At 42.2% G+C, this 144,179-nt stretch overlaps 1 protein-coding gene across 3 annotated transcripts; it reads right to left on the bottom strand.

The window, feature by feature from the left end:
* Window positions 1-23,912: 23,912 nt before the first annotated feature.
* ARK2C (arkadia (RNF111) C-terminal like ring finger ubiquitin ligase 2C) lies at window positions 23,913-136,948 on the bottom strand. Of its 3 annotated transcripts, none has more exons than XM_075840622.1 (8): window positions 136,724-136,948; window positions 53,066-53,375; window positions 52,045-52,164; window positions 48,478-48,607; window positions 42,121-42,225; window positions 35,504-35,599; window positions 34,684-34,790; window positions 23,913-32,305 (listed from the first exon to the last, which is right to left on the bottom strand). In XM_075840622.1, the coding sequence occupies exons 1-8, from the start codon at window positions 136,782-136,784 to the stop codon at window positions 32,188-32,190; spliced, it is 1,047 nt and encodes a 348-aa protein (XP_075696737.1). In that variant the 5' UTR covers window positions 136,785-136,948; the 3' UTR covers window positions 23,913-32,187. The 3 variants fall into 3 exon arrangements, with proteins under 3 accessions (XP_075696737.1, XP_075696741.1, XP_075696748.1); XM_075840626.1 differs by lacking the exon at window positions 136,724-136,948 and adding an exon at window positions 121,895-121,981; XM_075840633.1 differs by lacking the exon at window positions 42,121-42,225.
* Window positions 136,949-144,179: the final 7,231 nt, after the last annotated feature.

Here is a 144,179-nt window from a genome sequence, read left to right as displayed (position 1 = left end):
CAAGTCTCTATATGTGGAAACAGTGATTGCACTTCCAGATATGTGTTTTCCAATGTGCATTTTGCAAAAAGAGACATCCTTCTCCGCAATGTGACCTATTGACCATGATTCTCTGCTGGAGTAAGATGCGACAGATTTATTAATAGACGCACACCTCTTAATAAATCTGTTGTATGTTTCCGCTGGCCTTGCGCCATCCATTTCCTTAAAAAACAAAGAAAAATGTATGCTCACCGCTCCTCTTTGCTTCTCCCCTCCCGGTCCCCTCAGGCTCCCACTGCAGGCTGCAGCTCATACAAGGTCCTGACGCCGAGCAGCGGCAGGGCCTTATATGTGACGCAGTACTCAATGACCTGACTGCGTCACAATAAAAGGCCTGATGCTGCTCGGCGTCAGAACCTTGTATGAGCTGTAGCGTGCATTGACTACTGAGGGGACCCGGAGGGGAATAGCGAAGAGGAGCCGTGAGTTGAGCATACATTTCTTTTTATTGTCTGGTGGGGCACTGTAGTCTGATCAGGAGTGGGGCTATGAGTGAAGTCTAGGCCAACTAGTGTAGATTTCTGCTATAATTTATGCCAGTTTTTGTAAACCTCGTCCAATTTTAAAAAAAACTGGTGGGAGTGGCCTAAAAGTCTACATTTTTACCTCAAATTGCGGGTTCTGTGCCTTTTTGCAACTTTTCTACGTAGAAAGGTTGATAAATTCCCTCAATAGTTTCTTCTAGTAAAAAGAATATAATTTACCAGGGCTACATCCTCCCGAGGTGAGCCTTTGGACCATTTTTTGTCAGAAGAGAAGATTTTGGCAATGTGGACTTCTTCATTATATGATAAAAGCTCACATATTGCCAGATGCTGATAAATGGACACAGTAATGAAACCCCCATATCTGGCTTCTGGGGGGGGGGGGGGGTATCTGGGAAGGTGGTGGAGGCCCCTGGGCAAATTCCCTCCTGGATGTCCTAAAATTCGGCCTGTACTTTACTACGTCTTTTATTCCTCTTCTTTTCCATCCTTGCTTATATTTTTGTTCTTCTGCTGAAGCTATGAAAGTTTATCTGTAGTCCTCCCAATCAGCATGTTATCTGAGGGAGAGGGACATAAGTCTGTGTAAAGGCAGTCTCTAGAGTGTTCTGTGATACCATATGTACTAAATGGTGGTCACCCAGATAGGAACACAAGTAGTTACTAGGCGACCTGTAGCTCTACACCCTGCAAATATACTAAGAGGGGAGCTGCTTTTTCTCCCTTTCTCAAGAAAAGACACAAAACACATTCATTCACATTTCAGTTGCCTTTATAATATGAATATACAGGCTCCATGGACCTATATAATGAAAAGTCCCCCATGTTAGGCATCAGGTGTTGTAAAACCTTGATCCAGCATCTACATAATATGGGGGAATCTATTGTTCCTTTGCAAGGACTTAAAGTTATGGTTCTACAAATCTTATTGCTTTTCAGTGACACGGTGGAAGTTGAGGGTCAATAAAATTCAAAAGAACAATGTCTCCTCCATAGCTGGGAAGTGTTAGCAATGTATTACACTACCCGAACAATGGCCAAAGCTTAGCGTAAAGTGGAAAAACTATAGGTACACAACCATCTAACAACCAATGACATTGTGAGCCCCTATAGATGATATCAACATGCTATATAGATCTACATACACTATGATGATGAAGTGCTCTACTTTTATAGTTACATCATTTGGACATGATGGATTCTGAATTTTCGTTTCAATTAACTTGATTATGAGCTGGAGGTAAAAGCAGCAACACTCTGTGCCCCCATAAACCCCCTTTTTATACAACTCTTTTTTACTTTGTTGATGCTGGTACCCAACCAGAGTCAGGGTTAAACTTCCTTTTCCCTGGTATTTCACACCGAATAGCCACCTCTGTAAATTGAAAACTGAGAGCATGCGTGGAAAAAGTACACCAGTCAGACAAATGTTGGTAGACATCTTCCGTCTGTTCAGTAGGAAGTAAGAACTGAACTTTTTTATTGAACAAAGAAAGAAACACAAAACTCCTCCCTAGAGATGTGGGACGTGCTTAAGCCCCATTGGCTCTATTCAGCTGTAAGTTCTTCTGTACACTCCGCTTGCATTCCAGGGGCGGTGTCTCCATACGCGTGCCCCTCATACAGGTTCCATCTTGTTTCATTTACAAATCTTTGTGGAATATACTGATATAAAGCAATAATGTTTTTGCAAACAATATACATGGTAATGATCCCTGACAGTCCCCCCTAAAAACATTATTACTCTATCCTTGAGTCTTGCCTAGCAACCTACCACTGACCACTCGAACCAGGCGGGTAGGGGTTTTGATTTCTTCACCAGCTTGAGACGAGCTACTCCTTATGAGTGACCCCCCTTTGTACCTGGACTTCCAAGTTTTCGGAGTGGTCCTAACTTTCCCTATTCTCCTCAGGATACAGGATGGTTGTCTTGGTATAATCTACAAACCTCTGCTGGTTGTAATATATATAATTAATCCAGTCCACATTTTTATTAATGGTAATAATTGTCGCACTGTCACTTACTGTCCTAATGGGACTTTTACCCCTGCAGATATAACAGGTCATGGGCAGCATCTTCCCCAAACCTAAATACACCCGGGTAACATAACCTCCGGGCTCTCATTGCTGCCATGTACTTCTTACATATGAGTGACAACAACCAGTGACCTTCACCTCACACCTCCACATAAAACTCCTCAGATCGTAATTTGCAGTTCCGCAGCATATTTACATACATTATAATTATAAACCTCAGACAATATAAACAATAGGGCCTCAACTAATAATATAATGCTATCACCAATCTCATGCTATCACCCTCAGGTTTTGGGTCCCATCAGTTCATTGCCAGTCCTGTACATCATCGTCCTCTTCTTCTCCTGTCTTCTGCTCTTCTGTCTTCTGTGGAGTCAGACTTCACAGTCGTGTCCAGTGGGGGATTTATTACTATCCTCTACCTGGTCACTTACTTATTAAAACACTTGATACTGCTGACGGATTCACTCAGGTCTTTGCTCTTTACTTTGATCTTTGCTGATGTCATCAGGACTTGGTTTGGTCCTTCTCGTCTGTCAGACACCGTCTCTTTTAGTATACGTCACCGGGCTGTACATAGCACCTCATGATGTGAGCTTGGGGTGAGTTCCCACGTAGACGGATTAGTGGAGTTTTATTGTGAATACCACAAACCCTCCGCATCTGTCCTCTTCCTCCGGTAAGTTACTTGTCTGGGCGGCTGCTTAGAATTGTGACACTGCCGTCAGTTCATGATAAACGCGTTGTATTGGCTCAGGCTGCGCCTGCCGCATCTCAGTGATGGAGTTCATCATATTAAAAGTCTTTTAGTTCATGTTTACTGGCACTTGCCGGGGACCCCCAACCCTTGTCAATTGTTAAAATAAATACTAATCTGGTGATAACATCATCCGCATACACTATAAACGTTGTTCTAAGTACATACAATAATAATGACAGACCCTTAAACGACATCAAACAAACACCTTTATATAAGAAAAACTTCTCTGTTCCACTGGACAGGACACCTAGAAGATGTGTGATTACTGGGTACATTATATTTGAACTTGGTGTTTACACTTTCCAGCAGGATTTATACTTATTCTCAGCTGATTAACTGGAACATCTCCTATTCACAGAAATATACACAGATTCCACATGTTTATCTGACAAGTGTCTCAAACCAATTTTTCCCCCCTACTCTAGTTCGTTCTACCTGGGAAGGCCTCTCAAGGTCTGTTCTCTTTGTGGGAGCTGGGTTTGATAAGGTTGGCACCGGTCTGCCAGGACTGTTCTGTAGGCAAATCAGATAGCTCTAACAGAATTTAGCAGCATCAGCTGTAAAGCCTTGGACATACAAATTAGATCTTACCACATAGATCCTTGCAGTCTTGGGGCATATGTGAGGTTATAAACCATCAATGCAAGTACCATCAAGAGTGCCTTGGGTGCTACCGGTTTACCTTACTTTATCCGTCCACATTCTGTCAGAATCTGGTTCTCACGCCTCCATTCGGAGTTGGACTCTTCCTGTGGAGAACAAGCTATTCATCGCATAATCAGTAATTGGTCTTAATCAGATAATTAATTTGAACAAAAACATTAACAAGTAACATCTTTACATTAAACGTTCACATTGAGCAGTAACTAGAAGTGATACATGCAAACTCATTTTACTTCTTTATATATATTGTGAGGGTTTAGCATCAGGAGAGGTTGGTACAGCGGTTTCTTTGTAGCCAGAGACAGGGACACCGTGCATTAAAAGTCATAACAGGGCTTTGCCTGTGTTTTTTATTTTTGTCAAAGAAACAGCCTCTTGTACAACAAGGCAAAAATACAAAATAAATCCTGCTCGTCTGAGCACTAACTAAACAAGATATTTATCTAACTATACAGAGTGCCTTCCTACCAGGCACTGGACACAAAGTAACACAGGTCTTTACTCACATAGCATACAGGCTACTCCAGCCTTAGTAGTCTCCAGTCTGAGTCAGGGGTGAGACTCCCACACACTGTATCTGCACCTTTTTATACACAGGCTACAGGTGCAGCTAATTGAGCAGCAGCCTTGTCCTACAAACAGAGATGGACTAGGGATTGGGGAACCCGCCCTGCTCTTCTCCAATCCAACTCCAGGCCCTTTTTCCGGCTTTTCCTTAAGCCGAGATTGGAAAGCTAGAGCTTTCTATTGCAAGAACTACTAATTCCCTGGAGCCTAGGATACATATGACAGGATTCTAGGGGAAATGTACCTTCCCTCAATGACTTTACCTGTCACTGTCTCACATACCCTCTTCCTCTGTTCGAGCCCGTGGGATCGGACACATTTAGCTACAAGGCAGTGTGTCCTAGACAAAGCGTCAGCATTGCCCTGCAGTTTTCCTGCTCTGTGTTCCACAGTATATTTGAAGTTCTGCAAAGTAAGAAACCACCGTGTAACTCTTGCATTTCTCTCTTTAGCTTGACACATCCACGTAAGAGGAGAGTGGTCTGTAACCAACCTAAAGCGACGACCCAATAAATAATATCTCAGGGACTCAAGTGCCCACTTAATTGCCAAGCACTCCCGTTCAACTATGCTATAGTTTTTCTCAGCCGGGGTAAGTTTTCTGCTCAAATAGGTCACAGGATGTTCCTCACCACCCACCCCTTGTGACAGAACTGCTCCGAGCCCCACATTAGAAGCATCAGTTTGGACAACAAACTCCTTTTTGAAGTCAGGAGTGACTAAGACTGGTTGGTTACACAGAGCCAGTTTCAACTCTTGAAAGGCGCTTTCAGCCTTCGTGTCCCACTTGACCATGACAGACTTACTTCCCTTGGTAAGATCTGTCAGGGGCGCTGCTGTGCTGGCAAAGTTTGGAATGAACCTGCGGTAATAACCTACAATTCCAAGAAAAGCTCTGACCTGCTTTTTGGTTGAGGGCTGGGGCCAGTTTTGGATAGCCTCAACTTTGTTGACCTGTGGCTTTATCACCCCTCTCCCAATTATGTACCCCAGATACCGTGCTTCCTCCAAGCCTAAGGAACATTTCTTTGGGTTTGCTGTTAACCCCGCAGCTCTGAGGGAGTTTAGTACTGCTTGTACTTTTGGTAAGTGGCTTTCCCAGTCATCACTAAAGATTATAATGTCGTCCAGATATGCCGAAGCATACCGACGATGGGGTTTGAGGACTATGTCCATTAACCTTTGAAAGGTCGCTGGAGCCCCATGTAGCCCAAATGGTAAACAAATATATTGAAACAGACCATCCGGGGTGATGAACGCAGTTTTCTCTTTGGCGCCCTCCGTGAGGGGTACTTGCCAATAGCCTTTGGTTAAATCAAGTGTTGAAAAATACCTTGAATGGCCCAGTCTCTCTATTAACTCGTCAACTCTTGGCATTGGGTATGCGTCAAACTTTGACATCTCATTTAACTTGCGGAAGTCATTACAGAAACGCAATGACCCATCTGGTTTCGGAATCAATACAATGGGACTTGACCATTCACTTTTTGACTCTTCAATAATCCCAAGGTCTAGCATTTTCTTGACCTCCTCAGATATGGCTTGTCTACGAGCTTCAGGGACTCTGTAGGGTTTCAAGTATACCCGAACCTGAGGCTCGGTCACAATGTCATGTTTTATTATACTGGTCTGTCCTGGCAGTTCTGAAAACACGTCTGTGCTTCTCTGCACAAACTCTTTTGTCTCCTGTTTCTGTGGCTTTGCGAGGGATTCTGACACATACACATCTGGGTTAGGACTATAGGGGGTCCTTACTGCCACGAGGGTCTCTCTTTCTTTCCATGGCTTAATTAAGTTTACATGGTATAACTGCACTGTCTTCCTTTTACCTGGTTGGTAAACTTTATAATTTACATCCCCCACCTTTTCAATTATCTCATACGGCCCTTGCCATCTAGCAAGAAATTTGCTTTCTACGGTTGGCATTAAGACCAACACTCGATCACCAGAGTTAAAATTTCTAACTTTAGCCGTTCGGTTATACACCCTGCTCTGAGCATCCTGAGCTTGCTCCAAGTGTTCCTTAACTATCGGCATGACCGTAGCGATTCGGTCTTGCATCAACGTGACATGCTCAATTACACTCCAATAAGGTGTGGACTCTTGCTCCCAGGTTTCCTTGGCTATGTCCAGGAGACCACGGGGTTGTCTACCGTATACAAGTTCGAAAGGAGAAAACCCTGTGGATGATTGAGGAACTTCACGTACAGCGAACCTCAAATAGGGCAGAAGACAGTCCCAATCCTTCCCATCCTTACTAACCACCCTCCTCAACATGCCTTTTAATGTCTTATTGAATCTTTCGACAAGACCATCAGTTTGAGGGTGATATATAGAGGTACGCAGGTGTTTAATTTTCAGCAGTTTACATAACTCCTTGGTGATTTTGGACATAAAGGGAGTTCCCTGATCGGTAAGGATTTCCTTAGGTAAACCAGTACGGGAAAACATGTAAAACAACTCTCTTGCAATTGCTTTTGAAGAGGAATTTCGCAAAGGGACTGCCTCAGGGTAGCGTGTTGCATAGTCCAACACCACTAGGATATATTGATGTCCTCTAGAGGATTTGACTAAAGGGCCGACCAGATCCATGGCAATTCTTTCAAAAGGGATCCCAATGATAGGCAAAGGCACCAGCGGACTCCTAAAATGTGGCATAGGTGCCGTTATCTGACACTCCGGGCAGGACTCGCAATACCTCTGAACTTCCGTATATACCCCCGGCCAGAAGAATCGTTGTAAGATACGCTCTCTGGTCTTTTCGCAACCTAGATGTCCACCCAGCATGTGTTTATGAGCCAGGTCCAACACCGTTCTACGATACGGTTGGGGTATCACCAGCTGTTCAACAACCTCCCCACGTACGTTATCTATCCAATAGAGAAAATCCTGGTTAACCGCCATGTGTGGAAACACCTTATCAGCCCCTGGATGTTGAGGCACTCCATTTAATACCTTAGTATTTTCCCTGGCTTTTACCAATGTGGGATCGCTAAGTTGAGCGGTCCCAAAATTGTTACGTGATACATTTAACTCTGGTATCTCAGAAATTTCCTGCTGCTCATCTGTTTCACCAGCAAAAACAGACAGAGGAAATTTATCAGGCTCAGTGGTCACCCCTACTGCTGGCACCTCAGCATCTTCGTTAAAGGGTTCTGGGCTAATCACAGCGCACACATTAATACCATAATTAACATTTACAGTGGAGGTTACATCTTTCTTCCTCCACAAGTCCCAGAACACTGGGAAGTCTCTCCCCAGGATCACACTGTGCATCAGGGACTTGACCACACCCACTTCATGGCAAGCGGTTCCACAGGAAGTCTCTAGAGTGACCAAAGCGGTGGGGTATTCTTTAGTGTCCCCATGTATGCACAGGACCCCTATACTATGTCCGCTGAATGTTCCAGGGTCTATCAGGCTGGCATGCACCAGGGTAACCAGACTCCAGCAAGGCACTCACAGTACACCCTTCCACTTTTACGACACACATTTGTTGCTCAGTCTCGTAAACAGTCTCAGCAGAACAAACAGGACGTGCAAACAAGGATATTCGCCTTGCTGCATCACACACCATTGGCTCAGTAGTCAGGGGACAATTGGCAGCAATATGCCCAGGTCCATAACACCGCCAGCACTGTATGCGGCCCCGGTCCCCAACTTGAGACCCTGGTCTGGCCTTCAGTGTCTCTCTGGGATTTCTTCCCTCCGTCTGCTCCCCTTCTGAGCCACCTCCCTTAAAGACATTTCTCACCCCTCTAGTAAATGGAACAGTCTTACCCGGTGCTCCGCATGATTTGCTGTTCCTGGGGTTAGAACATCCAGGCGGTACTTCTTGGAGTAGATCCTGAGTAGCTCTGTACCTTTCAATCAGGTTCACCAGCTGTTCCGCATCTGTAGGATCTCCTTGACCGACCCAACGCTGAACCTTCGGTGGTAAGGAGCGGATGTATTTGTCAAGCACCACTCTCTCCACGATCTGCGCAGGGGTTGATTCCTCTGGCTGTAGCCATTTCCTTGCAAGATGGACAAGATCATACATTTGTGATCGCGCAGGTAGGTGTTCCACGAAAGTCCAGTTGTGCACCCGTCGAGCACGCACATTCATATTAACACCCAGACGGGCAAGGATCTCACCCTTCAGCTTGGAGTAATCCTTGGCATCCTGCTCATTGAGATCAAAGTACGCCTTCTCCGGTTAGGAAAGGTGCCACCACTGCTGCCCACTGATCTGAAGGTAACTTCTCTCGTTCTGCCACTCGCTCAAACACCATGAGATAGGCCTCAACGTCGTCGGTGGATGTCATCTTCTGCAGAGATGTCTGTACCGCTGCACGAGTGGTTTGGCGCAAACCATGAGTCCCCGCTGACCTCTCCACTGAGGCCTGAATTTGGTCTTGCAAATAGCGATTAATTTGCTGCTGTTCTTTTAAGGCCAGTCTGTGGGCTTCACCCAGCAGAATATTGGTTTCAGCCTGTGCACGCATGGCTTCCTCATGCACCATTCGCTGAGTCGCGCTGGCTTCTTGCAGAGCTGTGCTTATCTTCCCCTGGTTGATATTAGCCTGAATCAGCTGTTTAAGTATTTCATCCATTTTAACAGTCTCTTTTAAATAGGTGTATGTCTCTTTAAGACCGCGCCGGCATCGGCCACCATATGTGAGGGTTTAGCATCAGGAGAGGTTGGTACAGCGGTTTCTTTGTAGCCAGAGACAGGGACACCGTGCATTAAAAGTCATAACAGGGCTTTGCCTGTGTTTTTTATTCTCGTCAAAGAAACAGCCTCTTGTACAACAAGGCAAAATACAAAATAAATCCTGCTCGTCTGAGCACTAACTAAACAAGATATTTATCTAACTATACCGAGTGCCTTCCTACCAGGCACTGGACACAAAGTAACACAGGTCTTTACTCACATAGCATACAGGCTACTCCAGCCTTAGTAGTCTCCAGTCTGAGTCAGGGGTGAGACTCCCACACACTGTGTCTGCACCTTTTTATACACAGGCTACAGGTGCAGCTAATTGAGCAGCAGCCTTGTCCTACAAACAGAGATGGACTAGGGATTGGGGAACCCGCCCTGCTCGTCTCCAATCCAACTCCAGGCCCTTTTTCCGGCTTTTCCTTAAGCCGAGATTGGAAAGCTAGAGCTTTCTATTGCAAGAACTACTCATTCCCTGGAGCCTAGGATACATATGACAGGATTCTAGGGGAAATGTACCTTCCCTCAATGACTTTACCTGTCACTGTCTCACAATATCTATACATACACATATACACTGCACAGAATTCTCTGCTCTAAAATGTTCCTTTCACAACAAAAATATTTTTAAATGGGAATCTACTTGCACTGTGAAGTTCTCATTTACACAAACATAATACTGACGCCTCCAATAATCCAATGCTAAGGCTGGTCCAGAACTTTACATAAAACTTAACCTCAGTATTTAATATTCCCACTAAACTTTTTGAATATCATTATTAAACAAACTTTGGGACAACATCTGGAGAACTGCTGACATCTTATCATTGTACAAACACCAGTTCAATACTTGGGATAACACTGTTCCCCTGTCACTACACACAACGTCTACAGTGGGGAAGATACCGGCCGGGCTTCAGGCCACCCTGAGAACAGGTCTACACACACGAGCACATTGTCATACACTTCTACCTCGGGTAGTTGTATGTTCTGCAGTCGTTGGGACGGGTAATCTGGCCGGGCTGCACTTTTCACAGGTACCTTTGCTGTTTTACCTATGTCATGCCGTGCGCACATCATGCAGGCTGCTACAAACCTAGCGGTGGTATTATTGTATCCAGGGACAAGCCAATTTACTGACACCTGGCTGCACATTCTCTTGTTGTCAGGTCTGTCTTCTCTTGCTCTCTCAATTGGCTTACCCGATGATCCAATAAAGTTCCTACTACCAATGGGCCCATAATTGTGGGCGATGCCAAAAGCGTACCTAGTGTCAGTGTATATGTCGGCCGTCCTACCTTCTGCCAGGTTACAGCTTCAGCGAGCACCTCCAGCTCTGCTCCTTGAGATTAATGAGAAGGTGAGAGCGGTTTCTGGATAATTTACCTGGTGCCTCGTATCCTGTCTTATACATACTGTTATATAATCAAGTATTTCTACATTACAAATTTACATTAAAAACCTGTGTCACATATAGATAGAACATTTCAAAGGGATGGCGTCTTCATTCTCAAAAATAAAACAAATGTTATACACTTCTCCACACTCATCTGATAATCCAGAATACTTTGAAAATCTCACTTTATCAGGTTCTGTAAATACTTGATTAATACGAAAACAAATAAAAATTACTAAAATCTTTACATAAAATTAACAATGTTCAGATAATTTTCACCTCCTTCCCTCCTAAATCTGTAGAGACTCATCTGTGAGTGACCTCGGCCTCTTGTGTAAATTTGCTGGAGGGGGATGGTCTCTTACACATTTTGTAGATCTCCTGGAACCAAATTCATTAATTCAAAACAAACCAAAATTGTACCTGATCAGTCCCTTCACCATTCCCCCCTTTTTGGACTCTGCGAAAGTAATGTAGCGGAGTTCAAAACTACATCTCAACATAATAAGGTCGGGCACTCTATCTGGGGGGCACTAGTTTAACTCCCTGTAATACACAACAGCCTGGAACAAAAATGACTTTCTCCTGACAAAAAAAATAAATTTTATCTTTAAAATAACTTGCAACGATTTACCTGTAAAACATCTCACATTTTCCAAAATAACATTTAGGCAGCACTACAGCACGTGCCTCATGTGTGAAAACAAAAACAAAACAATTGTAATTAGTTATTCAATAAAATGGAAAATAATATATCTGGTAATATTAATTACTGCAAACCAATAAACTGTATATAAGAATAAGGAACAGTGGGGGTACATACATTTTCAAGACCCGGTGTCTCACAATATCTGTAGTTTAACACATTTGAATTAACATCAAAACACATTAAATCTTATCACATCATAACACATAAATATGCAGCGTAACTTTTATCAACAACAGCGCATGCGCAAAGATAAGAAACTTTCCTGTACACAGAAAAAAAGAAACTGATTTTAACCCCATAACACAAAACACTAAGAATTTTTGTTTTTAGACATTACTGCTGTTAAAAATAAGAGCATACAATATAGATCTAAAATCAGTGCAATATTGTAATCCCTTGTCTCATCACTCCACGCCCTGTATACCAGTCAGTCTGCTTTTCACACTGCACACAGCACATAGCCCCCCTCACCCACACCATCGCATTCTACAGGAGGGGGTCACACACTCACTCCTCACAGCTTCTATTCTCACAATCTTAAGAATTTCAATGCCGGCAAAACAACGTACGTATCTGCAATCATTCATCACACTATTGTATAGGAATTGTCTACATTCAAAACATCAAACACATAATCTGTAAGTGTCCAATCTGTTGGCCACCATCTCTAAATTATGATGACGTGTCTTCTCACCAGTGCACAGCGTCCTGCACACTGGGACGGAATCTAGAATAGAAAAAAAACACTGCTGCATGTGTTACTGAGGGAAATGACAAAATTAACAAGGCTATGATTTCATACTGATTTGATTGGGCCGGGCGTGACCTCAACAGGGGTGGGGGGGGGGCAGCCTCTCCCACTGGAAGCACATTGCTCAGCTGTGAGGGGGGTTTTGCTGCCCACAATGAGGACGCACTCAACATGAGGTACGGACGCCATTACAGGGCAGCGGCTGGTCCTGTGTTTTCTAATACATATAACATACAATACCTTTCTTATTCCTAACTTCCATTCGCTTCACCAAATCATACGAATAGGATCGTCCGGGTACGGGTGATCCTGATGATTTGAATATGGACCGTAAACCATCCATTCTAACAGTCTATATTATACACGTAATTTATATAACAATTTTCGGTCTACAACTCTCTTGGTCTAGCCGGAAATATCACAATTTCGCAGTCTGCAACTCTCTCTAGGTCTCGCCGAAATATTACAATCTCCCAGTCTGCAATGTATTACATCTCGCTGGAATATTACAATCCCCCAGTCTGCAATTTTATTAAATCTAGCTGGAATATTACAATCTCCCAGGCTGCAACTCACAGGTCTTGCTGGAAAATTACTCACGACTTATCGTGCCCCTGTATAAAACAGGTTATATTTTCTATCTAGTCCCTAATTACCCAGAGGATGGTTAGTCGGGCGCGACTAATTTCTTACGGGTTCGTGACCACGCAGCGGGGATGTCGCCTCTGTCGTCTGAGATAATACAGCCAACTGACCAGGGTTCTATAGACTACCAAAAGACCGTCCACTAACACAGATAAGACGAAGATTTATAAAATCAACTGACTTACCGTGTTATTGTGGAGGTGATCAGGCTCCTTCAGTGGGCAGTCCTGGGTCGTCTGTTTCACCCTGTGATTGTCGGTTGTCCGGATTCCGAAATCCCCTCGAGTGCAGCCACACGCTGGGTGCCAATTGTCAGGGTTAAACTTCCTTTTCCCTGGTATTTCACACCGAATAGCCACCTCTGTAAATTGAAAACTGAGAGCATGCGTGGAAAAAGTACACCAGTCAGACAAATGTTGGTAGACATCTTCCGTCTGTTCAGTAGGAAGTAAGAACTGAACTTTTTTATTGAACAAAGAAAGAAACACAAAACTCCTTTCTAGAGATGTGGGACGTGCTTAAGCCCCATTGGCTCTATTCAGTGGTAAGTTCTTCTTGCATTCCAGGGGCGGTGTCTCCATACGCGTGCCCCTGATACAGGTTCCATCTTGTTTCATTTACAAATCTTAGTGGAATATACTGATATAAAGCAATAATGTTTTATATCAATATACATAGTAATGTTCCCTGACACCAGTAGCTCATGAGCTACATGTGGTTGGGTGGCCCCATTGATGTGGTCACCATGTAGTTGACATGTAAGGGGAGGCATAGGGGTAATTTGAAGTTCCTGGGTGCCAATGCAAAATCAGGGCACCTGACTATATCATGTTTTGTCTATATCATGTGTTGCCATTGGGCCCTCTCAGACATGAAAGCCCAAGCAACTGCAAGTTGTGAACTCTATGTAGTTACCCCCCAGGAAGGAGGGTTCTTATATAGATACACCTCTATGTGTGTGTTATGAATGTGTGGTACTGGTTGAGAAGCAGAGTAGACAGAACTGTCGAGCTTGTGCTTTTCTAGGTCCGTCCTTTCTACAGACCGCCCTTCAAGCAGCTACATTGCAACCCTGCTGTAAAGGAAAACATGTACATGTTTTCTCCCAGTGCCCTATACTTTATATGTGTACTAATATATAGAATTAGAGATGTCTTTTATTAGAGATTGGTTTTTCCAGACTTGTCTTTCCTTCATTGTGCTACCTAGCTTTCATGTAATTTAGGGCAGGACCCTTCAAATTAGGACCTTATGCAAGGGAACTATTAACAGAGGTGCAAAGTAATTTCCTCAGAGGCTAGTCTAAGGCGATGGATAGCTTTCCTTGTAGCCATAATTTAAAAAGAACATTTTAAAGAGGTTTTGCAGGACTAAAACATTAATAAGCCATCCTTTGCAGGGCTGCATCTGCCATAAGGTGAGATGAGCCTTCAGGGTCTCTGAGGGGGCAGCGGTATGGCCGGGCTCACCTAACAGCCGCCGCCGTTCCCCTGGAGCTCCAGTTGTTTCTGTATCTATAAGATGCAAATATAATTGAATAGTGTATCCAGTGCTGGTGGGAGCAAGGAAACCTTCAGTTCCCTGCCCCACCATTCGCAACTTTTCTGTGATGCAGGTGGCATGAAGACATCATCACTCCACCTGCGACGTTCCTCAGGAAAAAGCCTGGCCAGGAAAGGCCAGTCCTACGTTCCTGGGCAGCATGGGAACTGAAGAGTTTATTTGTTTTAGCCGGGCATTGTGTGTCACTACCTACAGGGGGCACTATCTTTAATGGGCACTGTAGATCTCAAGTACTGTGTACTTCTGGGCTCCAGTTCTGGGCTCCAGTTCATAGAAAGGATGCCCTGGAGTTGGAAAAAATACAAAGAAGAGCAACGAAGCTAATAAGGGGCATGGAGAATTTAAGTTATGAGGAAAGATTGAAAGAATTAAACCTATTTAGCCTTGAAAAAAGACGACTAAGGGGGGACATGATTAACTTATATAAATATATTAATGGCACATACAAAAAATATGGTGATATCCTGTTCCTTGTAAAACCCGCTCAAAAAACAAGGGGGCACTCCCTCCGTCTGGAGAAAAAAAGGTTCAAGCTGCAGAGGCGACAAGGCTTCTTTACAGTAAGAACGGTGAATTTATGGAATAGCCTACCGCAGGAGCTGGTCACAGCAGGGACAGTAGATGGCTTTAAAAAAGGGTTAGATAATTTCCTAGAACAAAAAAATATTAGCTCCTATGTGTAGAAATTTTTCCTTCCCTTTTCCCTTCCCTTGGTTGAACTTGATGGACATGTGTCTTTTTTCAGCCGTACTAACTATGTAACTATGTAACTATGTAACTATGTAACTATGTAACTCAATGTTTATTTGTTTTAGGCGGGCATTGTATAGCACTACACTGGTGGCACTGCCTGTGAAACTATCTACAGAGGACACTATCTACAGGGTACACTGTATATCAGGGGTGTTGCTAGGGTCTTAAAAGATCAGGGCCACAAGCCCCGATACATATATTTACCCCCGCCACGAAAAATGAATACATTTTTACATACATATCGGAGATATCATATATATATATATATATATATATAAGACTAAAGCTCCTATAGCTACACCACTGGATAGAATTGGATGCATTGTCTCAGCAGACAGTATCACACATGATAGGCTTAGATACATGGCCCAGCAGACAGTATCACACTTCGGCTTAAGGCTAATTCACACGAGCCTGATTCTCGTCCGTGTGTTGTGCATTGAAACAATGGAGCCATTCACACATGCGTGAGTTTTCACACAGCGTGTGTCCATTGCGTAAAACTCACTGCATGTCTTTTATTGGTGTATTTCACACACCTAGCCGCCCATTAAAGTCAATGGGTCCGTGAAAACCATGGACAGCACACAGACGACATCCGTTTCACACATCAATTACACTAAAAACGAAAAAAAAAGTGCTTGCGAGTGCGTGAAATACACGTGCCACACGCAAAGCACACTGATGCAAAACGCGACGCACACGGACAGATTTACGTGCGGTTTTTACGCACGTAAATCCGTCACACTTGTGTGAATGTAGCCTTAGATACGGGCCCCACCAGTAAGTATGCCTGTACTAACCCTCAGGGGCAAATTTGGCATTTCTGGGGCCCCAAGCAAAGATATGTCCAGGGGCTCTAATCAAAGACACCTGTAGAGAGTGCCCCACACAATGCCCCCTGTATATAGTGTCACAACCCCCCTGTATGGTTCCTCACACAGTCCCCCTGCCATACATCCCCCTTGTAGACAGTGCCATGCAGTCCCCTGTAGGTAGTCCCACATAACCTCCTTGTCTCAGCAGACCGTATCACAAATGATAGGCTTAGATACATGGCCCAGCAGACACTATCACACATGATACTTAGATACAGGGCCCGATCAGTAAGTATCCTTGTACTAACCTATGTTCACTCCCCTGTTCACTCCCCCCGAAAAAAAATATGTGTGCGTGTATGTATGTATGTATGTATGTATGTATATCCAAAAAGAAAATTCAGCAGCACTCCAACGATCAAGGTGAAAAAAGTGAAATTTATTGTGCCAACATGGCAATGCAACGTTTCCGTCCCACCTTGGGACCTTTCTCAAGCATAGTGATACATACAAATTCAGTGGTTTATATAGTGTGTATCCAATCAGTGTCGTCAATCTCATTAAGAAAATGAGGTTGGTATATACATCTTAAAACAACGTGATATAAACAAAGAAAGAGTATCGAAGTGACATAAGTCGATACATATGGTGAAAACAATAAGTTGATGTTAAAAACAACATAAAACATACATTACTTATGCAAGAAAATAAAAAATTCCATAGATCGCAATATTCACCAGCTGGGTGAAATACGGAGACTGCACGACCACTTAACCAATCAGAATGCAGGTATTGTTGTAAGACATATAACACTTGTCATTCACAGCCCGTGTCTGTCCGGCTCCACTGCGCATGCGTCGGATCAGTCCGGACCGGATATGACGTCTCGCTATAGTAACTAGGATACCGATCGTTAGTAAACAAAGTCCTCTCAGCATTCAGTTTGGTCGATCAGTATAACCCGGAAATGACATATCGCTTCAAGAGTTAAACATATCGATCCTCCGAAAAGACCATTGCGTATAAAATAGGTAGGAAATATAAATCAAAATAAGAATATTGCTCATCTTGTCTTTACACAGCACCTACAGGGTAAATATACCCAAATATTATATCTGCATGAAAATAGGCAATTTACCGCACATCATAATCAGCTGGCACCCTCCATTACTGGAATCTGCAAATTGAATTAGAGTGCTGCCGTTTTTCTACTGGTATGTATGTATGTATGTATGTATGTATGCATGTGCGTTCTCCCTATCGCTGCCAGCGATCACACATGTATCCCCTATCCTGTGGATAGAGGATGCATGGCGTTACCTACAGGGGGGGACTCTGCATGGCGTTACGTACAGGGGGGGGGACTCTGCATGGCGTTACCTACAGGGGGGGAGACTCTGCATGGCGTTACCTACAAGGGGGGTGGACTCTGCATGCCGTTACCTACAGGGTGGGGGGGACACTGCATGCCGTTACCTACAGGGGGGGACTCTGCATGGCGTTACCTACAGGGGGGACTATGTATGGCGTTACCTACAGGGGGGGGGACTCTGCATGGCATTCTCTACAGAGAGGGCTGTATGGCGTTACCTACAGGGGGGGGTTCTGCATGGCGTTACCTACAGGGAGGGACTCTGTATGACGTTACCTACAGGGGGGGACTCTGTATGGCTTTACCTACAGGGGGGGACTCTGCATGGCGTTACCTACAGAGGGGGACTCTGTATGGCATTACCTACAGGGGGGGACTCTGCATGGCGTTACCTACAGGGGGGGGGACTCTGTATGGCGTTACCTACAGGGGGGGACTCTGTATGGCGTTACCTACAGGGGGGGACTCTGTATGGCGTTACCTACAGGGGGGGACTCTGTATGGCGTTACCTACAGGGGGGATTCTGTATGGCGTTACCTACAGGGGGGGACTCTGTATGGCGTTACCTACAGGGGGGGACTCTGTATGGTGCTACCTACAGGGGGGGACTCTGTATGGCGTTACCTACAGGGGGGGACTCTGTATGGCGTTACCTACAGGGGGACTCTGTATGGCGTTACCTACAGGGGGGGACTCTGTATGGTGTTACCTACAGGGGGGGATTCTGTATGGCGTTACCTACAGGGGGTGGACTCTGCTTGGCGTTACCTACAGGTGGGGACTCTGCATGGCGTTACCTACAGGGTGGGACTCTGCATGGCGTTACCTACAGGGGGGGACTCTGTATGGCGTTACCTACAGGGGGGGGACTCTGTATGGCGTTACCTACAGGGGGGGGGACTCTGCATGGCGTTCTCTACAGAGGGGGCTGTATGGCGTTATCTACAGAGGGGGCTGTATGGCGTTATCTACAGGGGGGGCTGTATGGCATTATCTACGGGGGGGGGGCTGTAAAAAAGGCACTATCTACACGGGGGGGGGGGTTGTGTGACACCCAGGGGAGGGGGGGCCCCAGTCAAAAGTTTGCTATGGGGCCCAGTCATTCCTAGTTACGCCCCTGCATAGAACGCAGTAACGGCACCAGGACTTCAAAGTAGATGAAAACAGGGTGGATTTATTCACCTCAATACATCCTTATGAAGAACTACTTTTTGGTAGGAGACAAATTTTATTTGCAAAAGAGAGGGACAGCAATGGGGTCGAATATGGCCACCACTTATGCAAACATTTTTATGCGGCGGATTGAGGAGGACCTTGTCTATGTGTCCCACCACTTCAGTCGAGTACTGCGGTGGTGGCGATACATAGACCATGTTTTCCTCATCTGGACCGGCTCAATAAGTCAATTACAGGATTTTGTAACATTTCTTAATGGTTTAAATTCTACAATTACATTTACTATGTCTTTCTCTACTGCTGCCATTGAGTTTTTTGATACTCTGATCTCAATTTCTGGTAACAATTTAATCTCTGACCTGTTTTAAAAAAAAAACGGACAGAAACAACCTTTTACATTATGCCAGTGGACATCTGAGGACAATGTTGAAATCACTGCCCTATAGCCAGTTGATCAGAGTCAAGAGGGTGGTAAGTCAAGAAGACAAACTATCCTCACAGCTTGACCAAATGTGTAAAAAAAATTTTTTTGATAGGGGTTACCCAAATCACATTCTAGAGATGAATAGACGGAAGGTTGAATTGCTGGACAGACAGGAGCTCCTAAGTGGGAAGCTAATTAAAGAAAGGAATGTCCGGTTACCTTTTATTTCCACTTTTTCCACACTAAGCTCACAAATTGGTGATATTTTGAGGAAAGACTGGAATGTATTAAGTAGAGCCTTTCCGAAGATAGTTGAATTTCACGAGAGACCCATGATGGACTATAGAAGAGGTAAAACAATCAAAAATAGTGTGGTGAAGGCTGACATTGGGTCAAATCGAAACAGCCAAATGTTTTTGGCCCCCCCTAAACATGGTTGTTATCCATGTTTAGGATGTAATATCTGTGACAATACGATCAAGGGTGGTTCCTTTAACCATCCACAAACTGTTAGAGTAATGAATATTAAGGGTTTCTTCACATGTCAATCATCATTTGTTATTTATCTTCTGAGTTGTCCTGGTGGTCTACATTATGTGGGTGAGACCACAACAGAAGTGCGCCTTAGAATGAGAAACCATAAATCCAATATTAACACAAAGAGACAGGATTTACTAGTGTCTAGACATTTTATTGAAAAAAGCATAGTTTGTCACAATTGAAATTCAGAATCATTGATTCAGTACCTCAATTGAGATGCGGTGGTGATAGAGGTTTGGCTCTTAAAAGGAAAGAGCTAGAGTGGATATATAGGTTGGAAACTATGTCTCCAAAGGGGTTAACATAGAATACCCTTGTGGTCCACATATTTAAAGCAGTGGGGGTGGGGGGGGGGTAACTTGCCCTGATACCTGGGGGACATTATTGCTCTCGATGGCATAGTTTGTGTCCTATGTATATATAGTTTGAAGTCCAATTTTGACTTCTTTACATATACATTTTTATGCCTAACTTTACTGTGTTTGTATTTACAAATATTGTATATTAATCTTTGTTTGCCTTTTTCTTACACTTTTCAGACACACAACTTTATGTGAAGCAATATGAGGGATGTTGGAAAGCAGCAGAGGCCTATTCACTGGGATCATAAAGTCCCGAACTGAAATATACATCAGCGTTATCTATAATAATATGTCTAGCTCAGAACACAGCGATGTAGTGTCTTATATATCTTCATATTCTTGATTGTAAAGTTGAAGTGAAGTCTGCAGTAGAGTTTCCCCTCCATTTTTTGATCCATTTTTTGAACCATGTTATTTAAAAAAAAAAAAAGGGAGTTCTTCTTTAATAAAAAGATGGCAGCTCTATTTGATCTAATGGTGACTATAGTCAGATTAATATTTGATTAGGACATGATTGGTCCAAAATATAGTGGTTCTGAAGCTGAGTTATACTATTACTGACAGTCCTTCCACTCCTATTTTTGATTTATGATGGATAGTGTATTACAACATCCATTGGATGAATTGGATGGTATATTATAATATCCATTTAATTCAATGGACTCTGTCCACTCACAATTATCATATTCTTCATTATATATATGTTCTATTCGATCTCCGCTGATGCTGATGCATGCGCAATAGGACTGGAACGCAAGTTCCGTCTTCGCGCATGTGCAATAGCGATTCCTTTGCTCGATGCGTTCCACTGGATTGAAGATCCGGTTTGGACGCCATCTTTGAGCATGCGCAGTAGATGAGTGCGTATACTACACGCTGGCATGTCTGACATTGTAGATAGATCACTAACTGTAAGTTTATCTGTATATATAAATATCTAATTGGCCTCTGCTTCTCTCCAAATCATCCTAATTGCTCTTATATTCACTGTTTATGATGTGTATATACTTCACTTATATGTATAACTTACTGCCTATGTATGGCTTTATAAAAAAATATGTGCACCTTACAACCAACTTTTGATATATGCTGGGAAAAATATGTTTATATGCATTTTATGGGAACTGTACATTTAATAGGTTTATTGTGAACTAATGTATATCCCTCCTATTTATACTTGACACTGTGTTCAGTTTGTGATAGCTTGAAAAGGTTCCTGTTGAACCGAAACATCGCTGTCTTGAGGTGAATAAATCCACCCTGTTTCCATCTAATTTGAAGTCCTGGTGCCGTAACTGCGTTCTATGGTTTTTCTCTACATATATATATATATATATATATATATATATATATATGAGACAGCATATCTATAGCACTACGACCTATAGCTATGGATAGGATTAGATACAGTGGCTCAGCAGACAGTATCACAAATGATAGGATTAGATATAGGGCCCAGCTCGCTGACATTGCGGCTCCAGCGCTGGGAACAGGAAAGGTGAGTATAATAATTGCTTTGCTTTTTTTATGTGTTACTTATTTATTTAGTCTGTTTGTGTATTTTTACAGGTTCAGTTGTTGGACTACATCAGATTTGAGGACTACTTCGATTACTCCTTTTTTATTCTCAATAAAATGGTTAATGAGGATTGTGTGTTTTTTTTTATTTCAATAATATACTTTTTCTATGTCGTTGTATTTTTTAAAACTTTATCACTACCGCCTCATTAATAGCTGCTGGCTGATTGACAACATCCATTACTAAGGCGGGGCTTAGTGTTAGACGGAGCAGAGGCTAACACTAACCCCCATTATTACCCAGGTACCCACCGCCACCATGGGTACTGGGAAGAGCCGGGTACGATCCAGTACCTGACCATCTGTAGTGATGGCCACTTTGGGGCCGCAGGCTGGTATTATTAGGCTGGGAAAGGCCAAAAACAGTGGCCCTTCCCACTCTGGTAATGCTAGACTGCTGCTGCTGTGTTGTGTCTGGCTGGTTATGAAAAATGGGGGGGACCACACAACGCGTTTATTCCATTCAAAAAATAAATAAATGCGGTTCCCCCCTATTTTTGATAACCAGCCAGATAAAACATAGCAGCAGCAGCCTAGCATTACCAGGATGGGAAGGGCCACTGTTTTTGGCCTTTACCAGCCTATTAATACCAGCCTGCGGCCACCCCAGGGCCCGACCATCACTACAGATGGTCGGGTACCGGATCATACCATGCTCTTCCCGATACCCCTGGTGGAGGTGGGTCCCGGGGTAATAATGGGGGTTAGTGTTAGCCTTTTCACCGGCTAATACTAAGCCCCACCTTAGTAATGGACGTTGTCAATCAGCCAGCAGCTATTACTAAGGTGGTAGTAATAAAGTTTAAAAGAAAGTGCAAGGACATAGAAAAAATATATTTTATTGAAATAAAATGCCCCCCACACAACCGTCATTAACTATTTTATTGAAAATAAAAAAAAAACGTCATCGAAGTAGTCCTCGAATCTTATGTAGTCCAACGACCAAGCCTGTAAAAAAAAAAAAAACACAAAAAACAAACCATTAGTAACAAATGTGGTAGGGTTAGATACAGGGCACATGTGTGATACTGTCTGTTGGACCCTGTATCTAAGCCTACCACATGTTAGGCTTAGATACAGGGCCCCAGCAGATAGTAATCTTATATACAGTATAAGATTACTTTCTGCTGGGGTCCTCTATCTAAGCCTGCCTTTGGGTAAGCTTAGATACATGGTCCAACAGACCGTATCACACATGGGCCCTGTATCTGGACCCTTACTACAAGGCAGGCTTAGATACAGGACCCCAGCAGGCAGTAATAATGTTACATTACTCAGCTCTTCAGTGCAGAGGATGTCCCAACACCATCCAGCTTCATGAGGTCCGGTGCTAGCGACGCCCCTGCTACATATGGCACTCTACAGAGAGCAATGTCTGTGACACTATCTACAGCTGGGACTGTCTGTGGCACTATCTACAGCCTGCAGTATGTGGCACTAGCTACAGGTGGCACTATCTACAGGGGGCATTGTTTATAGCACTCTCCAGAGGGCACTGTCTGTGGTACTATCTACAGGAGGCACTGATTGAGACTATGTGTGTGTGTGTGTGTGTGTGTGTGTGTTTATCTATCTAAAGGGGGTACTGTGTGTGGCATTATCTACAGAGAGTACTATAGGGCACTATCTATATGTGTATGGTATATGTGTATGGTGCTTTATTTTCATGGGGCACAGTCTGTGGCACTATTTTCATGGGCTATAACGAGTGACAACCTTGGTACTGGGCACTGCATGTGTTGATTTTCAGGGGGCACAGTATGTGATATAATTTCATTCTATGTGTGTGGCAGTATATTCACCGCACTGCGCATGCTCAGGTAGTACAAGGCAACGTAGCATGCACGAGAGTTGAAGGAGGTTGGTAGTGAATAGGGGGATCCAGGGGCTGTCAATCAATGTCTGGGGGGTTTGCCATTTCAATTTTTACCTCTAGCAGCAGAAAAGCTAGATCGGCCCTCATTCTTGGGATAGGCTATCCATGTTTGATTGGTGGAGGTTTGCCCCATGAGACCCTCACTGATCATGAGAATGCCCTGTGGCTGTGGAGCGTCATGGCCCCTTTTTTATTTATCTAGGTACAGTGGCTCGTCTGTACATGCGACTTTACCTGGTACTGCAGCTCAGCAATAAGATGTCAGCAGTGAGCCTGCTTGTTGATAGTTTCCAATGACAATTTTTTTTATACTTTCTAAACAGAAAAAAGTGGAAACATATCTTAATACAACAAAGAATGATAAAGATGATACATCAAAAATGGGAAATATTTGATATTCGCTGATCATTTAGACATTGTTCTTAAAAGGTGGTCTACCACGTAAAAGACATGCTCTCTATATTTCCATGGGCCCATGCATCCTCTGTGAAAATCAATACTGTTATGTGGTATAGATATTGGAAAAAAAAAAACATTTTATGTACTGTATAATGACTGCAAGTGCTGTGAAAAAAAGAATGCCAAAAAGATTGAAAATAAAAAAAACGAGAAATAAATAGTAAGCAATGCAGTTTGATTTATTAGTTATAAATAAAGTACAAAAAAGTCCACAAAATGTGAATTGAAGCAAGTACACAATTTCTAATGTCTCCTCTGTAATGCACTATTGCTTTCATATTGATAATAATAATAATAATAATAATAATAAATAATCTAGCATTTTTTATTTTCGCCTGTTTTTACTTTTTTTTTTACTATAAAATATTCTATATGTAACAAAATGTTCCACCACAGCAAATCAGACAGCAGTAGAGATTACAAAACCGAAAATGACCATTTCTCTCACCCACGTTATTAAACAATTAACTCAAGGAATTTTATATTTTCTTTGTTTTTATGTTTTTAATTTTAAAATCAATTTGGCCGCACACATACACCGCATAAGAAAGTCTAACAATAATAGACCTGTATAGAAACGATGAGAATACATAATGACAATGACATAAAATGATCCATAGCAACCGCTTTTTTCCAATTCCACCTTCTGTCTGCATGAAGTTTCGTGAAAAACAGTATTTTTTATGTAACATCTGATTGACTTCTTTATTTGGTATAATTAAATATCACCCTTAGGCCCCCTGCACACGGCCGTAGCCATGTGTATGGACCGTGATTATGGCACAGACGGGCCGCGGACTGTCATCCGCATTTGAGGGCCGTGCTCACATTAAAAAGTGTAGGAGCACGGTCCTTAAATGCAAAAAATAGGACATGTCCTATTTTTTGCGGGTCATTTCTATGGCCCGGACATTTACCCGTAAATATACGGGAAGGTGTCCGTGGCCCATACAAATGAATGGATCAGTATTTTTATCTGCAATTACGCATCTGTAATTGTGGATAAAAATGATGGTCGTGTGCATGAGGCCTTAACCTATGTATGATTTAAATTCACATTAGTTCACTTTTTTATGAGGGATGGGGGCATGATAGATAGATAGATGATAGATAGATAGATAGATAGATAGATAGATAGATAGATAGATAGATAGATAGATAGATAGATAGATAGATAGATAGATAGATAGATAGTTATAAAGATGTCCAGTGTTACTCTTCGTATAATGTTGGCACACTAAGCTGTTAGTGACCCTGTTGTACCCCCTGTACATTATAGCTATGGCGTCCTAGAACCCTCCACAAGATAATGTTGGTTTTTGGTTGTCCTGTTGATGAGAGGGGATGTAGTGTATAATCAGAATGATTCCGCTCTTGGATATCACCATGTTACAGTGTTACTGATGAGAGCGCCTTATTTGCATGTAGTAATTGAAAGCTCCTGCCGCCCGTCTCCCTCGTCCCCCTTTACTTGTACAGACCACAGTTCACCATCACTGGTGTTTGCTCTGCAAGTATAAAATTAATGTTATGTTCTCCGCTTTGTATATCTCTGTCATTAATTAAAATGAATTGCGGGATACATGAGTACATTTCCAGCACGTGCAGATGTAGCAGAGTTGGATCTGTCATTTAACTCTTTGGAGCTACATTACTGGTGCAATGCGATAACTCAGATAGTGTAACAGGTTGACCTACAGCTCACGTAAAACCACAGACAACACATGATGACAAACTCAGCACAGCTACATCACTAAACTATACAATGCTGCAATCTGCCATAGGTTTAATTACTCTGTGGAAGTGGTCTACAACATGTGGTATATATACATACATATATATATATATATATATATATATATATTTGCTTCTCTGTCACAAGCCAAATGAATGACATTTTGTAAAAAGTAAAAAAAAATACAAAAATGTGTTTTGTGCAGACGTGATTAGAGAACTTTAATCGTCCAACATTCCAAGTGCTTTGCAGACAAATGGGATTGTACAGACCACTCAGCATTGTTTTCTATTCCCATTGAATGTCCCTCGCACTCGTCTGCAGAGCGGTACATTGGTAAGACAACAATACAAGCCATTATCAAAGCCGACAGAAGTGGCGCCTTAAAAACCTGCTGTGTGTGACGCGCTGAGATTAGAATAATTGGATTTTTACATTAACTTTCCTCTTAGTCATTTCAAAGTGAGAATATTACATTTTCCACCAGGTTGCTCAATAAATGTGGCTTTTTTTTTTTTTTTTTTTACCATATTACAACGTGTTGACTCTTTGGTTCTTCAAGGAACAATATAGCCTGGCCATTAATACAGTTTATTTGTATTGTGAGGATAGAACGCTGGGACATAAAGTATCCGTGAATGGAACGTTCATTTAGAATTTAAATGGGAATCCAGGTTTCCTATTGTAAAATGATTTATTTGGGAGTGTATGTGGTTCCCCAAAAATAGCTTCTTGGCCGATCCATTTATTGAACATCTTGGAGTCGTTGCTTAGCAACAGATGATGCGGCCATCAGGTGACAATATTGGATCTCCAGTACTGCGAATCTGGAGGTATCGTGAAGGGGAACGGTAAGGGACATGTAGTGTTCTTGGTGGAGTTTTTCTTTCTCTTATGAAGTCAACCCTTAGCCCCATTCGCACGAGCGTGAATCACGTCCGTGTGCTGTGCATTGAAACAACGCACAGCACGCGGACACATTGATTTCACACGTGAAAGACACTGCATGTCCTATATTGGTGCGTTATCACGTGCGTGTTCGGTGCGTGATGTACGCATCAATTCAATTAAAAATAAGAAGAAAAAAGATGTGCTTTGCTAGTGCGTGAATAACGCATGCCACTCGCAAAGCACACTGATGCATAACGCAACACACAGGGACCAGATTCACGCGAGTGAATCGGACACACTCGTGTTCATGAGGCCTAAAAGTCTACAGAGATCTTCCCTGATGTGGCACCCCTGATGATAAGCTGTTGTCGCTGGGGGAGTTTCTTTCAGCCATACATGTCCCTTGCAGTGGCCATTGCAGGGGAAATGTAGTACTACATGCCAGTAGGGGCTTAACTATAGGTGGTGCAGAGGCTACGATAGCACCTGGGCTGTGGAGCCTGAGAAGGCCCAAAAGTTCCCTCTGCCCCATATGGAAAAACCATGACTATACTTTATGCATGATAGGTTGGGGCCCTACTACAATTTTTTTTTATTTCGGGCCAAGCTTCAAGTTATGCCTCTGCTGGCCGGCCTTTGAAATAAATGGCTGACCATGTAACACATTGATGGGCCGTTTCCACCAGAGCGGGAGCTGCTCTTACTCATAGACAGCTCATAGAGAGGTGTCCCTCCTGGTCCTGCCTCTTCCTAAAATATTGGCATAACTGTCAATCATCATGAAGACCCACCTCCTGTCTACGCTCTCTGCCACTACCTGTGCCCAACCTTTGTGAGCCTGTGGGTAGGGAGGAAAAACAGTACTCACAAAAGATGAGGACACATGTTTCCCAATACATGTAGGGTACTATAGCTTATGGGTGATGGAGGAACTTATCTCTCTTAGCCATTCTCATTCTGATAGAAGGGAGGGGGCAAATCAATATATGAAAAAATATGAAATATGAAAAAAAGAGGCAAGAAACATTTTTTCATTAATAAACAGGAGTTTACTTTAGAATCCTACACTTCACGTGTATATGCAGATTGCATGACATCACTGTAATAGCTCTTTAGATATGTGCATATATTCAAGTGGCAGCAGCTTCAAGTGAATACATTTTGCTTGTAAAAGACAAAAAAACGTGAAAACTCTCTATAGAGAGCAAATGCAACAATGGCACCACCATAGAAGGGCACATAATAACCCGATCCTTCCATTGGTTTGGAATAATAACAGATTTTAAGACTGGTATTTTTATATACTCTAAATATTTTATCATTAGATTCTGCTCTTTAATATATGCTACATCTTTTTGTATAATTTTCCATTAAATAACCATTATAGTCATTTGAAATCAGGTAGCTCACTTTGGTTCTGTACCCATTCCAGCAAACAAAGCTTAAAATCCAAAAATACAGTTTAGGGCCTTATTCACACGAACGTGTCCATTTTGCGTGCGCAACAGCTCAGTGTGGCTGCGTGATTTTCGCGCAGCCGGCATCATTATGACACTCTGATTTTATATTTACAAACACAAAAGCAGAAGGTGCTTTTCTGTTTTCATTAATTTTTTTACTACTGTTGCGCGAATCACGCGCGGCACCCGGAAGTGCTTCCGTGTGCCGAGCGCGATTTGCACGAACCCATTCACTTTAATGGGTGTGTGCGAAACATGGGCAAATATAGGACATGTTGTGAGTTTTACACAGCGCACATACGCTGCGTGAAAATCACTGACAGTCTGAACGGCCCCATTCACTAACATAGGTCCGTGTGATTTTCACGCAGGTATCACGGACGTATAACACGTTCGTGTGAATAAGGCCTTAAGGGGAATTTCAGAAAGTTGTGACCCCACTGACCCTCAGAGCGCACAGACTGTGATTCTCAGAAATTCCTATGGTACTCTTCGGAATCACTTTTTTAAACATTTTTTTAGTATTTCCGCTTTAAACTTGAATTCAGACATTATTTCTTCCCAAAATCCCAAAATATCCCCAGTGAAAACAATTTCTCTTGTGTCAAGTTGTTAAAAATGTTATACAGCCATTTAATATATTTTGGGGAAAAATGGGTGATCAAAATATTGCCGCCAATACTTTCCATGAGGGTTGACACCCAGCTTTCCCAGAGCGTTGAATGGCAAATAAGACGTTATGCATGAACCAGGGATATTTTGTTGTTGCTGCTATTGTGGATACTAGGACAGCTTGATGACAATACCAATCTGAACAGTAATGACGGCCCTGCTGACTGCCGCTTACATTTCTGAGAAACTGACAAACAAATAAACAGCTGAATAGAATATTTTAACAACTTAACATAAGAGGATGACTTAAAGGGGTTGTCCACTTTTTAAAATCCCTTTATATTAGAAGGATTTTTTTAGTAAATTAAGTTGACTACATGTTGTCCTGTCTCCCAAAACCCCCAGCAATCAGTTGTAATCAGGAGATCCTGGCAGCAAATGTTCAGTTACCCTGCAGCGCTGCCGCAGGAGAAAGGAAGTATTACAATGGATGGGTCCTCCAAAGATAGAGTCTCATTGTAGGCGCTATCTACTCTGGCTAATTGATGAGGATCCTGAATTCCTGAATGAGAGAGTCCCCTCTCTAATAGGGTATTTGAAAATGGACAGCCCCTTTAAGGACTTAAAGGATTTTATTTTATTTTACATATGTTCGAAGATCTTTTTTTACTAGCTGAGGTGCTTACCACCCAGTTACTCCATTACTATTAGCTATAGAATTTCTTTTTAGACAACGTTCTGTTTGGCTTCAAGTTTGTTGTACAATAATTATTTAATAGACAGTGAGGAAAGTGAAATGGTCATTTCGGTCTGATTTATGAGTGCAAATAATATGTATATGTGCTAAACACGTTCACTATATTGCAGTTATCCACTAGGTCACAGCATACAGAATCAAAGGTTTGCATTCATAAGGAATGTATCCAAGATTACAGCACCACAGTAATACAGTTCATAATCACACACCCTGAATTATTATTACTTGTTTTTTTTTTGTTTTCCACAAGATAAAGTTTTCATTTCATTAAAAGTTACTATCACATGCAAAGCATTCCAGTCCAGAGCAATGCAAAATATGAGGTAATAGGAGTTATGTATATTTATAGATATCCATATATAAAAAAAATTAGTATCATCTCTAAATAAATAAATTATAATTAAAAAGGCCAAAACAACTATAAAAATAATGAAATAAGAACCCACAAAAAGTCTACAAGTTAGTCATAAATTATGATTGTTAAATATAAGGCATTGAAACTCACAAAACCCTGTAAACTATCAACAGTTGATTCCTACTGACTCAAAAAATCGTTCTACAGTGTCGTATGCTCACGAGATATTTAACACACGGAACCCTATAACCAATACGATCTGCGACGTTACGCTTTACTGGTAAGGGTTTCATACACACAAATTTACTTCCATGAAAAACTTGGTGCTTTTACTTTCAGCATTTTTTTTGTTTTGTTTTTTTTTGTAGAAAAAAATGTGCTTGTTCATTAGGCGATAATGTAATACTTTTTCCATCCTGACACACTCTGATGGGCTCTATATACCATGCACTGATTGTTCCAGGCTCTAAGGGGTCCATGGTAAAGACACTGTATGTAATAGACCCTTCTTTATGTCTGTGGATCATGGGTCGCTCTGCTTATGCTGGAAGGAGTAATGTATAACCCCATGGCCATCCCACTGCATGGCCTGGCCCAGCACCCATAGCCTTCCTGCCTCATGCCCTGCAAATTGTGATTAAACAAAGGTTGCCATAGACATAAAAAAAAAATACCATCCACTGATTCATAAAATTTTAGGAAACTAATAAATTTTTCCAATATTCATGGTTATCTTGCTATAACCAGGATTCTCTCAATATTGGATATTTGCACTGACATCCTTAGGAAATTATTAGCTGATCACTAGAACAGATCTGTCACTGTGGGACATTTCATTTATTAATAACACATGCCCTTCTATGACTTGGCAGGTCCTTAGGGTCTGGAGATTCTGACCGTTGGACCCTTTCCCATGAAATTGATTGACCATTTGTTAGATGTCCATTATAGGATTCACTGCAGTTTAATGCAAGAAAAGGTCTAAAAGTCTAAATCTGACCATACACATTAGATAGTTGACAGACATTCGAGTTTGGTCGTCCCGGCTTTCACCTAATGTGTATGGGCACCCTTAGTTTTGTACTACAGACCAATTACCATCTGATTGTTTATTCCAGGACAGAATGGACCATTTATCATTATGGCTATGGCCACCTTAATTTGTGCTCTTATTGGAGACTGTAAACCGACTGCATGAGTGAAGTATAAGGCTTTCTGGCTAGTGGGATACTGATATTTATCCACCTCTTGTATATTACCATCCCCATGTAAATAATGATAATGAAAGGGTGAAGGCCCAGGAAATCTTAGGAGTCTTGTAGTCTTGGGCTAGATGGCAACATATATTGAGCAAGTTCCTATGGCACAAAAAGAGTTACATGCCATTTTGGGTGCCACTCACCTACTATTTTTCAATAGGGTCTTTTTTTATTTTCTAGGAATTTGCTTTTCTCCAAAGGAAGTAAAATGTTTATGTAACTCTATGGGGGACAAAAAGTCAAGCAACTTTATCAAATGTTAACCCATCTAGAAGTAAACAAAAAAAAGTCCTAAATGTGACTTAATTCTTGGATATGGAATGCGATATGGGTTGTATAAATGTAGTAAAAATGTTCAAAAAAAATAAAATAAAAAAAAAGATCTTGCCCATCTTTATAAAAACATTTTGGCACCTGAACTGTAGTAGAATGCAACCCAATTGATGCAATAATCTGTGGATTTCTTTCTTTGTATATGTTATCATTGGGTCAGAAAATAAAATTAGGGTGTTGAGAATTGAGCTAATGGTGCTATATTGGCTATTAAGTTTGGCTAAGTTCGAGCATTTGAAAACCCCTCAACAATTATGGCTGCAATGTACCCAGGGATATGGAACCATAACAAGGGAAAAAATGGAATATAATGGCAGTTGTGGGATTATTTTTTCTAGATCGGGCCCAGCATAAGCAGAGTAAACCACTGTAATAATCTGAGAAATTGTTTGCCCTTTATATAACCTATTGTAAACATAACAAGTGTAATAAATAAATTATTTCAATAAAATAACAAATTAAGGCTACGAATTTCCTCTGTTTATCTGTAAACAGGATTTTTTTTTTTTGGTAGCCTCTTATTTTTGAAGTTTGGGAAAATTTGATGTATCAATCACAATGGCTTACCCAAGCACCAAAAAATAATAATAAAAAAAATACACAAAATTAAAAAATATATATAAAATTAAAAAATAATAAAATAATATTTGGTGCAAAATTAGGCTAATAGCAACATGTCCACCACAAGATGACTAGGGCATCAAACACAGAACATTTTTGAAATAAGCTAACATGCTCCAGATGCCGTCCACATAAATACTGTAGCTAAGTACCCCTACTTGATTCTACTTATTGGAGAGGTATATATACAATCCTTTGAAGTGCAGGATTGGCAAGCCAGACTACCACACTAGTACCTCCAAGAGCTAGTCTCCATCTCCAGCGATCGCCCTCTTTGGCTCTAGGAAGGCCAGCTTCCAATGCAACAGGGCATTATGGCTGTTAAGATCCTCTGGTAATTGTTACATGCCCACAATTCGTCTACAGAATAATGTGCTTGCAGGCTGTCCTCTAAAACAAATGGCTCAGAAGGCAAAGTTTTGCTGCAGGCAATGGCCACGTGACCTGATAAGGAACATGGGATCCTGACAAAAGTTCTCCATCTCTCAACTGTCTTCTCCAAGTTGCGTTTCAATGTCCACTCTGCAGATCGGACACTTCTTACTGGTTGCTAACCACTGGTCAACGCAGACTTGGTGGAACAGGTGCATGCAGGGTAACCTCCTGGTGGGGCAAAAGGAGATGATTAGTAAGATTTGATGTATGAGTTTTGTCTACAATCTCATTTTTTGGATAACGTAAAAGGGGACAGAACCCTCGCTATCTGATTCATTACCTCTTAAGGACTGAGCCAATTTTGGCCTTAAAGGGAACCTGTCACCAGCATTTTAGTTATAAAGCCAGCAATACCTGGTGAAAGTGGGTGAAAAATCATTGTCATCTAAGCTATAAATATGTTCTAAGTAAGCTCTGTAACTTTAGTATTCCATTTTTCAGTGGTCCCACGCCGTATGCAAATGAGCAGAAAAGAGTCAAATCTTCATCTGAAAAGAGTCAGGTTTTCATTCCTCCAGCATCTCAGAGTGGACTCCACCTCCTTCTTTTTGATTGACAGCTCCTTAGCCAGTCAGGGCCGGACAGGTGGTGGCAGTGGGCGTGGTTAAGAAGCTGCATCCCAGTGGGAAAACTAATTACCATAAAAGGCGGGAAAAGTTTAAACGACTATATTTACTGACAGAGGAGGACTTCAGGAAATAAGAGAACAGGAATGAACTCTGGACAGCTGCGGCCATTTAGGGGTCAGGCGAGTTTAACAGGTAAGATGTTGATGACAGGATCCCTTTAAGTACCAAGAGAATTTTTTCTCTTTTGCCTCATCGCATTTCATCAGCCATAACTTTTTTATTCTTAATGGGGTTTTCCAATCCCAAGAAATTGATGGCCATCAATACCTGATCGCTGGGGTTTCCAACTCCTGGCACCCCTGCCGATCGGCTGTTTTGAGGGAGCCATGGCACTAGTACGAGCACTTCTTCCCCCTCATTCCTTACACACTGGTAGCGGTGCTTCACAGTATTACAGCCGTCTCCTATTCACTTGAATGAAAAGACTGTAATGCTCCATGCACACGACCGTGCCCGTAATTATGACCCGTAATTACGGGCACGGACGGCCATGGACAGTCAGCCATATTTACGGGCCGTGCTCCCATTATAAAGTATGGGAGCATAGTCCGTAAAATAAAAAAAATAGGACATGTCCTATTTTTTTCAGGCAGGTTTCTATGGCACGGACAGGGAAGGTGTCCATCGGCCATAGAAACGAATGGGCCCGTAATTACTTGAATTTATTGTCGTGTGAATGGGGCCTAATACTGTGAACCGCTGCTACAAGTGTGTCGGAGTACTAGCAGGTTGAAATGAAGGTAGTGCCGGTAGTCGAACCCCCGCCGATCAGGTATCGATGGCCTATAATGAGGATGGCCATCAATTTCTTAGAACTGGAAAACCCCTGTAAGGCTGCATAGCTATTTTAGGCCTTGTTTCTTGCAGGACAAATAATAATTTTTTTGTAGCCATCATTTTCAGGTAAATATATCATAGCGTTTAAATTATACGAATTGTTTACTTTGGGGGAGTATTTAAGAAAGCAATTCCGCCATTGTTTTTTTAATTTTTTTGTTCAAATTAATAAAGGGCATAAATTTATTGTACGGGACAAGATGAGTGTGTGGATATAAAATAAATGTTTTAAAATAAAATTGATGTATTTAAAAAATATTGCATATTTTGAATTTTTCGGTGAAGCGGTACGATTTTTTTAATTGTTTATTTTGCTTATATTTTTTTTCATTTATATTTTTATTTTCATTTATATGTCTATATGACAGTACAATCCTGCCTGTGCATGTAAAATAAACAGGCATCTATTAGGGCAGACCTAAGGTATGCCTAACAGACACTATTAATATAAATTCCAATGGCCTTTATTAGGCCCAGGGCACGATTTGCCAGTCAGCCCCAGCGATCGTATTACCAGGGAAAGTGAGCCACAGTCCCTCTCCTAACTTTTGAGACTTTTTTATTATTATAATGAAGGTTAAAGTTATAAGAACCTGTTTTCATGTGCCCATGATAACACTTCCTGCTCTTCTGCTCTGGTAGCTCAGTGTTATCATAGAGACACTAGGCCTTATAGCAATCTATCAGATTTCTTCTTTTATTGCCTTATTTGTGCCAGAAAGTGAACGATTGATTCTGATTTGTTGCTACGAGGCTCATTGTCCTTATGATAACAGTAAACTGCCGGAGTACAAATGCAGGAAGGATTGTCATTTTCTTGCTTAGGCTATAAAAAAATAAGGCTGCTGATGATTACAGAATGCTAATTATGGGATGATGGAATGATGGGGATGATGAGGATTATTTATGATTTTATTATTATTATTATTATTTAATCATAGTTTTTTGTAAATATTCTACAAAACCTCATAAAAAGAGGCTGCAACCTACTTTTAGTACCGGTGTGACAACCCTTGTTTTGGGGCTTAGAGCACTGGGGTGCATAAAAGGGAAGCTAAAGGAGACTCGGAGACTCATTACCTCACGTCCTCTCCATCTTCAAGCATCGACAGGCAGATTGTGCACTTTTCATCCGTGTCGGTCTCTTCCTCGTCTTCTTTTGTGTCTATGCGATCATGTGGCATTCTCTGTTAGGCAGTAATGAAAACATATGTTATAAAAAAGCTAAGGAAAAAAATCACAGCTCAAGAAAGATGAAGACGGCAAAGAGAATAAGTGGGGCGGAAGCTGAGGGGATCCAGGCGATGACAGAGATGGGGCAAGTGTGTAAAGTTAGTTTCAAAATATTGGTAGATATCAGTCTTGGATACAAGATAAGAGACGGCTCAGTGAATATGTTTCTACCTCCCTCCTCAGTAGTGGCGTAACTATAAGGGATGCGTAACATAGTTGATGCATTCGGCCTCTAGCATCTAAAAGCCCTATTAGGGCATAAGGGCATCATAAAGTGGGGTCCCAAGTGGGACAAGCAGTGGTTCTTGCTCTTGCAGACCCGGTCTGCACATGTATAGCCATTCATTTGAATGTTAACATGCAATACAAAATTTTCCCTGTAATGGTTGCTGCTGGGCAAATGAGCAGCTAACGAGTTTGCCGAGGGTCTTGGAAGTCTGATGTCCGCTCTCATATTAAAGGGAAATTCTGTGATAAGACAATCTCATTTGCTTCTGCCTTCTGCTAATGAAAAGCAATTATGGCCAATGACAGATGGAATGATAGAAATGTATGGGGAAGAGCGATCGGAGTAAGGAGCGCCCTTCCCCATACATTGCTCGATGATCGTTGATCGGCATTGATCTCGTAGATCGGCCCTCGACGGGCCGTGTAATAGGATCCTTACCTTCTTGTATTTGTGTGGGAAAGTACACCTTTCTATGATGTTCTGCACGGCTCCTCGTGTCACACTTCCCAGTCTGTCTTCTAGCTGTAACAGTTCCTGTAATCAGAGAAACAGAACAAATAAGTCGATGTTGCTTTAGCGACACCAGGATCATAGGCATTAAAGTCCAAGGAGAGAAAACGGTGGGAGAATATACTAAACCAAATTACTTGATTCCTCCCATGCACAAATTGAACTTAAAGGAAAACTAAATTTGTCAAATGCCCTAAAAAAAACTCTAATAATCTGCAAGGAATTCTACACTTATTATCCTCCTCTCCTTCGATCCTATTCTGTTTTATATTACAATCAAAACTGGGAGAAATATATAAAGAATTCTTATATATGTGTTCTGGGAGATTAGCCATTTTCACCTCCTCCTTCTCAAAATCCTTTGTCTAAGGCCTCATGCACACGACCGTATTTTTTCCCACCCGTAAATACTGGCGTAAATACGGGTCCGGTGTCACACGTATTCCACCCGTATTTACGGGCACGTTTTTGGCGGCAAAATAGCACTGCACTAATCGGCAGCCCCTTCTCTCTATCAGTGCAGGATAGAGAGAAGGGACAGCCCTTTCTGTAATAAAAGTTAAAGAAATTCATACTTACCCGGCCGTTTTCTTGGTGACGCGTCCCTCTCTTCACATCCAGCCCGACATCCCTGGATGACGCGGCAGTCCATGTGACCGCTGCGCCTGTGATTGACCTGTGATTGGCTGCAGCGGTCACATGGGCTGAAACGTCATCCAGGACGTCGGGCCGGATGTAGAGAGGGACGCGTCACCAAGGCAACGGCCAGGAGACCGGACTGGAGGAAGCAGGAAGTTCTCGGTAAGTATGAACGTCTTTTATTTTTATTTTTTTACAGGTTTATTCTGATCGGTAGTCACTGTCCAGGGTGCTGAAAGAGTTACTGCCGATCAGTTAACTCTTTCAGCTCCCTGGACAGTGACTATTTACTGACGTCGCTTAGCAACGCTGCCGTAATGACGGGTGCACACATGTAGCCACCCGTCATTACGAGAGCTCCATAGACTTCTATGGACTGTCCGTGCCGTTATTACGGCCTGAAATAGGACATGTTCTATCTTTTTCAACGGCACGGGCACCTTCCTGTGAGAAAACGGGAAGGTACCCGTGGCCAATTGAAGTTTATTCGCCCGTTATTACGGGTCGTATTTACGACCCGTAATAACGGGAGTTTTTACGGTCGTGTGCATGAGGCCTAACTGTGAGGCAACTGGCTGCAGCAGGAGCTCTCCCCCACCACTACTGTTCCTGCAATACGAGGTCATAAATGTTAAGCCCCACCCCTCAGTCATTTGCCTGGTGAATTTGGGAAGAATGTTGAGGAAATTAAGACCTTATCGCTCAGCCAGATCTCTACAAGACTGTTAAAATCCTGCAGACTGTCAGACGTGGTGGACACGTGTATCTCCTGTTTATTGTTATCATTCAGTTCTAGGTTTAGTGTTCCTTTAAATCATTCCTTACTTTCTTTACACTTGTAATTGGCAATAAACAATATATAACAAGTGTGAAGGATTTTTTTTACCCAATTTTCAAGCACAATTGACTTATGGTGCAATAATTAACAACTTCATTAGTTTAAAAAAATAAAAGTTAACAAAAGTTGCAAGAATTTACAAATGTTTGAGTGGCCTGAATACAGGATAAATAGAAAAAGACTATATGTAAATCTTGCTTTAGAGGAATAAACATCATGTGGGTTTACGGCCAAGTAGTTAAGGGTTTAAGGATGGATTCACAAATTTGTTGCATATTTTAATGCACATTTTTTAGACAAAGCCAAAAGCTGTACCAAAATCTGCAACACATATGTGATGTGTGAATCCAGCCTTACAGTTCCTGGTATTTAAATGATAACCTATCCTGAAATAATTTGTGCTGCTGTTTTAACAATGACATATTATGAAACAAGTACAATAAGCAGATATGAGACAAAGAACATAAAAGAATACATACAATGTCTCCCCTCCTCCAATTAAAACTTTTGCAAGTACTGTCACTAGCAGTATTATCATGTATGGGCATACAGACCATAAATACTGCCCTTCAGATTCAATGGGGCCTGTGGAGAGGGGGAAGCCCAGCTCATATTGGCCACATCCATCTTCCTAATGGGCAGATTGAACTTTAACCAGGTTTCACTTCTCCACAGGCAGCACAAAGTTAGCAGACAAGAGATGAAACAATCCATATTTGTTGGAGCCCAGGAGCTTTAAGTTACACCTCATGTCAAGATCTCTGCTTGCTGTCGGAATGTGGCCCTTCATTATTTACTTTCATGGTCATTTGATGGTCACACAGGTACATGGCTCGTTACAGAAACAAGCCTCATTTAGAAATAAACATTGGAGGTTTTTATTAAATTACAGCAAGCAGAGATCTTAAAAGCTGAGAAAAATGTATACAGAAAGTATATGGGAAAATTGTATAACTTTTTATCATACAAATGAAAATTGCTGAAATTTGTATTATGCCTGACTCATTCAGCTAGTGAAGTCATTGTCATTATTGCTGGGCTTTGTCCATTTGTTCACTAATGTTTAACAGTGGCTGGATGTCTCTGTAGATTGACACAAATGATATTAATAGGCCGGTGCAGACTTTAATTGCTGAAAGAAACATCTATATTATCATCATCAGTGTGCAACTCATGACTTGTCAAAGAGGCTGGACTGCAGCCAAAAAGAAATAAGGGGAAGCCTCCATGACCGATATAGGAGGGAGGTGGTTAATACTTTAGTTCATGTAGGGGTCAGTGCACAGAATGGCAGGAGGAGCTAGGGGAGGGAGGAGTTAGGGGTTGGGTATAGCGTTCTTCCTTGAGCGGGTAGCAGCGGGAAGAACAACAAGAAATAACAGCTCCCACCGTCCCACCCTTATATTGTTTGCTCTATCGGGTCTTTTTGTTGTGTGTGTTTTGTTTTTGTTTGGACATTGCGCGGTCAGAGTTGGCTAGCGCTAGTAAAGGTGTATTTGGTATAAGTGTTAATTTGTGTTTTTCATTTTAGGTGTCATGGTAGCTGGCGGGGGGAGTCCTTGAGGTTGGTCAGTACGAACTGGTGGGGGGGTAGCATCGGGGGTATGCGTCCCCCAGAAAGGTATAATATTTGGAAGCCTTCATAGGGTGTTATCATTTTGAAGTGGTATTCTGGTTGGAGCCATCTGCAGAGGTGATCGGTGCCTCCGAGCTGGTTTACGGCTGGAGGTAAATAGGTGGTGGTGGTTGCAGATGGCTAACTCAAGGTAAACCTGAAAAAATAACTTCAAGGACTTCCCCTGGCGTACTTTATGTTATTTTATTACTGACCCATGTTGGGTCATGTGAATTATAGAAGGAATTCTTTGGGAGTATTCCTTGTGTTTATCCGAATGTTTCAGATTAAATAGCATTTTCTAAATGTTGTAAATCAATAAACGGCTGCTGTGGCCATTTCACATCCAACCTCGTTTGTCACGTGTCTTTCTTGGGTTGGGGGGATGGAAAGAAAGGTAAGAAGGTTCAATATCACACGACTCTACTTAAGCAGGTCATGTTAAAGGCCAAATGAATCAGCACTAAGAAGGATGACAATATATAAAAATATCTCAGCAGCAGTAAAGCAATTATCAGCTGTCCATATCTGGGTTTCCCATCTTATCAGTGGCTTGTTCAAATACTATGCTGTAAAGTGTGAGCCTCTGTAGGTCCTCATAACAACCAATCAGATATATTCTTTATGTTCTTACCTAATAGAAAGCTGGATTCTGATTGCTTGCTATGAGGACTTAGGGTACTCTTACATGGCCCGACATTGGCAATGTAAACGAGCGTTGATTAATGAGACAGCTCGTTGATCGTCGCTCGTTTGCTCCTTTCACGAGGAGCCAGCATGGGGACGAGCGCTCGTTACCCCGATCGCTCGTCCTCATACATTTCTATCATGTCGGCAGCCCGTCCCTCTGTTTACATAGGGAGATGTGCTGCCCACGATAATATTTTTGCCATTTAAATGATACAAGCAGCTGATGAACGAGCGGTTGATTGTTTATCGGCTGATATTTGCCCTGTTTACACAGATCAATTATCGGGAACGAGCATTCAGTGAACCTCGTTTGCCAGATAATTGGCCGGTGTAAAAGGGCCCTTATGTCCATATGATAGCACTGAGCTGCCAATATAATGATCAGATCACAAGTTGGATCTAAACCCAGGCTCCATCCATTCCAGAGGGGTAACCTGAATCTCCTAGGCCAAATGCAAATAAGGACCCCCATCTACCATGTGACATTTATCATACTGGTGTCTTCTTCTGTGGCAGAGGAAGCACCCCGGTCGTGGTGTGACCCCCTATAGCTATGCCCCTGTTTGGACGTCATACATGGGATTCCTGACATTATCCAGAGCTGAGATCCAAAAACAGTGAGCAGATATGTAAGAGGGGTGAACATGGCTGGGATAAGGGATTGTAGTCTGTAACCTGTATTCTGCTGTACTATGTGTATACTGTTAGTTTATTATTACTGTTATCTGTCTGGTTATATTTGTAGAAGGAATATTTTTACTAATGAGTAATTTGACAGATTGTACTGAGCATGCCCAGAAAGCCCAGCATAGCAGACTGAGGAGAGTTCTAGAAAGCAAGAGGAGCAGAAGGAGGAGCATTGTCTGGGAGGAGCAGGAGGCGGAGCTCTGTGCTGGAGGAGCAGAAGGAGGAGCGCTGTCCATGAGGAGCAGACAAGAGAGTGAAGGAGAGAGATTGCAGAGAGACTCATGAGAGGAGAGTGTAAAGAGAGACCACAGAGAGACCCCTGAATGGAAATTCTGGAAAGAGAGCAGCATTTAGAGAAAACTGTGGAGACTGAGACAGCTACAGGAGTGTGGCAGAGACTGCTGGGACTGTCCTCACGGATGTGGCAGGTGGGAGCGGAGGAGAAGCCGGTGACTGGGACATGTGGATATTTGCAGAGACTGATATTGTGTCACTGTATAACCCACAGATACTCATTTCATTTCTGAAGTAAAGTTGTGTAAAATCTGCCACCTGTCTGGTTCCTGTGCTCATATATTGCACTGGATGTGCCACCCTTACAGATACATTTGGATGGCCATTTTTTCAGGGAAAATGTATGGCCAGCTACAGCTTTACCCGACACTAACAGCTGATGCCGTGGATCTAAACCTGCAGTGAATAAAACTATAGAACCTCTTCAACGCAATCTGTGCATTAAAAGTAAAAAACGTAAAATGTATAAGCACTGGAAACCTGATCAAATCTATATGAAATGTAAAAATCCATATATGAGAGTAAACATAAAGCAGATATCTATGTACCGTGTCATAATGGGCAGAGACGTAGCACAATATATCACATACATTACATTATTAACTGACAATCCAGGAGCACGATGTCCCCACCGATCTGATGGTTATTATTGAAAGATACTCAAAATTGAAAAATGTTCTCATTTTCTCCAGTAAGCCTTACTCCGCCAGAAGTGATGAGATTGGTTTCATTACACAGAATAGATGTCCGGAAGATTTAACTTTTCATTATAAAGGTCGTGAGAAAGTTAACGCTGTGATACTTAGCACATAGGGGTCATAGTTTCTGAAATAGAGTGAAACACCCAAATGATTCGCTCAGATTCTTCATCTATACATGGAGAACCCTATTCTATATACAAAGAACCCAGTATATATGCTCAGAGCCTTCATCAGTACATGGAGATCCCTAATCTATATACAAAGATCCCAGTCTATACGCAGAGAACCCTAGTCTATATATAGAGATCCAAGTCTATATTCTGGGAGCCCTCATCTGTACATAGAGACCTCTAATCTATATACAAAGATCACAGTCTATACGCAGAAAACCCTCGCCTGTACCCAGAGAACCCTAATCTATATAAAAAGCCCTTGTCTATACACAAAGACCCCTAAAAGACCAGGAGCTTCAAGTTACGCCTTTGATCCCAATCTACGAACAGTAACCTCTTATGCCTACACTGGGAACTACTCAACGGTATACAGACACTCATCACTTCTATATAGAAACCCCACGTCTGTACTTTGATAATTCTGATCTGTCCTGATATCCTTAATCTAGACTTCCTCTCGCCTATACTCAGAGACCTCTCACCTATACTTAGTGAAACCTTATATATTATAAGGGAAAAATAGCTGCTTCCTTATTTTCCAGTAGCCTATAGTTACCCTTTCCCTACCTGCTAGTTCTCTGTAAATGTTCAGAAACCTACTCAGTCAAAAGGGGGAAGAGGGGGATGCAGCAGGAACTCACTTAGAGTTTTAGTGAAATAACATAAAAAGGAGAGGGAAGGGGAACAAATCTGATTGGTCAGGTCACACAGCACAGCTCTGACATCACTTGAGGAAAAGCCTACCCTTAAAGCAAGGAGAGAGGAAATGAATAGACTGGACCGGACACAGCGACTTTCACACATACAATTGGACTATCTCTTACATAGGATGGACTAAATTCTAGAATTTTTTTAGTTGAATGTCAGATTATCCTGAACACATTCATTTATAGCTGGAAGCTACTCACTTCATAGCTTTCCCTCACAGCAGACGTATGCCGCGCTGGACTGAGACCATGGAGGGCAAGGAGATGAAGCTGCGGATAAGGGTAATTTCTGATTTCATGGACAACCTTTTAAAACAGACAGACAAGAGAAACAGTTAATTCATAAAGAACTGTTGCATCCAGCCTGACTATGAATGTCGAGCAAATACCATCCACATTACTTCAGAGTTGAAGGGCCTTAATAATATTGTCCCCAGGAGCCCCATATTCCTGTAGGTCAGGTTCTCTTTCTAAGCCAAAAAATATAAATTTGCAGCAGAAGAAGCAAGGACTATTCAACAAAGAGCGGTGTCAAGCCAAGAAGAAGACTTATTCTAAATGTAAGAATTTCGAACAGCCATCAACCATGCTGGTTGCTTTACTGTACCTAGAGATCAGCCTTATACATAGATGAAAGAACATACTAGAATGTTAGGAACTTTCCCCAATCACATTGTGTTAACATCTGTGAGATTGTGTACAGAAAGAAAAATAACCATGAAGACCTTTTGGCTTCATCAAAGGATCTTTAAACTTTTCAGGGCCTATTAAGTCCTTAAAGAAGTTGTCTCAATAAGACAACCCCAGTCCATATGCTCTCTGCTAGCTCTAGTGGACCCGTCTCCTCCATGTTTTACATGGCTACCCATTTATTTGGTTGGTCACCATGTAATCCCACATGCAGGGGAAAATTTATGACCAGATATAGCTTACCCCAGCATGGGATTTGGAAGCTGCACCCAAGGTGGGCAGTGGATTGCTAGGCTGATTTAATTTGAAAAAGGGGTTGTCTTTATAAAACAACCCGCTTAAGCTGTCTATAGGTTAATGCCTTTCAGGAGACTGCATAAGGCCGAGGATTTTTCTGAAACCCCTTCCCCATCTAGTAAAGACCCAATTGCCTCATTATATGTATAACTATCATTGCTGTAATAGAATTCATACAGGGTTTGTGTGAGGTTTTTGGCAGCGGTTGAACAGTGGGCTGTTACTTATGCAACACCTAACGTGAAAAAGAAGAGCTGTAGTGTAAATCATGGGCCAGACACAAAGGCAGGAAAGAAACAGCCTGAGTCTTTGCAATACTGAGAAATGAGGCTGGAAGTGCCATTATGATTCTAGCAGACTTTAATGAACACTAGGTAAGCACTGCCCATAGAGTAAGGAGCAATTTTTAATTTATTATAAATACCCGCCCTTTCAGTTTAACTTTATCAACCTTTGTTTCTGGGCTGATATTGTCAGGGGAACTGCTCAACAAATGCTCGATTTCCTTGCAACACACTGAAGCATTGCAAGCCACTGTTCCAAATCTTTCGGGATCCTTTTGATTTTTATGGACACTGGGAGTCCTCCATCATATAGAAACCAACTGCCTGCTGTGGCTGATGTCTGTGTTGGCATTGGCCACAATAGAAAACAACAATAGGAAGCCAGGTAACCAGGAGAAACGTTAAAAACTCAAGATATGAAAATGTAAAAGTGCAAGGATGTAGTCGGAAGAACATAGATGTAGAACACAAAGAAAAATGCTCAAACTATGGAAGGAAGAGTTGATGAGCCATAGGCTTAAAGGGGTAGTCCAGTTTAGAAAACCTGTATTCAAATACCTTATTATAGAATTTTGAGTAAATAGATGTATTAACCATAGCTGAGAAGGTTTACAGAGATTGATTTTAATGGGAACAATGTAATGCTTCCTTTTCCCTGTGGAGGCGCCGCAGGGGAATTAAACAGCTTACAGCACAGCTTCCAGATCATCACAAGGGGTCTCATCAGTCTATTTAACTCATTGTTGAGGGACTCTTCTCAAAAAAGGAATTGTCGAAAGTGAACAATACCTTTAAGCAATCCATTGCTATGCCTGACTTATAATGTGATGACATCATACAATCATATCAACACTCAAAATGACCTCATAAAACCACATCTAGTCACGTACTCATCACATCAACATGCATACACAGCACAAACAACTGCTGATAGACAGTTCTATAGATGGTTATTGCTTAAAATGTCTTTGGGTGTTTTTAATTAAAGCAGATTTTACACGTCTATTCATTAAATTACATCAATAATAGACTGAGTCTGCGGATGTGATTCCTTGCCGTCAGACCCTCAGTTGCCAAGGCGAAATGTGAGTGAGACCATTGATTCTGCATTCCAAGGAGCAGGCGGAATTTCTCCTGCTTGTGGTTTGATAGACATCTCAGCTTGAAGCAATTAAAATAAGAAACTGGAAATTCGTTGTCTCATCCTGTTCCCTGTCAGATCTCCATATTAAGTGAATAGTAATGAATAGTAATAGTTGTACATGCTCGTTGCCGGCCCTCTACGAGCTATAATATGACTAGGTGTCATGGGTAGGTAGACTTTACATTTTCTTGATTCGACTCTGGATGTTTAAGCTGAGTATGAAAGAAGCTATTACCAATAGAGATGCTGAACCACTTATATTGAAAGTAATCCAGGAAAATGAGGGCTCGTGAAGAGCTCTGACATTAAGCATAAAGGACGGCTCTGCGGGGGCAAAGTAACTAGAATTTACTCCATCTCCTCTTGTGGAGACCTTGCTAGCTTGTAAATACAGAATAACTTGAAATCTCGAACATGTCACTAGCGGCAGATTTTAACCTAAAAAAATATGTAGCATCAAATATTTGCCTTATAGACCTTCACACTGTGATACATGTTTCAATATGACACAGGTTCCCTAATGGGCAGTCGAAGAATATGACCCAGTTGCAGGGGCGTAGATAGGGGGGGCAGGCGGTGCTAGAATGCATTATACTGTGTGATGGCAGCTATAGGGCATTATACTGTGTTGCTATGTGTGCCGCATCAGTTGTCCCTCTTTGTGATACTTGAAAGTTTGGAGGTATGGAGGAATCCCTGGTCAAAGTGTTGCCGACGCTCTTCCCAAGGAGTTCACTCCTGCAGAAGCCTCTGACATCACTATCCGTATATGGACAGTGACATCAGAGGCTCCTCTATGGAGAACCAATGGCGCTATGTGCAGGGAGGAGGGGGTGTAGTGCTATTTACAGAAGGGTGTGTGTGGCAATATTTACAGGTGCGTGTGTAGCACTATCTACAAGGGGAGTGTGTGTGTGTCACTATCTGCAAAGGGGCTTTGTGGCACTATCTACAAGGGGGGTGTGTGTGGCACTGTTTACAAGGGTGGGATGTGGCACTATCTATGCGGGGGGGGGGGGGGGTTGGTACTATCTACAGTGGGGCTGTGTGGCACTATTTACAAGGGGGGTGTCTAGAGGGCACTGTGGCGCTATCTACAGGGGGGATGTGTGGCACTATCTACAGGGGGGCTGAATTTTACTATTTACAGGGGGCTGTGTGGCACTATCTACAGGGGGCTGTGTGGCACTATATACAGGGGGAAGTCACTATCTATAGAGGGCACTATCTACAGTGGGCTGTGTGGTACTATTTAAAGGTGGGCTGTGTGGCACTATTTACAAGGGGGGGGTGACTAGAGGGCACTGTGCCGCTATCTACAGGAGGGCTGTGTGGTACTATCTACAGGGGTGCTGTGTGGCACTATCTACAGGGGGGGCTGTGTTTTACTATTTACAGGGGGCTATGTGGCACTAGCTACAGGGGACTGTGTGGCACTATCTACAAGGGGGTGTGGCGCTATCTACAGGGAGATGTGTGGCACTATACAAAGGGGGCTGTGTGGCACTATCTACAGGGGGAGGTGACTATCTATAAAGGGCACTATCTACAGGGGGACTGTGTGGTACTATCTACAGGGGGGCTATGTGGCACTATTTACAAGGGGGGTGGTGACTAGAGGGAACTGTGGTGCTATCTACAGGAGGGCTATGTAGTACTATCTACAGGGTGGCTGTGTGGTGCAATCTACAAGAGAAGGCTGTTCATTGTGTCACCATATTTTCTCATTAGCCTCAGTTATACAATCTGAGTGGGGGCTGTGTTTTACTATTTTTCAGGGGGCTGTGTGGCACTATCTACAAGGGGGATGGTGTGGCGCTATCTACAAGAGGAGGCTGTTCATTATGTCACCATATATTCTCATTAGCCTCAGTTGTACAATCTGTTAGTCCGGCACTGACCTCTTTATTTATTTTCTTTTAATTTATTGTTATAGTAACTCCCTTATATAACTATGTTGCTTGTAAAATGTAAAAAATTACATCTCATTGATTGGTAGAGAATCAAACATAGCAAGGGGGAAGGAGATGTCGGGAAAGAGGTTCGGGGGAGTGGGGGCGCCAAACTGAATCTTTGCCCCGTGTGCTGGAGAACCTAGCTATGCCTCTGCCCGGTTGAACCAACTCAAGCTGATTGTGGACTTTCATAATGTGGCTTTGGACTGTCTTTTTATTTTTTTTAAGTCACAGGAACGTTACATTATTGTCTCGCTCACCATTCAGGATGATTGATGTGTGACTGAGTAAACATGTCATTCTTGCTTCTTCTGATTGGTTGAAAGAAATGTGTCTTTCCTTAAGGAGTACCTATCTGCTCCATAGATATTTCAGCTTTACTAAATACTTGACTCCTTAAAAAATAACAATGCTGGAGCATATTTACTTAGAATTTTGCATTGGACCATTCCTCTGTTATTTCTCCGGAAATATGGGTGCTACTATTCTTCTTGTTAAAAGGATGTGTCCCTAAATAGTCTAAGACTGTCAGCACTGATTGGCTAGTGTCAGAGTGTACATGGACACACACCAGTGACAAGTGGAATGGTAACACCCAGTTGTCAATTTATATATAAATTTCCAGGAGGAATTACAGAGGAGAAGCACGACACAGAGTTCTAAGAAAATTTTTATTTTATGAGGAATACAAGTATTCACAAAAACGGACATGTCAGGAGTGCTGACAGGTCCTCTTTATTAACTAATGTGCATTTTGCGTTATTATTTGGAGGATCATGGCGGGGCTGCCTAGTTGATAGGGATGCACCAACTAACATCTCTTTGCTCTTTGTTCTTTATTACTTGGCTATTACGGACCACCAGGTAATTATAATAATAGAAGAGGGTATAAAAGATACAAGGATATCCAGAGTACACATATCCTAAGCATGGACTTCCTAGGATATGGGGGTCTGTATATGAACAGTAAGCCATTTTGGCAAGGATCACACAAAGATATGTATTCGAGACAGCACAGTTGCCAATGATTGCCAACATGACTTTTTCCCTGGCATCCCTGCTTCACGCAATATGATCCCTCATTTCCTTATACTCTGTTAGGACATATGTAAGACCAAATGCACAAATACATAACAGTCAACATTACAGAACATAAAGCAAAGGCAAACTAGGCTAAACCCAGGTCCACCAATCTTCCTCAATCATCCTGAACCCTGCCAAGATCTGAAAATTGTATGCATTCAGGATCATCCCATCAAAATTAGGCACATCAAACAAAAAACAGTAATGGAGATACTCTACATTGTACAATATGTTTTGTGGCTGGCAGGAAGCTACTACTGTTGCAGATATGGAAACCCTGGTTAGATTTGCAGCAATTTCTAATGCATTGTCACAACATGAAATTTCTCAACTTGTTAACCTTGCAACACATTGCCATCACCCCTGGCTGCTGTAAATGGTGCCCTTAGAGGTTTCCATATATCCATTAAATGGTAAGTGACCATGGCCTCTTCTCTATCAAGGACAGGGAATTGTATCCCCTTATTGTTGGGATTAGTGGGGATCCCAGTGGCTAGACCATCACACTTTTACGATGTCTGATCGATGTCATAGAAACTAGTTGGTGGAAACACCCATTAAAAGTGCCTTCAAATGTTGCGTTTAACTTCAGTTGTGAAAGGACACACAATAGAAAACCATAAGAAAGGTACAATGCACACCAATTTTTTTCTTCGTTATCCAAAGAAAGATTTTTAATATTTGTAATTATGCCAGTTTAGGTGCGACGTTTTGGTCATCTCTGACCTTCATCAGGCCGATGTAATATCCTGGGTCCTCCGTAATGGCACTTAGTGTATGGCGGCTCTGATGAAGGTCAGAGACATGACCGAAACATCGCACTTATACTGGCATAATTACTAATATTAAAAATCTGACTTTGGATAACGAAGAAAAATAATTGGTGTGCATTGTACCTTTCTTATACTACACGGGTTGGGCACCCATACGAAACCTAGTGCGGCCTGAACACCTTAAAAAAAAAAACAATAGAAAACCAAAGACTAGGGACAAAAATAGTCAACTGAAGGTATGTTAGGACTTACAGATCCACAAGAAAACGTAAGCAAATAAAACGAGTAGAGATCTTTTAACACATATAAAATACAACCAGAAGTCTTCTCACCATTTGTGTCAGAGATGTTGTCCTTGGGAAGTGGTGTAGACGAGGACTGGTTAAGTAATGCTGATAGTGCTGTGGGACGGATCTGACTTGGAACTGAGGATGTGTCAAACTGGCATCCACACTGAGGTCCCTGGAAATAGTAAAAGTTGGACAAAATTAATTGCTTCATGAAGTTTAATGGGTCTAGACATGACAAAAGTGACTGCTAACAAGGACACATAAATGATGGGGTTATACAAAAAAGTGGAAGATAAATACCCTTGATTTAGGGGGTCTTGCAATCAGAGCCAAACCAACTAATCAACCAACCAACCAACCAACCAACCAACCAACCAACCAACCAACCAACCAACCATCCAACCAACCAACCAACCAACCAACCTGTATAAAGCAGACCGTTTACCTATGATAAACTTCAGAAAAGACCTGGTATTTGGAGGAAGATGGCATCTTCCTGAACTAATGGTTGTACAGATCACCAAGATATAGACGTTTGGTGTGGATGTCTCTAGAGCTTTAAATAGTCACCTCTGCCGTGCATGATAAAAGAACTATCACATGTAGATACTAGAGATGAACAAACCGATTCCAAACTAATCGAATTCGGTCCAGATATCCCAAAAGTTTCAGATGCGGCGAAATCCAAAACTTTTGGGGTTCGCACTGACAAACCGGCAAAATAGCAGCTGCAGGCTGCCATTTTACAGATTAAAGAAAGAAGGGAGAAGAGGGGATAAAAAAAATTATCTGGCGGCCTTCTGAAATGACATTGTTTTGTCCCACGTTATCGCTGCAGTCAATCACAGGCTGCAGTGGACACATTGGTCAAAACTATGTCATCTCAGGACGACGCCAGAGATACGTCGATATGGGAGACCAGGGAAGGAGAGTATGGTATTTTTTTTAGTTTAGGGCTGGAATCACAAGTGCCCCGATTGCCTTGTTTGACTCTCTGATGTCTTCTAGGATTGTATCCAACTTGTATACAGTGCTAAGAGACATCAGAGATTTAGACAAGGCGATGATCGGAGCACTTGCGATTTGTGACTAAGGGCCTGTTCACATCAGCGTTGGCTTTCCGTTCCGGGGTTCCGTCGGAGATTTCCGTTGGGTGAACCCCCGCAACGGAAAGTCAAACTGAAACCACAGCTCCCGTTTGCATCACCATTGATATCAATGGTGACGGAAACATTGCTAATGGTTTCCGTTTGTTTCCGCTCCGGCAGGTTTCTGTTTTAATGACAGAATCAATAGCGCAGTCGACTGCGCTATTGATTCTGTCGGAAGAATGAAAACCTACCGGAGCGGAAACAAACGGAAGCCATTAGCAATGTTTCCGTCATCATTGATATCAATGGTGATGCAAACGGGAGCTGTGGTTTCAGTTTCACTTTCCGTTGCGGGGGTTCACCCGACGGAAACCTCCAACGGAACCCCGGAACGGAAAGCCAACGCTGATGTGAACAGGCCCTAATTCATTTGGACTGAATCAAATTGGACAGTCAATTCAATAGAATCGGTCCCAACACAAAACAAATATAAGCGGGAAACTCGCTTATCACTAGTAGATACCCCTAAATTCCAGTGAACTATGGTGGATTACTGAAAACATGCATGCACCCCTGGATAAAGACTCTTTTTTTCCTCTTTTGCCCTTAGCCAACATTTGCCAGCTCTACACAAAATGTTTGGTATCTCACTAGGAATCATTAAATGTTTCCTCCAAAACTATGGAGTTGTATAGAGATCATATCACCCAATGTTCTGGAAAGCTGATTGTTAATAAACCGCTGTGAGACTATTACTATAGCATACAGTGAAAAGAATAGAGAACAGCTGGTGCCAGTAAATCATCTTTGAAGCGCAAGCTACATCTGTTTTATATCAGAACCGGTGAGATCGCACAGTAGTGAAGAGCTACCTTTACCTTCAAAGACCCCACAACTCTCGCCCGTATGTTTGCGTTGTGACAAGGTGTGACGGTTCAGACAATTAGTGGAATAAACCCCACGCCTTTACAATAAATGAACAGATTTTCTCTGAATTGAAGCCATCACAAGGCTGCAGATCCCCTGATAATGAATGCAAGCTGAATAATTGACGCCTTCTGTGTAACTGAGCTGACCCCTTAGGTCATCTTAGTTTTGGAGTCCTTACACATAATACCCAAAATTCTCTATCTGTACTAATTTATTACAATAGCAGTTCCCTCTCATTTATATACTCCTTTACATAGAAGACGCCAATTTTCAGATGTATTTTGGTTAATAAGAAATTTAGAAAAGTAGTAAGAGTTAGAATGGGTTCTACACTTTCCAAAAATGGTGCCCTGTAGGCAGAAATCAGGACTGGGTGTCATCCACATACTGATCGGACATCTTGTAGAAAAGGGTTTGGTGGATCAGCAGTGAAGACCTATGAGGGCACATTTTGAATATCTCATCTAGGATGTGGTCTTTTACACCATAGGAGCTTCTGTCCATAGGAGAGCACTTTCTCTCCACAAGCCCTGAGATTGGTATGGGGAGACAGAATCGTAATGGGATTACATCTTGTTAAATTGCTGCCTTTGGGGCAGCTTTTTAGGGAAGTACTGAACTGTTTTGATTTGTGCTGTAGGGGGCTCCCAGAAAAAAGGGGAGCCACCATAAAAGTCTGTTTGCAAAGTTGGTAATATTACATCCACCAGTTCAGTGGCCTTCTGTATGTATACTTAAAGGTTTGTCCGGTTTCAAATTATATATATTTTTTTTTACAAGAGTCACTTAAAAATAAGATCACGAAATTAAGCGCATGGAAGACCTTACATCTCAGTTGACCAACAGACCTGACAGCTTCTCCAAGACATGGTTCCATTGGATTGTCTATCATGACTCCCCAGAAAATCGGACTATCATGGCCAGCTGAAATTTTAGACATTTTAGCCATTTTTGAATTGTATTCTGGATCATGTACCTATGTGTTCCCCCCTCCTCCACTCCGCCCCCCCCTTTTTTTTTTTCTTTTTTTTTTCTCCCCTGTCTTTATCCCTCCTCTGTCCCTAATGCAGCATACAGGATTTTGTAAGCTGTTTGATGCAATATCTTGGGCCTGTGTGCCCTTGTCCCTTCCCCCCTTTTTTCTTTTTTGTTTCCTTGCTTGATATGTAACTTGTTTGAAAAAGCATATAAATAAAGAATTTACAAAAAAAATAAAAATAAGATCACAGGGTGTCCAGCTGCTGTGACCCCTAGTGATCAACTGTGATCTGCAGGGGAAACTGAAAGCAAGTGTTCAATTTCCCTGCAGCACCACCGCCGTGGAAAAGAAGCATTACACAGTGCAATTGAAATCAATGTGTTAAGTTCTCCAGAAAAACTCTTTATAGCTGCTCATTGCTCCGACTAATTGAAGGAAAACCCAAAATAAACTCCTAATAGAGTATTTGAAAATGGAGTTTCCTAACCAGAAAATCCCTTTAATAAACAGTAGTCTATGTTAGTAACTGGTTCTCCATAAACATGTGTTCAACATCAGTTTCAAATTCTTTATGTCTTATATGATTGGTGTGACACAATGGGCACTTACCAGTCAGTACCTTCAGCCAAGTACCTGGGCCCCAAAGGCTGAGACATTTGTACTTGTTGGTTGAAGTCAAAGCTTGGGCGTAAACGGTGTGGATGCACAGATATTTGCTCCTGAGTCCGCCTGTCGTACCATACAGAGAGGTATGGAAGATATAAATTTATATAGGTAACATCACTGTGGTATTCTACAATTAGTAGATGTCTTTCTTATGGTTTTAATGTCAATGTCATTTTTTAAACATTTAAACATTTAACATCACAAATTGAAAATAAATAGTAAGTCTGCCTATAGCAGGCTGCCCGGGAGAGCAAGTAGCTAATGAGGAAGACCACCAGAAGACCTATGACAAATCTGAAGGAGTTTAAATCTTTTGTGCCTGAGATCAAGAGACTGTGCATTGAACAACTATTGTCGTGGGTCGTCCACCAGTCATAGCTTTATGGGAGAGTGGCAAAGATAATTCCAATGTTGAAAAACTCATGAAATTTTGGCTTCAAATTGCCAAACAACAAGGTTCTAAGGTCTAATATGAGCAAAAGTAAACTACACCACCAAAACATACCATCTCCACCTTAAAGAATGGTGGTGGCAACATCATGACGCGAGAACACCTCCCTGCAGTGTGCTCTAGAATACTTGTGAAGGTATAGTTTAATAATGACATGATTATACAGGTAGATCACTTGTTGGAGATTCGGCATTTATATGATTATCAATTAAATTTTGTCAATTGATTGAGTACCTTAGGGGGCAAACAATTTTTCACTTGGGTGATATGGTTTTTGTGTAATGTTGTTCCTTAGATATACGCAGTAATAATTCTAAATATAATCACTCAGGTTTTTCTTGTCTAATATTACATTTTATTTAAGGATCAGAAACTGGACCTTGTGCTAAATATGCAAGAACAGGTGCCATATGGTGCTGTATCGTGGTAACCGAGTGCCAAATGACTACTTATACCCACTACATCTGTCCACAGGTATTATTGATAACTAAACAAATGAGTGATTGGACTCACCTGGGGTGCGTGACTAGCCTGCGGTGCTGAGCCTCCAGGAGCTGTTGCTGGAGAAGGTATTGCTGGTGTAGGGCCTGAGGTAGGAAGGAAGGTCCTGCCATCTCCTGAAACTGTAGACCAGTCAGAGATGGCAGGGGCTGGTGCAGTGGTCCATTATGCTGGTGAGCAGTAGCCATGTGAGAGGTCATTCCTTGCTGTGGCTGAACCTGGTGAGGATGGATAGGAAAGTCGGGGAGCTGAGGTTGAGGGCTCAGATGAAAATGGCGGCAGGAGGTAGCATGGCCATGCTGGGAACGCTGAAATGGGGCACCTGAAAAACAAGAACACAGGGGCATTCAATTATGAAATAAGTCTGACCAACTTGACCTTCAGTGGATCAATAAGTACCAAGATTAGGAAACATTCTTTCAGTGTAAACTCTGGGCAGCATTAAACTATACCTACAATTATAGAAAACATTTGACGTGTCATATAGAACTTATCAGCAGGAGCAGATTATAGTTGGGCAAAAAAGGGCACATACCTGATTCGGGCTCTATATAGTGGTATTATATAAGCACTATATGGCTACAGTATATAGACAATGTATAAAATGTATTTGTGAACTATATGTGCAGTTATTTAGTTCTTGTAAGGCATTGTTACTGTATTTAGGAGCAGTGTGGTGATATTATAGCACATTATATGGCGGTACTATTTTTTTATTTTTTTTCAGGGCTGTTGTTGTGATTGTTAAATCTTGGTAATACATTACAAAATTGTACAGTCATTTTTTTTAACCTTTTTCCAATAGCCATTCCCCAGAGCTATTCTCCCTTTCCCTTCTTCCTTAGAAGTGCAAGGGACCCTCATATACAATGCTTTCTCTGCGGATTCGACAGTTTGCCCTCGACGCGGCCCTGTTTGGCAGACCAAAGACAATTATTAGTCCGTACTTTGGACATTGTATTAACAAAGTGGTGCAGCAAGATTGCCCTAGTATGGTATCCACTGGATTGGCATGATGATGGACCATCATTTCTAATAAGCATTTCAAAACAGGGATTCTCGTAAGTTGAAAAATGAAGGCTTAAATATTAAATTGGTGGGATTCCCATTCTTTCTGCTGCATAGAAGACGGTAATTTATATAGAGCAATCAGAAATTAATACATTTTCTTTACAAACCATCTAACTACACGAAAGAGTGGAATTTTTACAAACACTTCTGCAATATCATGACAGAGGACAGTCCTGAAAAACTGGGGCACACTGCAGCATAATCATAGCCCCAAGCAAGTATATCCACTGTGGCCAACATACAGTATCAGCACGGAGAGACAATTTGTGAATGTTACTTGAAACCATTTTCTATAGGGAATCCTGTATTTCACTGTATATGTTATGACCCGTAGAAACATTTCAATATCCAAAGTATTTTTGTAGCTGCATAAAAGACAACATAATGCAGTAAATATGATGGGAACACTAATAGCAACACCGCAGAAGAAATGCTAGCACTGGCTTCCAGTATCCGTAGTTTCAGTTGCTGCACATCTCGTATCTTCACAGCATAGACAATTGCCTTCAGATGACCCCAAAGATAAAAGTCTAAGGGGGTCAGATCGGGAGGCATTTCTTGGTGTTGCTATCAGTGTGTGAAGAGTGGGAGAAGAGTGTTGCATTGACAATCCAACACAATGGGCAGCACTTTGAACACATTTTATAAGTGGTCAGAAACTTGTAAATAACTCATGAAAGAATAAAGTAACATTAAAACCAAGCACACCATTGTTTTTCTTGTGAAATTCTCGATAATTTTGATGTGTCACATGACCCTCTTCCCATTGGAAAAACTAAAGTTGGATACAAAATGTCCGACTTCAAAATGGCCGCCATGGTCAATACCCAGCTTGAAAAGTTTCCCCCCTCCCATATACTAATGTGCCACAAACAGGAAGTTAATATCACCAACCATTCCCATTTTATTTAGGTGAATCCATATAAATGGCCCACCCTGTACATTCCAGTCCCCCGTCACGCTGATTCTGAGATTTTCATAAGATTTTTATAGCGCTGCCGAGGGACAGGTAGTTTAGTTGCACAGCCTTCTTTGATGATGATACAACTCTTCGTCATGTGACCGACCCCATTGTACTCCATGTATAAGCAGGAGCAGTAATACAGCGAGTACATGGAGTACAGCAGGGTCGGTCACGTCATCAAAGAAGGCTGTGCAACTAGACTATCGGTCCCCCGGCAGCATTATAAAAATCTATGAATATCTCTGAATCAGCGCAACAGCGGACCAGAATGTATAATAGCGAGTGACTACACTACTGCAGTGACTACACTGCTAATAAATTGTGGTCCCCGCATAACCCCTTTAATGCCAAGCCAGCGTTAGTAATGTCATACATCTATTCCCCTCAAGATTGGCTGTGCTAGAGGGAGGGACAACAGCAGTGCATTTTGGGAAGGCTGCCTTCAAGGAATTATAAAGATGTCCTCCCGAAATCATGTGATAATTTTTCTAATGTGTAATGCGCCATTTTACCGCAATTTGTGCGCCACAAAGCCCAAATTCTAAATTTTTGAGAGATTCAGACCATATTCGATTAGTGTAGAATCGTTTCACTCATCTCTACTCATAACCTATAATGTCAAACTGTATTCTGTCATAATGCGTAATATCATAATCTATATCATAACCCATTATGTTATAACCTATACTGTCATTCCATTATATCATAAACTATAATATCATAATCTATAACATAACCAATAATATCATATTCTATACAATCAGAACCTGTAATATCAGTATCTATAGTGTTATAATCTATAATTTAATACTCTATACTGTCATAATCCATTAAATCATAATTTATACTGTCATCATCCATAATATAATAATCTATTGTTAAATCCATAATATCTGCCGTAAAGCATAATATCATAATCTATATCATATACCATTATATTATAATTTATATTATCATATTCCATATTATCACCTACACTGTTTAATCTATAACAAAAACTATAATGTCATAATTCTTACAATCATAACCCATAATATCATTATCTATATAATAATATAGCATAATCTATATAATCTGTATAATCTATACAGTACTCTAAATTGTCATAATCCATTAAATCATAATCTATATATTTTCATAATCTATAATATAATAATCTATATGGTCAAAATCCATAATCTATTCTGTCGTAAACCATAATATAATAATCTATATTATTAAAACCTCGTAATCTACATTATATCATAGTAATCTGTACTATCATAATCTGTATCATTATTATTTATAATATCACAATCCATATCATCATAATCTATACTATTTGCTACTCTAAAATGGGTTTAAATGTAATGGGCTCCAATAAATCATCCTCTAGTATGGAGACATACGGTCCACTCAAATCTTATTCCTTGGCGGGTTGTTATAAACTAATATTGTGATATGTGATGCCAGATGTGATATTATTTAGCACTGTATTTCACTGTTATTAGGGCATTAATATGGCAATCTGATTGGTTTTGTTCTTTAATCACCACATGGCGCAACTGTTTGGGCACTGCATGGCACTATTGTGAATGCACAACATGGCTCTGTAATTTGAGCATGATATGGCATTATTATGAATGCTTTGCATGGTACTATTATTTGGGCACTGTATGACACTACTACAGCACTACATGGCACTGGTATTTGGGCACTACATGGCCTTGTTATTTAGGCATTGATGGTTTTATTATGTAGGCTGTACATGGTTCTGTTATTTGAATATGATATTTCATTATTATGAATGCTCTATATGGTACTATTATTTGGGCACTGTATGACACTACTACAGCACTACATGGCACTGGTATTTGGGCACTACATGGCATTGCTTTTTAGGCATTGATGGTTTTATTATGGTACTGTTATTTGGGCATGCTATGGCACTCCAATGAAAACTCTGTAACTGTGATTTGGACATTTTACGGCACTACTATGTAGGCACTGCTTTTTAACACTGTCACAATATTATGTATGCCATATGTGGTACTGTCATTTGGTACTCTATGGGATCACACCTTGATATTGCCCTGCATCTAGCCCCAAACCAATGTCTAGACTGATATCTCAAGTCTCAGGGTACCCTTGGGGGCCCTTTAAATTTTTCTAAGCAGCACAGAAATTACAAATATCCCCCAATAATTATTAGGAATTTACGGGCTCATCTGACTTTACGTCCCACGACTCATATACATACAGTATATCTTGAAGGGGATCACCCGGATCTGTAAGATCATTGAGACTGCAGGACACCGTCAGTGTAACACTATTTGTACATTGTACACAGTCACAGAGCAACACAGCACCTGCTGCATGGACAAGCAGCTGCTGCAAGACAAATCGCAGAACAACTGGGCTGTAAAAATGACTTGGCTTCAATTAAAAATGCACAACAGCTCCTCACCAAATGTTAAAGTGACAGTAGCTTCATTTAGACATTAATCCAGTTTCACCCTCATTCATGAAATAATGTCCTGTCCTCACATCAAGGGTGATTCACATGTGAAGAAGAGGCAGACACTTGAAAAATTACCTATAGAAATATTTACAAAAATATTAACCCCCTCTGCTTGTGTTAATAAGTAATTGCCAATTTGGACATTTTAACATGGTGGTACTTATTTTTTTTTTCACATGTAACTATGTTATCTGTAAAGATCTGAAAGTTGTTGTACACGCTAGCAAATTTTAATATACCCTGTCGTGAATCTGTCTATGTGCAAAGTGTCTGAGGCTTGTAGATGGGTGGAGGAAGGAGCAATGATAATAATAATAATAATGAATATTTATATTCTTTTGTTGGTTAGGGATGTCACATTGATGAATTTATATACTATATCAAATGTTACCTTTGCACCTTAATTTGTCCTTTAGTCAAAGCATTTTGTATGAAACACTTTCCACCCATTTTATACATATGGAGGGCAATGGCCGCAACTTAAGCCACACCCCCAAATGAAAAGCAATCTGCAGCGACATGTTCTTCATGTAAAAGGACCATGTTTCTTTAAGGATCTGAGGCTTCTATTGCAACTGACCTCACTGATGGCGGCTTGGACTTCCGCACTTGTCCTCAATAAGGCAGTGGAGGTAGAGTTAACTTCGCATGGTCCCTGCTTCTCTTACCCTTTATTGGATCATTCCATTCTGTGGATATCGAGGCTGATAACAAGAGCGCAGAAAACACAACACTCTTCTTCGATACTGATGTATGTGGTGCGGGCATATAGTATTTTTGCATAAAGGCAGAGTGGATTGCGGTGGTGATTTCTTTTTAGGCGTTCAGTTTTTGTTCAGTGTGAACGCACACTCTTGTGATCAGGTGGACAATATTTATCTGGTGTGAATGCACACGATCAATATAGGTGTTACGCTGAATTGAGGAGTGTGAATGCAAACTACCTGCATGTGGCTGATGCTCATCTCAGCGATAAAGTACTCTGTGTTGTAGATATTGCTGACTAGAGTGAATGCACACTTAATATACCCTATTTAGTTGGTGTGAATGCACACTTGGTATATTATATTCATCTACTGTGAATGCACACGTTTGTTTAAATATACAGTCCCTTGCTAGTGTGAATGCACAATACTGCTTGAGGTGCTGCACTGTTTGTCCTGGGTGTTAATGCACAGGGAATTTAGGTGCTGTGGCTCATTTCAGTGTGAATGCATACTGTGTCGCATGTGCTGCGTTTCTATTCATACACACTTTGCTGCGAAGGATCAGATCTTTACTCGGTGTGAATGCACACTTTACTATTTAGTCCAGGTAGGGACAGAATTTATATGTTTTTACTAGATATTTGGAGTAGTTTCATTACAATTTAAACTAATATATTGGCACCCTTATTTAGTCTTACCTACCTGGTTAGCCTGGTATTTATAGAAATTATTGGCTTTAGTAGCCCATTTTAAAGAGTTAATAAAAATATAAATATTTTTTAAGCGTTCTTCTCAAGGCGATACCTTCTGATTTCTATTCTTGTCGCATATTTTTGCTGTAGCAGCATTTATGATGTTATTGATACAAAAGCCATTCTTCTTGCACTTCGTGTTAAAATGGTTATTCATAGGTTAACCTGATTCTGTGGCCTTCAGCGATCAACTGTAATCAATAGGAGAACTCAGGAACAAGTGTTCAATTTCACTGCAGTGCGACCACAGGTGAAATGAAGCATTACACATTTCTCATTGATAACAAAAGAGTTGCTGGGCCCTCCAGATAGGGAGAGAGAGAGAAAGAAAGAGACCCTCCATTTAGCCACTCTTTCCTCTGCCTTACAGATGAGAGTCCTGAATGTGGGACTCCCACCTATATGCTCATTATATTAAATAATAGGGCACTGAATAATTTGTTTTCTAAACCTTGCAAAAGATGAAACACTTAACATTGACTGCAGCTCCTTCATTATTTTACTCACTTACAATGATTACAGCGCTAACTAGCATAATAAAACTTCTCTCTATGGGTAAGAAAATAACTACTATAATACTGCTCCCTATATACAAGAATAAAACTGCTATAGCACTGCCCCCTATGTACAAGAATATAACTACTATAATACTGCCTCCTTTTTACAAGAATATAACTACTACAATACTGCCCCCTATGTACAAGAATATAACTACTATAATACTGCCCCCTATATACAAGAATATAACTACTATAATACTGCCTCCTATGTACAAGAATATAACTACTATAATACTGCCTCTTATGAACAAAAATATAACTACTATAATACTGCCCCTATATACAAGAATATAACTACTATAATACTGCCCCCTATGTACAAGAATATAACTACTATAATACTGCCCTCTATGTATAAGAATATAACTACTATAATACTGCCCCTATGTACAAGAATATAACTACTATAATACTACCTCCTATGTACAAGAATATAACTACTATCATACTGCCTCCTATGTACAAGAATATAACTACTATAATACTGCCTCTTATGTACAAGAATATAACTACTATAATACTGCCCCCTACATACAAGAATATAACTACTATAATACTGCCCCCTATGTACAAGAATATAAATACTAGAATACTGCTCCTATGTACAAGAATATAACTACTATAATACTGTTCCTATGTACAAGAATATAACTACTATAATACTGCCCCCTATGTACAAGAATATAATTACTATAATACTGCCCACAATGTATAAGAATATAACTACTATATTACTGAATCCTATGTACAAGAATATAACTACTATAACACTGCCTCCTATATACAAGAATATAACTACTATAATACTGCCTCCTATGTACAAGAATATAACTACTATAATACTGCCCCCTATGTACAAGACTATAACTACTATAATACTGTCTCCTATGTACAAGCATATAACTACTATAATACTGTCCCTATATACAAGAATATAACTACTATAATACTGCCCCCTATGTACAAGACTATAACTACTATAACACCGCTCCCTATGTACAAGAATATAACTACTATAATACTGCCTCCTATGTACAAGAATATTACTACTATAATACTGCCCCCTATGTACAAAAATATAACTAATATAATATTGCCCCCTCTGTAAAAGAATATAACTACTATAAGGGCACATTCAGACGTGGCGGAATTGCTGTGGAATTCTGCTGCGGACAGTCCGCAGTGGAAAACCTTTGCAGACATTTTGTCCATTGGTTTTCACACCTTTTTAGTTATCTTCATGCAGACTTTGCGGAAAACTCTGCTGCGGACCATAGGCTGCGGTGCGGAATTTTCAGTCCGCAGCATGCACTGTCTGTTGCGGAGAAGAAGCGGAATTTCACTGCGTATTTCAGCCTTTGCAATGCAGAAACCGAAATCTGTGGCAAGTCCGCTGTGTTTTCTGAAACGTCTGAATTACCTGTCATATATGCAAATGTTGGTGCAGATTCGTTGCGTAATTGCCCCAAATCTGCACCAACATTTGCAGCGGAAAACGTTCCCTAATACTGCCCCCTATGTACAATAAAATAATTACTATAATACTGCCCCCTATGTACAAGAATATAACTACTATAATACTGCCTCCTATGTACAAGAATATAACTACTATAATACTGCCCTCTATATACAAGAATATAACTACTATAATACTACCTCCTATGTACAATAATATACCTACTATAATACTGCTCCTATGTACAAGAATATAACTACTATAATACTGCCCCCTATATACAAGAATATAACTACTATAATACTACCTCCTATGTACAATAATATACCTACTATAATACTGCCTCCTATGTACAAGAATATAACTACTATAATACTGCCTCCTATGTACAAGAATATAACTACTATAATACTGCCCTCTATATACAAGAATATAACTACTATAATACTACCTCCTATGTACAATAATATACCTACTATAATACTGCTCCTATGTACAAGAATATAACTACTATAATACTGCCCCCTATATACAATAATATAATTACTATAATACTGCCTCCTATGTACAAGAATATGATTACTATATTACTGCCCTCTATGTACAAGAATATAATTACTATATGGATAACATTATAATGTTTTTTATTTGTTTTCAGTGTTGATATCTGGTTTATTGACTCATGAATACAGCAGTGACTGGCAGTAGAGATGTCTTTTTTTCCTCCCTGTGATGCTGAGTGAAGGAGTGAAGTATAATTTAGTTTCCCTTGTTGTACAGGATAAAGCTTCCGTAATGCCGTTGATTCTGCAGCAATATACTGCAATGAGCTATTATTTGCTGAGAGGAAGCGTCTACATCCATGGATTTATATTGCGTTGTGTTTGTTTTTTTATGACGTTTTTCTTCTCTGATTTCATGTGTACTTTTCTAGTTATGAAATCAAAACCCTGGTGAGAGAAGGTAATGACGGCAGTGGATTCTGATGCTTAGTAAAATAAAGGATTTACTAAAGCCAACTTCATCTGAGCAGTGACTGAGAGGTGGGCATGGGATGGCAATCCAACAATCCTAGTTCCTCTCAGATGTGTTTTCCTCTTTGTGCTTGATGAAAGTACTGGTGAAATCTGTCTGTCTGTCTGTCTGTCTGTCTGTCTATCTATCTATCTATCTATCTATCTATCTATCTATCTATCTATCTATCTATCTATCTATCTATCTATCTATCTATCTATCTATCTATCTATCTATCTATCTATCATCTATCTATCTATCTATCTATCTATCTATCTATCTATCTATCTATCTATCTATCTATCTATCTATCTATCTATCTATCTATCTATCTATCTATCTAATCTATCATCTATCGTTGTAGCAAGGCTGTACATCAGCAATTTGCTGCCTTAGACCTGTACCTAAATATCCTGGCTAAGGTAGAAAGACCCAATCTTGGCCCCCAGCACCTGAGGTTGATGCCAGTACAGCCCCCCTCATGCCTTGCCAGCCTTCCCCCCCAGCTATGCCATATGCCTCTGTATTTATAGATCTGTCTTTTTTGAAACCTATCTATGTCTCTATGTATTTATCTGCTGTGATGGATAAAAATAAATGAGCTTATTGTTTCTACCCCTGTGGAGTTCACAGTTTTTTTTTAATGACTTTTTGCAGGCATTAACACGATAAAGATCCCACAATAACTGAAAGTGTTAGGAAACATTTGAATGCCGTCAATATGGAAAGGAGATGGAGGTGAGAAATTGAGTTTTTCAAGTTCAGGTTTCGGATAACAAGTGCCTTATTATACAATTGAAATTTCCATTTGGGGTACATGATTAGTCATTTTGTGCATTATATTGTTTTCCTTATTTTGAGTTAGCATGTGTTATCCTCCAGAGCTGCATTCACATATCTGTTAAGTCCCATGCACACGAACGTAAAAACGCCCGTAATAACGGGCCGTAATTACGGGCCCATAGACTTCTATTGGCCACAGGTACCTCCCCGTATGCTTATGGGAAGGTGCCCGTGCCGTTGAAAAATATAGAACATGTCCTTTTTCAGGCCGTATTTACGGCACGGGCAGGCCCATAGAAGTCTATGGGGCTCCCGTGATTACGTTTGACTACGTGTGTGCACCCATGATTACGGGAGCGTTGCTAGGCGACGTCAGGGGATAGTCACTGTCCAGGGTGCTGAAAGAGTTAAACGATCGGCAGTAACTCTTTCAGCACCCGGAACAGTGACTACTGATCACAATATAGCTCAACGTGTAAAAAAGGTTTCAGCCCATGTGACCTCTGCTGCCAATCACAGGCTGCAGCGGTCACATGGACTGCTGCGTCATCCACGGAGGTCGGGCTGGATGTCGAAAGAGGGACGAGTCACCAAGACAACGGCCGGGTAAGTATGAATTTCTTTTACTTTTACTACGGAAAGGGCTGCCCCTTCTCTTTATCCTGCACTGAGAGAGAGAAGGGGCTGCCGATTAGTGCAGTGCAATTTTGCAGCGAAAACGTGCCCTATCTATCTATCTATCTATCTATCTATCTATCTATCTATCTATCTATCTATCTATCTATCTATCTATCTATCTATCTATCTATCTATCTATCTATCTATCTATCTATCTATCTATCTATCTATCTATCTATCTATCTATCTAATCTATCATCTATCGTTGTAGCAAGGCTGTACATCAGCAATTTGCTGCCTTAGACCTGTACCTAAATATCCTGGCTAAGGTAGAAAGACCCAATCTTGGCCCCCAGCACCTGAGGTTGATGCCAGTACAGCCCCCCTCATGCCTTGCCAGCCTTCCCCCCCAGCTATGCCATATGCCTCTGTATTTATAGATCTGTCTTTTTTGAAACCTATCTATGTCTCTATGTATTTATCTGCTGTGATGGATAAAAATAAATGAGCTTATTGTTTCTACCCCTGTGGAGTTCACAGTTTTTTTTTAATGACTTTTTGCAGGCATTAACACGATAAAGATCCCACAATAACTGAAAGTGTTAGGAAACATTTGAATGCCGTCAATATGGAAAGGAGATGGAGGTGAGAAATTGAGTTTTTCAAGTTCAGGTTTCGGATAACAAGTGCCTTATTATACAATTGAAATTTCCATTTGGGGTACATGATTAGTCATTTTGTGCATTATATTGTTTTCCTTATTTTGAGTTAGCATGTGTTATCCTCCAGAGCTGCATTCACATATCTGTTAAGTCCCATGCACACGAACGTAAAAACGCCCGTAATAACGGGCCGTAATTACGGGCCCATAGACTTCTATTGGCCACAGGTACCTCCCCGTATGCTTATGGGAAGGTGCCCGTGCCGTTGAAAAATATAGAACATGTCCTTTTTCAGGCCGTATTTACGGCACGGGCAGGCCCATAGAAGTCTATGGGGCTCCCGTGATTACGTTTGACTACGTGTGTGCACCCATGATTACGGGAGCGTTGCTAGGCGACGTCAGGGGATAGTCACTGTCCAGGGTGCTGAAAGAGTTAAACGATCGGCAGTAACTCTTTCAGCACCCGGAACAGTGACTACTGATCACAATATAGCTCAACGTGTAAAAAAGGTTTCAGCCCATGTGACCTCTGCTGCCAATCACAGGCTGCAGCGGTCACATGGACTGCTGCGTCATCCACGGAGGTCGGGCTGGATGTCGAAAGAGGGACGAGTCACCAAGACAACGGCCGGGTAAGTATGAATTTCTTTTACTTTTACTACGGAAAGGGCTGCCCCTTCTCTTTATCCTGCACTGAGAGAGAGAAGGGGCTGCCGATTAGTGCAGTGCAATTTTGCAGCGAAAACGTGCCCTATCTATCTATCTATCTATCTATCTATCTATCTATCTATCTATCTATCTATCTATCTATCTATCTATCTATCTATCTATCTAATCTATCAGGGAGTGGGTATTCTTGCCGTGATAAACTCAGGATTTGGCAAACAATGCTTGTATTTATTTTGAGCAAATACAAAAAAAATGTAAAATAACAACAAAAAGCAGATAAATTAGGGGTTGTATTGCAGCTGCCTTCATATCGAGCAGCACCCCAATCCTCAGCTCATATGCTCTGAACTGAACCTGTCCCACCCTCCTCTAGGTGCACTTAAATACACAATATTCTCAGAATACTACAGTCTGAGGGCTTATTTACACGAACGTGTAATACGTCCGTGCAACGCGCGTGATTTTCACGCGTGTCGCACGGACCTATGTTAGTCTATGGGGCCGTGCAGACAGTCCGTGATTTTCACGCAGCGTATGTCCGATGCGTGAAACGCACGACATGTCCGATATTTGTGCGTTGTTCGCGCATCACGCACCCATTGAAGTCAATGGGTGCGTGAAAATCATGCGCATCACACGGAAGCACTTCCGTGGGACGCGCGTGTTTTGCGCAAGAGCAGTAAAAAGTATGAATGAAAACAGAAAAGCACCACCTGCTTTTCTGTTTACAAACATCCAAACAGAGTGTCATAATGAAAAACGCACACGCTCGTGTAAATGCCCCCTTAAAGGGATAAACACATTTGTGCTTACATTTCAAACACATACATATTATACATAAACCACATATTATACATATTCCATACATCCTGTCTCCTTTTAAAAAGAAAAGGAGCTTACAATCTCTATACACATAATTAAATCTTACAAAATAAAAATACATATACTTTGTGTGGCTGCAGCTCTGCCTCACCAGGCATTAATCAAGTGTCTCCTATATAAACCCAGCACACCTTCCATTCAGGTTTGATCACATGCAGGTAAGGGCGGATTCACACGAACGTGAGCGTTTCGCGCGCGCAAAAAACTCTGCGTTTTGCGTGCACAAAAGGCACTTGACAGCTCCGTGTGTCATCACATATGATGCGCGGCTGCGTGATTTTCGCGCAGCCGCCATCATTATGACACTCCGTTTAGTGCTTTTCTGTTTACATTAATTATTTTACTGCGGTTGTGCGAATCACGCGCGTCCCATGGAAGTGCTTCCGTGTGGTGCATGTGATTTTCACGCACCCATTGACTTCAATGGGTGCGTGATGCGCGAAAAACGCCGAAATATAGAACATGTCGTCAGTTTTACGCAGTGGACTCACGCTGCGCAAAACTCACGGACAGTCTGCACTGCCCCATAGACTAAAATAGGTCCGTGCGACCCGCGTGAAAACCACGCGGGCTGCAAGGACGCAAATCACGTTCGTGTGAATCCCCCCTAAGGTGCAGGTAATGCTGTGTGTTATTGGGGAATGCTGAATCAGTTTGTCTGTAGAAATAATAGTGGACAGAGACAAGGATTTGCTGGCCAGCAGGTGAAAGAGAGATACAGATACACCTACATAGACGAGCTAATTCACTATTCACCCCTCAACTCTCTCTCTCTCTCTCTCTATCCCATCCATCCATCTGGAGCGTAACTACATTAGACTGCACCTGTAGCAACATTTTGACTGCCCCCCTCCCCTGGGTGCTACACACAGCCCCCCTTTGTAGATAGGGCTCCCTGTAGATTGTGCCCCCATGTAGACAGTGCTATGCAGCCCCCCCTGTAGACAGTGCTATACATCCCCCTGTAGATAGTATCACACCACCTTGTAGATAGTGCCACCCTTCCCCCTTGTAGACAGTGCGATACAGCACCCCCTTGTAGATATTGCCCCCCATTGTAGGCAGTGCCATACAGCTCTCCCTTGTAGATAGTGGCCCCATTTCACCCTTGTAGATAGTGCTATGCAGCCCGCCTGTAGATAGTGCCATGCAGCCCGCCAGTAGATAGGGCCATGCAGCCCACCTGTAGATAGTGCCATGCAGCCCGCCTGTAGATAGTGCCATGCAGCCCCACCTGTAGATAGTGCCCCTTTGTAGATAGTGCCATACAGTCCCCCTGTAGATAGTGCCCCCTGTACATAGTACCCCCCCTCCCCCTTGTAGATAGTGCCCCCTGTAGATATTACCCCCACCTCCTTGTAGATAGTGCCATACAGCCTTCCTGTAAAGTGTCATACAGCCCTCCTGTAAATAGTGCCATACAGCCCTCCTGTAAATAGCGGCGTACAGCCCCCCGTAGATAGCGCCGTACAGCCCTCCTGTAAATAGTGCCATACAGCCCTCCTGTAAATAGTGCCAATCAGCCCTCCTGTAAATAGTGCCATACAGCCCTCCTGTAAATAGTGCCATACAGCCGTCCTGTAAATAGTGCCATACAGCCCTCCTGTAAATAGTGCCATACAGCCCTCCTGTAAATAGTGCCCCCACCTCCCCCTTGTAGATAGCGCCCCCACCTCCCCCTTGTAGATAGCGCCCCCACCTCCCCCTTGTAGATAGCGCCCCCCACCTCCCCCTTGTAGATAGCGCCCCCACCTCCCCCTTATAGATAGCGCCCCCACCTCCCCCTTGTAGATAGCGCCCCCCACCTCCCCCTTATAGATAGCGCCCCCACCTCCCCCTTGTAGATAGCGCCCCCACCTCTCCCTTGTAGATAGCGCTGCCCAGCTCCCCCTTGTAGATAGCGCTGCCCAGCTCCCCCTTGTAGATAGCGCTGCCCACCCCCCCTTTTAGATAGCGCTGCCCACCTCCCCCTTGTAGATAGCGCTGCCCACCTCCCCCTTGTAGATAGCGGCGTACAGCCCCCCGTAGATAGCGGCGTACAGCCCCCCGTAGATAGCGCCGTACAGCCCCCCGTAGATAGCGCCGTACAGCCCCCCTGTAGATAGCGCCGTACAGCCCTCCCTGTAGATAGCGTTGTATAGCGTCGTACAGCCCCCCTGTATAGCGTCCTTTACGATTACCTGTTCTCAACTATGTACCTGATCTGCACTTTTATGGGTAAACAAAGATACTATAAGCACATTCAATGCCATCTGCTGCCAGGATGGCAGCTGTCTCCTCCGTTATGCTGCTTGGCATTGAGATGCTGATTACATTGGTTGTCACGCAGACCGACTTCCTAAGAGAGGACATTCCCATGTGAACTGGGAGTCAACCATTGGTTTCAAGCAGAACAACAAGAGCCGCAGGTGAGACACAATGGGGTGTAGCTCCCCAGATATTCTTTATGCCCAACAGAGCTGATTGTTTGCAGAAAAGGATGAGACCTAGGTATCTAACTATAGCTGCTGTCAGTTCTGAACTATGCTTTGTCACTAGGTATCTAACTAAATGTTGGAAAAAAAATGCTTCCCTCACTGCCAACTGTAGAAAATAATCTCCAGGGACTGCTGAGCTGATGTATCTAAACCATGTCATGAGTGATTCTGTCTACTGAGCTGGTTTATCTAAGCCTTTAATGTGTGATACTGTCTACTGAATTCATGTATCTAAGCCTATCATGTGTGGTACTGTCCACTGAGCTGGTTTATCTAAGCCTTTAATGTGTGATACTGTCTACTGAACTCATGTATCTAAGCCTATCATGAGTGATCATGTCTACTGATTTAAAGTATAAAAGCTTATGTATTATACTGTCTACTGAGTTTATGTATCTAAGCCTATCATATGTGATACTGTTTGAGTTAGCGTATCTAAGCCGATCATGTGTGATACTCTTCTTAGCTGGTGTGTTTTAGCCAATCAAGGAAGATATGTTTTCAGAGTTGGCGTATCTGTCTATTTTGTGTAATATTGGCTTTCAAACCGCTGTATCTAAAACTATCGTGTGATATTGTCTTCTGAGACGCTGTATTTAAGCCTACCATGTATTATACTGTTTTTTTGGTGGCGTATCTAAGCCTAATATGTGTGACTTTACCAAAGAACCATACAATTCTCCATTCTCCATCATGAAACTGATTAGAAAAAAAATCTAGAAATTTGGATTTTACGCAGTCTTCAATGGACTGAATGGACTGTACTACTTTGCCTCAAAATAAACAAAGCATTCCTAGAAAACACATTACATTAAATAAATATAAAAACTGCAGCCGGACGCCTACAAACATCTAATGTCTATGAGAAGCTGAAGAGTAGAGCATGAGATAAGACGTCAGAGCTCCGAGATAATATCTACACACTTATTTATAGTCATATTTATTGGTCCCAACTCTTCAGCTTCTGTACCCAAGAAAACCCAAAAGTAAATATTTTTCTAAAGACGATAAAGTCACAAGGATAATCAGGTCCACCAGAAGTTCCCCTAATGGGTCATGGACCTGGCATGACAATAGGGTCCAGCGCCAACCAAACCCATGGGTGTGAAATTACCACTTTACTTTTCAAGGTTATTTTACAAGTTACCCTATCAGTCTCTATTATTTGTATGACCTGTGCCCGCACTAATATGTCAATAATGGTGACCATGGACTGGCTCTTTATAGATGATGGATCCTCAATCCTTTCTTCTGCTGATGTATGTTGTCAGAGGTTATTTACACCTTATCCTGATGAACCTGTTTTCTTGCAATGGTGACGGCCCCAAGATCATTCTCAGCAGAGATGGGCACGCTCATTTATGCCCCCTGATCGGTAGTTTGGAAAGAATGACATTTATTGGGTGCCCCAGCTTACTTCCATTAGGACATCTATTCCCTATGGTTTAGGGTATCTAGGGTAGCCTTAGATGTCACCTATGATGGACAATTAAGACCCAATGCTATAGACTGGTCCTACTGATTCTTTATGTGATATGAGTTTTCTGGGATGTGGGTCCATTCCTGATTCTGATTGGGTAGTGCTCTAGTTTTACTACCTTTATATGACCTGACCTAGTAAATATGGCCAAACCATGGTTTAAGTATATTTATCTCCTTATACACAAACATTTAGATATAGGGGTTGTTTGCATGGTCCTCCATCTGTAGCACTGCGTTGGTGGTCCTTGTCTACTTTTTATTATTGAGTGACCAAGAGAAGCCGCTATATTATTAGCCAAGGCAGAAAGTGTGAACAGGCCACCAAACAGTAGCCCATATCTTGGCTTTCTAGACCCCTTTAAGTTTGCTGTAAGGAGGGCAGATGAGTGGAAGATTGGGGTGATAACTATTGTCCCATCTGAATTTTCAGTTTTAATTAGGTATTTTTTGGAGACCCCTTTCTTAAAGCCCCAATGTAAAATCTGTAACATATGCCATTTATAATACTGTCTTCTTAGGTGGCAGGGGGTCATTTGACCCCCTCTGGCACTAGGGCCAGGATGTGAATTCCCCTCTGTACATTTTATTTTATTTTTGAAAACCCCCCCAAAAAAACAAAAAATATTTTTAAAAAAAAAAGAGCAATTCTCATCCCTCTAGGAATGTGAACCAGGTTCAGGTTTCTGTGTAAGTTGATGTATATCCAATAAATGAGTGTCTTCTCTTCCTCTCTTTCCCTGTACCTATTAACTAGAAGAAAACATTGGCAGGCAGCCCCCGCTACTGATAGACGGCGTCCAGATGGCCTTTTCTTTCTATTTATAAAAGAGCTTTTTACTTTGTTTCTTTTTCTTCCACTTGAATCTGGAAATGGAAACCACCCTCATTTTTCCCTCCTGGATATGGTTTTTTGTTTAATTGTGTGAGTTTTGCCATTTAACACCTCATGGTGATATAACTATATATTTTAGTTCATAATTTATCTTTACCCAGGTCGGAGATCCTGCTTTCCCTGCTTCCCTTCACATAGCCAAAAAGTTAAATGATACAATTCTATCTGCCAGCAGTCAACACTAGGTGGAGCTCTCCAAACACAGATTTGTAGAGCTCTCAGTGAATTCAATAATAAATCTGTATGCAGTAAGCTCTTGAGCTCCCTCTAGTGGTGGCTGCAGACAGTCAGAATTTTATTGTTTAACACTCTGCCTGTGCTCAAACCCTTTTTAAAGCTATATCATAAAATAAATCAGCACATAATTTTGGTCCTATGTAGGCTAATAAAAAATTCAAATGATAGGTACACTCTAAATATTACAATTTACTGGTGTGTTTCTTACTTATTTCATGTTGGTTGAGTCAGGCTCCCAAAGTCAAAGCATGGGTTTTGTAGCACAAGATGTAACCAGTTGCTGCTGGCTTTTTGCAATGGGGTGTACTTTATTTTGCCACCCGCCAAGAAAATGCCCCTCCACTCTAATAATATTTGCCCGATATTGCAGCTAACTGAAGTCGTGTTTGCTTTAGAAATAAGTGAGAGAAGATTAATATTTAATGTTAAACCCCCAAACAAATAAATGATGTCCAATATTTTCTTTTTTAGTGTAATTACTGTCAAGGCTCAATGAGCAAAGCTGAAATTAATAGAAATGTTAATATAATGTAGAAAGCTTTTTTCCGGTTGACAAAGGAACGACAATATGAGGTACATCTCACAGAGAAGGTATTCTGAAAAACGATATACACAGATTTTGTTTAGGTGGAGAGGGAATGAACTTGGGAACCATTGTAATTCCTCATTTTTGGAAGCTAAATTAACAGCAGCACAGAGTGTTTCATGAAAGCAATGTGCTGATCTTGCGGTAGGCAGTGCCTTGTCCACTTATGCGACAATGTCAGTAAGGACAGGGCTGATTGTGACAGAGGCAGTAAGGAGTAGAGTAGGAAGGAAGCCAGACTGAGAAGTAGTAAACAGAAACAGTTCACAGCTGCACAGATTATTTAAGTTTTGTTGTTTTTTGCTGTTTTTTTTATCATGGTTTATAGACCTTGTTTCTCTCTTGAAAAATGGTTCTGCTCTGTACAGTGAATGGAAACAACACCTTCGATGTCTATTCGGTTGCACAGGGGGTCCTAAGGGTCATGGGGCCATCTGCCTATAAGATTCTCCCTTAGTTCTAGCAGGTCCCAAGAGGTCCATAAGGGGATAAGGCATCATGGGCCAGGGGGAAAGGATGAGTAGCTCAGGCAGCGATGGGTCTTGTAGTCTTACGCTGCCACCCTATAGACCTGTTGTGGGTTGTTTTCTGATGTTTAGATGGTATAATCACATCAGACCAGGATTGGGAACAAGGTCCTATGGGGGTTGGGAATTTAGAGGTTGTTGCAGTTACCTCCAATGAGGAACCCAGGGAATTTGGCTCTAAAACCTCAGGGGTGGTCAGACCTTGGCAATGGAGATGTGTCCGTCTCCTCTTATCCTAAGGCCTTGTTCACACGGCGTGTATTCGACGCGCTTTTGCCACGTTTTACGCGCTGAAAACGCGTTGTGTAAAAAAAAGAAGCGTCAGGTCAATTCTTGGTGCGTAAAAACGCGTCACAAACGCTTGCACTTTAAAAACCGCTTTGCAAAAACACTAGCGTTTTTGACGCGTTTACACATAGTTTCTTTTGAGCGCCATGTGAACAAGGCCTAAAGTCATGGCTGAGGCATTTGAGATTGCTGCGAAAATCGTCTCTAGGATAAGTCGCTTTCTTTTCTCTTTCCTGCTGTCTTATGGAGGCATGAGTATGTTAAAAGTTCACAAGCAGCAGGTAAAAGCCTGCCCCCTGCTGGTGACGTTTGCTACATGATGAAATGACCTCCTGTGTGTCCCCTATATCTTCTTTATTGTTTGAATCCGTGGCACAAATCCCAGCACAGTCAAGGCCAAAGGAGAAGGGAATTTGGCCCCCTTAACCTGCTTTTCTTTACACCTTTACACACATTCTTGTTATTGCTTCAATTCCTTTTGAAAAAAATAGAATGAAGCGACAGTGCAAATAATCTTGATTAAAAATTAGTTTTTTGTGTCTACAGCTCCTATACAGACCTATGTGTCTCCCTGGTTACCAACTACAAACAAACCTTGTATAGTCTGATCCTGCATTCATAATCCCTTCCCTACTTCTTGCTGACCTCTAAATGTATGTTAGTGCGAATATGGATCCGATGCAAGGGAGTATGACTGAAGGATCAGACTACACAGGGTTTGTTTGTAGTCTGTAACCATGGAAACACATAGGACTCATAGGAGCTGTATACACAAAAAGGTAGGAGATTTTATAATCAAGTTGCTTCAAGTTCTGCTAGGGAGTGATGAGGGGATTCCCTCACAAACATATCCCCTCAGTTGTCTGTACTGATTCTCTTTTCTCCTTTTTAGCTCCACAATTGATGAATTCGGTGGAATTTCTTAATCTTTTTCGGGATTTCTTTGCCTATTTTTTATTGTAACCATAGAATAGAATTATATTGTAATCAAAGTAAGAAGGCGTCATCACAGGCAGGAGGCGCCACAGCCATGTAGACATCTGAATTAATGGACTGATTGATATTTTGTAACTTACCGATATAAGCAATGTCCAATTAGAACAAATAGAGCGAGCCAATTCCCGGCTGTCCAAAGAGACTTATTTATCATCACCGACTGCGCTGTGTTTATCAGTGGACCCAATACCCCCCATAGATTAACTCATGACTGACGAGGATATAAATCCAAACACCGAACCGTCATCCTTGACAAGTCTGAGTACAAGGCAACTTTTGGTGTCCGATAAGAGAAATATCTGAGCTGTTTCTGGACTCTGTGTTATTGGGAACAGTATTCAAATGTGTATTCCAAATAACATCAAATAATATCGGTTTCTGTATTTAAAAAAAAATATCTTATCCATGATTTACTATAAAGATGTGACCCGGGAGTCTATAGATAGATATAGATATCGGCTGTTGTACCGAGCATTGCATCATGGGTACCTAATTTTATCATTCTGTCCTTAGGTCACAGATGTAGCAGGGTTGAATTTGTTATTTATTTCCCATTTATTTAATTTTAGTTCAGAATAGAATTTGATGTAAGCTTGTAAAAAAGAAAAAATGTGTTTGCTCTTTTTTTTAAATGTTGTAGTTATTTGATTCATTTTTTTTTTTAAAGCCTAGGGCGGGCATATAGGAGGCATACATTTCTTTCCTGAGTTGTCTGTATATACAGTGCAGCTGGATGTGTGTGCTTTATGGCAGCTGCAATGAATGGGAGTCAATTGACAGAAAAGTGTTAGCCCTCTTCCCAGAGACAAGAGCGTGCCAGGGGAGCTGAATACAAAGCCTTATCTGTGTGTATAGTGTTACTCTCCTGGCGTATCTATGCCCCCAGACGTGCAAAAAAAGCTGTCATTTATCATTAAATCCTTCTAATGAAAATGAGGTGACTGTGCAGATAGTCCCAGTCTACACAGCAAAGCTGCAAAATGTCCTGCAAAAAACCGGAAATATCAGCCTATTGAGTGTGCTCCAGTGGCCAGGGTGAGAAGTGGAAGATTTCAGGATTTTTTTTTAATATATGGATAGTAACAAAAAAATATCTAAAAAAGAGCTATAATTATAACCTGATTTAATGAAAATGTAATTTAGAGATAATATTTTCTCTTTAACCCATTCTTTGAATTGCGGAAAATGTCTATTTGTGGTGTTAAAATCACCTTTAGGCTGGGTTCACACGACCTATTTTCAGACGTAAACGAGGCGTATTATGCCTCGTTTTACGTCTGAAAGTAGGGCTACAATACGTCGGCAAACATCTGCCCATTCATTTGAATAGGTTTGCCGACGTACTGTGCAGACAACCTGTCATTCACGCGTCGTCGTTTGACAGCTGTCAAACGACGACGCGTAAATGGACTGCCTCGGCAAAGAAGTGCAGGACACTTCTTTGCCACGTAATTTGAGCTGTTCTTCATTGAACTCAATGAAGCACAGCTCAAGATTTACGAGCATCTCAGACGGCTCGCAAAATGCGAGGAGGAGCATTTACGTGTGAAACGAGGCAGCTGTTAACAGTCTGTCTTTACACACGTAAATGCCTCCCATCGTGTGAACATACCCTTACAGTATGTTACTGTATTTGGCGAATTCTTGCCTGCTACATTTACACGGGACAATTATCGGGCAAACAAGCGTTCATATGAAAACTCTGTAAACGGGGCAACCATCAGCTGATGAGCGAGCAAACGCTTGTTCATCGGCTGATCGTATCGTAGTCGGCAGCACATATACCTGTGTAAACAGGGGAGATGTGCTGCCGACATGATGGAAATTATGGGGATGAGTGATCATTGCAACGAGCGCTTGTCCCCATATATAACCAATCATTGCTCCTTGTGAAAGAAGCAAACAAGCGCCGATCAATAATCTGTCTCGTTTTCACGGCGCTCGTTTTCATGGCCCATATCGGGCCGTGTGATAAGATCCTTATTTCCTTTTTGGCTTTAGTCCTTAGCTGCATTATCTCTTGGAATCTGAGGTAATCTGAATTTCACGCCTCCTGAGAAAGATTACGGTGAAATGCGTGTCGGGGGGCGCCCGGGGACACCCTGGGTAGCACTGTAGTGGGCGAGTCTTATTCCTCCATGGTTCAATTAACCGTATATATTTTCATTACCATTATATTTTAAATGGATAAAATAAAGTGTATATTGTTTTAAATCTATTTCTAATGGTTGTGGGTTTTCATGCTCCTTAGGCCAGATTCACACGAGCGTGTTAAACGTCCATGTCACGGCCCTTGAAACAGCGGCCGTCACACGGACCTATATAATTCAATGTGGCCGTTCACATGGCCGTTGTTTCAACGGATAGTGTGAAGGGTCCGTGAGAAAATAGGACATGTCCTATTTTTTCCACGCTTTACGCATCCCTCCATAGACTCTAGTCTATGGGGGATGCGTGATATCGTGTGTCGCGTAGAGCACGGATGCACCTCGGACGTGAAAAACGCCACGCCCGTGTGAATCTAGCCTTAAAGATTTAATGTAGGTTGGAATCTGAAATCCACTTACTGTATCATTATGAACTCGGCTCTGATCTTCCACAATGCTTTACACTGCAGCTCTGCTTTTTCAGATTAACATCTGTGTATAGAGGGCTCATTTTCACGGCCCATATCGGACTGTGTAATAGGACCCTTATTTCTTTTTTGGCTTTAGTGCTTAGTTGCATTATCTATTGGAGTAAATTATTGATTCAGATGACTGCTCTGACCTTCCCCAATTCTTTACACTGCAGCTCTGCTTTTTCAGATTAACAGCTGTGTATAGAGGGATCATTTTCACGGCCCATATCGGACTGTGTAATAGGACCCTTATTCCTTTTTTGGATTTAATGCTCAGTTGCATTATCTATTGGAGTACATTATTGATTCAGATGACTGCTCTGACTTTCCCCAATTCTTTACACTGCAGCTCTCCTTTTTCAGATTAATTGCTGTATATAAATTCAAGCCTCCAACAAGCTCACCAGGAAGCCAGTGCATATTGAAATGATTTGTATTACAGCAAGAACAGTATGACCATAATCTACATGCAAATAAACATCCAGTGAGCGAAAAAAGCCCAATATCTGTGGAATAATGGAGGAACCTGCAGATTTGCCTTTAAATAATGCAGCAGTTTGATCTATAGTTCTATAAAAAAAAATCTTTGTTCTAATATTAAAGTACATTGCACCAAATTACCAATCCAGCTCTGTAGCAGTGACAAATTCAGCTCTGCTGCATTACTCTATAGATTTTGAGTTATTGAGTTTTTGGTTGGCTTAAATTGCAAATGACCAAGCACTATAAGTTGTAATAAGCCTCTGTGACATATGATATTGCTAAATAAATTGGTACGATCTATGGGCAATAAAAACAAACCGCAGCCCCGTATCACTGAGTCAGGTCTGCTTAACGTGATTTTGACCCCTGAGATTTTAGTCATCAGGATTTAATTCCCGAACAATCAATGGCCATTACTTTTTGAATGATCGTCTGGGACCATAAGTCAAGCTGAGCTCGGAGAGTGCAATGCTGATAAATTTGGGACGGACTATTGCAAAACTGATGAGCGGTGTAAATATTCCAGAAACGATCGTACGTCTGATTTGGAGAATTTCAATGGGAATAAAGTGAACCTTTTATAACAAACTGTTTTGCAGCATTGCCACTTTCTAATATATTTTGTGTTTCATATGCTACACATTTTTAAGATCTCTGCTTGCTGTCAAATATTGCTTACATCCATAAGCCATAAATCTCTCCTGACCTTGTCCTGCTCACATAGCAGCAGCACAAACTCCTGTCCTTACCTTTAATTCAGGCCGATAGTGCTTTTCTACTTTGATACAATGTAACAAAACCTCAGCTGTATGAGCAGGACTAGAATTGTTCTTTAGCCTCAGAATTAAAGAAGCACTCCATCAATTATTATTTTTTTGTAGTGCGTCCATACCACGGTTTGTGGACCTCATCAATGAGAACAATATTAATTTAAAATTCACCTTTACTACTTCTCTTGTGCAAACTCCCTTCTTGGATGTACTTCTAAGGCAGAATTCACACGAGCATGCTGCGTCCGTAATGGACGGACGTATTTCGGCTGCAAGTCCCGGACTGAAAACAGTGCAGGGAGCCGGGCTCCTAGCATCATAGTTATGTACGACGCTAGGAGTCCCTGCCTCGCTGCAGGACAACTGTCCCATACTGTAATCATGTTTTCAGTACGGGACAGTAGTTCCACGGAGAGGCAGGGACTCCTAGCGTCGTACATAACTATGATGCCAGGAGCCCGGCTCCCTGCAGTGTGTTCGGTCCGGGACTTGCGGCCGAAATACGTTCCATCCATTACGGACCGAACATGCTCGTGTGAATCCAACCTAATTGGTGATGATCCAAAAGAATGTGTTTCCACTTCGATGTACCGTAAACCTACTGCTGGCAATACTATCTTGGATGCCTCTAGTTGTCACCCCATTCACGCCATTAAGTAAAAACTGCAAGAGGAATTTGTTAGGGGCCGTTCACATATGTCCGTTGCTCCTGTCAGTTTCCCTCCGGCGTGTTGCTGAACAGCCGGAGGAAAACTGATGCTAGAACGGATCCGATAGATTTCTATGGGATCTGTTCTGGCACAGGGGACGTCCGTTGTGGCGTCGGACGGAGCTGGACCTGTGCAGGAGCCGGATCAAAAAATGTTACCTGCAGCGTTTTTGGGTCCGCTCCCAGGGAGTTCCGACGCCATATCCTATCTTAGTACATTGTAGCCGTATGAACGCCGGGTGCTGCGCCTGCTGCATCCACCTTCCGGCAGCCCCCGGCCACAGCATCTGCAATTCTCTGGCCGGGGATTCCGCTGCTAGAGGGAGCTTCAGTAGCGCTATTTACATGGGACAAGGGGTAGCGCTATGTACAGTGGGTGCTGTGTGGCGCTATGTACAGGGGACGCTGTGTCTCGCTATTTACAGGGGCCGATGTGTGGCGCTATGTACAGAAGGTGGTGTGTCGTGCTATGTACACAGGGCGCTGTGTGGCGCTATGTAAAGGGGGTGCTGTTTGGCGTTCTCTACAGGGGGTACCGTGGCACTATCTACAGAGGGCACTGCAGCACTATCTACAGAGGGGGTGTGGCACTATCTGCAGAGAGCACTGTGGCATTATCTACAGGGTATGGGTGGTACTATATAAATGGTGGTGTTGTACTATCTAAAGAGGAAACTGAGGTATTGTCTACAGGGGGTGTGGCACTATATGCAGAGGGCACTGCGGCATTATCTACAGAGGGCAGTCGACTGCGCTATTGATTCTGTCAAAACAAACGGAAACCTTACACAGCAGTGACAAACGGAAACCGTAAGCAACTGAAGCATTACCATTGAAATCAGTGGTAATGCAAACGGAAGCCTATGGTTTCCGTTTGCCTTTCCGTTGAGGGGTTCCTCCGACGGAAAGGTCACACGGAACCCCTCAACGGAAACCAACGCTGATGTGAACAGGGCCAAAGAGCTAGAAGAGCGTGTTCAAATAATGATACTCTCTCCACACAATGTCAGGATATAGAAAGGAGATTAACAAAAATAGGCTATAAAATGGATGTTAAATAGGAGAGCTAGTTACTTCAAACATAAAACTCGAGTTTCTGTCTTACAAGAAAAAAATTCGGGAAAGCTATTCTCCAGTCTTGTCCCCTATAGTCTTTTCTACAGCCCATAGGGGGAGGAGATTGGAGGAAACACCTTTTGAATAGGGAAGCATACTCGATCCTACAATTAGAAACCAGATTCCCTAAGGCCGGTTCCAACATAGCGTAAATGCTGCAGAATTTCCGTAAAGGAATTCTGTGCGGAAATACAGCTTCATTTACAGTAGCAACAAAGTGGATGAAAATCTTATTCCCAAGTGTTGCGACTATTGCGGCGAATTTTCAGCGATTTACGCTGCAGAAAACGCAACTGTGGAAAAAAAATCATACCCATAACGCCCCCCTCCTTCCTGCAGTCCAGCCTACTAGGATGAAGTTTCATCCCATGTGACCGCTGTAGCCAATCATAGGCTGCAGCGGTCACATGGCTTGCAGCGTCATTCAGGGAGGCCGGAGCGGACGTCAGAGGAGGGAGGGGGAAAGTGTGAACAGCTTTCTTCCGCAGCGGATATTCCGTTCGAGAAACCGCACAACAGTGTGGTGTGATTTTTCGGATGAAATGTACTGCGGGTTCCAGTTTCGGACACGCTGTGTGAATTTGACGCAGTTTAACAGCCCCATGGGAACCTGGCCTAAAGGACTTAATTGGAGAGGAGATCTACTCTATCTTTATTACATTTATACTAACATCCAAAATGCTACATGACGATATAACACCCCCTTTGTTTTTGTTTTTTACTCTTTTTGGTTTCATGTGTATTATTTGCTTTACTTTTTCTTTATTTATATATGTCGTTTATATATGTTCACATGAGTTTTTCCTTTAGGCTGGGTTCACACGACCTATTTTCAGACGTAAACGAGGCGTATTATGCCTCGTTTTACGTCTGAAAATAGGGCTACAATACGTCGGCAAACATCTGCCCATTCATTTGAATGGGTTTGCCGACGTACTATGCCGACGACCTGTAATTTACGCGTCGTCGTTTGACAGCTGTCAAAAGACGACGCGTAAAATTACAGCCTCGTCAAAAGAAGTGCAGGACACTTCTTGGGACGTTTTTGGAGCCGTTTTCTCATAGACTCTATTGAAAACAGCTCCAATAACGGCCGAAAAAACGACGCGAAAAACGTGAGTTGCTCAAAAAACGTCTGAAAATCAGGTGCTGTTTTCCCTTGAAAACAGCTCCGTATTTTCAGACGTTTTTGGCTCAGCGTGTGAACATACCCTTATTGAAAAATCATTATGGGAACCAACAATAATTTTTTCTTATTTACATTTTTGTAATATAATGTAAATGCAAAGTGAGCGTTAAATAATACAAATAGTTAAAATATCCAACATATGTGATTAAATAGGATTTTTTTTTAAATGAAAAAATATTATATTTATAGATAATTTGTTTACGTTGACACATGTGTACTATTAATGTGAATGAATGTCAAACAATATGCTCTCTCTGGATTTTAACTTGATGTATGAATATAACTTTATACTTTTTTATGGATGTGGTGGAGAAATAGTTTGTTTTCTTCCCTATTAATTTTTCTTGCTAGCCTGCAAGCTCCCCTCTGTTGCACTCCAGTGAGGAACTACAGATACCATAAGATGCATCTGGTGAGCATACTTTGGCTTTATTGCTGCTTCTCCCTTCTGCTTCAATTGATATGCCATTTATGAGTTGTTGGCCATTTTGGTTCTTCCTTTAGCTCTGATATTGTTTCCCTAATGCAGCTTACATTTCCCATGATGCTTCTGGTTTTACAGAGGGGGTGGAGTCTATTCACACTTCACTTGCTCTGCTTTAAATCCTAAGTGCAGCAAGTGGTAGATCAGTGACATAGACCTTCTGTCCACTAACTGCAGGGTATCAGTGTATTCTATGTGATGCAGCTACATCCTGTCTCCTCTGCCTCCTGCTAGTAATAGATCTGTGACAAAGAACTTCTGTCCCCTAACTGCAGTCTCATTGTATTCTATGTGATGCGGCTTTAGTCGGTCTCCTCTGCCTCCTGCTAGTGATAGTCCATAAAAATACACTGGACTCTCAGCACACAGCACACACAGATGGTATAGACAGGCAGCGTTAGTCATGGGGAGTTTATAATTCTACATTGTATGGACTCGCCTATTATATCCCTGCACTCCTGATCCCTTCGATAGGGAAGAAATAATCTCTTCAGCAGCACTATATGCATGGGTGGGGGGCATACAGAGGAACAAGGAGGGTGGAGTTGGCTGGGTAGAGGAGGGGTGTCAGTGCTTCCAGAAGGGATTTGATAGGTGATGTAATCCTGTAATTCACAGGAAGTCGGAGACACATGGGAGATTAACCTCCTATCTGCACATAAGAGCAAAGTCAAATCTGGTGGTGAGACTGACAGTGAGTGGTGAGATCATATGACACAGCTGCCCATAATAAAAGGGTTCCAAATGCACAGATGCAACTGAGCTGGGCAGAAACTAATGACACTGCTAGAATATTACTGGTGAGTTATCATTAGGGTATGTTCACACGGAGTAAACGTCCCAAAAAACGACTGAAATCGGAAGCAGAACGCCTCCAAACATCTGCCCATTGATTTCAATGGGAAAAACTGTGTTTTGTTCCGACGGGGCGTTTTTGGAGCAGTTTTTCATACTCTATAGAAAAACAGCTCCAAAAACGGCTGTAAAAAACGTGACTTTGATTAAAAAAACTTATGAAAATCAGGAGTAGTTTTCCCTTGAAAACCGCTCCGTATTTTCAGACGTTTTTGATTTTGTATGCGCACACACCCTTATATGTGCAAAAACAAAAATTGCTGGAGTGCTTCTTTAATCAGTCTCTATATAAGATATATGAAATGTCCATTTCCCTCATTAACATGTACTGAATGAGTTTGGGAATTCTATGGAGGTGGAAGAAATAAGTGGCTGCCAATTGCTGCTTATTTTCGTCGACAATTAGATTCCATTCTGTACAGTTCATTCTTCTGCTGACTTTAGGCAGCCCACTTAATTGCTAGGACCTTTCAGCAAACAACCTAGGTTTTTGGGCCTGGGCAACACAGAAACATGAGTAAGGGTATGTGCACACACAAACTCGAAAACGTCTGAAAATACGGAGCTGTTTTCAAGGGAAAACAGCTCCTGATTTTCAGACGTTTTTTAAGCCACTCACGTTTTTTGCAGCGTTTTTTACGGCCGTATTTGGAGCTGTTTTTCTGTAGATTCAATTAAAAACGACTTTAAAAAGTCTCAAGAAGTGACATGCACTTCTTTTTCGCAGGCTTTTTAAAAAAAAACAAAAACGTATGCGTAAAAAAACAGCCCGTCGGAACAGAACGCCGTATTTCCCATTGAAATCAATGGGCAGATGTTTGGAGGCGTTCTGCTTCCGAAAAACGGCCGGAAAAAAGTCGTGTGAACATACCCTTAGGCCCCATGCACACGACAGTATTTTAATCTATCCCGAAATACTGTCCGTAAATACAGATCAGTAGACATCTGTATTTCATGTGTATATACGATCCGTATTATCCGTGTATATGGAACCTTACAAAAAGAGGGAGGTTGCAAATTATGTCATAAAAATTTCCTAGCAATGCTTCCGTAAATACGCACATGCAATATGCACATCCGTAGTCGCCTGTATTTACGGAAGCTCCCATAGACTTCTATGGGAGAGTTCTTGCCGCAATTACTGACAAGAATAGGACGGGTTCTATGATTTTTTCAGCACGGACACCCATGAGTAAAAATACTGAAATGTGTCCGTGGCCAATAGAAATGAATAGGTCCATAATTCCTGTCAGTATTTACTGTCCGTAATTACTGATGAAGAATACTGTCGTGTGCATGTGGCCTTACATGTAAGCAGCACACACTGCAAAACCCAGTGGCAAGCAATCAGTGCCCACATTGAGCAGCTTTTATTATGTAAACTATGAGTTATCTGTGCCCATGGGCGTGCATCAAATAGAGACCATGCAACTACTATGGGGCCCTCATTTAGAGGTGGCTCAGTCCTGGTCGGTCTCATCCCCTTTGTTACCGGGTGGCGAACAGGGTTGTCTCCTTCCTGCTAAACCACTGGCCAAGCCAGTATTACCAGGGGGCCCAAACTCAAAGCATACTAATTTTTCCGCTACATGTGGATGGGGTTTTGAAACATGGACTTGTGAGCTGATTAACTTTCTGTTTGTTTGAATTGAGATGTATTGTACTATAAATTGCTACGGATTTGCGTAATCTATGCCGCAAATCTGCCATGTCTGAATGAGGCGTAATGAGCACTGTCTGCACGGATTCAACTCAGATTCACACAATTGGGAAGTCGATTGTGGATACAGATGGAGGGGAATCTGAGGAGGTAAATGCAGTCACATAGAAGACAGGGAGTTAAAGGGGTTACGCCGGGATCAAAAAGGATTAGCAGTGTAGTCCCTGCAGTATATGAGTACACTGCTAATATACATTGCGGTCCCCTGGAGCGCTGATTCTGAGATTTTCATAGATTTTAAAAGCGCTGCCGGGGGAACGGAAGTCTAGTTGCACAGTCTTCTTTGATGACGATATGACACTTCGTCACATAACCGACCGCGCTGTACTCCATGCACTCGCTGTATTACTGCTTCTGCTTGTACATGGAGTACAGCGGGGTTGGTCAAATGACGAAGAGTTGTATCGTCATCAAAGAAGGCTGTGCAACTAAACTACCAGTCCCCCGGCAGCGCTATAAAAATCTATGAAAATCTCAGAATCCGCGCGACGGGGGACCGGAATGTATATTAGCAGTATACTCACATACCGTACTGAGTATACTGCTAATAAATTTTGGTCCCCACAAAACCCCTTTAAGGGGCTGGAGAGTTGGGGTTCATTTAAATTAGACATTTTATTTCTGGTTTTGTTGCAGTCTTTGCGTAATTTTTGAAATTTCAGCAATGCCTCAACATTTTGCACCACAACAAAATCATGAAAACTATTATTTAAATGTTCCCTTTTGGACTGGGCTTTGCTGTTTGCTGCCTGCATCATGGATTAACTTGCAGGCAATGCCGCTTATTTATTTTTTTTAGATAATAAATCTCTTATATTGACTGGAGGGAAGAAAGTTTTCTAGTCTCTTGAGTGACTCAGTGCTCGACAAATACTGGAAATCCTGAGGCTCTGTTCACATCTGCGTCAGGGGTTCAGTCGAGATTTCTGTCACTTTTGACAGAACGTTCTGTTCTGAATCCAGATGTGAACACATCCTAACCTTTCTCTACAGTAAGTAGTAGTCTAAAGTAGTTTATTTACAGAAAAATCGACTAGCTTTACACTTCTGTAATATGGCAGCATGTTTGCATCCGTGTTACAGCCACAACGCCTGGACCGGCAGCGGTTCTACTTATTTGAACTTCATCATCACCATGGGGATCTATAATAATAATTCTACAGTTCGTGTGAAGCCTTGCCGCAAAAAAACACATCCCACTTTTTATCCATAGAAATTTTGCCAGTGTTGTTTTTTTGACAACAAGAGATGGCAACCCTAGTGGTGACAAACTGTGCAAGACTCCCATCTCCGGAGGAACTGCAAAGGGTTGGAGAATTGGTCATGGAAATGGCACGGAGTGGAATATAAACACCAATCCCTTCTGTTCTGAGTAACAAAATCACGTACCATAATGAAGAGCCCATTTTGATATTTCCTATGGTGCCTCCTCTGTTCACCACGGTTTGTGCCATCGTGTTACAGCTTCTGTCATCATGATATCTCAACCCCCAAAAATTTATTGTAGAGATCTGGGATGAGATTACTGTAGATTGTAGGGTGAACAAAAGGTTGATACTTATGGAAGCACCAAACACTGTGGCTGGCACATATGGGGTCACAGTGGTTAATACCTAGGAGACACTGTGAAGGGCACTTATGGGTTTTATTGTGGCTGGCACTTATGTGTGACTGGCACTGTGATTGACACTTATAGAGGCACTGAGCATTGTGGCTGGTACTTATACTGTAGGCTTAGTGGGTGTACTAACAGAAACCCTTTGACTGACATTTATGAGGCACTATGCTTGGCATTTGTGCAGACTGGGGCTGAAAGTTATGAGGGTTCTGACTGGCACTTAAGGAGGCACAGTGGTTGACTCTTAAAAGGCACTTTGACTGGAACTTATGGATTTAGTGAGGCTGTCACTTACTGTATGTATGGCTGGCACAGTATTGACACTTATTGAGGCCCAAATACTGTGGCTGGCATTGTGGTATGAATATACATGGGGGGGGGGAGAGCGGTATATAGAAACATACATACAGAAGGAAGAAGAGGAGGACAGGTGAGAAGTACCGACGAGCATTATGTATAATTCTGTTTGTTTTGCGATATACTGAATATTTTCATCTTAAGAAATGTGTAAGTGATCTTCACAATCTTGCTGCCTACATCTACACATCACAGTCAGGCTGGAGGATCCTGCTGGTGAGCGAGCGTTGCATATATTATAGTAATGGAAGAAGTAGAAAATGAGTCACTCACCCGGACGGTACAAAAGGTTCCTTTATTTCGACATAAAACAAAAGGCTTTCAAGGGAGTTCATAGCAGACAAGACAGGTTAGACACTGGAAAGTGCTTCTTCTGTTGTATATAATACTCTCCTGGGTGTATGTGACTTAGAAGAAATTCCATATTATGCAGAAAACAGTGTAAGGAGCTGAGAGAGGCCGGCTTTAAAAGAAGACATTTTAAAGCCTATGTCTATTTGCTAGCAGTGTCTCCCCTCAAGGCAGGGGGCGTAGCTAGGCGGAGAGGCAGGCAGGGCATGTGCCTCGGGCGCAACTAGGTGGGAAAGTAAGGGGAAAGCCCGCCCTCTGGCTGGGGCTCCCTCTAGAATCCGAATCCCTGGCCAGGGCATTGCCGACGCTTTGGCCAGGGATTCCTCTCCTAGAGGGAGACCCTGACATGCTTGTCTATATATGGACAGTCACATCTGGAGCTCTTCCTGGAGCGGAATCCCCGCTCAGAGCGTTGCCGATGCTCTGCCCGGGGATTCCGCTCCTGGAGGTAGCCCCTGACGTCACTGTCCATATATGGACAGTGACGTCAGGGGCTCCTCCAGGAGAGGAATCCCCGGACAGAGCATCGGCAGCACTCTGGCTGGGGATTCCACTCCTGGAGAAGTCCCTGATGTCACTATCCATATATGGACAGTGACGTTAGGGGCTCTTCCAGGGACGGAATCACCGGTCAGAGCATTGCCGACGCTCTGCCCGGGGGTTCCACTCCTAGAGGGTGCCCTAATGGCACTATCTGCATGGAGGGGGGTATAGCGCTATCTAAAGGGGGTGCGTGTGGCACTATCTACAAAGTGGGTGTCTGGCACTGAGTACTGGGGGGGGGTATGTGGTACTATATACCGGGAGTGAGTTTGGCAATATCTACAAGGGGGTGTGTCTGGCTTTATTTGCAAATGTATGTGTGGATTTATCTACAAGCGGGGGTATGGCACTATCTACAAGTGTTTGTGTGGCACTATCTACAAGGGTGTGTGTGGCACTATCTACTAGAGGGGGAATGTGGCACTATCTACAGGGAGGTGTCTGGCACTATCTACTAGGGGGTGTATGGCAGTATCTACTGGGAGTGTTTGTGTGCAATATCTACAGGGGGCTGTGTGGCACTGTCTATGAGAGGGGGCTGTGTGATAATATCTACAGGGCTGTGTGGCCATATCTACAATGGGGTTGTGTGGCACTATCTACAGGGGGCTGTGTGGCACTATCTACAAGGTGGGTGTGGCACTATCTATAAGGGGGGGTGTGTGTGGCAGTATCTACAGGGGTGGGTCTTTGGCACTGCCTACAAGAAGGGGCTGTGTGGTACCATCTACAAGAGGGCTGTGTGGCAGTATCTAAAAGGTAATGTGGCACTATCTACAGGGGAGCTGTGTGGCAATATCCCCAAGGGGGACTGTATTGTACTATCTACAAGGGGGATGTGTGTCAGTATCTACAAGGGGTGTGTGGCACTATCTACACGGGAGGGCACTATCTACAAGGGGAGGCTGTTCATTATGTCACCAATCTGTTTTAATCTGGCACGGACCTGTTTAATTTATTTTGTTTTAATTTATTGTTATGGTATCTCCCTTATCGAACTATATTGCTTATAAAATGTACAAATGGTTTTATGCTCCAGTTACATGAAAAAAAAAAGTGAAAAAAATATTACACCTCATTGATTGGTAGAGAAAGCAAACATGGCGAGGGGGAAGGAGATGTCGGGAAAGAGGTTCAGGGTGGGAGGGGCGTGCCGAACTGAATCTTTTTTCCCCAGGTGCAGGAAAACATTGCTACGCCTCTGCATCCAAGCTATATATATATATATATATATATATATATATATATATATATATGACGGCAGTATTTCCCCAGCCGAACACACTGCAGGGAGCCGGGCTCCTAGCGTCATAGTTATCTATGAAGCTAGGAGTCCCTGCCTCGCTGCGGAAAACAGTAGCTGGAGATCGCCCAGGAAGATCAGACCTCATCGGCCTCTTGTGTTTTTTTAATGCATTTATCTTGGAGCTGAGACTGTCAGGACACAATGTAACATCTACAATAAAGAGTAGGTTTTTTGGGAACTCAACAGGTTCTTTGGAAATAATAATTTCTCTCTAAAAGCAAATCCTTGTAAGACATAGGAAAAAGACCAGATATGTCATATGTAATATATAGTTTCGTTTTTTTATGCGACAGGTTTGTATGAGCGTCTGTTAATTTTAATACCAAGCAGCTTTCAGTTATGCCCGTAACCTCATGGGTAATAATCGTGGCAATGGTGCCCAATTTAAAAAAAAATTCTCCTGTTTTTATGTAACTTGGCCTTTGTATTACGCAATATTATGTCATTTTTAATATACCTTGCGTCTCAGTTTCTTACCATTTCTCAAATCTCTGTTTGCTATATCCAAAGTCTTTCTTGTAACGACCTGTGCACCCGTGTCAGTTGGACATAACTAGAATGGGTTATCAATAAGGATATTCATACTCTCTGACTGCAAACAGAGAACACGGGACATAAGAGGATTTGACAGAATTAGAAAAACATTGTGGTATTCAGGGTATTCAGGGTTGCCAACAGTCCGGAAATTTACAGACAGTCCGCAAAACTGGGTATTTTTTTCTGACGCCCATAGAGTCTGGCAGAAAAAAGCACCGTCCGGGGGTTTTCTGCAGTCTCCCAGAACTTTGCACTGCGCATGCGAAAAATTTTACATGCGCAGTGCAAAGGAATAGTAGGCTGCGGCTGGGCATATTTTCAGATTCAGTGGACCACTCCAGTCACCTGACATGAGGTCAGATGACTGGACTGGTCCAGTCCTGTGCAGTCACCAAAATGATCCTCCGATTAGCTTCATGACCACTTTCTCCTCCTGACGGTGAGTCGTGTCAGGCATGGTGAAGACTGGTAGCGATAGGCTGTGTGGGGGAGCTGTGTGGCTATCTACAAGGGGGAGCTGTGTGGCTATCTACAAGGGGGGCTGTGTGTGGCGCTATCTACAAGGGGGGGGGCTGTGTGTGGCGCTAACTACAAGGGGGTGCTGTGTGGCTACCTACAAGGGGGGCTGTGTGGTGTGTTATATTCAGGGGGCACGATTACTGAGGGGGCACTTTTATTGTGTCGAGCACTGAGGGATCATTATTACCATCTGAATCACTGGATTACGAGTTTATTTAGAGGATGGGGTATAGGTGGGGAGGGGGTTTGAAAAGCGAGAAACCAACAGGTCTGTATGTGAAATTGTGCAGAGGCAAGTCACGGCTGGAATAAGTCGTCACAGTGGTCTGGGCCGGATTGAGAAAAAGGTAAAGTGAACGAGCAATCAAAGAAAACGGGGGAAAGCTACAAGCAGAGGTAAAGATTTTGTAATGTCCGTAAAAATTTTGGTCGGTCCGTGATTTTTAGCTGAGTTGTTCAGAAATTTCTGAAGTGGAGGTTGTCAACCCTGATGGTATTGCAGCTCTATTCACTTTAACCCCTTAGTGACCAGCCCATTTTAGGCCCTAATGACCAAGCTATTTTATTCGTTTTTCTATAGTCGCATTCAAAGAGCTATAACGTTTTTATTTTTTTGTCTACATAGCTGTATGAGGACTTGTTTTTTGTGGTATTAGTTGTACTTTTTAATAGCACCATTTTAGGGTACATATAATTTTTTATTAACTTTTATTAACTTTTTTTGGGAGGATTATAAAAAAAACTGAAATTCCGCCATTGTTCTATGCGTTTTTAAATTGACGCCGTTACTGTCCGGCGTAAATAACATGTTACCTTTATTCTATGGGTCGGTACGATTACGGCGATACCACATATGTAGAGGTTTTTTATGTTTTACGACTTTTGCACAATAAAAACACTTTTGAACTAAAATTTGTTTTTGCATCGTCGCTTTCCAAGAGCCGTAACTTTTTTATTTTTCCATCAATGTAGTGATTTCTTGGGCTTGTTTTCTGCGGGACGAGACGTAGTTTTGATTGGTTCTATTTTGGGTGTGTATGGAACTTATTGATTCATTTTTATTATGACTTTTTTGGGGGGCAATGGAAAAAAATTGCTATTTCGCCATTATTTTTTGCGTTTTTTTTTTACGGTGTTCACCTTGCGGTTTAAATTACATATTAACTTTATTAACTGAGTCATTACAGTTGCGGCTATACTATATATGTGTCGTTTTATTTATTTTTTACACTTTTACTAAATTAAACCACTTTTTATGGAAAAAAATGGTTTTATTTATTTTTTTACTGTAATTTTTACTATTAATCTTTATTTCACATTTATGACTTATTTCATTAGTCCCACTAGGGGACTTTACTGTGCGATCTTCAGATCGCTGCTATAATGCTTTGGTATACTTCGTATACCAGAGCATTATTGCCTGTCATTAGGCACGTCCTAATAGGCATATGTCCAGGGCAGACCTGGGGGCTTTTATCAAGCCCCCGGCTGCCATGACAACCCATCGGAGACCCGCGATTGCATTTGCGGGCCGCCGATGGGTGACAGAGGGAGCTCACTCCCTCTGTAAACAAGTTAAATGCCGCGGTCGCTATTGGCGGCATTTAACAGGTTAAACGGCCACGATCAAAGTAAACTTCGATCGCGGGTATTGGAGCAGGAGCCCAGCTGTCATCAGACAGCTGAGCCCCGGCTCCAGCCTGCACGGGAGACCAGTGCAGGGCATAGACTAGGCTCACGTGAAAAGGCGTCAGCATAGCCTAAGGCCCTTTAGTGACCAACGTGAAGAGGCTTATTGGTGGTCACTAAGGGGTTAAAGGAGCTCATCTGCAATACCAAAAACAACCCATGGGTAGGTGTGGTGCTGTTTTTCGAAGGAAGCTACAATGTTTTTCTAATCCTGGAAAATCTCTTTAAATGGTGAGAAATTGGGACACAAAGTATTGTTGGTAGACATTTGGAAATAAATTGATGCATTCTCAGAGGTCTCATTGACCATATTCTGACTATTGATGCAATGATTTCCTCCATCATTCCCCATGGAAAATCATAGGTCTCATCCTAGGTCTCATGGATAATATCGTACCATTGTATGTATTCTTTTAATATGAGAATTAAATGCTACAGTCAAAGGTCTTGCGAAATTTCAAGACAAAAAATTCTTCCCACCAATTGAGCAGATTTCCATCTTTAGATCATAGACTTCTTTTCAAATTCACCCATCAGGTCATGTACCCAGAAAAGTTTGCCACCAGGCAACCCCTGGCCCTGCCGGTATGTACATAAGGTAATCTTGCATTATAAAACAGATTATTTTTTATATTTGCAATGGATATTCCTCATTTGACAGGCCACCCAGTCCTAGGAACGTCATATACCAAGATTGTTCAGAAACTAAATATATTGCTTATTTTGGACTACCCAGTTTCATATTGCAGGTGCCTGGCAGCAAGCTGATCATAGGGGGCCCTGCTGTTAACCCTTTCCTTTTTGTTTTTATTTTTTTCTCCTGACCTTCCAAAAGCCATAACTTTTTTATTTTTCCATCGATAAAGCCATATAAGGGCTTGTTTTTGGCGGGACAAGTGTAGTTTTTCATGGCACCATTTGTTGTACCATATAATGTATTGGGAAACTAGAAAAAAAATATTTGTCGGATAGAATAGGAAAAAAACTGTGATTCTTCTTTTGAGGGCTTTCGCTTTTACAGCTTTCACATACGGTAAAAATGTTAACTTTATTCTACCGTAGGGATGTTATGATACCAAAATTTGGACTTCGATACCGATAGTTAGTGTAGTATTGCGATACTCGATACCAAAACGATACTTTTGCCAACAGTAATAATAATAAGAAAAGTTCTTCCATTTTCTAATGTGAGGCGCGTGGTGTGATGAATTTTGTACCCCAACATGCTCCAATTGGGGTTAATGTGTGAGGTACATGATGGGGTTAATTACTATTAATGTGAGGCACATGGAGGTTCAAAATTCATAACACCTCGTGAAAGTGAAAGAAAGCAGTTTTTTATTTTATAACAGTGTAAACATGAGTGACGCTATAAATGTGTTATTACAGTCGCGACGATACCGAATATGTGTATATTTTATGTATCAAGACTTATTTTAATGTTTATTGTAATGTGTGTGTACACAGGCAGTTGTTAGGACATACCGAAGTATGCCCTAACAGGAAAAATGGTCAGACAACCCTGGGGTCCTTCAATGGACCGTTGCTTTCTCCCCATATATGGTATGGCCCTCGATCGCGTCACAGGAATTCCCTGTGACGCGATCCAAATGGCATGTCCCATTGGTAGCATTCGGGGTAATAGCGGCGGAAATGAGAGATTTCTCTGATCACCGCCGCGGGGCTGCGGCTGTGTAATACAGCCATTGCCCCGCTCCTAACAATAAGTGCTCGTGCGGTCAGCATGAGGTGATGTGGCTGGCGCTGCACTACTGAACGGCAGCGCAGGCACTGAAGACAGAACATGGGGGTGCCGGTGCTCACTAGTGCAGGGCTGGTCGCATCACATCATGCTGACCGCGTGCACTTCTCAGGAGTGGGGCAACAGCTGTATTACACAGTTGCAGCCCCGCTCTCATACATTTATCTAAGCTATGCGGCCATTTTTTACTTTACTTTAGAAAAAAATGGGAAAAGGATGGTTTTTTGAACTTTTAATATATGTATTTGTTTTTTACGCTACTAAAAACGTTATTAAACTTTTTTTAAAAGTTTATTAGTCATCCTAGGAGACTTGAATCATCGATTGTTAGATCACTGGTACCATACACTGCAATACTAATGTATTGCAGTATATCGCCATTTTTACAGGCTCCTGTTAAGCCCGTCTTAGAGGCTGCAATCGTGATTGATCGCACCATTTAAGAGGTTAAACGGCCAGGAAAAGTGAGATCACAGTTCCTGCCCGTTAGTCCCGGACGACATCTGTAATACACAGCTGACACCCGCTGCATACAGAGCTGGCTCAGCGGGTTAGCCAGTCCATACATCACCCCCCACACCACGACGTGCTATTACGTCGTGGTGCAAGAACAGGTTAAGATACCAACCCAGCCGGTATTGCCAGTGGAAACTAAGTGCCAATGCTAATTATTCTGGTAGAGACACTTTATAGAAAATTCTGTATTACAAGGTGGCCATTGATATTAAAGGAATTTGTCAGACAAAAAGTCTTTAGTATTTATTATTTTAATAATCCATCCTCCGTTACAGCTGATTTAGAGACTGAGAAGAGGGCTGACTTAGCTGATGAATTTAGCCGGGAAGCCAACTCACGTCATCGACACACTGAGAAGAGGAGGTCCTTCCCGCTGGAGCCTGTGTCGACGTGTCACAGCAAGAACGGTAGAAACGAATTTCCAGGTCCACGTGACCGGGACTGAAAACATGCGATTTGTGCAGGTTTCAAAAATAAAGTATATTAGAAAGTTTCTTTATTTGAGAAAAGCAAAATGAAAAATAGTTTTTCTTTTCATCAGACAATCCCTTAAATAGAAGCGGATGGTCAACCAGTATGGAGAGCTTTCTGCTATAGATCGTATAGGGCAGCGATTCCTAACCCTATTACTATTTTTAAAAAATGTTCCGCTTACCAGGGATCCCCTACATAATTTTATATTCTGGCTGAGATTTGTTGCCTGCCAAGAATCTGAGCAGATGGAGATCAGTTTGCCAAGTGACATGGCTTGCTGCTGTATGGAGGATATACACGGGATGGATATAGGGGGTATGAGTGTACTCTCTTATAAAACCTAAAAATAAGGGAACCGTTACATGTACCCTCTTTGGCAGTGTAGTATTTTTTGAAGAGGCCGGTGTTACATTTTTGTTCCATTTTTTTCCCGCATTACTTTTAGTAACCGCATAGGAAAACATTTGTACCCAATTGCTATCTACCAGAAAAGCGTTAGTAGGATAATTTGCTAGAACTGCTCCTTTAAGAAACAATTTTTTTTGCAATACGGTATTACTGTGTGAATGCACCCTAGCACCCAAGAGATTTTGTAGGGGGTTTCTTAAACAGACAATCCCTTTATAAGACCCTTGTACCTATGAGTTTCTGTGATGTGAATTGTATAATTTGCTCCTCATCAACTATTTAATTTACAAACCTGAGACGCACATCTGTCTAACAAAATGAATGCTCACCGTCCTATATAAAGAAAGTCTTGCTCGTCTTGGGAAGGGTCTGCCACATTTTGCTTTCTAAATGCAAAATAACTTTCTAAAATAAGACAATGAGATGACGCACGTTTCCAGGATGCTCAGTAAATAGGAACATTTAAAGTCAGGCCTAGTAATTTTTACATTTTAACCACCGGGTACATGGAAAGAACAAAGGGACATCTGCAATTATACTGTAGTCAAAAGTGTAGTCAGTGTAGCTAGACATGTCACCAAGGTCGGTCTCCTTTAGATTTTTGTCTCTGAATAAGGCCTTATCAAAGCTGAAGTAGTGGTTGCAAATACATCCACTAAATAACATAAGAGCCAAAGAATCAGAAGACGAGAGCTCCACACCTTATTTCTATGAAACAGGAATCTTGGGAGTCTCAGGGCTTCTGGGAAGTGTCACGTGGCCCCTAAGCCCTATTAAAGAAGAATTCCAATGATATTTTTTATTTCTTTGCCCGTTTTTAATCGGCATCTTGTACATCTAAATTATATTTATTTGCTCACCGAGAGTCTATTATACAAAACGCAGGCTACGTTCGGCTCCGCCATGCGGTCACGTGATCTGCAAACCGACTTGCCGATTCACACAGCATCTTGTGTTCGACCGGAAGCCAATTTCCCTATGTACGGATGTAGCCGTCTTTATCTTGACTCTGATAACTTGCTGCAGCGTGATATCACACACCAAAAGCCATTGAAAAGTCATTGTAAAAGTCATGATCTTGCCACTGTGTATTTAATGCTTCAAAAGTCAAGATAAAGACGGCTACATCTGTAAGTGTGAGGGTATGTTCACACGCAGTGTTTTTAGACGTAATTCGGGCATTTTACGCCTCGAATTACGCCTGAAAAAACGCCCCTAATACACCTACGAACATCTGGCCATTGCTTTCAATGGGAATTACGATGTTCTGTTCCCACGAGCCTTTATTTTATGCGTCGTTGTCAAAATATGGCGCGTAAAATGACGGCTCATCAAAAGAAGTAGAGGACACGTCTTGGGACGTTTTTGGAGGTGTTTTCATTGACTCCATTGAAAAACAGCTCCAAAAACGTCCGTAAAAAACGCTGCGAAAAACACGAGGAGTTAAAAAAAACGTCTGAAAATCAGGAGCGGTTTTCGCCTGAAAACAGTTCAGTATTTTCAGACCTATTTTGCTACTGCGTGTGAACATATCCTGAGTCTCATAGTCTTACACTGGGAGATTTTGGATCCAATATTTTCACTCACATTTATTAGAAGGTTATTAAAAAGTACCTGTCACCTCTCCTGGCATGTCTGTTTTAGTAAGTAATTGTATTCCACATGAAGTAACAATTTTGGAGCATCTTTTCTTAGAACTCTATGTTGTATCGTTCCTCTTATTCCTTGCACGGTCCCCCCGCTCACTAATTTTTAAAGCCCGCGCACTGTCACGGGCAGCGGGGGGGATGCAGTGGTGTCGCTAGCACCGGAGGGGGCCCCCGTGCTTGTGACAGCGACAGCCACTTTCGCTTGTATCTGCGTCCTCAGGACGCATATACAAATGAATACTATAGGCTGCAGGCCACGTTAGGCGCTGGGAAAACTCCCTGCGCAGGCCGGCGGAATGATGTCACTGCAATACGCTGATCTGTGCTTGCATCCCACCCGCAAGGCAGTTCAGTGCTCTGTCCATCGCGGGAACGGGGCAAGGTAGGTACAATATAATTTTTTGGGGGGGGGCTATGTGGCAATATATACACGGTGAGATTGCTGTGTAGCACACTATATACACGGGGAGATTGCATATACATGGGGGAGCTGTGTGGTAGTACATACAAGTGGGGCTGTGTGGCAGTATATACAAGGGGAGGCTGTGTGGGAGTATATACAAGGGGGGGCTGTGTGTGGTGCTATCTATAGGTGGGGCTGTGTGGCACTATATACAAAGGAGGGAGGGCTGTGTGACAGTATATACAAGGGAGGGGGCTGTGTGGTGCTCTCTACAGGGTGAGGGGGGCTGTGTGTAGCGCTATCTACAGGGGTCTGTGTTTAGCGCTATCTACAGGGGTCTGTGTTTAGTGCTATCTACAGAGGGATGTGTGTGGCGCTATCTACAGGGCTCTGTGTGTGGCGCTATCTACAGGGGTCTGTATGTGACGCTATCTACAGGGGGATGTGTGTGACGCTATCTACAGGGGGATGTGTGTGGCTCTATCTACAGGGGTCTCTGTGTGACGCTATCTACATGGGGATGTATGTGACACTATCTGCAGGGGTCTGTGTGTTGCACTATCTACAAGGGTCTATGAGTGACGCTATCTACTGTGGTCTATGGGTGACACTATCTACAGAGGTCTGTGTGTTGCGCTATCTACAGGGGTCTATGAGTGACGCTATCTGCAGGGGTCTGTGTGTTGCGCTATCTACAGGGATCTATGAGTGACGCTATCTACAGGGGTCTGTGTGTTGCGCTATCTACAGGAGTCTATGAGTGACGCTATCTACAGGGGTCTGTGTGTGGTGCTATCTACAGGGGTCTGCGTGTGGCGCTATCTACAGGGGGATGTATGTGACGCTGTCTACAGGGGGTGTGTGTGACGCTGTCTACAGGTGGATGTGTATGGCGCTATCTACAGGGGAATGTGTGTGGCGCTATCTATATCAGGTCCGTATTTCACACCGAATAACCACCTCTGTAAATTGAAAGCTGAAGGCATGCCTGGAGAGAAGTACACCACACAAATGTCTGAGGTACAGCTTCAATGTCAGCCAGGAGGAACTGCACTTTATTCAGAACAAAAAAATACACACAGAGAAGACACATGCCCCTCCCTATAGATGTGTGACTTGCTTAAATTCTATTCGCTCCCCAGCTGTAACTTTTCCTATACATTCTTCTGCACACTCCTCTTTGCATTCCAGGGGGCGGTGTCTTCCATAGGTGTGTCCGACATGAACAAAGAACTTGTTATATATATCAGTATATTACACAAAGAACTGAAATGTATATACATATATGTGAGGATAATATTTTTCAGACAATATACATAGTAATGATCCCTGACAGTTACAGGGGAATGTGTGTGGCGCTAACTACAGGGGGCTGTGTGTGGCGCTAACTACAGGTGGGGCTGTGTGGCACTATATACAAAGGAGGGAGGGCTGTGTGACAGTATATACAAGGGAGGGGGCTGTGTGGTGCTCTCTACAGGGTGAGGGGGGCTGTGTGTAGCGCTATCTACAGGGGTCTGTGTTTAGCGCTATCTACAGAGGGATGTGTGTGGCGCTATCTACAGGGCTCTGTGTGTGGCGCTATCTACAGGGGTCTGTATGTGATGCTATCTACAGGGGTCTGTATGTGATGCTATCTACAGGGGTCTGTATGTGACGCTATCTACAGGGGGATGTGTGTGACGCTATCTACAGGGGTCTATGTGTGACGCTATCTACATGGGGATGTATGTGACGCTATCTACAGGGGTCTGTGTGTTGCGCTATCTACAGGGGTCTATGAGTGACGCTATCTACAGTGGTCTATGGGTGACACTATCTACAGAGGTCTGTGTGTTGCGCTATCTACAGGGGTCTATGAGTGACGCTATCTACAGGGGTCTGTGTGTTGCGCTATCTACAGGGATCTATGAGTGACGCTATCTACAGGGGTCTGTGTGTTGCGCTATCTACAGGAGTCTATGAGTGACGCTATCTACAGGGGTCTGTATGTGGTGCTATCTAGAGGGGTCTGCGTGTGGCGCTATCTACAGGGGGATGTATGTGACACTGTCTACAGGGGTGTGTGTGTGACGCTGTCTACAGATGGATGTGTATGGCGCTATCTACAGGGGAATGTGTGTGGCGCTAGCTACAGGGGGCTGTGTGTGGCGCTAACTACAGGGGGCTGTGTGTGGCGCTAACTACAGGGGAATGTGTGTGGCGCTAGCTACAGGGGGCTGTGTGTGGCGCTAACTACAGGGGGCAGTGTGTGGCGCTAACTACAGGGGGCTGTGCGTGGCGCTAACTTCAGGGGGCTGTGCGTGGCGCTAACTTCAGGGGGCTGTGCGTGGCGCTAACTTCAGGGGCCTGTGTGTGACGCTAACTACAGGGGCCTGTGTGTGGCGCTAACTACAGGGGCCTGTGTGTGGCGCTAACTACAGGGGGCTGTGTGTGGCGCTAACTGCAGGGGGCTGTGTGTGGCGCTAACTGCAGGGGGCTGTGTGTGGCGCTAACTGCAGGGGGCTGTGTGTGGCGCTATCTGCAGGGGGCTGTGTGTGGCGCTATCTGCAGGGGGATGTGTGTGGCGCTATCTACAGGGGGGCTATGTGTGGCGCTATCTACAGGGGTCTGTGTGACACTATCTATAGGGACAGTGGTGTAACGCCTCGTGCACACGACCGTAGCCATGTGCACGACCGTGATTTTCGGGTCGGCCGGGGGCGGAGTGTCACCCGTGAGCCGCCCGCAAAACGCGGGCCGTGCACATGGCCGCAGCCATTATTTGCTGTGAACCTAGACCGCAGAGCACGGCCGTAATAAGACATGTCCGTTCTTTTTGCCGTCCGGGCTCCTGGGCCATGTTGTGTGCATGGCCCCATAGGAATGAATGGGGCCACAATTCTCCCGTGGATTTTCGGGGGAATTGCGGCTACAAAAGCACGTTCGTGTGCATGGGGCATAAGAGAGGGATTATTTTATTGATGCTTATAATTTGTGTTTATAGGCAGACGCATATGTGAACGAAACCTAACAGGGTAGACTTACAAACACCTGTAGATGGCGCTAGAGAGACAGTTTTCTTCCTTCTGGGGGGAAAGCTATTTTTGCATACATTGCCCTTAAGACCGCCTGCCTTCGGAAGCTGTATTTCCTGGCGATATCCATGACGCAAGGTTGGAATTCAGTCCCTTTTCCTGATCAGATAATTGAAATCACAGTTTACATCAATCTAATTATGGATATTATTTAATGTCACGTTATTGTTGCATATTCATTATTCTTATCCACCAGTGTATGTGCCTTGTTGTCTATGTATTTAAGTCTGGCCACAATATTACTGGGGCCTTGTACTTACGGGTTTTGTCGCATTATGGATTACCACAAGATCTTTTTCTATATGCAGATTTTTTTAGTTTATTTTTTCAGTATTTTTTGGGATGTGCCCTTTTTTTATAGTGCTTTTTATAGTGCTTTTTCTTTCTTTTTTGCTTTTCCCTTTGCATACTGGCCCAGTAGGGTATTAAGTCTTGGAAATTCCTAATGGATGTCTTAGCTTAGAGACACTCTAGCATAGACTTGAGTAACCGAGACAATTTCCTGATTGCAATAATATAGTACGGCTGGATGAATGGAGCGCTGCATACCTTCCTGTATAGTAAGCTCTGTTGAATGATTAATTTGCACGTACGGAATAAGACCCTTAGAGCTTTTGATCAAATTGTGGCCAGCCATCTCCCTGCCCATGTAGTCAGCATTAATTTATGGCAATTATGGAGCAGAATGCTAACGGCTCAGCTCAGCGATTATAGCGGCGCGGTTCTGAATGCTTTCTCCTGGGTCATTGCTGTCATTACTATACCCATACAATCATAGCAGACTTAATTGTCTCATCTGCATGTAAATGCACAATCATAAGAGGAGAAAAGTTCAGGTCATACAATTATTGTGCTTTTTATAAAACGTGGCCTGCAGTAGCCGGTTGTATAGTTTGATATTCATATTTTTGTAAAAAAAAATATTCATTAGGATAACTCTGAATAATATCTCCAGGATTTCTTTGGTCTCCCAAGAAGAGCGGGCCATGGGCAACAAGTGAAACATTGCTATAACAAAAAATAACAGTTTCAAATGTCAGGTCAACTTTTTGTACAACCCATTGTACTGAACTCTGATAGATGGATATCAAAAAATTTATTGGCAAGGATGGATTGTTTTGGCCATTCATTGGTGACTCTTGGCTGTTGGGCTGTTCAGCCCCTGTGTTCATCATGGGATGATTTGGCAAAGCACTGGCTTGTATAGCTTCAGATCTGAGTCAGGACTTGCAGTTCACCTGAAGACTATATGTTCATACCTCCAGCCAACCACAGTGCCCCTGTAGTGGTAGACATGGTGCCCTATAACAGTGTGAGTCACCCAAAGTGTGCTCCTATAAGGGTGATCGATATAGTGTTCCATAACCGAGCCAGTCAGACATAACTCCTTACTAATATAATATAGTCCTGCACCTAATCAGTGACCAGTTATATATAACAACTTACTGTGTACACCACAAAGAGGGAACCCTACAGCAAAGATCAAAATGGCTTAAAGGCGTTTTCCAAGAATCATAAATTATCATCTGCAGGATAGGTGATTATTTTTTGATCGCTGGGGGCACCACAGCTGGGATTCCCACCAATTGTGAGGTTGACTGTTTTCATCATTCCCATAGACTTTGAATGGAGCAGCAGCACACATGTGCCTCCATTCAATGTGCTGCTCACTGTGGTCGAGCAGTGAGGAGGAATAGGGATTTCGGACCCCCGTTCTCACGATCGGTAGGGGTCCCAGTGGTGGGGCCCCACCAATCAAAAAATTATCACCTATACTGTGGATAGTTCATCATTTGACTCTGAGAAAAACCTTCTAAGGTCCATTTACACAATTATTGGATCATGTAAATAGGGCAGTGATCAGCCGGGAAACAAGCAAACTCTTCTTTTTCGGCTGACCACACAATTTATGTAGATTACAAAATCATCATTATCGGCAGTACATCTCATCGTGCAAATATTGGATCGGCTACGCACCAACATTGACGCAAACTGATGGAGACCTAACAATGACATTAATAATAGATAGCCATACAGTAAAGCGCCGGTCCGTGTAAAAGGTCCAATTGTTGAGTGCTGATCGACTTGTTATATCTTCAATCGACGCTCATTATGGGCAGAAATCTGCCTGTGTAAACCAGCACTTAGTGTTTGATTTCCCCACTATTCCATTTCTTTAACCCTTAGGTCAATTCCATACCCCTTTTTTTAACCCTACTAGAGGAGGGAGTCTTACACAGTATATTGCCACCTAGTAGCAAAGGGGTTGGGTCCAAACTTGGCTAGGCCTCCTCTCTCCATTGCAGCCGCATGGTTATTCTCTATGGTATGTATGCCCTTGTCCTGTGCTAAAGAACCCAGAAGAGCAATCACATTTCAGGTTGGAGGCGTGAGGTTTTTAGCTGGTTTTATAGAGGACTAGATGGAGCCAGGAGCTCTTTGCACAAGAAGAAGACAGAGTGAAGGCAATACCAACATCACAGGGCAGTCTGAGGCACATGGCTGAATGCCGATGAAAGCTGAAGAAGAAGGGCTCCAGTTGGTTCTACCAAGGACTGAAAGGAGATTGGCGCTTTTGCCTTAGGAAGAAAAAGACGGTGCAGAGAAAATGGGAGTCCACACCTAGAATATGGGGCTGTCCCAATTTCAGCAATGGAGCATTGAGCGCTTGAGTTGATTCTTCAAAGGACTAGGAGGGAGGAACCACTAACGCTGTCATTAATTTGTGACCCAGAGGAGATGCACCTGGAGTTTTTTTTATCAGCAGGGGGTTGGAGACTGTAGTCAGATCCATGAGTAGACATTAGGTTAATAGCAGGATATGTGGTTTACGTCATAGGGATATAGTGAGGTTCATGTGTAATGGGCCTGTAGATTGAAATAATCAACTATATATGATATATAATTACGTAAAAGCAGTTTGTGGTTCTGAACTTCTACCAATTTTTATAAAACATAATCAGTTCTATGAAAATTGGTTTCCCTGCAGTTTGGAAAATGGCATTAAACCTGCAAATATAATCCGGTCCCTAAAATCTATAGAAGTAGCAGGAAATGTTAGCTCTAGACTGAAATGACCTTGTCTGTATGTAATGGATCCCCGACTACATCTCGGTGTAGTAGCTGCTAAATGCACAAGGACCAATGTAAAAGAAACAATTTTCACTGGACTTGATTAATTAACTGGGATGCAGAATGTGAGATGCCGCTGTGGTTTGATCAAACCTTCCTATGTTGCGTAATTAAAATGTTCGCACTTAGAGTGAATTAACTGCTGCAATTTTACCGCTGAAGAAAAGACTAATCGACCTTGTGCTGGCAGACACTACGCAGGTCTTATTATACTGTCAGACTTATCTGCTGAACGCTTTATTCATATTATAAATTAACCTGTGTGCAGGTTTAAGTTAAAGAAATACTCTTGATAAGTATTATTCTTTTTGTATGCCAAGAATATGGAGGATTTCCTTGGGATGTCCCATGGACAGGTATATGATTACTATAATAATTTCCCAAATAATGCTGCCTACTATGGAAAATAATTTACTATAATAATGTTACTGATATAATACTGCCTCCTATGTACAAGAATAGATTTACTATAATTTTGCCCCCTATATACAAGAATATAAATACTATAATACTGTCTCCTATGTACAAGAATATAACTACTATAATACTGACCCCTATCTACAAGACAAGGAAGGCCGATCCGGTTTCTGGCATTCCAAGCAAAATTGCCAGGTTGGGTGATGATGCGAGGGTGTCAGTCTCAGAAAAGGCAGCCCTAGTGGATACTGATCTCCCTAACAGCCGGGAGAACAGCCCAGCTAGTAGTCGGCGGGATGGTAATGCAGGCAAGCCAAGACAATTGATAGTTGTAGGGGATTCTATAATCAGGAAGACGGATAGAATAATTTGTCGCCAAGACCGCCTCAACCGAATGGTTTGCTGTCTCCCTGGTGCCAGGGTTCGGCATGTGGTGGAACGGGTGGACAAATTGCTGGGAGGGGCTGGTGATGATCCAGCTGTCGTGGTCCATGTCGGTACCAACGACAGAATAAATGGTAGGTGGAGGAGCCTTAAGAATAATTTTAAAGAACTAGGCTACAAGCTGAAGGGAAGGACCTCCAAGGTTGTATTCTCAGGAATACTGCCTGTGCCATGCGCATCACAGGAAAGACAGCGGGAGCTTAGGGAGTTAAATGCATGGCTGAAGTCTTGGTGTAGAGGAGAAGGATTTGGGTTCCTAGAGCACTGGGCTGACTTTTCATTGGGGTACAAACTGTATTCTGCAGATGATTTGCACCTAAATGGAAGGGGGTCCGCTGTGCTGGGGGAGAGAATTCTAGCTGGGGTGGCGGAGTATTTAAACTAGGGCTGAGGAGGGAGGTCAATGTAGAAAAAAAAGGGGTAGCCAGGTTAGAGAGGGGTCAGACTATATTGGTGGGGGGAGAAACAGAATGTGGGGAGAGGACTAGACAACAAGATAAGGAGATCCTTTCGTTGCAAAACATCAGTGTAAATAAAAAGGACCGATTAATGTCAAATCACATTTCTGATAATAAAAGTGAAAAACTGACAGGCAAGTTAAAGTGTATGTTCACAAATGCCAGAAGTCTAGCAAGCAAAATGGGGGAGCTGGAGGCCTTGATACTGGAAGAAAATATAGATATAGTTGGTGTTGCTGAAACATGGCTGGACTCTTCACATGACTGGGCTGTAAATCTACAGGGTTTTACACTTTTTCGTAAAGACAGGACAAATAGGAAAGGTGGTGGTGTATGTCTGTATGTGAGAAGTGATATGAAGGCGAGTGTGAAAGAGACAATAGTGGGTGAAGACTGTGAGGAGGTTGAAACCTTGTGGGTGGAACTAGAAAAAGAGGTAAACACTGAAAAAATTACTTTTGGTGTAATCTATAGACCCCCCAATATAACTGAGGAGATGGAAGGTCAGCTATATAAACAGATGGAGCGGGCTGCACAGGCGGGTACTGTAGTGATAATGGGAGATTTTAATTTCCGGGATATTAATTGGTGTCATGGTTCGGCTTCAACTGCAAAGGGGAGACATTTCCTCAACCTGTTGCAGGAAAATTTTATGGGCCAGTTTGTGGAAAACCCGACTAGAGGTGAAGCTCTGTTGGATCTGGTCATTTCTAATAATGCAGATCTTGTTGGGAATGTCAATGTTCGTGAAAACCTCGGTAACAGTGATCATAATATAGTTACATTTTACCTATACTGTAAAAAACAAACGCAGGCTGGGAGGGCAAAAACATTTAATTTTAAGAAAGCCAATTTCCCCAGGATGAGGGCTGCAATTCAGGATATGGACTGGGAAGAACTAATGTCAAATAATGGAACAAATGATAAATGGGAGATTTTCAAATCTACTTTGAGTTATTATAGTGCAAAATTTATTCCTACAGGTAATAAGTATAAACGACTCAAATTAAACCCCACATGGCTTACACCTTCTGTGAAAGGGGCAATACATGACAAAAAAAGGGCATTTAAAAAATACAAATCTGAGGGTACAGCTGTAGCCTTTGTAAAATATAAAGAGCTTAATAAAATCTGTAAAAATGTAATAAAATTAGCAAAAATACAAAATGAAAGGCAGGTGGCCAAGGATAGTAAAACAAATCCTAAAAAATTCTTCAAGCATATAAATGCAAAAAAGCCAAGGTCTGAACATGTAGGACCCCTAGATAATGGTAATGGGGAGTTGATCACAGGGGATCAAGAGAAGGCAGAGTTACTAAATGGGTTCTTTAGCTCTGTATATACAACAGAAGAAAGAGCAGCTGATGTAGCCGGTGCCAGTGCTGTTAATCTATCAGTTGATATACTGAATTGGATGAATGTAGAGATGGTCCAAGCTAAATTAAATAAAATAAATGTGCACAAGGCTCCGGGACCAGATGGGTTACACCCTAGAATTCTTAAAGAGCTTAGTTCAGTTATTTCTGTCCCCCTTTTCATAATATTCAGAGAATCTCTAGTGACTGGTATAGTGCCAAGGGACTGGCGCAGGGCAAATGTGGTGCCTATTTTCAAAAAGGGCTCTAGGTCTTCCCCGGGTAATTATAGACCAGTAAGCTTAACATCCATCGTGGGGAAAATGTTTGAGGGGCTATTGAGGGACTATATACAGGATTATGTGACAATAAATAGCATTATAAGTGACAGCCAGCACGGTTTTACTAAGGACAGAAGTTGTCAAACTAACCTAATCTGTTTTTATGAAGAGGTGAGCAGAAGTCTAGACAGAGGGGCCGCTGTGGATTTAGTGTTTTTAGACTTTGCAAAGGCATTTGACACTGTCCCCCATAGACGCCTAATGGGTAAATTAAGGACTATAGGTTTAGAAAATATAGTTTGTAATTGGATTGAGAATTGGCTCAAGGACCGTATCCAGAGGGTTGTGGTCAATGATTCCTTCTCTGAATGGTCCCCGGTTATAAGTGGTGTACCCCAGGGTTCAGTGCTGGGACCACTATTATTCAACTTATTTATTAATGATATAGAGGAAGGGATTAATAGCACTATTTCTATTTTTGCAGATGACACCAAGCTATGTAATATAGTTCAGACTATGGAAGATGTTCATGAATTACAGGCAGATTTAAACAAACTAAGTGTTTGGGCGTCCACTTGGCAAATGAAGTTTAATGTAGATAAATGTAAAGTTATGCATCTTGGTACCAACAACCTGCATGCATCATATGTCCTAGGGGGCGCTACACTGGCGGATTCACTTGTTGAGAAGGATCTGGGTGTACTTGTAAATCATAAACTCAATAACAGCATGCAGTGTCAATCAGCTGCTTCAAAGGCCAGCAGGATATTGTCGTGTATTAAAAGAGGCATGGACTCGCGGGACAGGGATGTAATAATGCCACTTTACAAAGCATTAGTGAGGCCTCATCTAGAATATGCAGTTCAGTTCTGGGCTCCAGTTCATAGAAAGGATGCCCTGGAGTTGGAAAAAATACAAAGAAGAGCAACGAAGCTAATAAGGGGCATGGAGAATTTAAGTTATGAGGAAAGATTGAAAGAATTAAACCTATTTAGCCTTGAAAAAAGAAGACTAAGGGGGGACATGATTAACTTATATAAATATATTAATGGCACATACAAAAAATATGGTGAAATCCTGTTCCTTGTAAAACCCCCTCAAAAAACAAGGGGGCACTCCCTCCGTCTGGAGAAAAAAAGGTTCAAGCTGCAGAGGCGACAAGGCTTCTTTACAGTGAGAACTGTGAATTTATGGAATAGCCTACCGCAGGAGCTGGTCACAGCAGGGACAGTAGATGGCTTTAAAAAAGGGTTAGATAATTTCCTAGAACAAAAAAATATTAGCTCCTATGTGTAGAAATTTTTCCTTCCCTTTTCCCTTCCCTTGGTTGAACTTGATGGACATGTGTCTTTTTTCAGCCGTACTAACTATGTAACTATGTAACTATGTAACTATGTAACTACTATAATACTGCCCCTATGTACAAGAATATAACTACTATAATACTGTTCCCTATGTACAAGAATATAGCTACTATGATACTGTCCCCTATGTACAAGAATATAACTACTATAATACTGCCCCTATGTACAAGCATATAACTACTATAATACTGCCCCTATATACAAGAATATAACTACTATAATACTGCCCCCTATGTACAAGACTATAACTACTATAACACCGCTCCCTATGTACAAGAATATAACTACTATAATACTGCCTCCTTTTTACAAGAATATAACTACTACAATACTGCCCCCTATGTACAAGAATATAACTACTGTAATACTGCCCCCTATATACAAGAATATAACTACTATAATACTGCCTCTTATGAACAAAAATATAACTACTATAATACTGACCCCTATCTACAAGAATATAACTACTATAATACTGCCCCTATGTACAAGAATATAACTACTATAATACTGTTCCCTATGTACAAGAATATAGCTACTATGATACTGTCCCCTATGTACAAGAATATAACTACTATAATACTGCCCCTATATACAAGAATATAAATACTATAATACTGTCTCCTATGTACAAGAATATAACTATTATAATACTGCCCCTATGTACAAGAATATAACTACAATAATACTGTTCGCTATGTACAAGAATATAGCTACTATGATACTGTCCCCTATGTACAAGAATATAACTATTATGATACTGTACCCTATGTACAAGAATAGAACTACTATAATACTACCCCTTATGTACAAGAATAGAACTACTATAATACTGCCCCTATGTACAAGTATATAATTACTATAATACTGCCCCCTATGTACAAGAATATAACTACTATAATACTGCTACTATGTACAAGTATATAATTACTATAATACTGCCCCCTATGTACAAGAATATAACTACTATAATACTAACTCCTATGTACAAGAATATAACTACTATAATACTGCTCCTATGTACAAGAATATAACTACTATAATACTGCCCCCTATGTACAAGAATATAACTACTTTAATACTGCTCCTATATACAAGAATATAACGACTATCATACTGCCGCTATGTACAAGAATATAACTACTATAATACTGCCTCTATGTACAAGAATATAACTACTATAATACTGCCCCTATGTACAAGAATATAGCTACTATAATACTGACGTCTATGTACAAGAATATAACTACTATAATACTGTCGCCTATGTACAAGAATATAACTGCTATAATACTGCCTCCTATGTACAAGAATATAACTACTATAAAACTGGCCCTATATACAAGAATATAACTACTATAATACTACCCCTATGTACAAGAATATAACTACTATAATACTACCCCTATGTACAAGAATATAACTACTATAATACTGCCTCCTATGGACAAGAATAGAACGACTATAATACTGTCCCCTATGTACAAGAATATAACTACTATAATACTGCTCCTATGTACAAGAATATAACTACTATAATACTGCCTCTATGTATAAGAATATAACTACTATAATACTGCTCCTATCTACAAGAATATAACTACTATAATACTGTCCTCCTATGTACAAGAATATAACTACTATAATACTGCTCCTATCTACAAGAATATAACTACTATAATACTGTCCTCCTATGTACAAGAATATAACTTCTATAATACTGTCCCCTATGTACAAGAATATAACTACTATAATACTGTCCCCTATGTACAAGAATATAACTACTATAATACTGCCTCCTATATACAAGAATATAACTACTATAATACTGCCCCTATGTACAAGAATATAATTACTATAATACTGTTCCTATGTACAAGAATATAACTACTATAATACTGCCTCCTTTGGACAAGAATATAACTACTATAATACTGCTCACTAGGTACAAGAATAGAGCTACTATAATACTGCCTCCTATGTACAAGAATATAATTACTATAATACTGCCCCTATGTACAAGAATATAACTACTATAATACTGCCCTCTATGTACAAGAATATAAGTCCTATAATACTGCCCCCTTTATACAAGAATATAATTACTATCATACCGCCCCCTATGTACAGGAATAACTATTATACTTCCACTTCTTATGGGTGAAAGTATGGATATGAATGAGTAGGAGAATTTTCATATCTGACATATCTCTATAAATAAATCTCCTACAGCTGTCAGTGGAATTGGTGTGTCTGAACAGCACTCATGAATTAGAAGCAGTGCTTTGTGAGAAATCCTTAGTCTCCTGTGATTCAGATTTATCACAGAGCTTTTCAGAGACTGAAAGGGTTTGTGAAGACAAAGGAAAAATCACAGTTCGCTCTGGCGGCCTATAGTTATCTAGCGGCTGGACGACTCATGATTCATGGTGTTACATTTCCAAGTTCTGTAAGGCTTCCTTCACACAGACTTTTTGTGGGGAATTTTTTTTTGCCAAAATGGTAACATGGTTTATGCATTTTTTTATGGTGTTATTTTCTGCTAATATTTTGTTTTACTACATGCATTTTCCACATTGCTAATCATGTTATTGCAAGATTATGTGATGCAGAGTTCCCTTGGCAACACATGTGCCACTAAATTATGCAAAAAGAATGCCAAAGCCAGGCTTGCTGCGATTTTGGAAAAAGGCCGCGGACTCAAAAAAGTTAAAATAAAAAATGGCGCCTAAGAAAACACCTTGTTTATATGGCTCTTTTTTATTTCCCCATTATATTCAAACTAGCATCTGTCTGCTACGTTTTTTGCTGAAAAAAAACTAGCAAAAACGCCAAGAAAAGCTACACAAATAAGTGTTTTTTACTAAAAATTCTGTGTGTGAATCCACCCTAAGGCTGGGTTCCCACGGGTCAGATACGTTGTGGTGCAGTTTCTCTGACGGGATTTCCACTGCGGAAAGCAACACTTCGAAAAAAAAAAAGTCGATACTTACCCCCTCCCTGTTCTTTGCGCATAGTCCGGCCTCCTACAATGATGTTGCAGGCCATGTGACACTGCAACCTGTGATTGGCTGTAGCGGTCACATGGGATGAAACGTCATCCCAGGAGGCCGGACTGCAGGAAGATGCAGAGCATTCTGGGTAAGTATGATTTCTTTTTTCCGGAGTTGCGATTTTTGCATCGTGATTGCTGCGTTTATGCCGCAAATGTCGCAACATTTGACTTTCGGTTGCGGGTTTTGCATCCTCAACAGAAAATCAACAAAAACGCAGCATAAAGGTCAATTTATTAACGTTTACGCTGCAGGTTTTTTCCGCAGAGTGGGCATGAGATTTTTTAAATCTCAACCACTTTGCTGCTACTGTAAATGCTACAGAATTTCCGCACACAATTCCATTGTGGAAATTCTGCAGCGTTTACGCTACATGGGAACCCTGTCTAAGGCTCTCTACACTTTGCATTTAACCCCTTTGCGCACAATAATACCAATAAAAACTACAACCCGGCCCTCAAAAAACAAGCCCTTACACAGCTTTTTGGACTGAAAAATAAAAAAGTTACGGCTCTCAGAATATGGTGACAAAAAATAAACAATTTTATAAAAAAATAGATTTTATTGTGCAAATGCTGCAAAACATAAAAAAACTATATAAATATGGTTTCGCCGTAGTCGTATCAACCCACAGAATAAAGTAAAATTTTAATTTATAGCACACTGAGAACACGGTAAAAAAAAAGAATAAAAAACATTGTCAGAATTTATGGTTTTTGGTCACCTTGCTCACCGAAAAAGGGAATAAAAAGTGATCAAAAAAATCACTTGTACCCCAAAATGGTACCAATGAAAACTACAGATTGTCCCGCAACAAATAAGCCCTCACACAGCTCCGGTGGAGAAAAAATAAAAAGTTCTGTCTCTCAGAATATGGTGAATGAGATTGGGCACCACTTATCAGTGCGACACTGGCCACACATCTGCAATTATTATTTATTTACTGCATTATTATACCCTCTTATTATACCCTGATGTTCTCCGCACAGATTACATATACCCTGATGTTCTCCACGCAGCTTACATGTGTCCCCACACTATAAACTGAAATACCAGTAAAACTCCAAAAAGAACTACTACCAAGCATAATCTGCTCTCGAAAAGCCAAATGCCGCTCCCTCCCTTCTGAACCCTACACCGTGCCCAATCAGCAGTTTAATTCCACAGATATGGCATCGCCATACCTGGGAGTACCCGATAAATATTTTATGAGGTATTTGTCTTCAGTGGTCCAAACTGGGTACAACATATTGTGCACTAAAATGGCATATCAGTGGAAAATGTTAATTTTCTCTCCGCACCATCTGCTGCTCATTAACCCCTTCGCGCACCACGACTTAATAGCATGTTGTGGTGCGGGGGGTCATGTATGGAGCGGGCTCACGTGCTGAGCCCGCGCCATACGCTGCAGGTGTCAGCTGGGTATCACAGCTGACACCCGGGACTAACGGACAGGAACTGTGATCGCACTGTTTCAGGAGCCTGTAAGGGCATGACCACACGTGGCGGATTTCCTCCGCAACTGTCCGCATCAATGCCGCACAGCATCTGCGTTGCAGATTCTGCTGCGGATCTGCACAAAATGTGCAGTAAATTGATGCGGACTAGCTGCTGCGGACTGCGGGAAAAGTGCTTCCCTTCTCCCTATCAGTGCAGGATAGAGAGAAGGGACAGCACTTTCCCTAGTGAAAGTAAAAGAATTTCATACTTACCGGCCGTTGTCTTGGTGACGCGTCCCTCTTTCGGCATCCAGCCCGACCTCCCTGGATGACGCGCCAGTCCATGTGACCGCTGCAGCCTGTGCTTGGCCTGTGATTGGCTGCAGCCGTCACTTAGACTGAAACGTCATCCTGGGAGGCCGGACTGGAGACAGAAGCAGGGAGTTCTCGGTAAGTATGAACTTATATTTTTTTACAGGTTGCTGTATATTGGGATCGGTAGTCACTGTCCAGGGTGCAGAAACAGTTACTGCCGATCGCTTAACTCTTTCAGCACCCTGGACAGTGACTATTTACTGACGTCGCCTAGCAACGCTCCCGTAATTACGGGAGCCCCATTGACTTCCTCAGTCTGGCTGTAGACCTAGAAATACATAGGTCCAGCCAGAATGAAGAAATGTCATGGCAAAAAAGCAAGACGCATCCGCAGCACACATGACATGTGCATGACAGCTGCGGACTTCATTGCGGAACTTAGAATCTCCATTGAAGTCAATGGAGAAATTCCGCCATGAGTCCGCCACTGCTCCGCAACAGACAGAGCATGCTGCGGACACCAAATTCCGCTCCGCAGCCTATGCTCCGCAGCGGAATGTTACGCATCATCTAAATGAACACTTCTAAATAGAAGTGGAAGTCAATGCAGAAACGGCTCCGCTGCGGATTAACGCTGCGGAGTGTCCGCAGCGGAATTTAAGTGAAATTCCGCCACGTGTGAACCCAGCCTAAAAATGACAATATCCTGCAATACATTAGTATTGTAGTGTATCGTACCAGCGATCTAATGATCGTTGGTTCAAGTCCCCTAGGGGGACTAATAAAATGTGTAAGAAAAAATAGTTATTGTTCGTGAAAAAAATGAATTGAACATAAGTCCAAAAAAATAACCTTTACACATTTTGTTCTCTCAAGTAATGTAAAAAATAAAAAAAATAGACAAAATTGGTATCGCTGTGTCCATAAAAGTCAGAACTATCACAATATACCATTATTTAACTCGCGCAATGAACGCCGTAAAAAATAAGGAATTTAAAACGCCAAAATTGCAGTTTTTTGGTCACCTTAACTCTAAAAAAAATTTTTATAAAAAGTGCTCAAAAAGTTGTATGTACCAAAAAATGGTACTAATAAAAGCCACAGCTTGTCCCACAAAAAATAAGCCCTCACACCTCTCAATCGGCCAAAAAAATGTAAAAAGGTATGGCTCTCGGAATGTGGTGAAACAAAACAATTTTTTTTTTAACAAATAGTTTTTACTTTGTGAAAGTAGTAAAATATAAAAAGTATATATAAATTTGGTATCACTGTAAATCGTATTGAGTCACAGAAAAAAATTAGGTTGAAAGCAGTAAAAACAAAACCCAAAAAACAATGGAGGAATCGCAGCTTTTTCCAATTTCTGCTAGCAACCAATAGAAACTACAACTCTTCCCACAAGAAATAAGCCCTCAGAACACTATTGACGGAAAAATAAAGTTATGGCTCTTGGAAAGCGGGAAGGGAAAAACGAAAAAGCAAAAAATGGATCAGTCCGGAAAGGGTTAATTAATTTCTAATAAAAAAACATTTATGAGCACATGTGGGGTATTACCGTACTTGGGAGAAATTGCTTTACAAATGTTGGGGTGCTTTTTCCTCCTTTATTCTTTGTAAAGTTGAAAAAATTCAACATTTTTGTGGAAATAATGTTGATATTCATTGTCATGGCCTAATTCTAATAAATTCTGCAAATGACCTGTGGGGTCTAAATGCTCACTATACCCATATATAGATTCCTTAAGTGGTGTTGTTTCCCAAATGGGGTCACTTTTGGGGGTTTCCACTGCTTTTGTCCCTCAGGGGCTTTGCAAATGCAACATGGCACCCGAAAAACATTTCAGCTAAATTTGAGCTCCAAAAGCCAAACAGCGCCCCTGCCCTTCTGAGCTGTGTTGTGGGTCCAAAGAGCAGTTTATTACCACATGTGGCAAATTTCCGTAATCGAGAGAAATTGCTTTACAAATGTTGAGGTGCTTTTTCTCCTTTATTCCTTGTAAAAATTAAATTTTCATCTTCACAGACTAATTCAAATAAATTTTGCAAAAAAAACTATGGGGTAAAAATACTAACTATACCTCTAGAAAAATTCCTCGAGAGGTGTAGTTTGCAACATGGGCTCTCTTTTGGGGGGTTTCCACTGTTTTGGTTTCTGCAGAGCATTGCAAATGCGACATGGCATCAAACTATTCCAGTAAAATAAGCGATCCAAAATCCAAAATGGCGCTCCTTCCCTTGTGAGCCCTGCTGTGGGTCCAAACATCAGTTTATTACCACATATGGAGTATTGCCGTAATTGGGAGAAATTGCTTTACAAATGCTGGGGTGTTTTTTCTCCTTTATTCCTTGTAAAAAATTAAAAATGTCTACATTATTTTCAGAAATAAAGTAGATTTTCATCTTTACAGACTAATTCAAATAAATTTAGCAAAAACACTATATGGAGTCAAAATGCTAACTTGAGGGGTGTAGTTTCCAAAATTGGGTCACTCTTAGTTTTTTTTTTTTTACTGTTTTGGCATCACAAGGCCTCTTAAAACCTGACATGGTGCCTAAAATATATTCTAATAAAAAGAAGGCCCCAAAATCCTCTAGGCGCTCCTTTGCTTCTGAGGCCGGTGCTTCAGTCCATTAGGACCCTACGGCCACATGTGGGATATTTCTAAAAACTGCAGAATCTGGGCAATAAATATTGAGTCGCATTTCTCGGGTAAAACCTTCTGTGTTAGGGTATGTGCACACGATGTGAGGCTTTTACGGCTGAAATTACAGACTGTTTTCAGGAGAAAACAGCTGCCTCGTTTCAGCCGTAATTCCTCCTCCTCGCATTTTGCGAGGCTTGTCTGACAGCCGTAAATTTTGAGCTGTGCTTCTTTGAGTTCAATGAAGTACGGCTCAAATTACGTCTGAAAGAAGTGTCCTGCACTTCTTTTGACGAGGCTGTATTTTTACGCGTCGTCGTTTGACAGCTGTCAAACGACGACGCGTAAATGACAGGTTGCCTGCACAGTACGTCGGCAAACCCATTCAAATGAATGGGCAGATGTTTGCCGACGTATTGTAGCCCTATTTTCAGATGTAAAACGAGGCATAATACGCCTCGTTTACGTCTGAAAATAGGTCGTGTGAACCCAGCCTAACAGAAAAAACTGTATTACAAATTAATTTTGGCAAAAAAAAACCCTGAAATGTGTAAATTTCACCTCTACATTGCTTTAATTCCTGAGAAACGTCTAAAGGGTTAAAACACTTTCGGAATGCTGTTTTGGATACCTTGAGGGGTGCAGTATTCAAAATTGGGTGATTTATGGGCACTTTCTAATATATAAGGCCCTCAAAGCCACTTCAAAACTGAACAGGTCCCTGAAAAAATAGCCTTTTGAAATTTTCTTGAAAATATGAGAAATTGCTGCTAAACTTATAAGCCTTGTAACGTCCTAGAAAAATAAAAGGATGTTCAAGAAACAAAGCAAATATAAAGTAGACATATCAGTTGGATAGGTAAAAGCATTCCCAAGTTATTACCACATAAAGTGACATGTCAGTCCTGAAGAGGTTAAGGCTTCTGTTAAACGTAGAAATGCTCCTAATGTTCACCTCTGAAGAATGCTTCTGTGTATGCCACACAGTTGCATGCATTGCCCATAGACTGCCATTGTAAAAAAAGAACACAAAAAAAACTGTACTGTGTAGTATATAACTGCAGCAAGCTACAATTTCCTATAAAGCCCAAAAAAAAAAAAAGAAAAAAAAGGATATTTTCTGCAACATCTGACGTAGATGCAACTCTCTAGAACCAAAGTTCTCTGTTTAAATCAGAAAAATCTGATTAATATGGCAGGATGAGATAGGAATAGTCAAGGACTGACTGTTGCCCCGTTGTTTCATCTGTCAGCACAGTGCCAATCTAGCTTTGAGCTTAAAGGTGTTGTCCACTACTGGACAACTGATAACCTATCCACCGGATAGGTCATCAGTACATAATCTGTAGGGGTCTGACACACGGACCCTGCACCATAAGCCGCTCTGGCTACCTCTGAGCACCGGACGTACATGCCGGAAGCAGTTAGCTCCGGCAAATGAATAGCAGCGAGCTGCTGTACTGCAGCTCTGCTCCTATTCAAGTGAATGGGAACAGAGCTGCAGTTCGGCAGCACGGTGCTATGCTATGCACGGTGCCAACTGCTTCCGGCTCCGTACTTACAATAATTGGCCATAAAATTAGGTACGCGGAGGCAGCTGGAGCAGCTTAACGGTGCGGGGTCTAGGTGTTGAACTCGCACCGATCATATACTGATGACCTATTAAGCGGACAGGTCATCAGTTGCTCAGTAGGGGACAACCCTTCTGACTGAAAATTTCTGAGAATCTGGTTGCTATGGATAGACTGCATAGCAACTAGTGTTTCATATGGAGTTGTCAAGTAGCGAGTCCCTAGCAATCAGGATCTCTTAGATGGCTCAGGTCTTCAGCTCATGGCAGAATTGACACTGGTCTTCCCACGTAGAGCAAATGCTGTGGAATTTCTGCAACAAATTCTGTGTGGAAAATCCACTGATTTATAGTAGCAGCCAAGTGAGATATGAACACTCGTCCACACACTGCGGAAAAAATCAGCTGAGAAAACATTCATAAATTGAACTGCGGTGCAGTTATTCACTTTATGCTGGGGAATCATGGCACTTTGTTGCGTATTTTCCCATTGAACTCAATGACGAGGTAAAATCTGAAACAAATAGCAAATTTTGGGATTTATGCGGTGGAAAGGCTGCGATTCCGCTGCAAAAATTGCAAATCAGAAAAAAAAGAATATATTTTTTTAAATTTAATAAAAAAGCCAAGACTTAAACAGGCTTTTCTTAGACTTCGTTTACATCTGCACCAGGGTCCCGTTCCGACGTTCCGTCTTGAACGGGACCCTGACTGACATAAACGGAAACCATAGGTTGATTTCAATGGTGACGGATCCGGTGCAAATGGATTCCGTTTGTCTCCGTTGTGCAAGGGTTCCCCCGTTTTGACGGAATCAATAGCGCAGTCGACTACAGTATTCATTCAGTCGAAACGACGGAACCCTTGCACAACGGAGACAAACGAAAACCATTGGCACCGGAATCGTCACCATTGAAATCAACCTATGGTTTACGTTTGTGTTAGTCAGGGCTCCATTCCGACGGAAAGCTCAGAAGGAACGTCGGAACAGAGCCCTGACGCAGATGTGAACGAAGCCTAAGCGATGCTTCCCTCTTTTCTCCGTGCAGCCCAGCCTCCTGGGATGATGTTTCATCACAGGCTGCAGCAGTCACATAGGCTACAGAGTCATCAGCGGAGGCCGGCTGCAAGGAGAACAGAGGGATGTGTCACTATGACGACTGCCGGGGAGTAAATATTGACTTTTTTCAGCGCAGTTATCCACAGCGGAGATTCCGGTCGAAAATCTGCACTACGATTTGGTGTCGTTTTTCATCCAGGATTCCCTATGGGTTCATAGACGGATTACGCAGAGTATCTGCCCTGTGTGAACATATCCTTAGGGCTAGTTTACACAGAGGTTTTTGGCGCTGTTTCTGACATGGAAACTGCGCCAAAAAGCCTCCGAAATTGATTTCAATGGGAGGCGCAGGCGTTTTTTCCCGCAAGCGGAAAAAAAACGCTCGCTGGAAAGAAAAGCGACATGCTATTTCTTTCAGCAGTTCCATTTCTGACCTTGACATCAATGGGAGGCCGAAAAAGCAGTTTTCGCTTCGTTTTTTTCCCACGGCGCTCAATGGCCACGGCCAAAAAACGCTGCAAAAAACGCCACAAAGAACGCTGCCTTCAAAAATCTCAGTGTAAACATACCCTTAATGCGTATGAGGAAAGCTGACAGAAGAAGTCGGAGATCAATTCAGACGGGTTTGATCTTTACCTGTCCAATTCTTTCTCCATAATCGGCACCAGACGTGTTTGGACCCGCTCCATTGAAATAACATGAAAGTTTGACTAAGGCCTTATTCACACTAATGTGTTTAACATCTGTGATACGCGCGTCGCACGGACTTATGTTAGTCAATGGAACCGTTCAGACAGTCCGTGATTTTCACGCAGCGTTTGTCCGCTGTGTAAAACTCACGACATGTCCTATACTTGGCTGTTTTTCACGCATCACGCACCCATTGAAGTCAATAAGTGCGTGAAAATCGCGAATGTCACACGGAAGCACTTCCGTGTGTCGCGCGTGATTCGCGCAACAGTAGATAAAGAAATGAAGGAAAAAATAAAAGCCCTTCATTTCTTTTTCTAAACCTCGAAACCACGTGTCATAAGGATGGCATATGCGTGAAAATCACACAGCCACGCAACAAACACTGATGACACACGGAACTGCAACGCGCAAAAAACGCAGCATTTTTTGCGTGCGCAAAACAAACACGTTTGTGTGAATTTCGCCTAAGTCTAGGTAGACAGATGTCCTATGTGTGAGGCCAATATTGCTGACATTTTTATGTTTTGGGATTATATATCAGATAATCCTTCCTATTGTGAGTTGAATAAATTTTTATAAATCGTGCATCCAATGGGCTCAAAACTTCTATTACACTTGCATATGAAAATATGAATTAAATATAGATGCGCAATACAAATATTTTTTTTAACAATTTGTTCCGTTTTATGTTTCTGTATTGTATCCATTTTTGTTCCGTTTTTTTTGTTTTAGTTTTTCATTTGTTCTTGTTACGCACATGTGAACTATGCAGATATGGAACATACGATTTTAAAATCAAACCATTGAATCATATGGGCTTAAAATGGTACCAATCCACATCAGATGGAACATGCTGGTTATTTAAAAAAACGGAATGCGTTGAAAAAACGTTAAAAGTATTGGCACCGTTTTTACAGAAAAAACAAAATTGAAATTTATACAGATCCAATATACAAATTTGTAAATGAGCCCTAAGGACCCATACACATGGCCGGGTCCATAATCACGGGCCGAGATTGCGGGCACGGACAGCCGCGGATGACCACCCGCAATTTCGACACGTGCTCCCATACAAAGTATGGGAGCACGGACCTTAAAAAGAAAAAGATAGGACATGTCATACCTTTTGCGGTACACTTCTTCGCCCGGACACATTCCTGTAAATAAACAGGAAGGTGTCCATGGCCAATAGTAGTGAATGGCTCCGCAATTTTACGGTCGTGTGCATAGGGCCTAAGTTTGGATTGCCACACAGCGTTTCGCTGTATTTTTCATGCCATTTTCATTGATGTTTTTCATCGTGTTGTTTTTTTAGGTGAAAATTGCTGCAGCCAGATGTCAGCTTAAACTCTATAGTAAATTAGTGAAAAGGCTACACACAAAGCGTTTTGGTTTGTGCCATTTTTAGTTAGTGGCATTTTTTTCAAAACGCAGTATGCTCTGGGTATGGTGTGTTTTTTCTGGCGTTTTTCTGATAGGCTTTGCTATAGGACTTAAAAAGCGGCAGAAAAAAAACAAATGTACAAAATGACACTAAATAGAAAACCCTGCAAAACGCTTGCAAAAAAATCTCACAACAAAAAACGCTTGAAATTCATGCAGTTTTTTTTTACAAGCATTTAAAAACGCTTAAAGAATATTGTGTGTGATGGAGAAATTTGGCACCTATTTAGGCAGTTTAGTCTGCTAATAATTGCCATGCGAGAATGATGAGCCTTAGCATTGATGGCCTTAGTGCCACATGAGAGGACACCAGTATTCTAAATGGCACATGGTAGGTGGAGCACTGCCCCAGATTCTGCATTGGGGCCCAAGGACTTGGCAAAACTGGCCGACTTTACTCTGCCGCTTGAGATTTTTGCCCTTTCTAGGCATTTTTTTAGTAGGAACTGAGGGGGGCAGGAGGCAACATTTGACATGTTTTTCGAACATCGAATAGAATCAAATTGGAGTTGTCAATAACGGTTGGGGAGAATGGTTTTTGAATCTGCATGTAATGGTAAACCAAATCAATACAACCAAATTGACCACGTAAATCCAACCACCTTCAGTGACCCTTTCCTCTTCAGAGGCAACAAAGGAGATGCCTTATGTGTATTGCCTCCCCCAACTTATCTCTAGCCATAGGCTACTGGGCAGCTGATGGGAGTTTGTTCCAGGAGATTAAGGGCGGGTTCACACATGGCGGAATTGCACTTAAATTCCGCTGCGGACACTCCGCAGCGTTAATCCGCAGCGGAGCCGTTTCTACATTGACTTTCACTTTAATTTCGCAGTGTTCGTTTACACGATGCGTACAATTCCGCTGCGGAGCATAGGCTGCGGAGCGGAATTTGGTGTCCGCAGCATGCTCTGTCTGTTGCGGAGCAGTGGCGGACTCATGGCGGAATTTCTCCATTGACTTCAATGGAGATTCAAAGTTCCGCAATGAAGTCCGCAGCTGTCATGCACATGTCATGTGTGCTGCGGATGCGTCTTGCTTTTTTTACTTGACATTTCTTCATTCTGGCTGGACCTATGTATTTCTAGGTCTACAGCCAGACTGAGGAAGTCAATGGGGCTCCCGTAATGACGGGAGCGTTGCTAGGAGACGTCAGTAAATAGTCACTGTCCAGGGTGCTGAAAGAGTTAAGCGATCGGCAGTAACTGTTTCTGCACCCGGGACAGTGACTACCGATCCCAATATACATGTATCTGTAAAAAAAAATGAAGTTCGTACTTACCGAGAACTCCCTGTTTCTGTCTCCAGTCCGGCCTCCCAGGATGACGTTTCAGAGTAAGTGACGGCTGCAGCCAATCACAGGCCAAGCACAGGCTGCAGCGGTCACATGGACTGGCGCGTCATCCAGGGAGGTCGGGCTGGATGCCGAAGGAGGGACGCGTCATAAAGACAACGGGCGGTAAGTATGAATTTCTTTTACTTTCACTAGGGAAAGTGCTGTCCCTTCTCTCTATCCTGCACTGATAGGGAGAAGGGAAGCACTTTTCCCGCAGTCCGCAGCAGCTAGTCCGCATCAATTTTCTGCACATTTTGTGCAGATCCGCAGCCGTAATCCGCAACCCGGATTAGGTGCGGCATTGATGCGGACAGTTGCGGAGGAATTCCGCCATGTGTGGTCATGCCCTCAGAGATGGACAGAAACAGCTTGATATTCCTTGAAGTACAATCCCCAACTCTGGGAGAAACACAGAACTATTGCACTCTGATATACGGATATATAGTGATTTTAGTGATCTATAGTGATTTTACAATAAGTATCACTACCCCCACAGTAGGTAAAAAAAAAAAGGACAATGACTAAAGGTCCACTTAGACCAGCCAGTTATCGGGCAAACGAGCGTTCACAGAACGCTCGATCCCGATAATTGCTATGTGTAAACAGGACAATGATCAGCAGTTGAACGACATGTGAAAGGAGCAAACAAGTGGCGATCAACGAGCTATCTCGTTGATCGGCACTCGTTTACATGGCCCAGGTATCACTCTTGGGGCACGTTCACGTGGTGGAATTTTTCCGCTGCAAATGTTAGTGCAGATTTGGGGCAATTACGCAACGAATCTGCACCAACATTCGCATATTTGACAGGTAATTCAGACGTTGCAGAAAACACAGTGGACTTGCCACAGATTTCAGTTTTTGCATTGCAAAGGCTTAAATCCGCAGTGAAATTCCGATTCTTCTCTGCAACAGACAGTGCATGCTGCAGACTGAAAATTCCGCACTGCAGCCTATGGTCCGCAGCGGAGTTTTCCGCAATGTCTGCACGAAGATAACAAAAAAGGTGTGGAAACCAATGGACAAACTGTCTGCAAAGAATTTCCACTGTGGACTGTCCGCAGCGGAATTCCACAGCAATTCCGCCACGTCTGAATGTGCCCTTAGGTAACGTTCACAAGCAGCACACTTGTTGCAGAAATTTCCAAAAATCCATTCCCTACATGTGAATGGGGTTGTTTCTGCAGCATGCACATGGATTTCTACTAGCCACATTCAGCCGAATGGGATAGTCGCTGAACTATCTGCAATAAATCTGCTGTGTGTGAACCCTCCCTACTTGTTGAGATTTTTCCTCTCAGGTTAACGTGATAAGAAAATAAAAATAAAATAATGCGGAGATATTATCTCAGGGGTGAGAGAAAAACCTCAGCTCTTAAGCTGCCCATACACATAAGATTCCTGATATATGCCTATGTTCCTAATCTTCCCCATAAACATTAATTTTGACAGAACTAGAATGTTTTTTATTCACTATTCACCTATAGTGGCCACTTATCGCAGAGAGAGAAAGGATCAGACAGACACAAATCCAGTCTCTCCAACTCTTAGGGTATGTTCGCACGCACTAATTACGGACGTATTTCGGGCGTTTTTGCCCCGAATTACGTCCGAAGAATGCGCCTCGATAGCGTTGACAAACATCTGCCCATTGAAAGCAATGGGCTGACGTTTGTCTGTTCACACGAGGCGTATATTTACGCGCCACTGTCAAATGACGGCGAGTAAATAGACGCCCGCGCCAAAGAAGTGACCTGTCACTTCTTGGGGCGTAATTGGAGCCGTTATTCATTGACTCCAATGAAAAGCAGCGCCAATTACGTCCGTAATGGACGCGGCGTTCAAGCGCCTGCACATGCTGTTACGGCTGAAATTACGGAGATGTTTCCTCCTGAAAACATCCCCGTAATTTCAGCCGTTACGGACGCTGTCGTGTGAACATACCCTTAGGCTGGGTTCACACGACCTATTTTCAGACGTAAACGAGGTGTATTATGCCTCGTTTTACGTCTGAAAATAGGGCTACAATACGTCGGCAAACATCTGCCCATTCATTTGAATGGGTTTGCCGACGTACTGTGCCGACGACAGCTGTCAAATGACAGCGCGTAAAATTACTGCCTCGGCAAAGGAGTGCAGGACACTTCTTTGCAACGTAATTTGAGCCATTCTTCATTGAAGTCAATGAAGAGCAGCTCAAGATTTACGAGCGTCAAAGACGCCTCGCATAATGCGAGGAGGAGCTTTTACGTCTGAAACGACGCAGCTGTTTTCTCCTGAAAACAGTCTGTCTTTTCAGACGTAAAAGCCACTTCTCGTGTGCACATACCCTTACTTTCCTCAATGGGAGACATCTCCATATACATTTCAATTGAAACAACATCATCAGGATATCCCTACAAATATCTAGTATTTTAAAAGAGATTAAACATTTAATTTAGCTTATTTAAAAAAAAAAACATTTAATACCTTACTTTTATGCTGAGATATGAGTATCTTAAAAGAGACCTACCACTGTACATTAAACATTTAATTAAATTTTTTATTTTTTTAAAACTTACTTTTATGCCGAGAGATGATCATTTCAAGTTACAGGCCCAAAGCCTGAGGCTGCAGTACTGAGTCTAGTGCCAAAATTTCCTGTTCTGATTTCTGTCAGGTGCAGTGTTGTCATGGACACTTTATGTGGATTCAAATGACCAAAAACATCAATATTCACAAATATAAATAACTTTTCAAGACAGGTAGCATGAAGATATTGTTGTTTTTTTGTGTGATTTGGATCCATATATGGCCTTCCATAAGTTGGTCATAGATATAAGATCTTCTAACAATCTCATGTCTATAGTGACTGACAGACTGGCCCTTCATAAGGATCGGTTATCTTGGATTTCAACCTGTCTTACCCTATGGTTTACCCCAGATAAGCGGCACCAGTTCTGTCCATCATAGAAACGATATGGTGGTTTGGTCAGGACGAACAGTCGTGTACATCTTCGAGTTAGGGGAGACAGTTATCAAATGTCTATGGCTAGCTATAGACTTAAAACCCCTGCTTGCTTTTTTTTTTTTTTTTTTTTTTTTTTTAAATGGAGCAAATTGTTTATTTCCTTGTCACCATTGCTGTTCTTCTTTCAACCTTTCTTGGTTATTTATGATTTTTTTTGCACATTTCTTTTTATTTTTGGTATATTCGAGACATAAAATACATTTGAAGAATACTGTGTTTTTTGTCACATTAGAAAACAACAATAAGTACATTTCCTTGATGACGTGAGCATAAAATGTGTCACTAAACATTTGTTAGTCCTTAAAACGTGACCATCTGTTGTCTGCTAGTGCAGGACGTTAAGAATTAGAGGCTGTACAAAGAGGCCTTGTGTTACACAGTCACCATCAGCCATCTGTCCGTCCGGATCAGTCTGAGAGTCCAAAACACTCTTCACTGAGGCCTCAACAAGTTAGTGCTTCATGCGGGAGGACAATAAAATGAGCTGGGACTTTATTAGGTCACCTACAAAATTGCTGCCGTGGAACCAACCAGGTCCTCTTGAGAGGAAGAAATCTGTAAAAGTATGGGGGGCATTTATTGCCTAAAAAGACCAAGTCCCTTTTATGTTCCTGTTCATGGCCTGTGTTTTTTTTTCTTTACCATACAACGGCATAATAAAAAGGGTTAATCCCAATATAAGACATTGTGGGTCAAGATGTACAAATTGTTTCTTAAAGGGGTTTTCCCCTATGGACAACCTCTTCTCATAAGACTACTGATCAGCCGACCAACTTATTGTGGAGAGGTCACACCTGATCAGGTGTTAAAATTAAGCACCCTGCGGGAGAAATTAATCATGGGGACCAATGTTCTAACAGAACCAGACCTCCACTTTGCAGCAACTCTATGCTATACCCAATAGACAGGACGAATCTGATCAGCAGACAATGTCATTTATCTCCATAAACACTATCAGCCATTTTGGAGGCTATGGAGAATTGTCTTTAGTCACAAGGTCACCCAAACCGGATTCTGGTGTGCCTATACACTTTACATCCCTTTCTTCCCTCCTCTGCCTTGACAGTCAGACTCATGTGTATAAATGTTACTCTTCTACCTTCTGTACTTACACAGGACGCTCCTACTATGAGGTAGGTACACCCACATGACAGTCCACATCAGGGGCGTAACTAGGAAAGACTGGGCCCCATAGCAAACTTTTGACTGGGGCCCCCCCTCTGCTGGGTATCACACAACCCCCCCCTTGTAGATAGTGCCTCCCTATAGATTCCACCACACAGCGCCCCTCTATAGATAGCACCATACACAGCCCCCTATAGAAAATGCCATACAGACCCCCTGTAGATAACACCATACAGCCCCCTCTGTAGATAACACCATATAAGCCCCCCCCCCCCAAAAAAAAAAACGGCCTATAGTTTGTCCTACAAAAGACATGCATCCCCTATCCACAGGATAGGGGATACATGTGTGATCGATGGCATTGATAAGGAGAACGGGGGACCGAAAGTCCCCCGAAGTTCTCCATGACTAACCTCGGACTTCTGGCGTCTGCGCAGTTCAATAAAAATTCACGCATGCGCACAAGCGCGACCGGCGCTCCATTCATTTCTACGGAGCTGCCGACACAGACCCCGGAAGTCCGAGGTTTGTCATGGAGAACTTAGGGGGGACTTTCGGTCCCCCGTTCTCCTCATCGCTGGGCGTCCCAGCGATCCCACATGTATCCCCTATCCTGTGGATAGGGGATGCATGTCTTTTGTAGGAACAACCCCTTCAGTGGCGTCGCGCTGTAGCAGCCATAGCGGCCTGCGGCCATGGGAGGGGGCCGTGCCGGCGGGTGCCACGGGCCCCCTCATGCTGCAGGCCCCGTAGAAATCGCTACGGCTGCTATAGCGGTAGTTACGCCACTGCGTATAGGTTTGTACGGTGTAAAACTACAGCTCCTAGCATGGCCGGAACAATGGTAAGGATATGCTGGGAGATGCGGTTTCACAAAAAAAAAATCATACCACCATCATCTCGCTGCAGATCATACAGTGACTACAATACTGATTAGTGGCAGAATAAACATTTACATTAAGTGACTCACCGGTGACATCTCAGATTCTAGTTCTTTTCTTCTCCCTCCGGTTCAGACATTTATGATGGATTTCTCCCGGCCATGACCCATTTCTGCAGTTTTCCGCTCAGATGTCTTCAGCTTCTCAGTTTTAAAACATTTCTGCACCTATAAACAAAGTTAAAATTCTCAACACATCTAAATATAACTGTCTCACACACACACACACACACACACACACACACAGACACCGTGCCCCCTGTAGATAGTGCCCACATATGGACTCCAGAGCTGCAAGGCAATAGCGCTAACCACTGAGCCACCGTGCTGCCCTACATATAGCTTCCCCTATAGTTAGTGCTCCACGTATAGCCCACCTCTGTAGATAGTGTCTCACATATAGCTCCCCCTGTATATAGTGTCCCACATATAGCCCACCCCTGTAGACTGTGCACTACATATAGCCACCCTGTTGCTAGTGCCCCACAGGTATCCCACCCCTGTATATAGTGTCCCACACATAGCCCACCCCTATAGAAAGTACCCTAAAAAATAGCTCCCCTATAGATAGTGCTCTACATATAGCCCACCCTTGTATAGTGTCTCACATATACTGCCCCACATATAGACCCCCTTGTAGATAGTGGCCCACATCCCCACATACAGACCTCCCCTGTAGCTAGTGCCCCACATATAGACCCCCCCCTGTATATAGTGGCCCACATATAGAGCCCCCTGTATATAGTGGCCCACACATCCACATATAGACCCCCCTGTAGCTACTTCCCCACATATAGACCCCCCTATATATAATAGCCAACATAAAGACGAACCCGCCCCCCCCCCCATTATAGATAATGCCATTCACATTTTTGAAGAAAAAAATAGATAAATTGCCATACTCACATGATCCCGTTCCCACGCTGTTCACTGGCGATGCAGACATGCTCTCTTCTGAGCATGTCTGCAGGAGCTGAACGAGCGTCCTCCAATGACGCTGATTGGCGGGGCAGAATGACTTGCCCCGCCAATCAGCACCTTCCAAGCATGGAAGCGGCGCGATGATGTCATCGCGCCGATAGCCAATCAGTGTCATTGTAAGGCACTGGATGGTCAGGCACGGAACATGCCCGGCCATTCAGTGCTAACACATGTATTTGGCTGCCGCTAGCACTGGGGCCCCCTCCGGTGCTAGCGACACCTACAGGCATGATGAGAGGGCCTGTGTAAGGCTCGGCGGCACGGGCCCCACAGTAGCGGCGCTACAGCTGTAGCAGCCGTAACGGCTGCTAGCGGCGCCACCGGGCATTTGGGTGGGCGTGTCGGCTGGCGGCACGGGCCCCCTCAAGCCCCGGGCCCCGTAGCAGCCGCTACTGCTGCTACCGCGGTAGTTACGCCACTGGTCCACATGTATCATGGAAGCTAGCAATGCAAACTCTTTTTCTTAGGGCTTTTTGTTTCGATGGAAGGCTGTTTTTATGGGATTTAGTTAGAAAACCCTTTAGCCTTACTGGCAGTTATAAATATAAGGATGACATGATGCAAAAATGTTAGAAAATGGCCCAGAATTCTATTAACCAACACTAATGTCTTTTTGAGATAATAATTCAGATGGTAGGTCTTTTTAAGGGTATGGATTTCATAAAAGACCCCAGAGATCCCTGGACATACAAAATTGGCTTATTGAATTTAAGCTAAACTAATTGTGTAAGATTTCTCAAGGACAGCTGGATCAATGTTCTGCCTCTTCTTGTAAGCGTGATGGTGGCATTGCTGATATTACTATGTATGTGGCTGGATTACACAAGCTGGATCAATTTCCATCCAAGACAGCTGCAATTAAGTCATGCGCACAGAAACACAAATGTTCTTGTCAAATATTAAAGTATAGCCTCCTCTTTTGATAACTTTCTGTATTATAGAATAGCAAATAAAACAATTCCCCCCAAATACTTATTTATTTAGAATTGGGCCCTGTACTAACGGAAGGGCTGGCCTTAGGTTCGTTGGTGCCCTGTGCAGTAGCTTCTGTGGACATCTACTTCCCTTATGGTGTACCATAAAGTGCCCAAATAATACAATAGGTGTTGTGCAATGTGTGAATTAATCTACATATAATTTTCTACATGAGAGTAATCTACACATAATCTGTATTATACTTCAGAGCTGTATTCACAATTCTGCAGGTTTCAGAGGTAAAATTCACACCAGCCGCTCTATAGTACTCTGATGCTAGAAAAGTTAACTATACCCCTATACTAGAGTGATAGATATTGGTGTTCAAATGTGGCTGTACATTGCTAAATTTACCCTGCATTCTAATAAACTGGATTTATAAGGGTAATTGTTTTCACTGCTAAACTGCCCTAGAAAAATGAAATTTAATCTGGTGGCCTGCAAAGACATGAGGAGAAACAAAAGGAGTCCTGTGGAAAATTAGCTCGATGTTTACTACTCCATCCAAGGGGGTCGAGATTATAGGAAATATTATAAGCACCTAAACACCTTGTACAGTATTTAATATCAATGGGGATAATCCTATGCCTTAAATCTTTTATCGAACGAGAGAAATGGTGTGACATCCAGTAATAATGTAGACTAAGGGGATATTTACAACACTGTATTTGCAGTCTATATACTATCTGCATATGTCTTGCCAAAAATGGGAACAGATTCCAGAAGAGGAATGTAGAAAGACATTATAACTGGAAGGCAGGAAGGAGGAGGACCCGCTATGTGACCGGGTGGCAGAAAAAAAATAGCCCCATCCAGGGGCGTAGCTAAAAGCTCATGGGTCCCAGTGCAAAAGTTCCTCAAGGGCCCCCCCAATTTCTCTTCAAGGCCGAAGAGACAGCATATCTATAGAACTACAACCCTATAGCTATGGATAGAATTAAATGCAGCGGCTTAGAAGACTGCATCACACATGATAGGTTTAGCTACAGGGCCCAGCGAACAGTATCACACATGATAGGATTAGATACAGGGCCCAACAGACCGTTTCACACATAGACACTGTATCTAAACCCATCATGTGGTAGGCTTAGATACAGGGCCCAATAGACCGTATCACAGATAGGCCTTGTATCTAGGCCTACCACACGGTAGGCTTAGATACAGGGCCCAATCAGACAGTAATTTGGGCCCTGTAACTAAGCCTACCACATGGTAGGCTTAGATGCAGGGCCCCAGCAGGCAGAAATCGTATAATCTTTTAATCCCTCCCCCAGCACTTTCAGGAACTTGCATGGGTTCTCCTGACACCCAGAAAGTGATGGAGGGGAGTCAGTGATGTTCGCCTGGCCATAACTTGGGCGAGCGTCACTGACTTCGTTACCATGTGCTATGCTTACTACCATATGCTAGGCTTAGATACAGGGCCCAACAGACAGTATCACACATAGGCCCTATATCTAAGCCCATCTTGTGCTAGGCTTAGATACAGGGCCCAGCAGACAGTATCACACAGGCCCTGTATCTAAGCCAATCATGTGCTAGGCTTAGATACAGGGCCCAGCAACACAAATGGTGTGATACTGTCTGCTGGACCCTTTATCTAAGCCTACCTTGTGGTAGGCTTAGATACAGGGCCCAATAGACCATATCTCAGAAAGACCTTGTATCTAAACCACATGGTAGGCTTAGATACAGCGCCCAATCAGACAGTAATTTGGGCCCTGTATCTAAGCCTAGCACATGGTAGGCTTAGATACTGGGCCCCAGCAGGCAGAAATCGTATAATCTTTTAATTCCTCCCCCAGCGCTTTCAGGAACTTGCACAAGTTCTCCTGACTCCCAAAAAGAGATGGAGGAGTCAGTGACGGGGCGGAGTCAGTGATGTTCGCCTGGCCATGACCTGGGCGAGCGTCACTGACTTCGTTCCGCACCTCCCCGTCTCCCCCCCCCCTTCGGCACTTTCTGGGAGAGGGGAGAGCCTGCCAACGTTTTGCGCTGCAATACTCCACTGTTGGACCCCTCGGTGGATGTCACGTCGGTGGGTCTACAAAGTGGACAATGTGGTAAGGGGCATCAGTGGGCCACCTGGCTAAGGGGCCCGGTCGCAACTGTGAGCGCTGCGACCCCTATAGCTGCGCCACTGGCCCCAACAAAGCTAATATGTCTGACAGTAGTAGCTGTCAGATAGCTACTTCCTGTCTCAAAAACTGATGGCAGCAAAAGTCTGGTGCACAAATAGCTGAACTTATAAAAGAAAGAAGCTGCATGCAGTTAATACACATTAGGAGTCAAGTTTACAATTTTTACTGGGGGTCCACTTTATTTGTGGAACATCATAATAAGAAATGTTGTAACAGTGATTTTTAGAGGTTAAATTCATTTTTATGCATTAATATATTGTTCAGATTCTAAAACTTCCGCCATTGTGCCTCCCTAAATTCTTATAAAGAATTTAGTAGTTTTTAAGGGACCATTAACATGATAAATGTCATGAATGTTAAAAGGGGTGCCTAGTTTACAAAACTCACTTTCAAATACCCTATTGGGGTATTTGGGACCCCCATCTATTCAAAACGGATCTGTTATAAGACCATGATGCCCTATATATCGGCAGCATAGAATAGAGATGGGTCCGCTGACCTATTAGCTAAAATGACACAAAAAATATTGTGCAGTTTGGCTCATAGTTATGAATCGGATGTATTCATGATGGGAGCGCACTCTCCCCGACTCCCCCCATCCACCTCACAGATATTGATGGCTGGCTGCTGTGTATCTGCACACAGAGCAGCCTATCAATCACTGTGATGAGGGTGGGGAGAGGCAGTGGGAGCACTCCCCTCAAGAATACACTGGACTCATAACAATGTGTCTGCTGTATTTTTTGATCATTCCTATTAGCCAAATGGCACAATATTTTTTGTGTCATTTTGGCTAATACGAAAAAGGACCTGTCTCCATACTATGCTTCCATTATATAGTGCAGCATAGCCTGATGAAAAATCCACTTCAACTAGAGTGCAGTTTAGCTACAGAAAGCCTCTCTCTCTCTCTGGAGGACCAAGCATGTCTGTAAATGACATGGATAACACTATGATTTCAATGAGCATCATGCAATGCTTCATTTCCCCTGTGGTGGCGCTGCAGGGAAATGTAACACTTGTTGCTATGTTTCCCCTGCATCTGATCACTAGAGTCATTGGGACAACCTGTGATTACCGTATTTTTTGCTGATCCTTCTAACAAAACGGTATTGTGAAAAGCAGACAACCCCAATTGATTCCAACCATGTATTTTTTTTACAGAAAATGGCCATGTGTATATGAGTGATGAGCAATAAATGTATTGTATGTTATATTAAATCTACATATGCCAAGTATTTTTATCATTCCACTCGTTATAAACGGAAATATAAATGAACGGCGCAATATGGCTACTTGGCGATCACTTGTTGATAATTGACTTTGTGTACACATGTGCCTTTATACAACAATAAGTTTGTTCCCCCTAAACTTCTGATGTGTCTCAGCAAGGCTGGGATAATATAATACAACGCTAATTTTTTTTTAAAAAAAATCGTTTTCTCCACTGGTCCAGTGACAGGTGGTATGAAGACAATGGTCCAGGAAGAATTCATTGATCTATATTGCTCTAAGCAGTAGTTCAATGAAATTCTCTCCTATGAATTCTAAAAAACAAGCTATTGACAAGGAGCACTCAGGTGCTGCCATGAGAAGAAGAACATTAGCTGAAGGCTGTTCCCGAATAAGACATTATTAGACCTCCAGATGCCGACTGTTCCATTGTGCTTCAGATTGGAGGTTTATAACCTACATGAAACACTGTAGAACTATACCAGCAGGACTGTCATAATACAATAAGGAGTAATTATTAGGTTGGGTGGTGAGCGCTGAGTCATTGGCCCAGGATAGCTGATTTTCAACACTATTAGGTTGTCCTAGATTTTGTAATGTGTACAGTATATTATATAGGGCTATCATGGGACAATAAACATGTTATTAATTGTCTGTTTACAATCTGATTTCCCTGTTATCAGCAATTTCAGGCTGGGAAGAGGCTGATTGTAGGGTCTTCAATGAGATGACTGCTCCCAATATCCCTACCCTCAGAAACATTTACTATCATATGCACCTTATAAATTTTCCTCACGGGGAGTGTTAAGTGCAGCCCAGTAGGAGCTAGGAAGGATGTCTACTTTCTGATATGGAAACACTTAAGAAATGGGTTTAGTTTGCCTGTTAATGTTCTTTTTTGAGCCTGTCATCATCTGAGGTTTAATAGCTCTGGTCGTGACCCCTTTTAAGGCTGGCGTGGGCCATTAATAAGTAATGATCAACTGACAGAAATTATATTGGACATGAGTGAGAAGAAACACAGATAAAAACTGGATGTCCTTTGGCTGTCCAGCTGATGTGGATATATAGGTTACCATTATAATGGCCATAGGGGCATCTGAGGCTCCACATTAGCTGGATAACCAATGGTTGCCTACCTAGAGTGGCTTTGAATGAATATTAATCAAATAAGAATTAAACTCCACTCCAAGAGCCAATTTGACTTTTTAGGTGGCCCAGCACAAAAAAAAAAACACATAAAAAGTTAGGCGCCTGTAGGAGATCACTGTGTGCTGGCTCCCAAGATTCCTCAAACCAACTATGGATCATCATCATCTCCTAAATGACAATGTTTGCGTTGCTCTGTTGACCATGAAACATGGAGTGATCTAGAATTATATAGAACGGTTTATAGAGCATTGTGTGAGAGAGCAAATCAAACAGTTTTTCCAAAATTATTAAACATATATCTAAAGCAATGGTGACATCGGGTAACCTCAGGTTTCATGATACCTCTGATAACTCACTCATCATAATCTTTGAACAGTACAACAAATACAGTTTGTCTTTACAAAAAATCTACACCTAGTTTAAAAAAAAATAATATTATTTATAACACAGCCTAAGATTGGGGATGGCATGGCCTGACTACTGCCCAGCTGCTTTTTCTCTTCTCTGTTGGCAGCATTATGCCAGTCCAACTTTGAGCTGAGCTCTGTAAAACAATTTGGTTGCTAGGGAAACACTGCCTGTCAGCTAGAACTTCTTATATGGGGTTGTCAGCCAGTGAGTCCCTAGCAACCAGCTTGTCTTAATATACTTAGCACTTCAGCTTAAAGTTGAATTGTCACTGAACAGAAGGCAAGGAAGCTTGACCGGACTTGTACCATGCCTCTTTATGTATGTAACTGCTTAGTCAACACCAAATCTGTCCCCTAGATTTGTACCCATCTCCTCCTTCTGGTTGGCTTAGAATGTGCTACATAAAATATGATGACAACCATACCACAGCGTTGAGTAGTGTGACCTTCCACTAACCTTGAGATGCATAAGTCATATATGGAATAAAAAATATCTTGAAAGTCCACACAGTCTTAGATTTATTTACACTATAGTTTTGGATGTCCCATAACCAGGCTGTCCAACCATTGTCCTCTCCCAAAAATGTTACCGGCCCTCAGAGTCTCTGTAGGACATAACCTTGAGAACAATTGCTGAGGACCACAAACCCCACAAGTAGCATTCGCTCCCTTGTATTAACTCATGGACAGCATCATGATACGATATCCAGGCCCAAAATTGTAAAATTACCTTATAGTATTTTAATGGAAGTGGAAAGAATCAAAATAAAAAAATCACATTTGAAATGAGCAGCCTCAAAACACATGCATGTTTTCATTCATGCAAGCCGAAGCACAACCTCCCTTACTGACACGTGTGTATGTGTGTGCATATGTCGCTGCTGAGAGCTTAGCCTACAAATCCAGATTAGAAAGAAAAGAGCAGAGTAAGGGGGGCTCTGTACATTGTTTATAAAGATAGAGAAAGACACAAGGATAGATGTTTTAGAGGCCTGCCTAACCCGATATTGTAGGACTTCCTGTTCATGCTCCATGTGTGCATAAAGTTCTTGGGTTACATTCCTATGAATGAGCTTTTAGATTTCTTATATAAATCTTATTTTAGACTTTTAGTATTAAATGACACTCTAGATCTTTATTTTCTCCTTTAACATCGGTACAAAAGATACAAAAGAATTCCCACCACAATTGACTAACACAAATTTTTTTAGTATTCTTCAACAACATTAAGTGTTCTCCCTTCCTGGGATTATCAGTTTTGTAGAAGCTGTGATATCTATATTTAGTTGGGTTCTGGTTCTTACATATAGATGGGACCCATGACAAAGCTTTTTAACAATACATGTTCTCCCCAGTATAGGAGACCTCACTTGGCTGCTCAAGAGTAGTAATGGTCATAGACATGGAGATATCTTATTGACATAGATGGCTGGCGAGACTTCCTCCAGTCTTCTGAGTGGTGGACACCATCCTTCACTTAAGGAAAAGGAAAGTATTGTGTTCACTTTAAGAAGATTATACAATATGCCGGTTAATGTTCTTGTATAATACAGAGCACTTCTAAAATGTTGTATAGACAGGACCTCTGAGATAATCTTTTAACAATATTTGTTCTCCCTTAGTTGAGGAAACGCCATTCACCTACTCAAGAGTAAGGATGACCTTAGACAGGCAGATATCTCACCAACATCCATAAATGCTGAGATTTCCACCAGTCCTCAGATCTCCTGGGTGGTGGACACCACTTTTATTATAGAAAGATGAAAGGATCATATTCATTAAAAGGAGATTATCCAACGTGGTGGAGAAAGTCCTTGTAGTACTAGACCATATGTAAGGATTTTAGTGAGTCTGATATTTCCAATTACTTAAAGCTAATGGAAAACCATTTCTTATATAAAAACGACAAGACCCTGTTAAGAAAGCTGAGTGTCCCAAGGGAAGCAAGCCAATGTGTGATTATCAAGAAGGAAACTAGATTGAACATTGGATTTAGTGTCAAGGCCGCTAACCTTTTCTTCTTAGCGGTGTATTACAGAACATACCGGAGGCAGACATTTTTTTTTTGTGCTGAAATGCAAAATGGCTGCCTCCATTGCACAAAGGCAAATATAATTCTCTCTGCTTTGAACACGTCTAAGTAAAGTGAAGCGGATGACGTGCACATCTAATGATTTTACCACTGCAGAGTAACGCCTCTTTGTTAAACCACTGCCTCATTCCATAACATTTAAAAAAAATAAAAAATAATAATCCTTTTTTTTTTTTTTTTTGACGGGAAAGCTTTTTTGTAATAATAGCAGCCAAACAGGATTTTTTTTTTGCCCATTAGATATATAAATACGTTTTAAAAATTCTAAGAAGGGCCCCATAGCAAAGGGACTAAAGTCATTCACTCACATGAAGGAAATTCAGTAATAAGGTATGAGGAATATATAGATCTACTAGAGAAAAGGAGTACGACAATAAATGGGAAAACAGCAATAGAAAAGGCAGACTAGGTTAATGTAGGAAAACTAGTTTCTTTATTGAAAGATTGTTGTATTAGTATTTGTGAAACTGAGTGTAACAGAGTCATGCACACGATACAAAGGCAAGCCCACCATGCTTTGGAGGGGCACAACAGAACAAAAGCGGCATACAATGAGTAGATGTGTAGGCTACAGCACAGTACATTTCAGCAGGGTCTCTACAGAGAGATTTACATCAGAAAACTAGGTAATGTAAAAAAATACAGAACATGCTTTAGTCTTAGTACATGAAATAAAAGGTGAAAGGTCCACGACTAAAGGCTTTCAGATACAGAACATTGGCCACAAAATAAGAACAGGAAGTAGTTTTTATAGCACAGCAGAAAAAAAGGATACCCCTGTTAAATGGATCATCCATTTTGCCAGCCAGCTTAAACAATTTTTGTAATTTTTTTTATTGTAATTTTTTATTTCTTTTTTACTTCTTTTTTGATTCATGTATATAAATATATATTTTAGGTCATGTCAGCACTTCATATTAATAATTGATTTTACCATGGTGTGCAACGTGTGCCTACACACTATACACTGCCATAACAATCCATTAAAGTTTCCCCATCATTGTAGCAGTCAGTACACTGCAGACAATAGATTCCGATTGTTGCAATATACAATAGGGAAATCAATTACCTCCTATACCTCTCCTTTAAATTTAGCATGGGCTATTTTAGTGCTGTTGGAAAATAATAGTTTAGACCAAGGCCGGGCCTCCCCAAGAGCAAAATGAATCCACTTAACAGAAATTTACAGTGTAATGCACTTAGCTAAACAAGATGAAGATACAAATAAAAATGGCTGTTACTGTCTACAGCTCTACTGAATGACTAGGTTCTATGTTACTACAATGAGACTACAAAGAAAAGAAAAAAAAGAAAGAAAAACAGGTCCAGGGTTACATTCTCTACAGTTTTTAACAAGAAAAATATGATTTTAGGAAATTCATTTTAAAGCATCAGTATCCTCTTGTTGCAGGGCTAAAATGACCAGAAGGCTTTATAGGCTTAACGTTATTGCATTATTATTGGCACCCAAGAATCGAGATCTACTATGGGAATTTTGACAAGAAAATTTCCCAAATTTTTTTACAAAGGGTGAGAGAAAAATTCTTAAAAAATATTCAAAATAAATACAAAAAATAATATTTTTTTTATAATTGTGAGACCGTGAAATAAAAGCATTTATTGGAGCATAAAGGTGGTGGCGGTGATAGAGGTAGTGGGGGTAATAATTGCATTTTGCATGCAAGCATGAGGGTTACCCACAAAGTAGACCTCCATAAACAAAGGACGGACAAGCAGCCATGAAAGAAGGGGATACTGCGGCTTAATTAAAGAACAATGTTGTCTTCAGATGGAAACAGGAAATGGTTAAGAGGGTGTCACAATACAGGTATATGCAGAGGCAGAGGACTACACCAAGAGCAGCATGTTGGGTCATTCACTGTGCTACACAATGAAGGAAAAAAAAAAAAAAAGAATTGATAAATGCAAATGTAAAATCCCATAGTCAATAAAGCGTTTTTTTTAGGGTAGATCTTTTTTTGCATGCATACAGTTTAGATGCATAATAATAAAATTATACAGATTTTGACTAGCCAATACTCTCACCCTCCCCAGGCTGGAGAGGACAGGAAATTATTGAAGAGCAATGATCTGCTGACCTCACCAGTGAAGGAAGGACAGGTCTGTATTAAAATGCAATACTGTGTGTAGAGGATCTATCCAAAAAGATAGCGGTCAGTCCACACACGCCACACATATAGACTCCTAATGTTATAGTAATCCTAAATATAAAATATCCTAATACTGACATGTTGCAATAACCTCTAATCTTACACCACAGTACACATTGCAAACAGGGAAAAGCCAGTTGTAATGGAGGTGGTTAAAAATAAATGCACTGTGCCATGATTATAAATGTCAGGTCATCAGCAATTTGCAGTGGGGGATGGGGGGGTTGATAGCCTATGCACATTTTAATAGCTGCTATTCCAGGGTAGAATACTTAAGCATCTGCTAGATCATAACAGCCACCCCACATTCCGGTGACACCAGCACCCTCCTCTTCTTTAAACGGACCCCAGACCCCCACCGCCCACCAAGCTGCAGCCACCTTTTTTGCAAGAGAATTTGGTGACAGTAGGAAAAGCAGCTGATGTGAAGATGAAACGAAGCAAGGAGGAGGAGGGGGTGGCTCACATAGAGTAATTGGATCTGATCTTCCTTATAACAGTATACAGCATAGGTCTAAATAAGATTATAATTAAGATATAGAATCAGAATATAGATGCCAATACTGATGCAGCAGAACACTCAGGAAATACAACAATGCAATGCTGCAACTATGTATCCATACAGCATGCATTTCTAATAATAAATAGATACAATGTATCCATAACACTATGCTTATGGTCACCAGGAATCTGAATTGCGAAGTATCCATACAGCACAATATATATGTATTTAGAATGAGATACAATGTATCTACAACACTTCATATGGAGTTAAATTTGACTTGATGGCCCTTAATAAAAATACAAAGTATCCATACAACATAATATCTGTATGTATCCATGCATCTATGCATCCGTAATGATAAATAAATACAATGTAGCACTATGGATATGGTTACCAGATTTGGCTGGATGGTATTTGAAAATAATACATTGTATCCATGCAGAATATTAGATGTAGAAATAGATACAATGTATCCATAGAGCAGATATACTCCGGGTACCTATAAATAGATACAGGGCACACATCAGAAGATTGCAGACCTCAAGGCTCTGGCTGATCAACATAGCTGCCCTCCCACCCCCCTGTGTTAGGCACACCATATCATTCATTACAGTCCCCCCTCCCCACCAGAAACCCACCACCACCACCACCGTACCTCGGTTCCGTACAGAGCCAAAGACTGGAAGAACAAGATATCCTACGTGGACTAACACCATGCTGGCAGAGACAGTGCTTGCAACCCCTGGTGCTGATCACTGTGACTGTATGGAGAGGCTGATCCTAGTCTGTGTGCTCCTACTGCTGGCTGGGAGACAGATGGCCCATTGGTAATGGTCCTTTCAAATCCCCCCTATATACATTCAAATGTGCTGCAGCTGCCTCAACACAAAGGGAGGGGGCTTGGAGCTACCTTCTACAGCTCCCCTAAGACAAAGCAGCCCAACCAATGAGCTCTGAGCTGGGGGGGAGGGCGGCGAAGCTCCCTGCAGTCTGTCTGGGTTAGCTTGTTTCATTGCATTGGATTTATTAGTATTTTTTTTAAAGATTTGTTAATCAATGAAACATTGGCCGGAGTCAAGGGACACTCCGCTAATGCATAGGTGTTTCCATGCCCTGCATGCCCAACCTGGTAGACCATTGGTACAAGAGGTTTTATGAGTCTGACCCAGATATCTGACATTTGTTCTGTATTTATAGGGAGTGTATAAAAGGCCATATAGGCAGGACCGCTGGAATGGCTGCTGCAGACACTCTTGGGGTTAGCTGTCAGTCAATGTAATATTTCTATCCGTGTTGGCTGGTTGTCACTCCTCTGGATTATTTGTTTGTAGAAATGATTGGATCTGACAACAATTCAGTTGACCGATAATTGTTTAGTCATTTCACCCCTATAAAGGTTACAAAAGCTGTTAAGATATTTTTGGTGACAGCATGGTGACAGCTCGTGGGAAACTCAGATCCAAATATGCCATAAAATAAAAAATAGTCAGTGACAAGAGGACTTTAAAGGAGGGACAATGTGATAAATGAGTGGACACTTCATAATAATCAGGTGTGTGCCTGACACATTGTTCTCTCTTAAAGGGGATGTCTAATCAAGACAACTCCATTTCCATATGCCCTAATAGGACATATGGAAACTACAAGGTGAGCTCTCGCTTGGGAACCTGTAAACAGTTCCCTTCAAATGTCACATGCCATTTATAGTACTTCTTCCCTCATATGTAGCAGGGAAGCTGTTGTCTCCTCAGGCACCCGGACCCAGATGTGACTGCAAACTTTGCACCCCATATAGTTATGCTCTTAGCTCCAGTGGATTTGGGCTGGACACCTATTACATTAAAGGGTTTCTACGGGACTTGCATATTGATGGCCTATCCTTAGGATAGATTATCTATATCAGTCCGGTGGGGGTCTGACATTTGTGAGCTGTGAAAAGAAGTGGGGGAAGGTTAGTGATGACTGCTGTGAGCATATTTCTGGCTTACAGGTTTCACCAATCATTTATGCTCATTATGGACAAACATATAACCATATGACCTTCTCTGTAAAACAATAAAACTACTATAAAGTTCTTATGGATAATAATATAAATACAATACTATATCCTATGGACAAGATTATAACTACAATAATACTGCCCCCTACGTAGAAAAATATATTTGCTATAATATTGTTTCCTATGTAGAAGAATATAACTACTATAATACTGCCCCCTATGTACAAGAATATAACTACTATAATACTGCCTCCTATGCACAAGAATATAACTACTATAATACTGCCCCTATGTACAAGAATATAACTACTATAATACTGCCTCCTATGCACAAGAATATAACTACTATAATACTACCTCCTAATGTACAAGAGTGTAACTACTATAATACTGCATCCTATGTACAAGAATATAACTACTAGAATACTGCTCCTATGTACAAGAATATGACTACTATAATACTGCCCTTATGTACAAGAATATAACTACTATAATACTGCCACCTATGTACAAGAATATAACTACTATAATACTGCCCTTATGTACAAGAATATAAGTACTATAAAACTGCTGCCTATGTACAAGAATATAACTACTATAATACTGCCCCTATGCACAAGAATATAACTACTATAACTGTAATGTCGGGGTAGGGAGACAGACAGGTGGGCATTAATCTACCCGCCACTCAGTCCCTGCCTACTTGCACGGCCCGTCCTAGACGACGGCGTACAACTGGGCGACAGTCCCTACGCTCAATATGTGCATGACAGACAAACAGACAAGGGTACACAGAAGCTAAGGGAAATGGGGCAGTTGCCCACGGCAACACCGTGAGCAGAAGAGTAGTGAACGAGCCGAGTCAAACCAGGAGTGTACGAGGTACCAAACGCAGAGCAGGAGCGTAGTCAGTAAAGCCGGGGTCAATATGAAGCAGAGGTCAATAGTAATAGCAGGAACAGCAGAGCCAGGAAACAAGAGAGAATCACATGCAAAGGACAAGCAGCAAATGAAGGTATAAATAGACCGAGGGCGGGAGCTAGAACCGTCTGGCCAGGCTCCTCAGCCTACCAGCCTGATTGATAGCAGATCGAGTCACTCTATCAGACCTAGGAACAGATGTAGACTGATTAAATACGGGCGTCGACACAGAAGCTGTGTCTGGCAGATCCTTTACAATAACACTGCTCCTATGCAGGGCCGGCCTTAGGTTGAATGGCTCCCTGTGCGGGACTCTCTATTGCCGCCCCTTACAAAAAACAAAAATTAACCACATATAATAATAATAATAATAATCTTTATATAGCGCCAACATATTACGCAGCACTTTACAATTTAGAGGGGACATGAAACAAACAATATCAGACATTACATAGTGACAAAGATCATTTACAGTTCAAACATGGAGAGTGAGGACCCTGCTCGCAAGAGCTTACAATCTATGAGGAAATAAAGGAGACACAAAGTGTAACAGCGTTTGTTCTGTACAATGGTCCGGCCATTTTTATACACATGCGGTGGTAACATAAAGCTGCATGAGCCGGTCACCAGCCAGTATCCGTGTATGACGGACATGAAGAGAAGGAGTGTGAGGGAATCTTATTCTGATGACTAATCTAAAAGGAGGGCCATCGAAAGGAGTCAGATTAGGGAATGTTATAGGCAGGGGCGTAGCTAGAGGCTCATGGGCCCCGATGCAAGAATTCTTACTGGGCCCCCCCCGCAAACTTCTCATGGCCGACGGTCCACTTTCAGCTGCATCGCTGGGTCTCCTTTGTGACCCAACAATGCAGCACTAGCAGCCGGGGGCGTCACTAAGGCTGGGTTCACACACACTATTTACGGACGTAATTAGGGCGTTTTAGCATTGAATTACGTCCGAAAATGCGGCTCAAAAGCGTCGGCAAACATCTGCCCATTCATTTGAATGGGTCTTACGATGTTCTGTGCCGACGGTCATTTTTTTTTACGCGTCGCTGTCAAAAGGCGGCGCGTAAAAAAGTGCCTGTCACTTCTTCAGACGTAAATGGAGCCGTTTTCCATGGACTCCATGGAAAACCAGCTTCAGTTACTTCCGTAATGGACGCAGCAAAAGACGCCTCCACATGCCAAAAATTACGGTGCTGTTTTCTCCTGAAAACAGCACAGTAATTTCAGCCGTAACGGACGCTGCCGTGTGAACATACCCTCAGGGCTTAAAATGTCCGGGAAATAGCCCCAATACATATGTGTCCGCCCCAAAAAAAAGTGTGTATATGAGACAGCATAGCATATCTATAGCACTACGACCCTATAAACTATGGATAGGATTAGATACAGTGGCTGAGCAGACAGTATCACACATGATAGGATTAGATACAGTGGCTCAGAAGGCAGTATCACACATGATAGGATTAGATACACAGCTCAGCAGACAGTATCACACATGATAGGATTAGATACAGTGGCCCAGCAGACAGTATCACACATGATAGGATTAGATACAGTGGCTCAGCAGACAGTACCACACATGATAGGATTAGATACAGTGGCTCAGCAGACAGTATCACACATGATAGGATTAGATACAGTGGCTCAGCAGACAGTACCACACATGATAGGATTAGATACAGTGGCTCAGCAGACAGTATCACACATGATAGGATTAGATACAGTGGCTCAGCAGACAGTATCACACATGATCGGATTAGATATAGGGCCCAGCAGACAGTATCATACATGATTGGATTAGATACACAGCTCAGCAGACTGTATCACACATGATAGGATTAGATACAGGGCCCAGCTCGCTGACATTGCGTCTCCAGCGCTGGACCCAGGATAGGTAAGAATAATAATTTTGCTTCTTTATGTGTTACTGATTATTTTTGTGTTTGTGTTTTTTTTACAGGTTCGGTTGTTGGACTTCGGATTTGAGGACTTCAATGACGGCGTTTTTTTTATTCTCAATAAAATGGTTAATGAGGGTTGTGTTTTTTTATTTCAATAAAATATTTTTTCTATGTGCTTGTATCCTTTTAAACTTTATTACTACCGCCTTAGTAATGGCCGCTGGCTGATTGACAACCTCCATTACTAAGGCGAGGCTTAATGTTAGCCGGTGCAGAGGCCAACACTAAACCCCATTATCACCCCGGTACCCACCGCCACCAGGGGTACTGGGAAGAGCCGGGTACAAACCAGTACCCGACCATCTGTAGTGACGGGCAGGCACCGGGGTGGCCGCAGGCTGGTAGTATTAGGCTGGGGAAGGCCAAAAACAGTGGCCCTCCCACCCTTGTAATGCTGCCTGCTGCTGCTGTGTTGTATCTGGCTGGTTATGAAAATTAAAGGGGACCCGACATCGTTCTTTCCAATTATTTTGTATTTTATTTTTTTTTAAATGACGTGGGGTCCCCCCCATTTTCATAACCAGCCAGATACAATAAAGCAGCAGCAGGCAGCATTACCAGGATGGGAAGGGCCACTGTTTTTGACCTTTCCCCTCCTGATAATACCAGCCTGCGGCCACCCCAGTGGCCAACCATCACTACAGATGGTCAAGTACTGGATGGTACCCGGATCTTCCCAGCACCCCTGGTGGTGGTGGGTAACGGGGTAATAATGGGGGTTAGTGTTAGCCTCTGTACCTGCTAACACTAAGCCCCGCCTTAGTAATGGATGCTGTCAATCAGCCAGCGACCATTACTAAGGCGGTAGTAATATAGTTTAAAAAAAAAACACAAAGACATAGAAAAAATATTTTATTGAAATAAAAAAAAAACCCACACAGCCCTCATTAACCATTTTATTAATAAAAAAAAAAGCTGTCATCGAAGTAGTCCTGGAATCCGCCGTAGTCCAACGACCGAACCTGTAAGAAAACACAAAAAAAATGATTAGTAACACATGTGTTAGGGTATGTGCACACACACTAATTACGTCCGTAATTGACGGACGTATTTCGGCCGCAAGTACTGGACCAAACACAGTGCAGGGAGCCGGGCTCCTAGCATCATACTTATGTACGACGCTAGGAGTCCCTGCCTCGCTGCCGGACAACTGTCCCGTACTGAAAACATGTTTACAGTATGGGACAGTTGTCCTGCAGCGAGCCAGGGACTCCTAGCATCGTACATAACTATAATGCTAGGAGCCCGGCTCCCTGCACTGTGTTCGGTCCGGTACTTGCGGCCGAAATACGTCCGTCAATTACGGACGTAATTAGTGTCTGTGCACATACCCTAAGGCTTAGATACAGGGCCCATGTGTGATACTGTCTGTGGGACCCTGTATCTAAGCCTACCACAAGGTAGGCTTAGATACAGGGTCCAGCAGACAGTAATCTTATACAGTATAAGATTAGTGTGTGCTGGGGCCCTGTATCTAAACCTACAGTGTGGTAGGCTTAGATACAGGGCCCAGCAGACAGGATCACGCATGGGCCATGTATCTAAGCCTACCATGTGATTGGCTTAGATACAGGGCCCAGCAGACAGGATCACACAATCTGTGATCCTGTCTCATGGGCCCCCTAAGCCTGATACATCGTAGGCTTAGGGGTTGTGCAGTCCCTAAACATTGATGGCCTATCCACAGGATAGGCCATCAATAGCTGATGTGTCGCCCGGGACCCGCAAATCAGCTGTTTTGAAGGGGCCGCAGCACTCGTACGAGAGCTGCTTCCCCTTCATTTCACTACTCGCTCACACTGTGAATCGCCGACACCGATTCACAGTGTGACCGGAATGAAGTGACAGGAATGAAGGGGAGCAGCTCTCGTACGAGTGCTGCGGCCCCTTCAAAACAGCTGATTGGCGGGTCCCGGGAGTCAGACCCCGCCAGTCAGGGCTAACCTTACCTTCCTCTTCGGCCGCGGCGGGAGTTCTGTAGTCTCGATGCTGTGCGCGGCGGCATAGCGCTGTGACGTCATGCGCTGCGCACAGCGCTTGACGTCAGGACCTCCGCTGCGATCCGGAACCAGGAAGGTAAGTAAAGTATGTTACTATAGTAACAGGGGCCCGCGGCCCGAGTTACTATAGTAACTTTTTATTGATGTGGTGCGGGGGGCCGTGGGCCCCCCTGGCTTCGGGGCCCGGTCGCAATTGCGACCGCTGCGACCCCTATAGCTACGCCAGTGGTTATAGGCCTGTCTAAATAGATGTGTTTTCAGGGCACGTTTAAAACTGTGGATATTGGAAATTAATCTGATTGTCTGGGGTAGCACATTCCAGAGGACGGGTGCAGCACGAGAGAAATCCTGGAGACGGGAGTGGGAGGTTCGGATTATGGAGGATTTTAATCTAAGGTCGTTGGCAGAACGTAGAGCCCAAGTAGGGTGGTAGACAGAGATGAGGGAGGAGATGTAAGGAGGTGCAGCACTGTGGAAAGCTTTGTGGGTGAGAGTAATAAGTTTGAATTTTATTCGGAAGGGGATGGGCAACCAGTGCAATGACTGGCACAGATTAGAGGCGTTGGTGTAGCGGTTGGTCATAAAGATGAGCCTGGCTGCTGCATTGAGGATAGATTGGAGAGGGGAGAGTTTAGTGAGGGGAAGACCGACTAGTAATGAGTTACAGTAGTCAAGACGAGAGTGAATAAGAGCAACAATGAGAGATTTGGCAGTTTCCTCCGTAAGAAAAGAGCGGATTCTGGAGATGTTTTTGAGGTGAAAATGACAGGAGCGTGAAAGTGATTGTATGTGAGGAGTAAAGGAAAGATCTGAGTCAAAAATAACCCCGAGACAGCGGGCGTGCTGCTTAGGAGTGATGGTAGTGCCACACACAGAGATGGAGACATCAGGTTTAGGGAGGTTAGTAGATGGTGGGAACACAAGGAGCTCAGTTTTAGAAAGATTCAGTTTCAGATAGAGAGAGGACATGATGTTAGAGACAGCGGACAGACAATCACTGGTGTTCTGTATTAGAGCAGGGGTGATGTCACGGGAAGAGGTATATAATTGGGTGTCATCAGCGTAGAGATGGTACTGGAAGCCAAATCTGCTGATGGTTTGTCCAATAGGAGCTGTGTAGAGAGAAAAGAGCAGTGGACCTAGGACTGATCCCTGCGGAACCCCGATAGCAAGGGGAAGATGAGAAGAGGTGGAACCAGCAAATGACACACTGAACGAGCG

This window comes from Rhinoderma darwinii, chromosome 1 (assembly GCF_050947455.1).
Source record: "Rhinoderma darwinii isolate aRhiDar2 chromosome 1, aRhiDar2.hap1, whole genome shotgun sequence".
Lineage (NCBI taxonomy): Eukaryota > Metazoa > Chordata > Amphibia > Anura > Rhinodermatidae > Rhinoderma > Rhinoderma darwinii.
The sequence above is the reverse complement of the archived record's forward strand: the minus strand, read 5'-3'. Positions and strand labels throughout refer to the sequence as shown.

Bases quoted from the DNA above. Each gene is read 5' to 3' on its own strand.
- ARK2C (XM_075840622.1), bottom strand. From the start codon at position 136,784: ATGGTGTTAGTCCACGTAGGATATCTTGTTCTTCCAGTCTTTGGCTCT. The intron at 52,165-53,065 runs GTGAGTCCAATC...ATGGTACGACAG, and splicing joins AGGCTAGTCACGCACCCCAG to GCGGACTCAGGAGCAAATAT. The intron at 48,608-52,044 runs GTAAGTGCCCAT...TACTATTTCCAG, and splicing joins TTGGCTGAAGGTACTGACTG to GGACCTCAGTGTGGATGCCA.